This window comes from Cupressus sempervirens, chromosome 7 (genome assembly GCF_028749045.1).
Source record: "Cupressus sempervirens isolate cs-2001-9-10 chromosome 7, ASM2874904v1, whole genome shotgun sequence".
Taxonomy (NCBI): Eukaryota; Viridiplantae; Streptophyta; class Pinopsida; order Cupressales; family Cupressaceae; genus Cupressus; species Cupressus sempervirens.
This window is the reverse complement of record NC_143124.1, coordinates 774497740-774641918: the sequence shown is the minus strand read 5'-3', so window position 1 is coordinate 774641918 and position 144179 is coordinate 774497740.

Below are 144179 nucleotides of genomic sequence, written 5' to 3'. Positions count from 1 at the left end.
GGTCTAATAAAACTCTTTTTCTCCTGACTCTCAAACTATGAGTCTAGGAGTTGAAAAAAGTAGGGGGTCCCCATTCCTAGTGAGGAATGGGGCGTGTGCTGTGGAAACCACAACAAATAGCCCCAAAAATAGGAAGAAATGACCAAGGCATTTCTTCATTAGCAAACATTCCTTCGACATGTGTTAAACACCAACCAAGCTTTGAACATCCCAAGCGTCTTTTGGATGACTTCTTAGTCAAAATCTCAAAACTCAAAACCTTTGAGCTTAGTGTGTGCATTGTGTATTCAATCCTTTTGATGTGTCAGGCTACAGTCAAAAAGATTTTTTTCACAATTCAAAACAATTTTTCACTCCTCCCAGCTCATTCATTCAGAATCTCTACGAAGGCTCTTTATCAATCAATTGCTTGACCAGATGAGAGAATCAGTTCGAGGGCTCTTGGCGGGATGTCACATTCTTTTAATTTTTGGCCTTTTGAATAATTGCTCCATGTCATTTAACACATTACTTTTGGTGAAACAATACTTTGAATTGAAGATACTTTGTTTTAGGAATGTATCTTTTGCCATTTTAGATCTTGGAATCCTTCAGTCTTAACATCATCTTCTTTTCTTTCTTTTTTTCTCCTTTTATTATTATTATTATTATTATTATTATTATTATTATTTTTAATGTATCATGACTATGCTTAGACTATGTAGTCAGAACATCAGTCTCATTTCTTGGATTTGATCTCTTATGAACATCCCTTGCATTCCTCTTTTACAACATTTTAGGAAACTCTCATGCCAAACAATGATCTTAGCAATCTTTCGAGGAGACCCCTCCTATTTGAACTAGTCAGAGTTTGGATCATTTCTCATTATCTTTGACTTGAATTCAATAGCATGCAAAATGATCAAATCTTAAAATTTTCAAAGTGTTGAGAGCTTATTGGTCTAGGCTTCTGATTTCTAGACTGAAAGTCCCCTAATTCCACAAGAAATGTCTGTTTCTTGGTTGGTATAAAACACACAATAGTCCAAATGTTTTGACAAAGAAATACCTCCTCCTAAAATCAAGACCAAAGAGTGGTTAGTAAAATCTTAAGAAAAATCCCAAGTACACCTTACCCCTAGGACTGACATAACTTAAAAAAATGAACACACGATTGAAAGCAAACACACAACACCTAACTAGAAAGACTAAAAAGACTAAGAAAAACAAAAACAAAAACTTATTTACAGAAAAACTTGAATAATAAGAATGTGGGGTAGTTATTAGTAGATTTCTCATTATGTGCAATAGTAATGAACCACCCCATATAGTTCTCAAAAATGTTGACTTGTCTTTGTACTCAAAAAAATAAAGTCTAGACAATCTTGGTTCAAATTCGGAGCACAAATCACACAGAATTAGAAGTTGTGGTAACTCCTTATGGCCATGATTAATCCACAAACAAGTTCTCTTACCTTTAGTATCATATTCAAATTGAAAATAATCAAACTAAGAGGGATAACGGAAAGATATCACTTGATCCAGCAAGTTCCCCACCATAGGGGTACACTCACACATTGTAATTTTTCCTTCTGGTGGTCTCATCTGATCGTACACCACATCACGTGCACATGGAGACACTTTAGGTTCTTCTCTAGGCTCCCTTAGACTAGGGAACTCAATTCCTAGCCTCCCTTTTGAATTACAAGATTCATTACTATCTGTTGTCACTTAGGTTTGCACCCTTGTCCAAGGCCTATGCGCGAGGACAACCTAGTGAAACATGGAAACAACCTCCAAGCTGTGGGACTTGAACTGCGAATTGAGTCTCCGGAGAAGGTCGGCTTCCTCTTACTGTCAGGGCGCACCTATCTATTCTCATAAGGGAAAGGGAGAAAGAGAGCATTAAAGCAAATCTACCCAGTCTAATCTAAGGCGGTGATGCACCAAAACAGAGTGTTCAGACTCATTTCTGCCCATATATGCGCTACAGAACTAGGGTAACATTCAAGGTCATACATTCATTCAAACTTATCTCGACCAACAGCCACATACAGATCAGGAGACCAATTGAATAACACCAAGAATAGAAGATTTCACTTGTATATTATTCCATAGGCCAAAGATAGATACAGTATGCAGACCATTGATCTCAACCATACATCAATGAGAGGCAAAACGCTACACATACATGTTGATGGTTGAAAGAGATGATATAGGATGTTTTATCTAGCTCAGAGACAAAGGGATTTTTACACTGCAAGTCTGCAAGCAGCCGCAGAGAAAATCAGGAAGAGTCGACCCTTAAAAAAAATGTACAAAATTTGCCTTTATAGTTTAGGCATTACTGAGATCTTTTACTGCTGAAATGACCCCGCAACTACCTGCCATTGAGTCCTGTGGAAGACAATCATGGAAAAAATCTTAAGAAAATTTGATCTCTTTCAACAATAATGTCTTGAGAAGACTAAAAACAACACCATAACTGTGCTCCGACCTAGTAGATGGATCAACGGATGGATGGAGTGTCATTCTTTGTTTTACATTTACTTTGGTAGGTCGAGATTGATCATGGAGATCAGATCGCATGACAAAATTGATTATCTTCACTTCCTGGTTCATGAATCCGTCGAAGTCAAAAGGTCAACCGGGCTCCTTATGCATCAACTAGGCCGTGCGGGCCAATTGCATTTCTTTATTTTGCCACCTGGAGGTCCTCCCGCGGTTGACCACCCTTTATTGGACTAACCACGCCAGCTTGAATACTATCATAACTGTGATGGTTACACTAACCGCCAACCACCATCCTAGACTGCGCCGATAGGACACGTGTCGACAATGCACCGTGTCGCCAACATAACCCTCACACATATCTGCCATAGCGCGATGGTGCCTACCGTCGATCGGCCTTGATCCAACGATTATGGAGACTTGCCATTCTGCAACCCCTTTCCCTTGTGAATCACTGGGCCCGCGACACATATCGCATTTCCCTATTGGTCTGACGATCGCTTAATCCTTACTGCGCCAGCTACATGAAACATTGTTCCACCAGGACACATGGCGCACGGGCGCTATGTCGTCGACGTTAACTTTTGGGTAAGTCTTGATAGCGAGACAACGCCAGTCGTAGATCCCTGGGGATTCGACGATCGTGAAGACTCGCCATTTGTGCTGAGACTACTTGGCCCGCTGTACGTCGTGCGTCGACTCATACACATGGCACCTCCTTATTTGGTTCGACGCAACACTAGTTGGCAACCCAAGACCTGATCTGCAGAGCGACCACGTGTCAGCTAGGTGCCATGTCACTATGCAAAAATCGAGACCAAATTCCCATAGCGCCATAGCGCCCACTGACAGCGTGTCCTGAGATTTACACGTGTCCCCATTCGATTTGCTATCCTAACATCGGGCTAACAAATTACATTGCAGAGTACCGATGGGACCCATCTGCTTGATCATTCCTCACCACGGTGAACCTTCCGTTTGGGCGCTATGTCGCCATCAGAAAATGCATTGGTTTTCCATTGCGCCATGGCGCCTTGCCATTTTTTGAATTTTTTGGGCCGTGAAACTTGTTTGCCCGCCACCATGAAACTTATGACCTGCCGTACTCTGAGATCTGCGATCGGACCCACCCCACTTGGCACCATGTCTGCAACTGCACCGCACTCTGAATGACACCTGGCAATCCTTGGTGAGACTTGGTCCTATCAATCCACATGGTGGATGGCGCCATGTCACTATGATAAAATCCGCACATCTCCGCCATAGCGAGATGGCGCCATCCGTTGATGTGACCCAATCCAACGATCGTGAGGACTCGTCGTACCTCTTGCTTCTGCCCTCCATGTCAATACACCTGGCATCACCTTGAGACATGACCCCACCTGACACGCATCACCAGGGCGCGATGTCGCTATCATAACTCTGGCGCAACTCCTCCATAGCGCGATGGCACTAACCGTTGATCTGAGCTGATCCGACGGTGGTGAATGTAAGCCTCGACTGTGTTAGCCATGCCGACAAGAACTCTAACCTGGCATACGTGGTTCCTCCTGATTTGTCGCCTCGACACTTGATTTCGTCGGTTGTTGAAACCCGCCGTCGTAGCTATTTTTGCCAGGTGCTATGTTGCTATGGAGATTTTTTGGTCAATATGTGATAGCGACATACTGCCAAGGGCGTCAAGAACCTTTTCCAACCCGCGGAACGTCGGACCCACCCCTGCAACATGTTGTCGGGGCATCATCGCACTATAATAAATATCGTGCATTTCCCTTATAGCGCGATGGTGCCAACCGTTGGTACCGCTTAGATCTGATGGCCAGAAACTTGCAGGTTGTAACATTAAAATACTTATTCGAGACTAACCATTGCATGAGCCATACTTTCAAAATTTAAATTCTTGGTGGTAAAACCAGAGGTAACACTTCTAGCGACTCGTAGGGGGCATGAGCCTGCTCAATGCATGACCAGTGCTTGAGAATGATCCATTGGGCCATGGAGTCAGAAAAGAGTGCCCAGAAGTCACGGAACCGAGAGCTGCAAGAAACCCTAACCCTTAATGAGGAAATCAAAACATTAAAAAACCCTTGAACTCTGGCTCTATCTTTGAGACTTGAAAACAAAAAATAGGACCTCCTCAGCAACCTGAGACTTGTCAAAACTTCAGGAATTGGCGACTCAAGAAGTGAGCCATGTGCATGTGCACTTATTGTAAAACAGGAACAACAGGAAGCAACTAAACTAACTATGTACATGGATTCACAACTTTTTTCAAAAATAGGGCTTCAGATGGATCCCATTGACTGGAATGGGTAGAATTTCACCATTTGGCCTGCTTAACTAGAACGCATTGGCATGTTTGCAACTAGAGATCAGATAAGGGCCACTCCATAGTGGATCAAATTTGGAGTGCCTTCCTGGTTTTGCTCTGTCTGAGTCCCACTTGAGAACTAAATCTCCCTCTCTGAAGCTTCTAGCCCTTGCCTTTTTATCAAAACTCTTCTTCATTTGCTGGTGGTGTATCTCCAGGGTTTGCATAGCTTTGTTTCTCTTTTCTTCCAGTTCAATCAACTCTGCCATTCTTACTGACATGGAACTATTTTCAACTAATTCCAGCTGATGAGCCAACTCCAAGGATGGGAATTCCAATGAGATTGGAAGTCTAGCCTCCCTACCATTTACCAGCACAAAAGGTGAATTCCCAATAGATCTCTTGGGTGTTATCTTATCAGCCCACAGAGCAGTCCTTAATTTTTTATGCCAGACCCTCTGATTGTCTTCTATCGTTCTCCTTATGATTCTGATCAGATTTTTGTTGGAAGATTCAGCTAAACCATTACCCTGGGGGTAGTAATTTGATGATGTGCTCAGATAGATATTCTAACTCATTGCCCATGCACAAATCTGGGTTCCAACAAAAGATTTGGCATTATCTGAGATGATAGTAGAAGGAGCTCCAAACCTAGATACAATTCCATCAAGGAATTCAACAACTGATGGCTTCGTAGCATCCTTCAAGGCAACTGCCTCTGTCCACCTAGTGAAATAATCGGTAGCAGCCAAGATCCATTTATGACCTGCACTAGATGGGGGATTAATGGGACCTATAAAATCCAACCCCCACTAAGTGAAGGCCTGATCCACCTGAATAGGATGAAGAGGAAGAGCTGCAAGTCTCTGTTTGCCTGAGAAAAAGGCACATTTCTCACATTTTCTCACATACCTATAACAATCATGGAACAGAGATGGCCAATAATATCTAGCCCTCATGATCTTCATGGTGGTTGTTCTTGCAGAGAAGTGGCCACCATCAGGGCCATCATGAAGTTCTTTAATCATCCTCTCAACCTGATCCTCTTCAATACATCTCAACAGGGTCCCATTAAAATCCCTCCTGAATAGGATATTATCAATCAGAACATAGGGAATGGACTGTAGTCTATATTGTCTTCTTTTAGTTCTGTCCAATCCCTGAGGGTATCCATTCCCAGATAAAAAGTTCGTCATGTCATCCATCCAGCTCCTTGGGGCATTAACATTTCTTTCCTCCTGTTGCTCTGCAATTACCATAGCAGTCCCTTCATCTGAATCCTAACCTGATAACATTTCTTTGCATAATCCTCTCCCTCTTACCAACTTGGTAATCTGAATATCAACATCATATTCCATTACCCTAGTGATCCATCCAGCTCTCTTTTCACTGATGTCCTTGCTTAACAAGAAGTCTTTTACACTTGCATGGGGCACCAACAAATGGATCCTATTGTGGGATAAGAGGTGTCTAAATTTCTTCAAGGCTCTAATGACTGCAAGGGCCTGCTTCTCAACAAAGCTATACTTATCTTCATATTCCTTGAGTCCTTCACTAAAGAAGGCTATGGGCTGCTCCTCATTCTTGTCATTTGTCTGAGTCAAGACAGCAGAAACACTTGACTCACTACCTAAAGTGTAGAGGATGAAATCTTTCTCAAAAATTGGGTTCATGAGAGTGGGGGTTGAGGCTATGGCTGCCTTAATTTCTTCAAAATTCTCCTTCCCCTCCTTGGTCCATGAGAAGACCATATCTTTCTTAAGCATGGCTGTGAGGGGTTTCACCATGATGGCAAGATTAGGAATAAACCTTCTTACAAAATTTATCCTACCAAGGAAACTTTGCAGCCCTTTCTTGTGTTTAGGGAGAGGAAGGGCAAGTATTGCTTTTGTTCTTTCTGGATCAATGGTCAACCCATCCTTAGATACAATGTGTCCCAGTAATTTTCCTTGGCTTGTAGCAAAGACACACTTGGCTGGGTTGAGGGAAACCCCGAACTCTCTACATCTTAGAAATACCTGTCTCAAATGATCAAGATGATCTTTTACATTCTTGGAATATACAGTTATATCATCAAGGTATACTAAGACAAACTTGTCGATTAATCTTTTGAAAGCTACCTCCATTTCCTTTTGGAATGTGGCACCTGCATTTGTTAGTCCAAATGGCATCTTGCAATAGGCATAAGTGCCCCATTTAGTAGTGAATGTTGTCTTATATCTGTCAGATTCTTTAACCAACACTTGGTTATAACCAGAAAATCTATCAAGAAAAGAGAACCTCCTTGACCCACTGACCTTGGATAGAATTTTCTCCATAGAAGGGAGAGGAAGGTGATCTTTAAGGGAATCCTGATTAAGATCCCTAAAGTCCACACACAATCTGATTTCTCCATTCTTCTTCCTTACAGGGACAAGGTTAGCCACCCATGATGAGTTTTTGATAGGAAAAATTATGTTAGCTTCAATCAACTTGGATAGTTCCTTCCTCATTAAGGGTTCAATCTTGGGATTCACTAGCCTCTATTTTTGCCTTACTGGTTTGACCCTATCAACTAAATCTATGGTATGCTGAAACAAACTAGGGTCAAACCCCTTTAAGTCATCATATGTCCAAGCAAACACATCATTAAATTCTTGACATAGATGAATGAAATTTTCTTGCTTAGCCTCAGAACATACCTTCCCCATGTTAAGAGATTTTCCATCAGCAATAGTAACTGGAGCATGATCATCCTTTTCTGCAGCTAGATTTATTACTTTGCCTCTTGTCTAATCATCAGGATTAAAGACACTCTCCAAGGTAATGAGACCCTTGCGCAACTTGTTGGAACTGAGGTGAATGATCTGATCACCATACTGATCTTGTAGTCTTGACTGATTTCTTTCTAAAAATTTTGCTTCATTCTGCAAGAAACTCACAATTTGCTCATCAGACTAAAACACCTGCCAATGAGTATTATCATCAGGAACAAAAGGCCTTATTACCACCCTTATTTGTTGCTTCTTCTCTTCCTCAAGATTCCCTGGCACATCATAAGATGCACCCACTGCTGCAAGTCTATCAGCATATTTTTTTTCTTTCCTAGGAATGCTCTAGATATTAAATGCTTGGAAACCCTCAAGCAAATCCCAGACTCTGTGTTTGTAAGACTTGAGTAGGCCATTTTTGGTGATATTCTGATTTCTCACTTGGTTCACTACCAACTCACTATCTCCATATACTTTCAAGGCTTGAATTCCCCTCTTTTGGGCAAGTAGGAGACCTTGGATCAAATATTCATACTTGGCCACATTATTGGTACAACTGAATTGGAGCCTAAAAGAGAAGTAGTATCTTATTTGTGCAGGAGAGATCAACATAAGACCAGCCCCTGCTCCATTTCTATTCCTTGAGCCATCAAAGTACATACTCCATATTCCACTTATGTCATCATTAGCTCCAACAAGATCAGGAACTTGAGCCTCCTTCTCTATGATGCAATATGTACTAAGGCCTGTCTCAAGAGTTTCCGACATAGGCTCAAACTAGCATGTATTTTCCCACTCATCTAAGAAAAAATCAGGAATCTCTACTATGGAGGTGGCATGCTCATTTACTATGTCATTTTCATCCATTTCCAAAATAGGGCAATTCATATTAATGAAGTTGGAAGTGTAGGGTTCAATGTGATGACGGGCTTGACTTTCTGCTCTAATTGAAGCGTTGGCCCCATATCTGGTCTTAAATGACATATAAGACCAATCAGCAGATATGAATCCACCTATTTGGGCAGTGAAGTCTCTTGAAAGACAGATGGCAAAATAGGGCTTGACTTCAGCAACAGATATGTCTTGAATCACAGTACAACCAGGGCATGCATGTAGGGCCATTTCCACATTCCTAAGGATGCCTACGGTTTTGACAGTACTCCCATCTAGTTGTAACACATCCCTAATAATGGGCTCATATTTCATTCCTAAAGCATCAGCAACACACCTAGGCATTACTAAGCTACTAGCCCCCGAATCTATCATGCAATTATGGACTAACCTGCCCCCTATAATCAGAGAAACATAAAATGGAGGAGGTCTAACCTTTTTATTTGTCTCCACCTCACCTGCTGGTTGTGCTAAACTAGTGTCACTCTCCATGGTAGATGACTGATCTTTGGGTTCAATCTTTTCCAATTCTTGCTATAGCATCCTTTTCTGCATTGGTATGGTGGCAACTGCATCCCACATGGAAATGCTTACATTGGTTTTCTTCATTTTCTCTACCACACTCAAGGGTGCATTAGGAGTTTTGGTGGAAACTTTAGGAGCTGTACCCATGAGAGGCTGAGATGGAGCAACATAGGGATCACTTGCATCCTCCTTTCTTGGACCTTTCCTTTGCTATTGTGAAGTGTTTGTCTGCTCATTTGCTTTTTGTGTATAAGGTATAACACTCAAAGTTGAGGCCTGCTCAGGAGAAAGGGGGGCAGTATGTTCCATAGCTCTCTTCTTGCTTCTTGTGTTATGAGCAACGGAATCCTAGTTTACATTACAATGCTCCTCCATCTGGTGATTCATAAATGAGAAATCACCTTGCCTCTGAACATATGAGGCCTCCTTGGGATGATCTTCCTTGTGTGATTTCTTTACTGAGGGTTCCTGGACAGTTAGGGCCAAATAAGATTCTGCCTTCTAACATAGGCAATAGGTATAAGAATAGTTACACGAAGGACAGAAGTCTTGATCTTGGGCTAAGTTATTTTGAGGAACTAAAGCTCTATTTTGATTTGAGCTTGAAGCAACAACATGACTATTTTGCCTATTCTGATCAAAAGAACTATTCCAATGATTAGGAGGCCTACCACCACTTGGGGCCTGATGTTGTAATTGGGGGGGCTTACCACTTTGGGCTTGCTACCTTTCTAAGGCCACCACCTTGTTACTCATTTTTTGTATTAGAGAAAAACTATCCTCTAATCTATTCCCTTGGTCCTTCAACTCCATCCCCTGCTCTTGTAATTTTTTATCCAGAGTCCTCTCTCTTTTATTTGTATTCAGCACTAGACCTTGGAGCATTTCCTTGAGTTCATCTATTCCGTTTGAGGATGTGGAAGCTTGGGGAACTGGAGTAAGGGCTTGTGACATAGAATTTGTAGGAAGGGGGGCTATTGCTGGTTGGTGGTTGGGAACATCAGGAAAGAAAGGCATAGGAGGCCTTGGAGCCAACTTTCCTCCTTGCATTAGGATGTTCTCAGCCTTTATAGCTGTCTCATAAGCATTCGGTAATGTATCCCCTCCCATAGTTTGGATTGTGGTGGAAATGTCCTTGTTGAAAGCTCTAAGGTAATGCAAGAAGGCATTACCAGGGGTAGGTTTCACTATAGTAGGTATTCTATCCCATGTCTTTTGGAATCTGTAATTAAAATTAGTCATACATTCATGGGGGGCTCTTTTTATTGTAGTCAGCTGCTCTAGTAGTGACAAATGGTCACTCTTATCCTCAAAATGTTTACATAATCCTGCTTCTAGTCCATCCCAATCAGTTATGGAACCATGAGCTAAGCCTCTATACCACTGTAATGCTTTTCCTTTTAAAGATGAGGCTAGAAGTCTGATGGCAACATCATCTTCTATAATACCGTGAATATTGCAGACATTCGCTACCTCTTGGATATGCTCTAAAGGGGAAATAGAAGTTTCACCGGTAAAATTAGGTATACTTTTTAGTGCAGATACTGGTATATCATGTCTTTGGGCTAACAACAGAGGACTTCCACCATTAAAGGTGGCAAATGCATGAACTCTTGGCTGTGCCATATAAACAAGTGTTCTATTGATGAGTGTTGATGGCAATCTAGGCTAAGTTCGAACAGTAGGGGGAGTAGAGACAGATCTTACAGGTATATCAACTGTTATTCTACCCCTAACTGGTGATAATGAAGTTCTAGTCCTTCTTCTCCTAGGATTTGAAAGAGAAAGCTCTTGATATTGAAATTTACCTCTGGAAGATGCCCTTGTTTCAGTCCTGGGCATGAATCACTGTAAACTTGGTCTGGAACAAGACTTTTGATGTTCAGAGTCGCCAATTACTTGAAGAATCAGCCTCTTGAAGGCTTCAAAACTGAAGCCAGCACTACTTCTTCAACATTTATCTCTAGAATTCTTTCTTCTTGACACTAGTAGACCTAAAATCTTCTGATATGAGTCCCACCGGGCATGCCAAAAATTGTTGTCACTTAGGTTTGCACCCTTGTCTAAGGCCTATGCGCGAGGACAACCTAGTGAAACATGGAAACAACCTCCAAGCTGTGGGACTTGAACTACAAGGTTGAGTCTCCAGAGAAGGCCAGCTTCCTCTTACTGTTAGGGCGCACCTATCTATTCTTAGAAGGGAAAGGGAGAAAGAGAGCATTAAAGAAAATCTACCTAGTCTAATCTAAGGCAGTGATGCACCAAAACAGAGTGTTCAGAATCATTTCTGCCCATATATGCGCTACGAAACTAGGGTAACATTCAAGGTCATACATTCATTCAGACTTATCTCCACCAACAGCCACATACAGATCAGGAGACCAATTGAATAACACCAGGAACAGAAGATTTCACTTGTATGTTATTCCATAGGCCAAAGATAGATACAGTATGCAGACCACTCATCTCAACCATACATCAATGAGACGCAAAATGCTACACATACATGTTGATGGCTGAAAGAGATGATACATGATGTTTTATCTAGCTCAGAGACAAAGGGATTTTTACACTACAAGTCTGCAAGCAGCCGCAGAGAAAATCAGGAAGAGTCGACCCTTAGAAAAAATGTACAAAATCTGGCTTTATAGTTCAGGCATAACTGAGATCTTTTACTGCTGAAATGACTCGGCAACTACCTGCCATTGAGTCCTGTGGAAGACAATCATGGAAAAAATCTCAAGAAAATTTGATCTCTTTCACCAATAATGTCTTGAGAAGACTGAAAACGGTGCCATAACTACGCTCCGACCTAGTAGATGGATCAACGGATGGATGGAGTGTCATTCTGTGTTTTACATTTACTCTGGTAGGTCGAGATTGATCATGGAGATCAGATCACATGACAAAATTGATTATCTTCACTTCCTGGTTCATGAATCCGTCGAAGTCAAAAGGTCAACCGGGCTCCTTATGCGTCAACTAGGCCTCGCGGGCCAATTGCATTTCTTTATTTTGCCACCTGGAGGTCCTCCCACAATTGACCACCCTTCATTTGACTAACCGCGCCACCTTGAGTACTATCATAACTGTGAAGGTTACACTAACCGCCAACTGCCATCCTAGACTGCACCGACAAGACACGTGTCGACAAGGCGCCGTGTCGCCAACATAACCCTCGCACATCTTCGCCATAGCGCGATGGTGCCTACCATCGATCGGCCTCAATCCAATGATCATGGAGACTCATCATTCTGCAACCCCTTTCCCTTGTGAATCACTGGGCCCGCGGCACATGTGGCATTTCCCTATTGGTCCGACGATCGCTTAATCCTTACTGCGCCAGCTGCATGAAACACGGTTCCACCAGCACACGTGGCGCACAGGCACTATGTCACCGACGTTAACTTCCAGGTAAGTCTTGATAGCGAGACAATGCCAGTCGTAGATCCCTGCGGATCCAACGATCGTGAAGACTCGCCATTCATGCTGAGACTACTGGGCCCACTGTACGCTATGCGCCGACTCATACACATGGCACCTCCTTATTTGGTTCGACACAACACTAGCTAGCAACCCAAGACCTGATCCACAGAGCGACCACATGTCAGCTAGGCGCCATGTCGCTATGCGGAAATTGAGACCAAATTCCCATAGCGCCATAGTGATCACTGACAGTGTGTCTTGAGGTTTACACGTGTCCCCATCTGATTCGCTATCCTGATGCCAGGCTGACAAATTGCGCTGTAGAGTACCGACGGGACCCATCTGCTTGATCATTCCTTGCCACGGTGAACCTTCCATTTGGGCGCTATGTCGCCATCGAAAAATGCATTGGTTTTTTGTTGGTGCCATGGTGCCTCGCTATTTTTTGAATTTTATGGGCCGTAAAACTTGTTTGCTCGCCACCATGAAACTTTGGACCTGCCGTACTCTGCGATCTGCGATTGGACCCACCCCACTTGGCGCCATGTCTGCAACTGCACCGTACTCTGAATGACACTTGGCAATCCTTGGTGAGACTTGGTCCTATCGATCCATGTGGCGGATGGTCGCCATGTCGCTATGATAAAATCTGCACATCTCCGCCATAGCGAGATGGCACCATCCGTTGATGTGACCCAATCCGACGATCGTGAGGAGTCATCGTACCTCTTGCTTCTGCCCTCCATGTCAATACACCTGGCATCACCTTGAGACATGACCCCACCTGACACGCGTCACTAGGGCGAGATGTTGCTGTCATAACTCTCGCGTAACTCCTCCATAGCGCGATGGCGCTTACCGTTGATCCAAGCTGATTCGACGGTGGTGAATGTAAGCCCCGACTATGTTAGCCATGCCGATAGGAACTTTGACTTGGCATATGTGGTTCCTCTTGATTTGTCGCCGCGACACCTGATTTTGTCGGTCGTTGAAACTTGCCGTCATGACTATTTTCGCCGGGCGCTATGTTGCTATGGAGATTTTCTAACCAATATGCGATAGCGACATAGCGCCAAGGGCATCAAGAACCTTTTCTGACCCGCAGAATGCTAGACCCACCCCTACAACGTGTCGTCGGGGCATCATCGCGCTATAATAAATATCGTGCATTTCCCTTATAGCGCGACGGCACCAACTGTTGGTACCGCTTAGGTCTGACGGCCAGAAACTTGCAGGTTGTAACATTAAAATACTTATTCGAGACTAACCGTTGCACGAGCCATACTTTCAAAATTTAAATTCTTGGCTGTAAAACCAAAGGTAACACTATCATCGACCAAGACGTTTTCTGCCTCATATCCCAAAGAAGCTTGTTCAAAATCATATTTTCCCTCCATTGCAATCTCCCAAGCTAACAAGAAATTTGGACAACTTTCTTCTGAATGGAACCCAAATGGATGGATCCTACATGACTCAGTTATTGCATGGTTTGATATGTGTGTGGAATACCCACAAATAGACATTTCCTCAGTCAAGCTTGAGACCAAATTGAACACTCTATCCATCTCTTCTAATGAAAAATCTTGTTTTGAGGGATATATCTTATCTTTATCCAATGGGGAATCAATATCACAGTAGGAAAAACTGGTATCTTCTGTATTTCCATCACTTTTTGCAACTTCATGGAGTTTTGGAACTTCAAACTTTCCTGCACCCTCAAGATTTCTTGGCATATCCACACTTATTGTGACATTGAAACTTGGAAGAATTTCTTCATTGAATGGGAATGCAAATTCCTCTTGACCATCTTCATCATTTAGTCCTCCTGTAGATTCATCATATGATTCAAACATCATTGCACTAAACTACAAAGGTTGTTTCTCCATGATTTGGGGAGGCTGATCCGAAACATCATTATGCCCATACCCATTTTTAATTGGACTCATTCCTATAATATTATTATTCTCATTGTTGATGTTGTTGTAGAGGCCAAAATTTCTACTCTGATTTTGAGAATAATTGTTCCAAGCAAAAGGTTGTCTTGGATGATTGCTTTGGTCTCTTGAAGAATTAGATTTTATTTTGATGAGTTCATTGGATAAAAGAGACATCATCTCCTTCATGGCCTTAAGCTCTCTAGCCATGTTATTTTCTGCTTTGATGGATCTAGCTGCCTTTTGCTCATAGAAAGTGGTCTTTTGAGACCCATATATTGAATATGTAATTGTTGGCATTGGAGCAGCAGTAACCTAACTTGTGAATGTAACAGCCTCTTTGAAAACCTTTTCAATGGTATTAATGTCTCTAGGTGGGAGCCTTCTTAGAAAAATAGAAGTTAATGAATCCATTATTTCCAAATAGACCTGGATGGCAGCCTCTTGTGGTATAGTGTATGGAAACTCCATTTTTTGATACATCCTATAGAAGCAATGATTAAACTATGAAATAGTCTCATGGGGATCCCTTTTAATTGAGATGAACTGATGATATAGAAGAGCTAGATCAACATAGATCTTGAATTGTTCTAGAAACTTTCTCTCAAAGGAGTTCCAATCCATTATTGATGTCGATGGAAGATTGAGATAACAACTAAACGCCATTTCCCCCAAAGCGTAAGGAAAAAGGTGGCATACCATGTCGATATGCTGAATCTAGTTTTGATTACAGATCTCCTTAAAGATTTTGATATAATCTTCTGCTGTTCTTGATTCTCCATAGATAAACTGTGGGAAAAACTTTTTGAGATTTTTGGGCAAGTCATGTAATGGTCCAGTTAGGTTCAAAGGTGAACTTTGGGCATTGAAGAAAGACATGGTGCATAATGATGGAAATGTGTGAAGTGGAATGTAAAGTGAACAATGATGATGAGACGTATAATGTGAATGGGTGGAATTCTTAGTGTCCTTTATCATTGTGATGCTTCTAAAAGTGACTAAGTTGTAGGAAATTATGTTTATTCTAGAAAAGTGCACCTCTGGAGAAGCACAGTTTCTAAAAAAATAGTGCACCACAAAATTTTGCACACCTGCAGAGCTACAGATTTGTGGAGCTGTGGACCTACAGATTTGTAGAGCTACAGATTTGTAGAGCTACAGATTTGCAGAGCTATGAACCTTCAGACCTACGGACCTACGGATCTGCGGACCTGCAAACCTACTCACCTAAATTTTTGAAAAACTCAAAAAAAATTTTGAACTTGTGCGAAGTGCTGATTATTGCAAGAGTGTAAAATTTTGAAACTTTGTCAAATTTCCTTCATTCCAAGTAGTGTAAAATGGTTTAGACCCTCCTTCTAGTGCCACTTCTATTGGGCATTCATTTTACATGAGGTCAATGGTAGGAATCCATAGTGTAATTCCTCTTTTGAAAAGAAAATCTTTTTAAGGATCCGCTCCAAGGTTCAGTGTTTGTCTTGCGATGTGTACCAAAATCTGCTCAGTAGAAGATAAATGTGAATGTTCACAAGGAGGCCTTTGCTAGTTCAAAAAAAATCTTTTATCTTAGAATTGAGGTAAAATCTGTTTGCTATCTCAAAATATCACACCAAAAGAACAATATTTTTGTATTTTCTATTTTTCAATGAATGCAACTCTAACAATGCAACTAGTATGAGGTCCTAATCTAATAGGGGGGTTAGCAAAGAAAATAACAAAACTGAAAGAAAATAACATGAAGTCAAATAACATGAAATTGAAATTCCTAAATGGACATAAGCTATAGAACACAACATGCTGCGAGTTAAACCTTCAAAGAAATTGGTAGGAAACCAATGAAAACAAGAGCAACGCTTCTTAGAATCCATTGATGGAATTGTCAGTGAGAATCTTTAATAAATCAAATGATGTTTCACTCTTCATCAAATCACAAGGCCATGAAAAGTGTGCTCATGCGAGGTGAAAATCTATGTAGACACAATTGGGTGATCTCTTCTCAAGCTCGTTACGTCAATGAAATTCATATATCTATAGCAAACACCAGAACTAAAAGATCGCACAACTATAAACAATGCAATAAACCTTTGGCTCAATCACAATCTCATGAATAAAATCCACAAAAAAATGACACATTCAGGAAAGAATAACTACACTCCAAATGCTAGCACCAAAAGCATAACTTTATTGCATAATAATGGTGGCCCTTCTTTACATTTTACAATTGGGTATTTATAAGAAATCATCTCCTCAATTTGTGTTGAGAATGAGATATATGTTACATGCAATAAAATTCTTTTTAATAATAAAAACAAACTAAATATATACAAACTATCAATTAATCTAGTGCATAGAGGGACTCCATCCATATTTTATTCATTAATTGGATGCATGAGTCCTTTACATGTCAAAAATAGAGAAAGCATGAGAGAGAAAGTAGGAGGAAGCCATCAGTCAAAGTAGAAGTGCATGGAGACACCAAAAATAGAAGCTGGCCCTTCACTTGATGTGTGTTGGAGTTAACTTGCCATCAAAATGTGCTTCCAATGCATGGAAAGTGCTATTTTTGGAACTAGTAGTCAACTACAGGGGCACCTCTGAATTGTTGAGCTACATGAAAATGTGGAGCTGCGAACCTGCAAACCTGCGTAGCTGCAAACTTGTAGACTTGCAAACCTGTGTAGCTGCGGAGCTGCAGACCTGCAAAGCTCAATTCATGAAAAAATCAAAGTTCTCAATTTTGAAAAGGGTTTCTAGGTTTTGCTCAAATGAGGTTTTAGATCACTTTTTGTATATTCTCCATGCCCATTTCTGATGATTTACACCCTCTTTATAGCCAATTACTTTCATAAACTTGCACTCCCTCCCTTTCTTCAATCAAAAATCTCAAGGCATCTGCATTGAATCTTGTCATTAATAGCCACATAAGATGAGGAACCTATTTTGCTTTATATGTCCAACCTCTATATCTTTGACCTTTTTCTTCTCTCCACCTATACAATCCTTCTCAGGGAGAAACCAAGTGATCCAGATTATCCAAGATGATCAAATGTTTGCAACTTTTTCATATTTTTCGCAAATTTTTCTAAGCATTTTAAAATAACCTTTTTAGAGGTCTTTTGCTCAAAACTTCAAGTTGAAACCTTCGTCAGTCCCTAAAATGGGGCAGCCAAAGGCTCACTATTTTAAGGACTAAAATTAGATCTTCAGTTCTTCTTTCCAATGGTGTAAGCGGTTCTGAATTTCAAGGCCCAAGTCAAAAGTTATTTTATTTTCTTCAATTTTTTGATTTTTTGCGTTTTTGAAATTTTTGATTTTTGATTTTTTTAAAAAAAAATTTAAATTTTTTTATTTTTTTATTTTTGGACTCTAAAATTCTAAGGTCTAATAAAACTCTTCTTCTCCCGACTTTAGAACTATGAGTCTAGGAGTGGAAAAAAGTAGGGGGTCCCCATTCCTAGTGAGGAATGGGGCATGTTTTGTGTACACCACAACAATTATCTCAAACTAATTACATCACAAATGTGTTGCAATGTTTCTCTATGGAGAATGCTAAAGATGTCAACACACCTTTACCTAGTCATTTAAAGTTGACTAAGGAGATATGTCCCAAGACACAAGAAGATGAAGATAAGATGTCCATAGTACCCTATGCTTTAGCTGTTGGAAGCTTGATGTATACTATGGTATATACTAGATCAGATATTGCACATGTAGTGGGAGTTGTTAGTAGGTATATGAGTCATTCAAGGCTTGAGCATTGGAACGTAATTAAATGGATTCTCAGATATTCGAGTGGAACATGCAGTAAGTGTTTCTATTTTGGGGGCTCTACTAGTGATTTATAGTGCTATGTTGACTCAGATTTGGAAAGGGATATTGATACTAGGTAGAATATTGTAGTTTATGTATTTTTTGTTGGCGGGGCAGCAGTGAGCTGAGTTTCTTGGTTGCAAAAGGTTAAAGCTTTATCCACTATAGAGATAAAGTATATTGCAGCTATAGAGAAAGCCAAGGAGATGATATGGGTTTAGTTATTCACAGAAGAATTGGGACACCCATAGAGGGATAATTATTTGTTTACAAATAGCTAGAGTGTCATTCATCTTGTGAAGAATTCCACTATACACTCAAACACAAAACCCATATAGTTGTTATACCATTTCATTCGGTTAGTTTTGGATGATGGATAGTTAAAGTTGTAGAAGATACATACAGATGATAATCAAATAGATATGTTTACCAAGGTAGTAACAAGGGAGAAACTGAACTCCTCTTGAGCTTTGGTTGATCTTCTACTCTAAACAGATTAAAAGAACAACATAGTCTAGGGTGGTTTCATATTCTAGTGGGTGCTACATGTTTAACAATGCTATGATTAGTCTCAAAGTGGAGGTTATTATTGTGGAGTTTGACCAATCTCCAAGTGGGAGATTATTGTAATGTGGAGCCTAATCAGACTTAGAGGTTTATTCGGTGTAGTTTCTCTCTAGATTATTTCTATAGGGATTTGGGGGTAACACCCCCAAGATAGGATCAAGGGGAAGTGCCCCTACAAGGTCTTGGGGTAGTGCCCTAGACCATAGTATAGGGTGGGGTTGAGTGGAAATGCCCCTACAGGGGTTTTCAGGGGCAACACCTCTAAAGCCAAAAATGACCTTATATTGTAAAAGGTATTGACTATTATTTTTCTTTTGGATCTTTTATTCTAGCCCTAATTTTGTAAGTGGTAAAAGCTTGTTTAAAATGGCTTAAGGTTAGGGATTTTATAATGCATGATGATATTGTAGCTTCTTGTGATGGTATTGAGTTATAAGGGATTGCAAATTGTAATGACTAGATAATAATAATATTGGACTTGGTGTTGGTGGATGTAGGCCAAGGATTAGGTGAACGATGTTAAACCCTTGTGTCTTGTGTTCTCATTTGTGCAATCTATTATTTTCTAATATTGGTTATATTTGCATGTAATTGTTATTTCTGTCCGTGATTAATCCTAACAATAAGGTGTTCTTGCATGTCAAGCCCCAAAAGATAATAATCTCATTTGGAAAGAGTTCAAATCTTTCCCTAAGATATGTTGGTCACTTTGAGGTGCTAGAGGTCATCAAGCTAGCCAATATCAGCTTGCTCTATCACTCCCAGTAGCCCACATAGATAATTATTTTCATGTTTCACTTCTTAAACCTTATCACCCAAACATGTCTCATATTCTTCATATGCATGCATTGCAAGTGTAGTATCCAAGGGTGGTGGTAGTTTAACCCACCCATTTTATTGAGCAGCGTACCATCTGAGTATGACATAGGGATTTCCTATAATATAAGGTCCAATGGTACCAATTTTCTATGGATAGGGCCACCTAGGAAGGTGCAAATGGTTTATAGATATCTTTTCCTCATCTCTTTGTATAGACATTCAATGTTTTGTTTCAATTTCATTATTAGTTTTGGATGTGTTTTTTTCTTCTTCTTTTTTGTTATTGATATCAGGATGATGCCTCTTCCTAGTGGGGCAATATGTCACATCTCACATTTTGATATGCCTAGTTTTCCTACTTGTGTGCTGACTTTCTTGACTCTTATCTCAGTAAAATATGTTATGAATATTGATTATTGAGATCTAACTAATCTTAATTATCTTAATTTGGAGTTTAATTAAATCATGTGATGCATAAATTAAAATGATTATGATGTTTAATTAAATACATGGATGTATGTTAAATATGATGATTAATGAATATGTGTACATTATCTCATTTATGAACATGAGAGTTAAAGTGGCTTATTAATTTATGCTTAAGTCATATTATGTGGATATTGATGCATTCCTTGTTGTGAGTGTTTGAGTGGATAGAGGGATGTTGAGATGAGAGTGTGGTCAAGGTAGACAAGGTTAGCTCCTCATAAGGGGATAGTCAAAAAATCTTGAATAGCCCATACACCACTTATATTTAAGATATTGATTTAATTTTGAATCTACATTTTATTTCTATGTATCTCTTGAATGGTAAATGTGATGAGCAAATTAGAGAATAATGTTGTTGATTTCATTTGCAATATGCATTGTCACTTTTGTAAGAAATTAAATTAATAAATATTGAATCAAGTGTGATAGCATGTTATGTAAATTAAAATTTAAAAATAGGGATAGTCTCATATTTGTTAAACCTAAATACACATGGTGGTATATAGCTATTAAAAAAATAAAATATGCACTATTAAATGAAGAAATGAAGTAAAAATAACATGGGGCAATATAATACCTAATCATTGGAGGAATATAATTAGTGAGAATTTTGGAACATAATCATTAGGGGTATATATGGTTAAATCATCTAACACCTAAGATTAATATATTCTGGTGGACCACCATCTATGGGAAAATTCTCAATATAGATAACCTTATGAAACAAGGTTTTCAATTATCAAATAGATGCTACTTGTGTAAGAAGGAGGAGGAGAATATTCCCCACTTGTTCTTGAACTATAGGTATGCTTCTAATGTTTGGGGTAGGCTTTTACAAAAGTTGGAGATGAATTGGGTGTTTAATAAGGGCCTGGTGCAATTTGTGGAGAATTGGCAAGGCCCCTTTACTCATCCCCTCCTTGTTAGGTTGTGAAAGGTTATCCCCCCCATGTTTGTTAGGGTATTTGGAAGGAGAGAAAGAATAGGGTGTTCAAGAATGAAGAGAGAGAGGAGGAAGTTGTGGTGGAAAAGATATATAAACTTATGGTTGAGAATATGACTTGCAATAAGTGGAGAAAACCAATATTCCCCCCTTGTGTGTTGGAGGTTAGAGGTACCAAGGACAGGAAATTGGTGGAGGGGATAATGGAGATTGATAACTCCAATCTATTGGCTAGGAAAAGGACTAGATGGGAACCCCCACCTGCGAATTGGGTTAAGATCAATTTTGATGGTGCTACCAAAAAGGAAGGTTCAGTAGGAGGAGGAATGGTTAGGCATCGCAAGGGAAGGATGTTGTTGGTATATTCCAGATAGCTATGGAAAGTGTCTAATAATACTGTGGAGGTGATGGCTTTGTATTGGGGTTTAAAATTGGTGATGAGCGTGGAATGGAGAAATATGGAAATTGAAGGTGTTTCTAAAATTATCATAAAAACTATTAAAGGTAACACGAGAGAAGGATGGGCCATCAAACGTGTGATAGAAGATATAAAAAACCTATTAGCTAATTTTAATAGGTTTGATTTGAATCATATATTTTGAGAAGAAAATAGTGTGGCAGACGATATGGCAGCATTAGGCCTAAAGGCGAATGGACTAAAATGTTGGAGGGAATTTAATGCCTTGCCAAATTTGGTAAGAGATTTAGTGAGTCAAGAAATTAAGAATGATGAATCCTATCTAGAGAGATATTTAAAATTTTTGTATCATGCTACTGAGTTGGTAGAAAGGACAAAGCCATAAAGGACAGATGGCTAGGAGTGATGGAGATAGTACTAGTAATAATAAATTTGGATGGCCCGAAAAAGAAAGATTTTTGAAGTTTGAGAAGAGAGGTTTTTTAATGATTTTCCTATGCATGTTCTCATATGTCAGGTAGATAAAAGGTTGAAATTTTAAATGGTTAGTGTGTATTGGGAATGATGGAAAAGATTGGGAGGAAGATAGAGGTGTTCAACATGTGACATTAATTTCTGCTATGGATGCTACTATAATTACTAATAATAATGGCCATTATTTTTGCCTAAGGGATTTTTGGCTTAAGTGTGAAGTCATTCTTAGCAAGTGTTTCTAGGTTCCAAAGGAGAAGATAGGTTTAGGGAAATTTGTAGATATGGGTGGTGACCTTATGCGTATTGAGTTGCCCATGATTAAGGAGAATGCGAGGAAGCTATTGGTGTGGTATATATTGAAGGAAGGCAATTTTGTTCCGTTTATGGAGGCGCTTAATGGGTACAATGAAAATTGTTCCATGCAATTTGATAATTCTAGGGAGGATCGTAGAGTAATGATAAATGGCATTTCATTCCATATATTTAAGGAAGTCATTTCTCTGGCAATGGGTTTGGCCATGAAGGGTAGGAAGTGGTAGAAGGTGACAAGGGTGGCCAATGAAGTGAGTATGCAATGCTTCTTCTTGGATGGGGAGGAACCCATTCGGCATAGAGGTGGTTTTATACTGGAGAAGCTCTCTAAGCCATGGAATGAGGTTTTTTTTGATGTTGATGACGTACCTAACTCTTGAAGGGAGGTATGGTGTCTGTTATTACTACCACTTTCCTCTCCTAAATCATTTTCACCATTGTGATTTAATTTTCATTTTGTTCTTTCTGTTGCATGATTTAGAGGACATGATTATTGATGTAAAAGAAAAAATGAGAAAGGGTGTTAATTTTACCATTTTACACCAAGGGTTAATGTTCTAGCTATATCAGTTCCACCTCACCTTGATCCCCCTAGGATAGTGGAGGTTGATATTTTGGCTCATGCCAATCCCTGACCCCAACTGGTTACCCTCAAGATCACAGGTCCTAGAGCCCCTACCCCACAACCTTCACCTAGTGGGTCCCCTATGGATTTGAAGCCCAACTCATCAGAGAAAAAAGGGAGACATGAAAAAGGGAAAGAGAAGGAACCAGAGGAGTCAGAGGAGGGTAGAGGGGGTAGGAGGAGATCGAGGAGGTTACCTAAGTCTAATGCTAAGAGGAAATTGAAAGCAAGGACCTCACAAGAGGAGGAGATGAATTCTGAAGACACAGGTTGTTCCAAAAAGAGGATAAAAGGGAAGGCATCAAATTTTGGGGAAGGGAAAATGGAGGAGGAGGAAGAGGAGGCCTTAGACTCTTCTTGATTTGGCTCAGGTGAGGGGTTGAAGGAGAGAAAGGAGGTGTCACATGTTTCAGCAGCCATTGGGTTGGGGTGTGTGGACTTAATGAAGGTCTAGTTCCCTATTAAGGCTTTTTCCAAGGATAATGCTAACCCTCTAATTGTGCAGGAAGTTACTATGATGTAGGTGAATGATTTTCCTAGTGACATGCATGAGGTCAACATAGAGATCACAAAGAAAGATGTCAGTGAGGTGTGGGAAAAAATTCATGCACTGGAGGATAGAATGCACCTACTGACAAACTTCATTGTCAAAGTGACACATGTAGCTACCACCACACTGAATCTACTTAAGGACACTGAGGGAGACCTGGCAAAGGAGAATACAAAAATGTTGTTTGAATTCCTTGTGGAAGACTGTGCAAACATCCCCTTGGGGAGGAAGGAGGGTAAGAAGCCTTAATGATTCTTTTTTTTTTGTTTTTATGCTATTAATCTGCTGGATGTTGAACTTGAAGGGGTTTAAGGTTGTCATGCCCTTGTTTATATATTTCTGTAGATTTACTAGTTTTAATATTGGTAGTATGTATATTAGGCCTATTGATACTCTTTTAATTATGGTTCCAAACCTTGTTTATGTTTTATTAAGTGGTAGGGAGTAGTTTTGGTTGATGGATATCTGCTAGTTGTTGACTAGTTTGATTGTTTAAGGGCCAAACCATAGTTTTGGTTGCTTTTAATTCAAAAACATGGGAGAAATCCACATCACTATCTAACACATTTTTGGCTGCAGTAAATGAAGTTGTATAGATAGGTAAAAGTAAATAAAAACTTGTTTTAGTTACACTAGGAGAAATTATTAAATAATTGAGTTATACATCTTGGAAGGAAGCACAAGAATTTGAAGGTAGGTGGAATGGGAAAGATGAAAGAAGTTGGGAATTGAACTTGGCAAGCATTGATTACTCTGAGGTTCCTCTTTTATTTCACTTTATTTTCTTTGTAAGCTTGGGATGTTCTTAAAGAAACCAGGTTCAATAGAAGATACTTGGATGTTGATAAATACTAGTTGATTATCTTTTTGATTTGTTGTGCATTGAGGAATTTCTTTAAGAACTACTTTTGTGGGTTACATGGTTTTTCTTGGGTCTATGAATACCAATCTCTCACATTTGAATCCTATAGAAGGACTGCATTGTGTTGAAGTTTATAAACATTTTTGAGTCCTATAGAAGAACTACATTGTGTTAAAGTTTATAAACATTTCAAGGACAATAGGAATTAATTGCCTCAACTTATTGACCCCAAGAGTAAGAATTTGTTTACATTTTCACCTTTCCTTGAATCCATTCTCTTAGCTGGAAAAATTAAAGCAAATGACATGCGATTGTCAGCATTTGACTATCATGATATTGAGATTTTTAATTTCTAGATCATGATATTGATTCCTATCCCAACTCCAACCAGGCATGCTATTATATACAATTTCTTTCACTAGAGATTATAACTTATCCCATCAATTTTAATATCCGTGCCCAGAACTTGGAGCGTCCGACCTCCCTGGCTCCTAGAGGTGGAATAAAGCAGCTCCTCTATGTTGTAATGATTGAATTGTCGTGCTTAACTTGTATTTTGTAAATTCCCTTTTATAACTTCTTTAATGTGGGGATCGTGTTCAAACATGTAAGCTTTCAACATTTTGCATTCAAAACCTTAGTTCTCCCATGAACATGACAAGGCATTGTGACTCTTTACAATTAAAATTATTATTTCGTTTATAGAGAATATAGTAGTTGATATATTTGTGTCACTGTCTAGTAAACATAAAGGGCCTAAAGTTAATTTATGCCACCTTTGGGAAGCGTACAAACTGGTGGATTCCTACGCAATTGGAAGTCAGTAGGAGAAATTTTTTATTGATATTCTATAACTAAACTTTAATATATGTGTTGTCATATCCTCAGCGATACTATATACTTTTGGGATAATAGTCAGGTAAGAGTTCTAAAAGAGAAACCGTGGACAATTCGGAATTTTTTCTGGAAATCTATTGTATTATTCCTGTTACTCTTATTTTTTTTATCAAAATAATTGGGAATTCCTGAGACTTTCATTGATAAATGAACAATAAACTCTGTATGGTTCATCCCAAACTTTGTGTGATCGAAAAAGCTTCTCAACTAGAAATTGCATGATCTTGGATAATATGAACGTGCAAAGTTTATTTATTGTAAATATAGACAACTATAGTTTCTCGTTAAGGTAGATAAGTCGGTCTAATAAGACGGCAAGTGGCTGAGGGCAACTGGCTGAGAGCATTTATCTGATGCAAACAAGAGTTTTTCCTATCGGCTTCTCTATAAATTTGGCCTTTCAAAAAAATGCAACAAAGTAATCCTAGTCAGAATTACCACAATAATTAGGTGAAATGATCGTAGTCAGAAATACCACAACAATCAGATGCATTAAGTATCACAAGCTGTGAAATGTTAGACTGGACATTAATAAATCTGATTTTTCTATTGAAGTTGTGTTCCATAATAGGAAATTGTTTAAAACTACACTGTCGTACATTTGCTACTCTGCTATAATTGCATAAGATGTAAAGCAATGTTTGATTTAGTGCTGACATAGCTTAATTATGATAGAAGCGATATAAGCATTATTCCAATCAGCATATTATATGTAAATGTAAAGGTTGGTAGTCATCAAATAAAAAAAAACTTTCTGTACATTACATTATTAAGTGTTCTTACTTTCAATAACTTGAAATCGCTGTGTATATTGCATATCACGTCAGAGGTTATTATTCAAATGTGAGTATAATGTGTTTCTTGTGGGAAGCTTTTTGGCAAATGTGCGATTGCCTTTACTTCCTTATACAATGTTCGATTGTATGTTGAGAATAGATTGGGAATAGAGTAGGGATACAATCTATTTTAAGTTATACTAAAATACATATTTGATGTCATGAGTGCATTAATACTTTCTTATGGCTGGGTGTAATGTGGCAAATGGGGAGGGATAGTAATGGATATACTATATTTTATTTTTTCATATCTACCAGTTCTGATTAGAATGGATACAATATCTTTTATTTTTTCTATCAGCTAAATCTAGCTCTTAAAAGTGCTTTGGCCAAAGCTGTTTATTTTACTCCATATGTGTCAATATGTTATTGTTTTATTTCCTTTTCACATTCTCTGATTAAGCTACTTAGACATATGTGGACAGTAGTATGTTTCATGCCTACACTGAATCCATTTGATCCTCTTGTTTCGAGTTGCTAGACTTTTTGTGCCAGGGTCGGGACATTCTTCTTGTCAAGAAGGACCCTGGAAGAGCTAAACACTTTGTAGTTAGTGTGGTAAAAGTGTGTGGGCCACACTCGTCTCAAATAGCAGATGGATGATATCCATTGTGGACACCAGAACTTGCAGATGGACACATGTTTAAGGCATCCTAATTTAAAGTCTTCATGAAATGCAATGTATAAACTCATCTTACGATGCTCATTATGATGTAATTATGTATAACGGATACTGTTTTTGTAATGATCTTTGGATGTATTTACTAAATCATGTATTTTGATAAATGGATGACGTGTGGGTCAACATCCTTGGATAATGTAGATAAATGTTTTTACATTCTTTAATGGAAATCTGTTCGTTGAGCTTTGATTATGATTAATGGAATGAATGTTGACTTTTCAACTAGAGTTTTGCTTGTGTTATTTCTGCATTTCTAATAATTAGATGATGTGGCAATTGCTTATAAGAACATGAATCTTACACTTAAAAAATTGTTTTTAGAGCATCATGCCTTCTGCTATAACTCCTATTTATATCATCTCCATCGAGATTGTGGAGAAAACCCCCACCAATAGAGATGAAACCTAAACTTCTTTGATAACACAGCATCAAAACCCTGCATTCCTTCCACATAAAATTAGAAACATTTCCTTCAACAAAGAGTGGTGACAATTTTTAAGACATCACACTTATCCAAATCCGTTTAGATGAGATCCCCCGTCTCACGCCGACTGATGGACTACAAGTAAGAAAACTTCTAAGTTGTTACCCATACAATTGTAAAATTTTCAACATTCTATATTGCAATAATGTTTATCTAAAGAAAAATCTGAAAAAATAATCCATGATGTCAATTCCGTCGCTATATACGGCTAATCTTAACAGTAGGAGGCATAATAATACAAAAGTCACCGTCTTGTCGCAACTGTTTAATATATTTTGACAGCATTTTGTGTCTTGTGCGCTGTATTCCACTTTAACGTTTTGATAGTGTTAGAAGTGGAGAGGGAAAATGCCTAAAGAGAAATTTATATAGAGTGATTATTCCTTCAAAATATCTTGTTTTCTCTTGTAAATATGAAATAAAGGGGAGAAAACCATGGGAATGGATTTCTGTGGGCGCGTGTACAATAATGGTGTTCGCCACTGTCTTACTCTTTGGTTTTGTCCACTTACGCCGACCATCTAATCCAACACGTCTTTTACACAGTCATCATAATATGGTGAAACGCATCTCCAGCTCAAATGTTCAGCTGAACCGTCCAAAAGGCGTTTACAAAGTCCTCATTAACTTTCATGTGGGCAGAATGGTGGTAGGTAGTGGAGCCCTGCTCGTCTTTTCAGCTCTCACTTCAAAAAGCTAAAGTTGGCATATGAAAAATTACAAAGAAAATTAACTGGTCTTATCTAATCGCTGGTTTCCGTACAACCATCCTTCCTGATGTTGTAAACAAAAAATAAAAATAAATAAAAAATAAATAAATAAATAAACAAAAAAATCATATATATATATATATATATATATATATATATAATTGTATTGGCTATTTATTCACTAGTTTTAATTTTTTAAATTAGTGGGTTGTTAGTTTAGTGGTAGAGAACTTGTGTTCTTGAATGTTATAAATTTTAATTTCACATAAGATAGGAAATGTATGCAGTATTTGTAATATAGTTAGGTTTCTCATCTAAAAAGTATGCAAAAACTTCATATTGTTCTTACTATATGTAAACTCAAAAACACATGATTAGTATTGTAGAATATAAAAGAATATTTCTCTCTTCTAAGAGAAAGTATTCAATAGTAGAACATTCTAATAATTGTTATAGAAATGTTGGCTTAGTCTTAATATTGTTCACAATATATTATCAATAGTTGTGACTTTAAAATTGTTAGTATTGATGATAACTACTTGTGATTGAATTGTATACATGTGATGGACCTAAAAAGCAACCAACCATGTGTCACAATATTTGTGCACTACCAAAACATATCTTAATGCACAAGTATGGATTTCATCTTTTCCTAGATCTTTCTAGACTCCTTAGCAAAAGACATGTTGATGTGGCATCATATTTAATGACGTGGTCATTAAACCTCAGTTCTAAGTAGTGACATTACCAAATAAGTTATATGAAAAATTGAAAATGATTTGAATTTTCTAAAAGATTTTGAAATGTGAAATTAAGATGTGCAAATAGTAGGTCCTTTATCCTCTTTGCAAATTGTTTTCCATATTAAAAGCTTCACAATCCCGAAGTTCTCATACCAAATGTAGAATCTAAATATACAAGATTTCATGAAATAAAAGAGAAAAAATAACAAAATAAAACATTTTCAAATATTTGTTCAAATGTCAAAAAATTATCTATTTTTTTTGGCAAGGAAACAAATAATTTTATTGCTACATGTCATAGTAAACAAATATTACATTAGTTTTTACTATCGGAATGGCCATGCATATAGAGAAACTATGGTGCATATAGGTTTAGTTTACTACTCGTAATAGTATTTAACATATGTTTCAATTTTCCTTTTTATTACATAAACTACAATGACCTATCTAAGATGAAACTTTGCATTGATGGTGGATAGTGACAAAATTGGTTGATAGAACTGAGACTTATTAAAACCTAAACTAATTAAACTATGTTCAAACTGAATAGAAATGGTGGAGTAGGAGTTTATGAATCATGCAAGAAACATCAATCTTCAAAATAAACCTTTTTGAGGTTCTTTCAAAATGTCGCATTGGAATAAGAAAAGAAAGAAGCCATAGCTATAATCTATTCAAATGTTGAAGTTTTTCTTGCATGAAACTTATGTGGAAGAATAGGAAGCCTGTGACTAGTTTGACAAAATATCTCAATAGTAAGTTCGGAATCCTAAAAGATATCCATTAATGAAATTAAAGAAAATTAGTGACCAAGTTGAGGACCATTAAAGCTTCTCCCATGTCAGCTACCTTTATACCAAAATGAGAGCTTTCAAGCCAACTATGGTGATCCATTGTGGTATGATGGGAGATGCTCTACAAAATTGCATCTGCAATTGAGAGCTTATTTCTTAATAGAATGTCTCAAGAATATGTTATCTCAAAGAATACAATATTTTTAATTTCTCTCTAACAATGCACATGCAAAATAAAAACTCAGACTAAAATACAAACTATTATATCTCGTTCCTTACAGAATTGTGAGCCAAATGTCACAATGACATGTAAGGTGTTTGACAGAATGTTGCTAAGGCATGGGAGACACACATAAACTAATTTTTTGATAAGGACTTGCAAACATAAATGAAAAATGAAAAATGATAGGCATGGGGCCTAATGAATCAACTGTTACCAACATGCTCCCAATCCCAGCTAGTAAATGAGCTTTATGACATAATGAAAAGCTAGAAGTTTTGGTTTCATCAAAGCATGTATAATACATGTGAAAGTGTATACAAAACGTGGATGTGTTAATGAGACATGTGATCTATTTGACAAGAATTCCCAATAAAATACGACCTTAGAAATTGAAAGATGCAAGAACAAGGCAATACAAACTTTTTGACACAAACTCTGATGAAATGTGATCGTATAAAGTGCATTATGTGTCAAAAACATAAAAAGAAATGTTGATACTAAGTCTACATACCAATAAGAAGGAAAAAAAAGAAAATAATCATAGTATATCCATGTTTTTAATATCATTTATAGATAAACATGTAGGAAGTTTGAAATGGGGGTTTTTTAATTTATTTTCCTAAATGTGTCATTGTATGCCGTGCAGAAAAAGGAATTATTTTTTGAAACTTTGAAGTGCATTGGGAATGATGGAAATGATTGGGGAATAGATCGTGGTGTCCAACAAGTGATCTTTCTTACAAAGTTGGTTGTTTTCATTGTTAGTATTAATTATGATTATCATCTCCGCTTTTGGGTTTTTCTGCCTAAGAGTGAAGTCTTTTTTAAAAACTGTGTCTAGGCTCTAAAGAGAGAGAGGAGAGGAAAAATTGTAGAGATGGGTGGTGATTTGATGTGCGTTGAATTGACTATGATTGATGAAACTATGAGGAAGCCCTTGGTGTGGTACTTACTGAAGGAGGGTGGTTTTGTCTCATTTATGGAGGCACTTAATGGGCATGATGATAATTTCTCTATGCAATTTGTTAACTTTTGGGAGAACTGTAGAGTTACCATAAATGGCATCTCATTTCATATTTTGGAGGAGGTGATTGCTTTGGCGATGGGCTTGGCTATGAAGGGTAGGAAATTGCAGAAGGTGAAGAGGGTGATAGATGATGTGAGCCTACAATGTTTCTTCATGGATGGTGAGGAATCAATTCAACATAGAGGTGGTTTCATGCAGGAGAAGCTTCTTGACCCATGGGATGAGGTTTGTTTGGTTTAGATGAAATATCTTACCTTGGAAGGAATGTATGGAGTTTTCTACTACTATCACTTTCCTCTCCTTAATCATTTTCACCAATGTGATTTGATTTCGCTTCCTTTCTTTCTGCTACATGAATTAGAGGATACTATTGTTGATGTGAAAGAAAAAATGAAAAAGGGGGTTAATTTTATAGTTTTACACTAGGGTTTAAATTTTAGGTTGTACCAATTCCACCTTGCCTTGGCCTCCCTAGGATTGAGGAAATTGACATTCCTACCCATCTGAACCCCCGACCCCAAATGGTTCCCCTTAGGATTATAGGTCCCAAAGCCCCTACCCCACAACATTTACCTAGTGAGTCCTTGGTGAATCCTTCCCCCATGGGGAAGAGAGAGAGGCTGGATAAAGGGAAGGAGAAGGAGGTGTTGGAGTCATAGGATGAGGGGAGTGGGGGTAGAAGGATGTCAGGGAGGTTAGCAAAATCTAATGCTGAGAGGAAGTTGAAGGAGGGAGCCTCGTAGGAGGAGGAGTTGGATTTAGAGGATTTGAGCTACCCCAAATGGATGATGAAAGGAAAGGTGGTTAAATTTGGGGTGGGAGGTGTGGAGGAGGTCGAGGAGGAGGATTTAGACTCCTCTAGGTCAAATTTGGGTAATAGAAAGGAGAATAAGGATGTGTTGCATGTTTTACTAATAGTTGAGCTGGGGTGTGTGGACCTAAGAAAGGATCAATTCCTTGATACAGTGGATAGGATGGCTTCCCTCATAATGATCTCCTCCCCTGTTAAGGCTATTTCTAAAAATGTTACTAACCCCCTGTTTATGCAAGATACCACAAATACTGGTGCTGATGGCCATCTAGGTGCGTTGCATAAGGCTGGTCATGAGGCATGGGAGAGAATTCATGCACTGGAAGAGAGAATGTACCTACTGACCAAGTTTGCAGTAAAAGTGACACATGCAGCTACTACCACTCTATTCCTACTCAAGGATGCTAAAGGGGACCTGTTTAAGGAGGACTCTAAGATACTATTTGACTTCCTAGTGGAAGACTGGGCAAACATCCTCACGGGGAGGAAAGAGGACAAGAAATCTTAAATGCTCCCTCCTTTTTCATTTTATGTTGTTAATCTGCTAGTTACCAAACTTATTAGTTTGCAAGACCGTAATGCCTTTGTTAATATTTTTCTTTAGTCTCTTAAGTTTGATAACATACATTTTGTTAAAGCCTACTGATACTCTATTAATTATGGTAGCAAACTTTGTTTTTGTTTCTAGCAGCAATAGGGGCTAGTTTTTTTTTGATGGTATTCCACTTGTAGTTGACCAGTTTTCTGTTATGGGCTAGCCCCCTTATTTTGGTTGTTATTAATTTAAAAACATATAGGATGTAGAATGGAAACATTAAATTCACATTAACTATTTGCAACTAGATTGATGGATATGTATGAAAGTTTGTAAGCACACAAACAAAGAAAATAACTCTTCATAAAAACACTCTAGTGTGTGACCAAGTCAATATGAATTTTATAAGAAAAACCATGTACATGTTATCTTGAGGAGAATACATTCCTATTAACTTGAAATGATGCATTACAGAATGTAGGACCATGGATAGCGCACCAATGATTTTTCACATCTTACCTCAAGAGAACAAAGTCTCTAAGAAAAGCTAATTTTTATTGCCCTACCAACACTATATTGTCTTGTCATCAGATAAATAGCTATAGTTATGTGGGTATAGATAGGACAAGTGAAACATTAACAAAATGCCTTCAAAAGGGAGTGGTTTCTCTACATAGATAATGATTTTTGGATAAATATACAACATGTCCACTAGTATAAATCCCCTTGCATAACATTTTCAATTCTTCTCTATCTATAGACATGTTTCTTGATTTTCATGGATGATCTTCATGCTCATGAAATCTACATTGATAATATTTGAAAGAATTATTTTTACATTCAAGGGAAAAGTTTTTTAAATAGGACCCGAAAGACTAGTCAAAATATTACAAAATATATTCAAAATTAAACTATAGTTTGAGATATTGTTGGAAAATAAACAACCAGAAAACTACTTGCACCTAGTAAGCAATCAATAAAAAAAGTAAAAAAACAAGACTAGTAGGAAAGAAAAAAAACCAAATAGAAATCAAACCATTTCCTTAAGAGCTTTGACATCCTATATCCTCATAAAATTCGTCTTAGCCATATTGGTCTTCAACTTCTTTATGGCCTTTGAGGAAGTCATCTCCTTCTTGTTAAGACTTGCCTTGGTCCTCTTGTTTGGTCCCTCAATAGAAGTCACCTCATTTTTGTTACTTTCCAAGTCTAAAATAAGCTTAATACTAACCATATTAGTCTTTCTCCTTAATTCCTTGAGTTTCCAAAATTAAAAATTAATCCTTGCATCACTCTCCTTAAGGACATTCCTAAGTTTATCCTTGTAGAGATTGAAGTGCTCAAGGATTTTGTTACATTTTCTTCCCTTCTTCTTCATGGTATTTCCTTCTTCCTTGATATTCTTCTCTAGACTATTTACCCTATTGCTAAGGTTGTGAGTTTCATTATACACCCAACTATCTATAGCATTAGAAACAACCAATTTTTCCTTATCCTTATGCAACAATTCCAAGGGCAAAGGGATGGTACCAACCTGCACATTGTCCATCTCTGGCACATGGGTCTCATTAACATGGTAATATTGGTTTCCTTCAAAAACAATAGTTGGGTAGTCAATAAAACTAATAAAAGGGGAATTCTCCTTACTCTTCACAACATGCTTCCCTATTTCCCTTTCCCCACCTTTCATAGGGGTGATTTTCCTAATAGAAAATTTGGGGAAGTACTTTTACCCTTTTTCTAAAAACATAAATACCTTTCTCCTCTAACTCAACATTCATTTACATATCCTTTGGGCCATTATTCTAGGTACTCTTAGGATCCCTAGTCTTCATTAAATCCCTTACATATTGAGAGATTCATCTCCCATCTCCATGCTGCTGTTGCTATCATTTAGCATGACTTTACCTTTTTAACATTGGATCCCTTGCTAGAATTCTTTAGAATAACTGAGAAGGGGGGGGGGGGGGGGTGAATCAGTTATCCAAGGTCCAAATGTGCTATTAATACTTTTTCACTACTTTTAATGAATCCATACACTTTTCATCCATCCAAACTTTAAATCAACCATATTAGCAAGTTACAATAAATCAACATGCAAAGATAAAACATGCAAGATCAACACATGACACAATGATTTACATGGAAACCCAATTTGGGAAAAACTACCAGTAACATGCTACTTGATTCTCACTCATCTGAAGTGATGCCCTATTAAAAGCCTGCCCTGTTAAAGGCTTACAACACACTGTTAAATGTGACCTTGTTAGAGGATTTCGCCAAACTGTTAGGAATGGGCCTGGTTAAAAGACTTTAGAACATTCACTTGGAATGTCACCCTGTTAAAGGATTTATCTCATGGCTATTAAACCAACCTAAGTCCATAGGATTTAAACTTTACTATTAAAATTGCTAGAAAGTAATGATAATGGTCTTTTGATCTGATATAACTTACAACATACTTTGCAGATTTTAGATCACACTTTCAGTTCAATCCTAATGCTTGGCTTCAATCACTTCAGCTCTGACTAGTTGACTTCTTCTCAAGCTTCATCTCCTTGAGTCTTCTAATTCATTGAACCAATGCATCCATATCAAGGGTCTTCTTACTGAAATAGAGTCACTATGCTCTCTATCTCCTTAGCACCTCCTTCAGCATTTCATGCTTTCATGCTTGACCACCTCTCTCTTTTTTCATTAACTTATGACTCCTTAAATAGAAATCTGATTTACCTTTGCCGCTCATTTCTCCCTCTCCAATTCTAAGGTTTCGAATGGATTAGGTAGGATACAATGTATCTACCTCATATCTTGTTCTTATCTTCAAACTTTGTCAGTTGTATTCTTAAAAACATTTTACATGGTGTTCTGTGCCACCAGGTCATCATTCTTATCTTCCATTTTAATTCACAAACTTCTAGATAACAACCTTGTCGGCTTAGATTTGGCGAATCTTCAATTTTCAAAATAATGCAGCAACTCGGCATTATTGATTTACTAGTGCTCGACATCTATGTGTTACTCGGCACTATTGGTTTTACTAGTGCTCGGCATCTTTGTGTTACTCAGCACTATTGGTTTTATTGGTGCTCAGCATCTCTGTGTTACTTGGCACCTATCTCTACTCGACACTCGATATCACTCAGCACTTAAACTTGCTTGGCACTTGAACTTGCTTGGTACTTGAAGTTTACTCGGCTCCTTCTTTCTAATGAACTTAGTTGAGCTTTACAAATGTCTTAGCTAAAACCTTATATCTTTCATATGTTTCAGTGTGCCCATTCTCTGTATCTTATAGTATGTCATCAAATACACTTTTTCATCAATGGATTAGTTGATCCTTGTACTTCATTACAACATCATAACTTCAACCTTTCTCTAAGTACAACATCATAACTTCAACCTTTCTCTAGGTGTTCTAGTTACATATATGTTTCAGTGTGGCCATTCTCTGTATCTTATAATATTTGGATCACTAAAGCAATTGTCATTCCTGCAAGTAGCAAGTTTGACATCAATGATAAAAAAATGATTGAGAACATTCTTTACCAGTTCCATATATCATTCCAACATCTTTTCTTATGATCATTTCAATCATTTCTAACAATCTCCCTCTTTGGCATTGATGGAAAACCAAATTGATCAATTGATCAACTTAGTTACCACCAAGATTGTATACATTGTCTGCTATATTTCTTTGTTGCTACATCTTTTACTACTGATCTCATATATCTCCCTCTTTCATATATATCTCCCTTTTTCTTATATATCGATCAGGTTTCTGCACATTTCTCCCTCTTTGACATAAATGCTAAAGATGTAGCATCTTTATCATGCTAAATATGAGCTTTGGCTTCTTGTTTTTTTCTCCCTCTGTCACCATGCTTGTGACTGATTTGGAGTTTCTACTCCTGCTATCATCCTCTGCATCACTCTTCTGATATTTCAATGATTTGTTTCTTTTGATGCAGGGCAGCATCCTTGTTGGTTTAAACTACTTGAGTTAGGGGTATTACCCCCAACTTGCCTCTAAGATATTCATAAGCATCCTTGGACAATGGTTTGGTGAAGGTATCCACAGTTTGTTCCTTTGTGTGAATGTATTCCAACTTCGCTTGTTTTTCGTCTACCAATTCTCTAACATAATGATACTTGATTGTGATATGCTTGGTTTTTTCATGCATCACTAGATTTTTGGATATGTTTATAGCACTTGTATTATCACAATATAATATCACAGGTTTTGTTACCTCTTCTTTCATTCCTTTCAATAGATGTGTGAGCCATACAATGTTTGTGCAATTGACTGCAGCTGCTACATATTCTGACTCTATAGTGGACTGGGATGTACATGTTTGTTTCTTGCTAGTCCAAGTAACTAGCCTTTTGCCTAGAAATAATGCACCTCCACTTGTGCTTTTTCTATCATCAATGTTGCCTCCCCAGTCTACATCTGTATATGCATTGAGCTCAAATTTTTCATTCTTTTTGTAGTATAGACCAAAGTTATCAATTCCTTTAAGATATCTCATTATTCTTTTTACTGCTATGAGATGATTTTCTTTGGGATTAGCAGAGAATCTGACTACTATTCCAACTGCTAATGCTATGTCTGGTCTACTATGTACAACATTTTGTAGTTTTCTAATCATGGATCTGTATATTGTTTGATTGACTTCAGTTGATTCATCATTTTTGGATAGCTTATTTCCTGTTGCCATTGGTGTGCTGACTGGTTTGGATTCCTCCAATCCAAACATTTTAAGAATATCTTTGATGTACTTTGATTGTGCCACAAATATACCATGTTTGAGTTGATGTACTCGCAATCCAACAAAGAATTTGATTTCTCCAAACATAGACATCTCAAATTCATGTTTCATTTTGTCAGCAAAGCCTTTGCAAAGCACTTCCTTTCCACCAAACACTATGTCATCCACAAAGATTTTAGATACAATAATGTCTTTACCTTCTTCTGCTTTGATGTATATGTTGCTGTTATCATCAATTCTTTCAAATCCAATTCGCACTAGATACTTTTGAGGTCTCTCATACCATGCTCTAAGTGCTTGTTTCAAACCATAGAGTGCTTTGTGTAGCTTACACACCATATCCCTGTTGTTTTCATCAACAAATCCTTCTAGTTGTTCAATGTAGACTTCTTCTTGTAGTATACCATTTAAGAAAGTAGATTTTACATCCATCTGATAAACTTTAAAATCTTTGTAGGTAGCATATGCAACATAAAGTTCTTACTCCTTCCATTCTAGCAATAGGGGCAAATGTTTCCCCATATTCTATTCCTTCTTCTTGAGCATAACCCTTGCATACTAGTCTAGCTTTGTTTCTGGTAATCTCACCATTCTCATCTAGCTTGTTTATGAATACCCACTTGGTGCCAATCACATTCTTGTCAGTTGGTCTGGGAACCAAACTCTAGGTTTTGTTTTTCTTTATTTGATAAATTTCTTCTTCCATAGCTTTACACCAGTTATCATCTTGTAATGCACCATATATTGTCTTGGGTTCAGATTTGTTGATCAGACATGATTCATGTCTTAGTCTGTTCCTTGTCATTGGTCTTGCATTTTTGTCACCAATTATCTGTTCAGTAGGGTGATGTCTTTTTACATATTTGGATAATCTTGGCTCTATCCTTGTTTCCATGTTTGATCTTTCAGATTCAGGATCACTATGCACTTCATTGTCAGGTTTTTCTTCATCATGTGTACTATCTTCAGAATTAGATTGTGCATTTTCTTCATTCTGCAACTCGGCTTCTGAATGCAACTTGGCATTCACTAGTTGTGACTTGGCTGAAACTGATACTTGTTTTTGATTTTCAATTTGATTGACATCATCCTCATCAATAGTCATTCCTTCATAAGAATACACAAAGGTTCTGTACTCTTCCATTTTCTTTGGTACTTTAGCTTGGACTTCTATGTGCTTATCAAAATTTACATTTACACTTTCCACAATTTTGTTAGTGTTAATATTCAAACACTTATATGCCTTACTTCTAGTGGAGTAACCAAGAAATATACCTTCATCACTTTTTGCATCAAATTTTCCATTTCTAGCATTTTTAAGGATAAAGCATTTGCAACCAAACACTTTGAAATGTTTTACATTGGGTGAGTGACCATACCATAATTCAAAAGGTGTTGTATATGTACCTTTATTGACTTGTACTTGGTTCAGTGTATGAACAACTACACTTACAGCTTCTCTCTAGTATTTTAGAGCAACAATCTTTTCCATCATTAGTGTTCTGGCAAAGTCAATCACAGATCTGTTTCTTCTTTCAGCAATTCCATTCTGTGGGGGAGTTCTAGGAGCTGACGTTTGTCTTTTGATTCCTTTATCATTACAAAATATCTTGAATTCATTTGATGTGAATTCACCACCTCTGTCTGATCTTAGGCATTTCAAGCTTTTTCCTGTTTCCTTTTCAACTCTAGCCACATACCACTTAAACATTTGAAAAGCATCAGATTTTTGTTTTAAGAACATAACAGTCATCATCCTAGAATAGTCATCAACAAACAACATTATGTATTTATCTCCTCTATAGCTTTGTACTTCCATTGGACCACATAAGTTAGTATGAACTAATTTAAGTACTTCTTTAGATGTATAGTTTTTGCTCTTGAAACTTGACTTAGTCATCTTTCCTAGCTGACATTATTTGCACATGATATTATCAAGCTTCTTCAATTTTGGTAAACCTTTGACTTTCTTCATTTTTGACATGACATAATCTTCTATGCCATAACCATTCATCATCAAATTTTGCAATAAAAAAAGAAACATCATCCATATCAAGGTAAAACAGATTACTCTTTCTTTGATCTCTTTTTCCTATCAATTTACCATCAGTATCATAGATTTTTGCAGTTTTGTTTCCAAATTCTACTTTGCATCCTATATTGCCTAACTGTGAGACACTTAGTAAATTGTAGTTTAATCCTTCAACATAGTATGCATTATCACATGAAATTTTTTCTGTGAGCTTAATGGAACCTTTTCCTTTGATTTGACATGGAGCATCATTACCAAATCTAACACTATTTCCATCACATTGAGTAAAGTTAACAAACTTACTTTTATCTCTTATCATGTGATGTGAGCATCCACTGTCTATGATCCACCTGTCATTCTTGTTCATACATGTTACCAGTGCTGTGGGTTCTTCTTCATCAGATTGATCCTTCATGGCTACATAAACAACATCATCATCATTTTCATTAGAATTTTCTTCAACAATGTAACACTTCTTACCGTTTTCTTTGTAATCTCTTTTGTCATCATCTCTTCTAATTTTTTTTTTGTTGCCTTTCTTGTAATCCTTTTTCTGTGTACACCTAGCAGCAATATGACCTACTTCATTGCAATTGAAACAAATGATAGGCATCTTACCTTTGAATTTTCCTTTACCTCTGTGAAATCTTCTAGCAAGCAATGCTTCCAATTGTTCCACATCTTCCTCATCAGTGCTACTGTCACTGGATACATACTTCATTTTTTTTCCTTTCTTTGATTTCACATGTTCAGCATCTTTCAGTGATAACTTGGCCTTAAAGGCAGATTCAACATTCTCTGGTCTGTAGTTGCCAAAATTAGATAACTCAAATGTAGTGAGTCTACCTATTATTCCTTCAAAACTTAGATTGTTTCTTGGTATACATCTTAGCTCTTGTATTGCTGATACTCTAATAGCATAGATAGGAAGCAAGGTTCTTAAGAACTTACTATTAACAATATCTTCATCCAATTGACCACTCAAGCATCTTATTGCACTTACCACTTCCTTTATTCTTGCACCATACTGAGCAGCGTTCTCATTTTCCTCCATTTTCATGTCATCAAACTTTCCTCTGAGACTTTCTCTTTTTTCTCTTTGTACATTTTGATCTCCTCCATAGATGTCTAATAGGGCTTTCCACATTTTGACTGTAGTATCACATCCTTTGATATCATCAAATTCAGCATAGCTGAGTGCAGAGGCAATTTCCAGCATTGTCTGATTGTGTTCTTGCTTAATTTTCATATCTTCTGTAGTAGGAGCACCTGTTGGATCTACATGTTTAGTGACAATTGAATTTTGGGCATAATCTCCCATCGATCCAAGATGTAGCTTCATCAAGCTTTGCCATGCAACAAAGTTGTCTTTATTGAGCTTGGGAACTTCTCTCTTAGGCATTTTGATCTTTTCTGCTTATAGTTCCTTTAAACCGAGTCAGCAATAAGGCTCTGATACCAATTATTAGAATTCTTTAGAATAACTAAGAGGGAGGGGTGAATCAGTTATCTAAGGTCCAAATGCCCTATTAATACTTTTTCACTACTTTTAATGAATCCATACACTTTTCATCCATCCAAACTTTAAATCAACCATATTAGCAAGTTACAGTAAATCAACATGCAAAGATAAAACATGTAAGATCAACACATGACACAATGATTTACGTGGAAAACCAATTTGTGAAAAACCACCAGTAACATGCTACTTGATTCTCACTCTTCTGAAGTGATGCCGTGTTAAAAGCTTGCCCTATTAAAGGCTTACAACACACTGTTAAATGTGACCTTGTTAGAGGATTTCACCAAACTGTTAGGAATGGGCCTGGTTAAAGGACTTTAGAAAATTCACTTGGAATGTCACCCTGTTAAAGGATTTATCTCATGGCTATTAAACCAACCTAAGTCGATAGGATTTAAAATTTACTGTTACAATTGCTAGAAAGTAATGATAATGGTCTTTTGATTTGATATAACTTACAACATACTTTGCAAATTTTAGATCACACTTTTAGTTCAATCCTAATGGTTGGCTTCAATCACTTTAGCTCTGACTACTTGACTTCTTCTCAAGCTTTATCTCCTTGAGTCTTCTAACTCATTGTACCAATGCATCCATATCAGGGGTCTTCTTACTGAAACAGAGTCACTATGCTCTCTTATCTTCTTAGCACCTCCTTTAGCATTTCATGCTTTCATGCTTGACTGCCTCTCTCTTTTTTCATTAACTTATGACTCCTTAAATAGAAATTTTATTTGCCTTTGCCGCTCATTTCTCCCTCTCCAATTCTAGAGTTTTGAATGGATTTGGTAGGATACAATGTATCTACCTCATATCTTGTTCTTATCTTCAAACTTTGTCAGTTGTATTCTTAAAAATGTTTTACATGGTGTTCTGTGCCACCAACTCATCATTCTTATCTTTCATTTTAATTCACAAACTTCTAGATAACAACCTCATCGGCTTAGATTTGGCAAATCTTCAATTTTTAAAATAATGCAGCAACTCGGCATTATTGATTTACTGGTGCTCAGCATCTTTGTGTTACTCGACACTATTGGTTTTATTGGTGCTTGACATCTCTGTGTTACTCGGCACTATTGGCTTTACTGGTGCTTAGCATCTCTATGTTACTCAGCACCTATCTTTGCTTGGCACTCGATATCACTTGGCACTTGAACTTGCTCGGCACTTGAAGTTTACTTGGCACTTGAACTTGCTCGGCACTTGAAGTTTACTCGGCACTTACTAGGAATTTTCTTGGCACATACTAGCTTTCTCGGCTCCTTCTCTCTAATGAACTTAGTTGAGCTTTACAAATGTCTTAGCTAAAACATTACACCTTTGATATGTTTTAGTGTGCCCATTCTTTGTATCTTATAGTATGTCATCAAATAGACTTTTTCATCAATGGCTTAGTTGATCCTTGTACTTCATTACAACATCATAAATTCAACCTTTCTCTAGGTACAACATCATAACTTCAACCTTTCTCTAGGTTTTCTAGCTACATATATGTTTCAGTGTGCCCATTCTCTATATCTTATAGTATTTGGATCACTAAAGCAATTGTCATTCCTCCAAGTAGCAGGTTTGAGTTCAATGACAAAAAAATGATTGCGAACATTCTTTACCAATTCCATATATCATTCCAACAACTTTTCTTATGATTATTTCAATCATTTCCGACATCCCTAAGGTAACTTCCTTTTCCCATCACATAAATATATCTCCCTTACCCTCTTTATTAATTTTAATTGATGGTTTTGGGGAACAAAATCTATAATATTCTACAAAAAATAGAAAAAGCCCCTCATGTAGGATAGGCTTAGAATATTTTCTCCTATGCTAAATGATACTATTACTGAGGGAATTAACAATCTAGTAAGGAAAAGAAACCCTATCCTCATATCTAAAATGGATTAGGAAATCAAAATTATAATAGTGAACTCTTAAGTGTCTTCTATCAAGAATGAAATAGGTCTTCACACAAGAAAAAAACATTCTTCCAAATGGGGTTTTCCTCCGATCTTGAGAAGTAGTCCCCCTCCTCAACCAATGTGTTTATGTCTAACTCATTTCTAGGAAATTTCATAAGATCTCCATACACCCCCTTTCTTGTCTTTACAAAAACTCCTACCCTTATAAGGAAGACTAGAGATCTCTAAAATAAATTAGAGGATGAGGGGGAAAGTGATGTAATATATGGTTGTGTATTCAGCATTCCATCCCTTAAAAAACTCCAATTTAGCTTCCATCTTTAAACTATGCAAGCTTTTTGAGTAGATATTTACTTAAAATCATTACTGCCAAAACTGTTTTCTTAGATTTGTGCCAACTTAAAAAATGTGCTTCATTGCCAAAATAATATATGTGTTCAATTCCAAGCAGTAATACATTAAAAATATCATAATATAGATGAGATACAAATTGTCATAACAACATTCTTTAAGAGCCTATTTGGTTCCTAAAATTGAATAGGAATCATCACAACCTAATTTCTAAAATTTCTAATCCATGGTTTGGATGCACCAAGCTAGAATTGGCATTTGGATTTTACATTTGCATTTATCCCCAAATCTTGAATTTGAATCTACCACCTCAATGGGTGGAATTGTAAAATCAAATCCAATTACACTTTGATTGAAATTGAACTAAATAAAACTTTAATAGTTTTTTTTAAATCCATATCATAGGTGGAATGTGAATCTATCAAAGAGAAGGATTTTCAAATCACATTTTTGGCCCTATGTTCCCAAATTCATTTTTTATGGGATGCCACAATTGTTAATTATTTTCAAACCAATGGTCTCTTGGGATCTTCCCTCCAATTATTATGTCTCTTCAGCTGATCACTTGTGATCTATAAGTGCTGATTATATCCATTTGTAAACTCACTTTTTCAATCAATAATATTCCTCTACCCTTAGTGTGGACATAGCCATGATTTGTGGTGAACGATGATAAACTCTATGTTTATGTGTCTTGTTGTTCTACACCTTTCATTTACAATTTTTATCGACCTTTCAATTGGTATAAGAGCATGTGATCAATTTTGGTGACTAAATTCTAGAGTCATGGAGGAATCGAGAGATAAAAAATTCTCGAGGAAGAATTTTAGTCTCTGAAAGGTACATATGTGATAATTATTAATCAAGTATGATCTTGCAATAGAAATAAAAGGTAAAACAAAAAGGCCAATCTCCATGATGGGTGAGACTTGGAATACAAATTATGAAAAGGCAATGGCAGAGATTTTTCTCTTGCTATCTCAAAACATCTTGTTCAATGTGAACAATGAAATAAAAGTAAAGATAGTATGGGACAAGCTTCAAAGTATGTGTGAAATTTTGTCTTCTATAAATAAAAGTTTAATCATGAGGAAGCTCTACAAGTTGAAGATGAATGATGAAAAAATGATGTCAAATCACATAAATGAGTTGTATACTACTTTATGTTAGGAAAACTCCATTGATATGCCTCAAGATGACAAAAAATAAGGTTTCCATCTTATTATGCTCCTTACTAGATAGCTGAGATGGTGTAGTAACATCAATCAACACTTCCATTATTGGCATAAAAAATATGGTCTATGATTAGGTAGTTTCTACTTTCCATACTAAAGGCATGAGGAGAACCAACAAAGAGTCATCATCCAACAATGGTTATCAAAGAAATGTATAACTTTTGGATATGGTATTGATGAATTTGGTTATAGGCTTTGGAATTTTGAAAATCATAAAATTTTAAGAAGCAGGGATGTCATATTCAATGAGAATGTGTTGTACAAAGATCTATTACAACAACATGAGAAGAAAGAAAATTATTATGTAGTGCTAAATGATACTCCAAAAGATGATGTTTTACAAGTTCCTCATGCTCTACAAAAACTAAAACAATAAAAATCACTTACTCCAGTGAATGTTAGATGGTCAAAAAGGTTAAGGTGACCTCTAGAAACATGTCCTCCCTCTTTGTACTCTATTTGCTAACTGATGCTGGTGAGCCTGAATGTTATGATGAAGATTTGTAGATGGATACTAAGATTTAGTGGGAGTCTATGATGATAGAAGAAATAGACTCCTTTCTAAAAAAAAAGACTTGGGATTTATGCAAGTTGTCTACAGGTAAAAGGGATTTACAGAATAAATGGGTTCACAAGTTGAAAGAAGACAATGGAGGTAAGAAACAATAAAAATCTAGGTTTGTTGTAAAAGGATTTGTATAGAAAAAGGGCATTGATTTTAATAAGATATTCTCTCATGTTGTTAAAATGACTTCTATTTGCACTATTTTCACTATTGTGGGTACTAAAGGTTTGCATTTGGATTAGCTTGATGTTAAAATAGTCTTTCTTCATGGTGATTTAAATGAAGAGATATATATGACACAACCACATGGATTTGAGGTTAAAGATAAGAAGAACTTAGTGTGTAGATTGCTGAAAATTTTATATGGATTGAAGAAAGTGCCTCAAAAATGATATCTTAAATTTCATAGTTTTATGTATGAGCATGGATATAGTAGGTGTCATTCCGATTATTGTATTTATTTTAAGAGGTTGGATGATGAAAGTTAAATTATTTTATGTTTATATGTCAATGATATGCTTGTAGCTAGGTCGAACATGGATTACATCAAGGGATTGCAATAATAGTTAGCACATTCATTTTCTATGAAGGATTTGGGGATAGAAAAAGAAATCCTTGGCATGAAAATTTGGAGAGATGGGAAGAACAAAGAATTGACATTATATGAGGCTGATTATATTTAGAAGGTGTTGCAATGTTTATCTATGGAGAGTGCTAAAGCTTTCAGCACACCTTTGCCTGGTCATTTGATGTTGATTAAGGAGATGTGTCCAAAGACACACGAAGAGGAGAATAATATGTCTAAGGTACCTTATGCTTCAACTATAGGAAGCTTGATGTATGCTATGGTATTGACAAGGTTAGATATTCCAAATGCAATGAGAGTCGTTAGCAAGAATTTGAGTCATCCCAGAATTGAGCATTGGAATAGAATCAAATGGATTCTTAGACATTTGAGAGGAACATCTAGTAGGTGTTTACATTTTGGGGGCTCTACTACTCACTTACAGGGCTATGATGTCTTAGATTTGATAAGGGATATTGCTTCTAGTTAGAGTAAGTTTTAGATTATGTATTTATTATTGGTGGGGCAATAGTGAGATGTGTTTCTTGATCATAGAAGGTGAATATTTTATCCACTACAAATGTAGAGTATGTTGCTTCTATAGAGGCTAGAAGGAGATGATATGGCTTGATTTCTTCTTGGAAGAATTGGGACAACCATAGAGGGATACTTATTTGTTTATAGATATCTAGAGTGTCATTTATCTTGCAAAGAATTCTTCTCTACATTCATAGAAAAAGCACATAGAGTTGCAGAACCATTTCATTTAGTCAATTTTGGATGATGAAAAATTACAGTTGGACAAGATACATACAAATGACAATCCAATGGATATGTCTACGAAGGTAGTGACAAGGGAGAAATTGAACTCCACTTCAGCTTTGGTTGGTCTTCTCAACTAAAAAAAATGGTACAAATGAGTCTAGGGTAGTTTGATCTAGTGGGGGCCTCATGGAATAGTAGCATTGCTACATTATTAGTCTCCAAGTGGGAGATTGTTGTCTAGTGTGGAGCCTGATCAAACCCCAAGTGCGAGATTATTAGTTTGTGGTGATTGATCAAGGAATTTCTATACAACTTTTGTTTGGGGCTATTTTATCGATATTTTTTGGGCCAACATGTTGTAGTTAATTATAACCCTAAAGCAACAAAAATACTTGTATAACATGGCTTAGGGTTAGGGATTTCATTAGGTGTGACGTGATAATTGCTTCTTGCAAAAATATTGAGCTATAAGATATTATAGATTGTGATCAGGTTGTAATAACTAGATAATAATAATGTTAGACTTGATTTTTGGAGGATGTATCCCAATGATTGGGTGAACCACGTTAAATATTTGTGTCTTGTGTTCTCTTCTATGCAATTTATACCAATTTCTAATATTGGTTATATTTTCATGTAATTGTTATTACTCTTTGTGATTAATCCTAACAATTCTCAATCCTTATATTTATTGACTAATCATATATTTTACTTTTATTCATATTTCATGTAAACTTAATAATAATAATAATAATATCAATACAAATTTTCAATAAACAAATACAAAGTGACATTATATAATTAAATGTGAGTTCCCTTTCTACTTATGGACAATAAATGCCCAAAACTATATAATATTGAGAAAAGTAGATTTTTGTGTATGAAAACTTTGATTACATATGATTTTTCATCATTTTAAAAAAGTACAAAAGTTAAAGAACACAATTTATATTCATACTTATTTTCTATTCTCAATTTTCATTAATATTTAATTTTCAATTTCTTTTAATATGATTTTCCTTTGAAGTCCATGGAAAGATTAATCATTTATAACTTTTTTATATAATTGGATTTTAAAAAGGTTTACTATGGTCCCCACAACTAGAATAAGTTGTAGTTAGATGATGTTGTCTTATAATAGAAATAAGAAAAAACCAAACATGAATTGTTATTATTGTAAATTATAATACTTTTGTTTAATAAACAATGAATATAGAGCCTCAAATTTGATGATTACAATCATTATAAGTAATGTATTGCTCATGTAGTAATATTGAATTTTCATCTTTGTATTGATAATAAATTTTAATTTTATCCCTAATCTATAAAAGGCATTGTACAACTACAATTGTTATAGCATTTTTTAATTGGTAGTAAAGCATAGGAAATATTTTATGATATAGTGTTCTAGATATCAGACAATAATGTCTCTGATTTCTCATAAAGGTGAAACACTAAAATTAATAACTTCAAGTCAAATTTTGCCACATAAATATAATTAAATTTTTTTTTTTTAAAAATGAACTTAATATGAATTATTAGTTTTTAAATTATTTTGTTTATATTTTAAATACATATTTATAATTTTAAAAATGTGAATAATTATATGTAATTATATGTTTGTTTGTGTAATATATATGTACACACACATGCATGCGTGTGCACATGGGCATGCGCATACGTGTTCCCACACGCACACATCAATTGACATTGCAAAATCTCCAAGTTCTCACATAGATGCGACTTCATCAAAATTTTCCATGCAAGATATTTTTCCTTGTTTTTCTTGGGTACTTCCTTTTTGTACATCTTGATCTTTAGCTACAAGTACCTTGAAATTGTTTCCTCACAAGTACGAATTTCTCTAAGACCAATTGTTTGAATAATTTAGAGTAACTAGGGGGGGTGTGAATTAGTTATCCAAGGTCCAAATGTACAAATAAAACTTATCATTACTCAACAAATGTATATGTGCATGGATTGATTAGATCATTCAATAACTCCATAACTATATATATTACTATTCTAGATCAAATGAACTTTGCAAAAATGTAAACGTGGAACATCACACAATCAATCACACAATTTGACACAAGGATTTGACATGGAAACCCAAGTTGGGAAAAACTATCAGTAACATGCTACCAATTTTCACTCTTCTGAAGTGAGCTCTATGAGGAGCCAACTCTATTAAAGGTTACAATGCACATTGTTAAATGTGATCTAGTTAAAGGATTTCAATCACCCTATTTATAGTGAGCCTTGTTAGAGGACTTTAGAACATTCCATTAGAATTTTGACGGGTTAAAGGATTTACTCATGATTCTAAGGTCAACCTTCATCCAAAGGATCTATCTAGTCTGATACAAATGTTAGAAAGTAGCAGCAAGACTTGATCTATTAACAAAATAACTCACTTGCATATTTTAGATATGTGGTTTAACTCTCCATTCTACTTGACATTCATTCCCCTTCTTCTCTGATTACTTTTTCACCCTTCAAGCCTTTACCGCCTTAAGCCTTCATTCTTACTATTCCAACAACAAGTTCTTCCCTTCAGCCACCATATGAAGCAACACCTCCAAAATTTTTATTTTTTTCACTCTCACTTTACTTCTGGCCATGTATCTCCTTATATAGAGAATTTTCATCTTTTTCCACTTAATCACAATTGTCTATCTTATGGTTAGGTTAGATTCATTGAATCCTCCCTTCTTTCCATTTTGTTCCCTCTATAAACTTCTCTTACAATCTTCATTAGATTCACCTAAACATGATTTATCTTGAATTCCATGCCACTAGCTCATCAAGCTTATCATCAACACGATTCACACAATTCAAGAAATCAACCTTTTTTGGCTTAGATTTGTCAAATCTTTGATCAAACTCTTTTTGCTATCACTCAGTAATTATATTGTCACTTGACAATAACATTATTCTAATGCTTAGTCAACATTAGGCTACACAACATAAACTAAATATTTTTTACTTGGTCATTATTGCCATCTTTTGATGCTCATCACTTAATAACTTTCTGATGCTTGGCACATACTAGATTTCTACTTTGCTCAGTACATAGTGAATTTTGCTCGGCCTAAACTAAATGCTCTATTTGCACTATTTTCTCAGTCAAGATTAGAAAACATAAACTTAGTGTAAATACTTTAAAAAAAAAAATTTACTACAATCTTATTGTAGGCTTAAGTAGATAAATAATACATCATATCATCAAACTTTTCTCTATGTACTTTTGTTATCCCTTCTTTTCGAATCCTCTTTATGAATTAATCAAATGCTAGCATTCAGACCAAAAAGAAATTTTCTTACTAACAAGTAGCAGGTTTTTTTTTGATGAATAGTCCTTTTCAATTAATAAAATTTACTAAGATTATGATTCAAAAAAAAGGGGCTAGGGGATACAAAATCACCTCGCAAATGAGTTCAAATGACTGAAGCTGGAATAAACAACATGGCCTTAGGTAGAAACTATAAACTATTCATCACAAAAAACACTTTTAACAACCTCAGGCTGCCAAGGCAGTACTAGCAGAGGGAGGAGGATCATCTTTATCAGGAAATCCCCACGCATCAGTGGGATTGTGAGGTGGACTGGGAACAGTCCAGCCGTCAGCAACATCGGTAGGATCTGGGGTAGTCACAGTTTTCACATCCTTCTTATCTAGCCGTAAAGGAGAAATTGCCAAGGCCAACTGAGGAAACTTGCTAGAGTGCGCCCGTCCAGGGGGAGGAGCTAGAGACCGGCTAGAAGCCTGCTCAGGGGGGGAGCCGAGGACCAGTCAGAACCACCACGCGGTTGGGAAGTGGAGCGGCACCTCCAATCACCATGACCACCACTGGGAGAGTGGTGGTAGGGACCCTGGGAGTGCGGCGTGTGTGAATGGCGGCTAGAGGACTGGCATCGGGAACACCAATTGTGAAACAAGGAGGCATCCGAAAGCACTCTGGCAATGGTGCAAGGAGCATTTCCCAAATGATTTAACAATTCCTTTAAGTGTACAACGTCTAGGGAAACTTTATTAGCTTGCACCTATATCTGCATAATGACATTGTTACAAATGCATGCCTTAGTGTACATTGCAATGTTAACATCCAAAAGACTATGAGTGAATAAAACTGCATTCCTATCTTTCCATAGAGAAAACAAAATTTCCATCCTGAAAGTATGCCAAATTTGGGAGAACTTTTGAAGAAATCTGGGGGAATCACCCAGCAGGATCATGTGCCATGAAAAAGGTTTGGGCCTGAAAGGCTTGAAAAAATCATGAATCCAATGCCAATAATTCTGAGCACGCTTGCAAAACCAAAAAATATGCAAAAAGGACTCAGGTTGGCCATAGAAGGGGTATCTGGGATCATGAACGCTAATGTGCTTGAGCCGAGGCCACAAGGGAAGACCTTGGAAGGCAAGGCACCAAGAAAAGTGTGCAATCTTAGGTTCTGTAATGGCACTCCAAATGGTGTCGAACTATTTTCTCCATTGAGAAAGTGAAGAATGCAAATGCCACCATTGCTTAAGTGTGTCCACCATCAAAAGGTGGGGCAAAAGCCATCTATATCCCATATTGGGCTTATAATTGATAAATGGAGTGGCAAGAAACCACTTCCAATCATACCACCAAGGACGAACAGACTGAATCCCCACTTTATGAAGTAAGTGCACAGGGATGGAAGACAATAGAAGGTCATAAGTCTGGTGATCGGCACAAACAAGGTGGTATTGAACTTGCATATCCTCCCATGACCTAAAATTCATGGTGACTCTTGAAAAAATGTCCTTGGTAGTGCAGATGCCACATTTAAAGAAATGTAGAGCACTGGCACCTTGAGTCTTGGCAAGAGGAGTACCCTAGAAGGCAAACAGGGGAGACCACCAAATGTTCTGTTGATTTAAGGACAATCCATTGCAAAACTCATCACTAGCCCAATGAAGCTAAGGTTTAATAGCTTCCTAGGCTTTCCAGATGCTCTTTATAACAAAAGAGCCCTGTATGACCACTAGTTCACACATAGTGAGAAGGGTCTAAAAACCAATCCCCTTCTACGCCGGTCTATTAGTAGGGAAGGCTAAAGAGATGCAATGCCTAACAAAAAATTTTCAGGCTTCATCTCTAGAAATAGCTCTAATAATCCATTTAGCATAGAGGGTGAGGCCGTGCTTCTAAGTAGAAAGCAGGCCGAGACCCCTAGATTCCCTTGGGAGACAACAGAAATCGCAAGCAACTCTGTGAAAACCATGATGGTCAGCACCAGAGGCCCAAAGAAAATCTCTGAACAAACGTTCTAATTTGAGATAGGAAGCTTTGGAGGAAGCCCAACAAGAAGAATAATACACATGGGTGGCAGCCAAAATCTTAGAAAAAATTTGGAATTTACCAGCAAGAGAAAGTGGGTTAGTGATCCAATAATCAAGCTTTTTGCTAATCTTTGTAAGCACATCATTCCAAAGTTCCACAGGGGAAGCCTGGAAAGCAAAGGGAATGCCAAGAAAGCAGAAGATTTCTCCATGAGTAACCCATTTCCATTGGAATTGGCTGAGCCAAGGTGGAGCTGGCAAAAAAGACTGTCGATAGTAGAGCGTTTTATGCCATTAAATGGCAGAGCCAGAGGCTTGACAAAAAGTGTCCAGACAATTTAAAGCATTTTTGATGTTTTCTTCATCTTCAAGAAGAGTAAGAAAAGAATCATCAGCAAAATGACCATTGACTAACTGGGAGGAAGAATCAGGCAAGGAAATGCCACGGACCAGTCTTGAAGACACAGAGTGAGCAAGTAAATAACCAAAACCTTCAGCAGCAAGGACATAAAGCACTGGAGCTAGCAGACAACCTTGTCTGATGAAAAGAAAAAGTATAAAAGCTTCAGGTTGCAAATTATTGATGGTGATGCAAGCATTAGAATCACGAAAGAGCATCTCCATGGACTGAAGGAAATTGGGACCAAAACCCAGAGCCTAAAGCATAGCCAAAATGAAAGGCCATTCAATGCGATCATAGGCTTTAGCAAAATCTATCTTTAAAAGATAGCCTGCTGCTTGGACTTATGGGCCCATTCCATACCTTCCCAGATAGCAATGATGTTGTCAAGAATATACCTAGATTTCATGAAGCTAGTTTGTTCAGGCCGCACAATTAGAGGAAGCATATGGCAGATTTTGAGAGAGAGAGCACCTTAGCAATGATCTTATAAGACACATTCAGGAGGGTGATGGGCCTCTAGTTGTAGATGTCCTCAACATCACTAGCTTTAGGTATGAATTTAATATTTCCTTTATTTATGATCACTCCTAAGCTTTTAGAATGGTATGGTTCAAGATAGACTTTGTACAGATCAGGACCAATTTGCTCCCAAAGATGTTTGTAAAATTCATAGGGAAATCCATCAGACCCAGGGGATTTGTCATCTACCATGGAGTAAACTACCTCTTTAAGGTCTCAGAGGGAAAGAAGTTGCTCAGAGAAAGCATGTTGCTCAATCGTGAGGTAGTTTGGAGTAACAGTAATACACTTTCTGAGAGCCTCCTCCTAAGCAATCGAATGGCCTTGCGAAGCAAAGACATTCTCATAGTGAAGAACAAAAGCTTGCAGGATGTCAGGCAGACTGGAAACAACATTAGTTCCTTGTTTTATCTTTTTAATCCCAACATTGGTATGACAAGCTCGAAGAGCCTAGAAGAACTCCTTCAAGGCTTTCTCACCAACCTCCAACCAGTGGAGACGAGCTTTGATTTGAGCTCCTTGGGCAGCATAGTTATCAGCAATTTTCTTTTCATGGCGAAGCTTGGAAAGTTGAATTTGTAGATCCACATCAAAGGGGTTGAAGGTGAGTGCTTTAGAGGTTTTTTTGAGGGCAAGGGTGTTGGCTTCATAAAATCTTTTTCTGAAAATTGCTAGCTGACATCCGTAGATGCACAAAAATTGAGCCATTCTGGTAATGACATCATTCCACCATTGAATCCAACCTCGATGGGAATGTGGATGTGGTTCCAAATTACAGACACATTGTATGTGGGAAATGGTGGAAGCATGCAATAGCATAGATGTGTTGAGGAAGAATTGAGACTTGGGCACTTTGGGGACAGTTGTTTGCCAAAAAATGCCAAAATAAATGGGATAGTGGTCTGACAATGTCACATCTATCAGCGGAATGACAGGTAGATCATGATCTTTAGAAAAGGAAAAAAAGATTGCACCGAGATCATAGCACTATCAATACGTTTCAATATGCGATTAGGACCGGCTTGAAAATTGGATCAAGTGTGCCAGGCCCCACTATCATGACGGCGGCTAGTATTGGGATAAAAAAGGTGTAATTTATGATGCATGTAAAACCAAGCTTCTCTTTCTCTAGCTGTCCAACAGAAAGGCAGAATGCCATCTTTGTCAGAGGCCACTTCAACCATATTAAAGTCCCCACACAGGACCCAAGTAGTTGGCGGCAAGTTGTCAGCAAGCCAAACCCACATTTGTGCCCTTTCCACAACATCATTGCAGGCATAAACATTAATGACTCCAAAAGAATGATTGTTAATGGAAAGCAAAAGCCAAATAATATGGTGTGTGGGGTCAAAATCGTGTGAGATAATAGCAGAATGAAGGCGAGGTGATAGGAGAGTAACTACACTACCTCGGCCAGATTCATGCTGAGAAGAAAACATGACGCTATCCTGCCAAATGACATGGCATGCAGCAGAAAGCATGAAACCAAAAATCTTAACTTCTTGCAGGTAAAGAAAATCTAAATTCCCAAGTCTATGACGGGTATCTCAGACATAGAACTTTCTGGGGAGGTCTGTAAGACCTCGAACATTCCAAGAGAGGAAGTTCATGAGAACTCTTCCATATCATCCTCATCCTCCAGAGAGGAGTAACTATTCTGTAAAAAGGTAGAAACTGGGTGGAAGTTAGACGGGAAATCCTCTAGACTTACAACTTGTCGTTTTACCCCTGATATCTTCGCATGTCCAGGAGGACTGCGGGAACGCCTTGTTGCTAGTGGTACTATGGAAGAGACTGCAAGAGGAGAATGAGCCCTAGCCAAGGACAAGGCCCTGGCAGTTGCCTTAATCCCCTGTGAACCAGCAGGGTTTGAAACCTGTGAAACTGAAACAAGTGCAATGGAAGCCGCTAGCGTCTCCACGCTAGCAGGCGCTGACACTTTGGTGGAAGCAGGAGGAATCACGGTAACTATCGCATAGGATGGCTTGGGGGCTAAAGGATTCAAGGCAGGCTTGCCCTTGCGCCCAACAGTAACCCATTCTTCTTTTTTCCCTTTGACCTGTTTGACAGGCATCGCTTTAGGCTGGGGTTTGACCCTAGGTGTAGCCAAAGGGCAATCCTTAATCTTGTGTTCCATAGACTGGCACCTATAACAGGTTTTAGGTAGGTTCAAGTAGAGCACCGTCTGTGAGAAGGTTTGAGCGCCAATCTGGATTTCCACAAAGTCCTTGAGATCTTTAGAAAGATCAACTTCAACACAAACATGCTGCTGAGGGCGAGCATTAAAAAATTTCTCTAGCTCCTTGGTAACAACCTTGCCAAGGGCTTGGGCAATAGACTCAATAAAAGGCAAGCAGGGCAAGGGTAGACCTAGGAATTCGACCCAAACAAGAACTCTAAGCTTTTTATCATCCGAGACAGAGAAGTCTTAGCACCATTTCTAAAAAACAAGTAGAGAGGAATGCATAGACCAAGGGCCATTGGTAAAAACCACGTCTGCTTGCAATAGGTTAGCAAAGCGAAATAAAAAAAACCTTTCATAAGGTTTTGCACAGCGTCAAGGCGAACTCCATGAGGAGTCTAGCTTTTGTTGACCCATTCTCTGAGCATAGCTTCAGGGGGAGTCCTACCAACAAAATACCCTATCAAGGTATGTTGTTCTAACTAGTCACATGCAGCATCAAATTCTTGCAAAGCAAGGACAATATTAGGATTACCTCGTGGAAAACCTTCAGGACAAACTTGCACGGGCATTTGTTCGATGGCGGTGCCATGGCAGTCTGAAGCAGAAGCGTGAACACCATAAACAACTAGTTCACCGCTAGCCGGAGCCATTATATCCTAACCTAAAACTCCCACAGTAAATGCGGTATGACAAGGTCCGATAGAAGGGGAGTGCAGGCGAAGGGCCATATGCAAAAAAAATTGAAAGTTCGCATAAAGCAAGAAAAAAAGTAGCAGGTTTGACATCAGTGACAAAATAATGATTGTTCCATGATAGGTTCCAATACTTCAACAATCTTCTTTTTCAATAATATGCATATATATATATATACATGTCTGTGGGTTTGTCTGTACACACACACACACATAAATGTATACACATATACATACATATGAATATATATGTAAATACATATGAGTGCATTATTTTTATAAATTATATTATTATTATTTTAGGATAATATAAGGATGGTAATTTATTAAAAAATATTTAATATTATATAACTCTTTTCATATATATGTAACATGATATATATATTTTAAAATAAAGACATTAATACATAGTTTTTTTTTCTTTTTTTTTATAAATCTATTCTCTATATTATTATATCAATAATAGAGTTCTTTTCATTAGAATGGTCAAGCTTGTTGTTGCAACAAAAGATCAACCTCTTGATAGAGTCAATGAACTTATAAAATTGTAGGAGGTGATTAAGCCATGTCTTGAACCTCACAATGGACATTGGCCAACTAAAAAAATCCCCCTCACAATGTCACTCATCATGGTCTATGTGATTCAAACCTATGGCCAAGCTCTAATGTCACTTGATAGAGTGTTTAGGTTTTTTGTTGCACCAAAAGATGGACTTGTCAATACCCAATACAACCAATAGTGCTACTTAACCATAGGAGGTGGTTAAGTCATATTGTGAACCTTGTGAGGAATACAAACCCACTACCAAAAATTTATTTTATTCAATTTATAGAGGAAGAACCATGATGACATATATTACAACTTAATACATAAGAAAAAAATCCTAAGCCATTAGAACATGAGGGAAAAAATAAAGATAAATTAAATTTAAATATTTAAACTTATATATTTGAAAATATTACTTTAACATTATAATTTTAAAAATTATCTTATTTTGTTTATCCATTTACTCCCTACAAGGACTGAAACCAAAACAAACAAAAAACAAAATTCTAACAAAGTAGAAAAATGTCATGAAGTTACTTTCTTATAAGGTATTGAAGAATATTAAATTAATTATACATAAAAATGAATGTTCCATTTAGGACAAGAAATATTAAAAATTAAAAATTAATGGAGGTGCAAATAAAGATTTATTCTTGTTTTCTTGATTGAACCATAGGAGGCGATTAAACCATATTGTGAACCTTGGGAGGAATACAAATCCACTACCAAAACTTTATTTTATTGAATCCATATAGGAAGAACCATGATGAAATATATTACAACTTAACACATAAGGAAAAAGTCTAAAGCCATTACATTGTGACAAAAAAAATAATGATGACAAAATTAGATATTTAAATAAGTATACATTTGAAAATCTTACTTTAAATATTATATCCTTTAAAATTATCTTATTTCACTTATTCCATTGACTCCCTTGAAAAAAAATAAAAATGAAAAGCAATAAAAAAAAGCAGAAAAAGACCATGAAGGCACCTTTCTCAAAGGTATCTAAGAATATTTAATTAATTTTATGTAAAAATTAATGTTTCATTTATGACAAGAAATATTGAAAGTGAAAATTTGAGGGAGTTGTGAATAAAGATTTATCCTTGTACTCTTGTTAAAAGGTGAATAGATAGTGAACATTGATCTAAGATATCATATTTAAATAAAATGCATCAAATGAAAATATTTTCTAAGAATAACTTTATAAATATGTTTCTTCTTAAATTGTGTAGGTAATGCTCAATATTTTTATTACATATATAATATTTCTGATTTATGTTTTCATACAATGAATTATCTAGTGACTAAAATCACTAAATAAACTTGTAATAACACCTTATCCAAAGTTGTATGCTTACAAACAGAGATAAATTTAAATAACTTTATACCCTAAACATAAAGATCAATAGTTGAAAATGAATCAACTTATTTTTTATGTTTTGGATTAGCAAGAGGCTGAAGCCATTGATTAACATAGTAAAAAATATAATCCAACTTGAGTGGCATAGATAAGATTGTGTTGGGTAGAATTCCTCTAGGTTTTCGTATCATTTGAAAGATAAAAAAGAGAGGTACATATCTAAATCTTAATTTTCTTCCTACATTTTTTTTGTCATTAAAATTCTCTTAAAAGGAGGTAAGAGGACTAAGAACTATCATTAACAAAAAAAAGAATAGGCATAAAAAAATAGAAATGAGAAGTATTTTACTATTATCAAAAACTAAATTCAAAGTACATAACCTAGATGAAAAGTAAAATGATAGGCATAAAAGAAAGGGACGAGGATTCTTCCTCCTTTGAGATCCCTTCATCCTCTATTATTTAGGTATCCAAACATCATTACCAAAATAAATTTCCTTTTTAGCAAGATCACACTTGAATTAATACCATATCCATCAACATGTTTATCCCTCTAATAATGACCTATCTTCATTAATATATAAATATTATCTACCTTATCTTATTGAAATAAGGATGCCTCGATTAACTAACTCATCCTCCCTCATGTTCCATTCACAATAAATGTGGTTGATAAAATTTTCTCAAATAATTATAAAGCACCAAGGCTATAAATAATTAGGAATCTAATATCCAGTTAGAGAGGGAGGTTTCATGAGGGAATTGGTTATTATGGATGAATCAAATTCTATTTCTAGTTTCTTAAGTTCCAATTCCTTACACAAGTCCAAACCCTCTACTAAAGCTGAAATTTATTCCTAGTTTTTGGTAGCTTACCCAATTTATTTGGCTATACATGCAATATCTATCCCTTCATCATTAGGAATGTTGCATCCTATACTAGCCTTACCAGGCTTTCACCTAGATGCTATGTCAAATTTGACCTTATAGAATTGTCTCCTAGGGCCTTTCAAATAGATTATTGCCTACTTATGATACTTTGAATGCCCCACTTCTCTAGGAAGGGTGGATGTTCAACTAAATCCACCTACCACACATCTTCTCATTCCAATGATATATGTTTTCTCCTTTGGGGATCTTTAATAACAATTGATTATTTATTAATTCAATGATTGAGGCTTCAATTTTATTTACAAGATTATCAACCTTCATCATATTGGCATGAGACATTCTTATATTTATCTCCTTCCATATTTCCAAAATAATTATGGAAGTAGAGGAGATCCAAAGGTTCTTGTAAATTCTATTCGGTTTAAGAAAGGGCCAAGCTAAAAGAAAACTTGTGATGGATGTTGCCAAATTTTAGTTCTTCCCTTTTTAGTGAATGAGAATGGTGTTAAGGGATGTGTTGCGTACAAAGTTGATGTCTAAGTATCATTTATTTTACTTACTTCTCATAAATTTCCAAGGCTATGTCACGTTCTATATTTTTTTGGGTCTCCTTGAATTACCTTTACCTATTCTTCCATGCATATTTTCTATTATTTTAATGCATTCGGGGTCTAGGTGATCTAGGTGTGGTTGGGATTCATTTGAGTGTTTTACTAATGAGAAGTAAGTTTTTCATGTCTCATTATCTACTATGTTACCCTAGCATACCATTTCCTATGACTTCCAAGACTTCAAGTTGATTTTCCCCTTTGGAAAATGTAATCAAGTGTGTATATGAAGAGAGAAGTCATGGTGATGACTAACAAGCTATACACATGATCTTATCATAATGGAAAGACTCATGAAGCTACAAATCAAAGCTAGGAAGAAGTCCATGCATGTTAAAGAGGTAAAATCTATCTTTATGAGAAAAGAACTAGTCTATGGGTCTTTAGCTGTGCACTAATGGAAGTGAATATGTTTTTTTTTTGCTTCCAAAGATCCAATGCCTTGTGTTAGATCCAAGTCCTTATGTACAAATAATGTGAGCACGATGTTGAATGAACTATTTTGGGCTCAGAATTAGTAAAGCATGCTCAAGATCTAACCTTGTAGCTATTAGATTGAGTTTATAGGGTAAAGTGCTATTGATTTACTTCATTTTGCAAAATGTTCCTCAATCGAGGGGTTTTCTGTCCCTAGGTAATAAAAAAGGACACTTCTCTAAAGGCTTTGATAATGGAAAGAAAAGTGACTTTAAAGTATGAATATTCTTCAGAGATGCTCAATAGATGCTTTTAGAAAAGTCAATTGTGTGAATGTGATCCCGACATAAAGAAAAGCAAGTGATAAATGCTTAAGGCATAAAGTAAAAGAGTGAAGTGTGCAAGCTATTGAAGGATCATTCCTCGCACTACATTTCCAAAGAAAAGGAAATTGAGCCCACAAAAAGGATCATTTTTTTTCTCTACCCCACACATGTTAGGTTATTGAATATATCTTTATTCCAGAATTTGAAGGGAAACAAGGCTCTTTTTGCAAAACTAAGGTACTTTTGTTGGTAAGTGATTTTTAGTAATATTACTTTACTTTAAGTAAAGTAACAAGGCTTCCAAGAATATGAGTTTTTATGTACAAAAAAATAGAATGTTTAAATATTTGTTGGTTATGAAATTTAATGCAAATCCTTCCATTATAATCGTTGGCTAAACATAATTTCGTTCCTGTGGCACCAACATTCAAATTCCTATACCTATTTGATCAAAACTGGTTGAAATTGATTTCTTCAAGTATATTAAAATGACTATTTATCAAGATCTATATCCTATGAAATAATAGAAATTGGTAGTTAGAGCTATGGGTTATGATAAAGTTAAAAGGCCTCTAGAGTGAATTGAAATAGTCAAAAAATATATCACTCAAATTTTATGATTTGGGTAATCTCCATAGAAGATTGAATTCTTAGCCTATTCACCCAATCACTCAAATGCTAAAACAGAGCAGGTTGGTAGAAGCAGCTAGTTTTCCAATGGAAGTACATGCAACATACCTTGTGAGGGAATGCATTGAGATATACAACCCTAAAATAAAGTAGATTTTTTTTCCAAACCAATCCATCTTAATTTCAATCAACAAGGCCCTAATGTAGTCTATGTTTGGCATTCCCATAAAAGAGGAGCAACGTAATATTGACTTCATGTCTTTTTCATCAATGTTCAATGTCAAGAGGACCCTTAGAAGGAAAGACATGCAGAGGACATGGTTTCAAACTCCTCACTCAAAGAAGAAAAAAATGTCGAGGACCCTATTCGGCACAAATTTGAAGAGACAGATCATAGTTATCCTTTCTTTGCTGCTTAGACTAAAGGCAAAAAATGAGATTCTAGATTTCATCAAACACCATTTCTTCCTTGCATAAGCTATCTATGGTAAGGGTATGCAGATTGACTAGGCATAGATAATTTGTGATGAGCTCACCTTGCAGATAGATTCTGCCAGAGGATTGAAGCACTTCTATATGTCCTGTTATCTAATCAATGCCCTAGCTACACATCATTTATGGCTTGGCCTTCCTATCATCCAAAACTATGATGAACACAAAAAGGTATATGAGTTCTACCCACATATGCAACTACAAATAATTTTCAAGGAATATGTGGTAGTGAATGATGCCTTCACAATGAGTCTATGCCAAGAATTACAAGGATTCCCTAAAAGGAGATTTTCATCAAAGGCAATTTCAGCCATCAGCCAATTTGTATGCTCATTCATCCAATTTATGTGTTTTTCATACATGCAAATTTGTGCCTTTGATGGTTTTCCCAAGAGGCTTCCAAGATATCCAGAAGAATAGGTGGTTCTAGTTGAACTATATCAACAAATTCTTGAGCTGAACACCTTGTGTTCTAATGCAAAGAAGATAACCACAATTTTCTTCCCCATAGTGCTTGGACCCTATTCTCGTGTTTCTAGATCTAATGCTCAGAATCTAATGATGACTTTTGAAAGTGAGATAAAATTAACTGACTATGAGGCAATCAGGCCTCAATATGATCTAGTCAACTTTGTAAGGGACCACTTAAGATTGTGATATGCCTACAAACATGTTTCACATATTGAGGATTATTGGGTCAAGTGTCTCAATGAATACCAAACTTGATAGAAAATTTGGTCACAACTAAAAATTGATGAAATTAAGTTATATAATGATTCTATTGATGTTTTAGATCTAATAGATGATGGAGGCTACATGCATCCCACATCTTATCAGAAGATTAAAGGCACTCCTATTGTGTCTACCCAACCTACAGGTCCTATCAAAGACACCATGGAGTTCTTCATGCATTGAATATATCAAGAGAATAGATAAGTGGTTAGAGTGGACCCAAGAGAGGAAGAAGAGGACAGAGAGCACTAGTTCTATGGGTGGTGTATCTTTTGGAACTAAAAAATCAATTGTAGTAGGCACCACCAAAAATACTACTTTAACTTCTGCATACCCTACTCAATCTATTAGGCAAGGTGGAGACAAGCCTCTAGTTAAAAATGTGCCAGTCACTCCTACTAGTGGAGGTGGCTTTGTTCCTGATACTAGAAAAGTTGGAGACAAGGAGAGGGAGAAAGAAAAATATTAGTTAGTGGCCAAGCCCACTCCCCTATTCAAGTAATCAACTAGGATGGTGACATGAACCCCATGGATGGAAAAGGCACATCTCAGCAAGGGAATTCCTTGGTCCTCTTAGTGACTAAGGTCACTACATTCCATTTTTCTACCTAGAGAAAAAAATTCCCCTAGTTACTAGGTAAAAGCACAAACCTGTGTCACCCTTCTACGAAGGAAAAGGCTAATAAAAGTATAACTATTCATCTTCAATAACATAAAATTGGTATTATTATTAAGAATTTGAAAATGAGGTAAACTAATGAAATGTTTATAAATGGATGAAGTTTAGGATTTTAATTTTTAATAATTATTTGGAATAAGAAATGATATATTTTCCTATTTTTAAAGATAACTTTTTAGTTACTGAAAAATGCTAGAAACTAAGGGTCTAGTTCCCACCACAAAATGAAATGGAAATAAACCTATTTCCCTTTGATCTCAGATTATGTTTTAGATAACATATGTAGCTAGAACAATCAAAAATAAAAAAATTCTTCATACCTATATTTTCTCTTTTATAATGATTTAAGTTTTAACTTGTTCAAATTGATAGTTTTCATCTCCCACCACATTTTTCAAAAGAAAAATTATAGATTTTTGAAGAGGACTCTCTCCTATAGAACATCATATAATTTTTAAATTTTCTTAATATGATTTAATATTTTTTCTTCCTCAAAATCTACATTGTCTTGAGTGTTAAAATACATGCTTGTAGAATTTTTTAATTACAATATACTATATCTAATTAAAACACTATTAACTCTATATGAGAATATTCATGACTTTGAGCTCTAGAAAATAATGTTTATATGTTATTACAAACATATAATAAAAAATAGTAAGAGTTATTGAAACATCAATTTTTAGAAATAATTTTATTTCTTTAGTAATTGGATACTAACTAGTATAAAACATGCATTTAATAGACATTTCTAATTGGAAAAGTGTGAGACCATATATAACTTCGCTCAGATAAATTTATCAAGATCATGTATTTGAACAAAATTTATTTTTAGATAGAAATACTCAAATTCAGTCATTTTGATAAGTCAGCCTACAAGGCGACACAACTTTGTACTTTTTTCATACTAGGAAGTTGTTCAATCCTATAGTTCTACATATTGCTATCAATGTCCTCTCAACCAAGTCATGGTTGGAGGGGACCATGGATAGAAATAAGAAGAGATATTATGAAACTTCTCCATCAAAGGACTTGATCACACAAGCTACCTCTTCTTATCCATCCTCAAAGAAAATGAAGAAGGAATTATTTACCACATTGGCCACTGATCCATGTACTGGACACATGCGAGTAGAAATTGTAGAAGCACAAAAGGAGGGAAATTTTCATGCTATAGATGACTTCTAGATTAGAATGGTAGATCTTGGTATCCCTATTCATGACTCCATGGTGAATATATGGAGTTCCACCAGTAAAAAGATTGATGATGGGCTAGAGGAGCTGAGAGTAGAAAATGAGGTCCTCAAGGCCTCAAATAGAGAGTTGTTGGAATATATCAAATCTGCACTTGGGACTATATCAACCAACCAATTCAACCCAAATGTAGAAGAGAACAAAAACTTATTCTTGAAGCTGCAACAAGAAAGATAATTTAGGAAAATTGGTTGAACATGGGTAGATCAGATGAAGGCTCAAGGTCCCCCATTGATTGAAAACTTGGGAAATCTATTGTTGGATGTTGACAAGTAAAGGGAGACAACTTCAAACCATTAGACTACCATAAAAAAGGAAATAGATAGCTTGATAGAGAAATTGTTTCTATTGCAAGAAGTGAATGATATGAAGATGAATGTTGCTATCTCTCATGATATTCTCACACTACTACATTTAACCTCACTTTTCTACCAAAATTTTTGATCATCCACGAAATAAATTTAGGTTGGTCAGATTGTTAAGGAAAAAAATTTCTTTTTTTTACATGTAAGGCTCGTGTTGGTCAAAATTTTGACCAACACAGGGCTTACATGTAAAAAAAAAACATTTCTTATTTGTATGTTTTTTGCACACATGGGTTCATTTGGTTTTGTGTGTTTTCACATTGTTTTTGTAGCATGTTGAAGGAAGTTTAGTTCTGGTTGATTTTCACATGGTTTTCCAGCATGTGTTCTTGGAAGTTTGGACTATTCAGTGATTTTTGCATGGTTTCCTACTATTAGGTATGATTTTCGCATGGTTTCCTATTGCTAGGTATGATTTTTGCTAGTGATTTGAATTTCATACAGATGTGCATTGATTAATGTGAGTAGTTACCAGATGTTTTATATTTTTGCATGGAGTATTGGATGGATTAGCAAAGTAAATCAATCGTACTGGGTTGAATGCATATGGGGTGTAAATGATATAATTAGGGTTTATTTTGTGCAATTTTTATTGTGCATAGATTGAAAGATGAAATCCAAAATTTGTTTTTTTTTTTTTACCTTGATTAGGAAATGGTACATGTCTATTTTAGTGGCATGTGTCTATTCTTTTTGTGCATCCATAACTTTTCTTCTACGCATGTCTCAAATTGTGCCATGGCTTCTTATGGGTTCATACCTATATTTCATTTCTCTATTCCTATGCATATTTTCTCTGTAGAGTTTCTCATCCACAATAGAATACACTTATTCTTGTATTTTTCAAAAATGGGTAGGTGATTCAGATACCCATAAGCCTTGTGGTTCTTTTCATGCTATCACAATCGGGTTCTAAGCATGTTCAATGTGTTCTTAAATTGGATCTTCAAACCAAACCTTGTATGGTCATAGTCCTATTGAGCTTATTTATGTTGGTAATGCCATGCTGCCTTAAAGAGTGTGTTGTGTGGATTGAGAGGCTTGTGGTTTTTTTTTAAGTGCTCTCGCAAGTCCTTGTTTAGTGATTGTTATGTGGTAACCATAGGACCCTTGGGAACACTAGTCTATCAATCTTGATGCTTTTTGTTGCTTTTGATATTATTGCATTGGATATCTAATATAAGATGAAGTGTAATACCTTCTTCATGTCTACATGTCAGTGCATTCACTTTATTATTGTAGTTAACTAAGCATTAATTAACAAAAGAATTATGGTAGTTGTTTTGTGTATTGTTCCTGGGTTGCATACCTTATTCATGTCTACTTAATGTTGCATTTACTTTATCATTGTAGTTAACAAAACATTAATTGCCAAAAAAAATTACTGTGGTTGTTTTGTGTTTTGTTCCTAAGGGTGTTTTGGTAGGGCTTGACATTTGCAAACTTCCTCTTCATATTTTCCACACAAATTTGCTGATAGCCTTTTTCAAATTTTTAAAATCCTCTTTTACAATACGTGCATAAGTTCATTCCAATGTCTTCACAAAATGAGATCCAAAGAATCTCATACATATGCTCTTGTAATTGATAAATATCTACCCTAACCTCTTCTAAATTCTACCCTTCATATAGACAAATAATCCTTCACATGCTGCTCAAAAATCTTCTGTAGCATATACTCAAATTCTGCCCTTAAATCTACCCTTATTCTTCTCTTAAAAAAGGAATAATATTCAATGAATTGTTGTGCAAATGAACTCCAATCAGGCTCTATTTATATGCCTTCAAATGCAATTGTTCACCAATAGTTATGCCCTTCCAAAGATGTTGGCCAGAAAACACTTATTAACTAAATCTATTTGCCCAAAACTGGGCACTTCCCACTAGGAGGTCATCCCAATAGGAGTGGAGCACCAAAAATTATGATAATTTCCTTCACTCAAGGATGTCATCACACATAATGACCAATAATAAACTTAATAAAAAATAATTTCATGCCCTTATATAAGAGCAACTCCAATAGAGGATTCTCCAAAAATATTTTTCCTTACTAAAATTTGCTTCCTTTTCCTTATAGCCACTTGGACATTGATTAGCCTATGTAGATGAACACATCTTCTATTTGTATATGAAAATCAACATGTTACTAACTTTGCATTACACATATGATTGGCTCTTTAATATCAATCACAATAATCCAATGGCAGCCATGCACAAATAAATGCAATCTCTTATTATCGAAGAAAAGAAGAAAGCCACTTGAGAAAATATTCCTCTTCAAAAGAGCCATTGAAATAATTGCACTAGTGAGAGAAGGATAGAAGGAGAACTCAATGTGACCTCCCAAGGACTACTTCTATCACACAATTACAACAGATGTTCTCCCCATAGATTAAAGAAAATGAGGATATGAATTAAACCAAGGGTCAAATTATAAGCCAGGATGCTAATTGAACCAAGGGTCAAATTCAAGAAAATTGAGTTGTTTTGAATTCAATCAAGATTTTATTAGTCCTTAGAAGAATTTAGATGCCCTTGAGGATTTAGAAGGATTTAGATTGGACCCTACCCCCTATTTCCTCGGTAAACTTGCCATTATCATCTATGAGAGATAGTACTGGAAGCTTATATTTCATGCCAGTCAAAAAATCTTCTTGGCTATGGCCTAGATCAGTATGAACCAGCCTTGTTCCAAATTCTGTTATTATGTAATCTCCACTCAAAACAATTGGGTATTCCCTATTTTCTAAGGGTTGGATATAACTGCAATTTTCAAGATCTGAACTACAAAATGTTCCCAACACATCAAGCTGAACCCCCCACTTAAATTGTAGAGTACTAACTAAATCTATTGCAACAACAATATGTTGGCTACTTTCAAAAAAAGGTTTTTAACACCTTTTTTAGTAGTATCTACAAATGATTTTGTTCTTGCCTAGACCACTACATAAAGAAGCTGACAATTGACTGCAACAATAGCATTTCTAGGAATTTTCAATGAGGTTGTAGTCCAGATAGCCAAACTCAAACTGGGTAGAAGTCCTTTGAGCAAATTAGCAACTGCGTCTAGTATGTTAACCACCTTGAAAATATCATAAACACTTCTTGATATGTGTCCCTCTAGATACTCCAACTCAGCCTCAACAAAAGCCCTACCAGATGAGGGACTCTAATGAATCAATTTCTAGCCTCTATAAATGTGGTTCTAAATTATTTTTTTTCCCAAATACTTCAATCTGTGCAGCTTCATCCTCTAGAGCAAGTGTCAGATAGGGATTGTCCCACTCTCCTCATATTTTGTATCTCCTAAATGATTTACTTTTAGCATATAACTTGCTGCGCATAGTTGCTGAGTTTTCTTGTTGTATCAGACATATTAATGAAAAAGCATATTAGTTACTAGGACAATCATAAATTAAATATATATATAATCTCATCAAATCTATTTTGATGCATTTTTGGCAATGATGGCATGCCATGACCACACTTTGTTTGTGAATTCTATCAAAAAAATGACATGCCTTGTCTATGCTTCCATTTTTCAAACATGTCTACCATGGCAATTGTGACCACAACATTTGACAAAAATTCCTTATGCTTTAATGCATGTCGACATAGCTTTTTTTAAAGCTCTTGTTTTGGTAAAAGCATCAATAATGCTGGCAAAGGTTGTGTGGTTTAGCTATATACCTACCAATTGCATTTTCTTGAATATAAACACACATGTTATATATATGTTTAAACATATATAAACACACAGTTTTCTTGGAAAATTGAGTAGCTTTCTTTCTTAGTTTCAATGGTGTTAGCTCTTTCCTTGCCTCTTGGTCTATGGATTGCAGAACTTTGTGCTCAATGGGTAGCCCATGGCAATCCCAACCAGGCACATAGTGCACCTTATACCCTTCAAGCAGCATATATCTATTGATAAAATCTTTCAGTATCTTATTCAAGGCATGCCCAATATGCAAATCTACATTGGCATAAGGGGGAGCATTGTGAAGAGTAAAAATATCCCCTGTGTTTTTTATTGTAACCCTATTTAATATCTATTTCTCATCCCACAACTTCTATATTTCTGGTTCACATGCTATTGAATTGGCTCTGAGGGTCAAGCTTATCTGAGGTAAGTCAACCATATGCTTTTTCCTTCAAACTTTCGTATAGCTTCTATGTTGATTTATGCTAATTGGAAATGACTTAACATATGACTGTCCATTAATTTGACAACATTTGATATTGAACTCATTGTTTTATGTCTCTACAATGCTAAGGAGAATAATAAATTGTTGTTCCTTTTTTTCTTCCATCTGCTACTGTTAATCATTGGTGCAAATTAATCTCTTATATATATGTATATAAAAATGTATATGTGTGTGTGTGTGTGTGTGTGTGTGTGTATTTACAATTGTAGTTATGTAGATGCATATGTTTAAATGTATATTTCCATATATGTATATATATGTATGTATGTCTATATATATATATATATATATATATATATATATATACAAACTATCTCCCATAAGTATATATACCTTTATATGTATACACATGCAGATATGAATCATTCATACGCTCTCATCTATATATGTATATTTATATTTGTGACCAAAGCTAGAAGTGTAGGTGTTAAATGGTTTTACAGATTCCTATTTTGAGAACATGTGACTTGTCTGATATTTGTTTTAGGGGGGTAAGACCTATTAATCCCTTACCCCCCTTCTTTTCATTGTCATGGAATATTGTTTTTTTATCACAGGTTATTCAAGGATTACAACATTTACCTCCAGTGTCCACCATTTCTTTAACCAGACTAGAGATCTCAAAATTTTGTCACTCCAATTTCCTTCAACATTAATATTTATAACCCTTTCAGCCACTATTATTTGTAATCCCTAATATGTTGGGAAGGGAATCTAACTGAGACAGATTTTGATCCAACCTTGTATTTGTTTTTGGAGGTTCTTCTATCAAAAATCCTCACCTTGTATAAAAGGAAGTATGCCTTCTTAAAGACCCTTATGAAGGGAATCTATAATGTATGCAAGACTCTGGTCTTGGGCCATACCGGGGGTTTTCTTTGCCCTGCTCTTTTTCCCCTAATGCCTGCAATTGAATAGGACAATTTTTTTGTAAAATCTTCTAATAATATAATATAAAGTCTTGATTAGTATTGTGTATTAATGAATTTTATATCATATTAATGAATGCTATGTGATTGTATTGATTGAATGTTGTAGTTCATAAATTGATGAATGAAGTATGCAATTAGATGTTAATGGGGAATTTAGATTGATGTTAGGGGGAGGGGGGTGAGGCCAGATGAACTTCCACCTTCACGTGGTTGGCCTTGTTAAGTAGAGAATATTAAAGTATTCTCAAAATGAAGTGAAGCTCAAACTAACATACCTTATTTCCTTTATTATTAATGTTTTTTAAGTTGTTCTCTTAATTTTGTATGAAATAGAAATTATAATCTTCATTTTCAATTGGCTATGAGGGTGAAGCTTGTTTGAGGTAAGTCAACCATATGCTAAACTTGACACATCTTTTTGTTCCAATAAGTTATTGTTTCCTACTTGGGTTGTATCTAAAATTTTCTAAATCTTTAGGCTCTCATGCATATGTATAGAGAACATTGTGAACAAGGATGGTTTGGATAAGTACTATTTCTTATTCATAATGGATGATTGAAAGGTTTATGAAAGTGAAATGATGCTTTTCTCTTTGGTTTGAAGCACGGTAAACAACTAACATCATTCAATTCACATTGTAGGGCATATGGTAGTGGAAAGGAAGACAATCCTTTGTGTGATGTCGCTGAATTTGAAAATACATGCATGAAGCTTTTATGATATGTTTCATTTGTTGATTGCCCAGTGTGTATGATAATAACTTAGTTTAGTGATTTGTAATTTGTTTATACAAATGTAGAGTCTTATGATGGATTCTTGATTTGTAATGAATTCCTATGGTGTTACTTTGTAGGGTGTTTTGAAAGTGAATCAAAAAATTGAAGTCTATCCTAGCATTGCTGTTAAAGATGAGAGTGGCAATATCAAGTGTACACCAGGTGCTTGAGCACCCAAGTACCCCCACCTCTACCATTCTGCAACCATATCGCCACTGGGATTGGTACTTGAATTTCTATTTGAATTTAATAAGTTTGAAAATAATATATAATTTCTCATTAGCAAATTGAAAATAGAAAGTTAGGATCTTAAGTAGATTAATGCAGTTAAGTTGCCTAAGTAAGATGATTGTTTGCATATATCAGTTGGAAGTACTTCAAAAAATGTTGGAAAATAATACACTTGTTTATTTGGAAATATGATGTGGCAGTACATTAATTTCAGTGCTTCTTATAAAGGAAATTGGTAATCAGATGAGAGCACAAAAAGAAAGAGGGGAAAGAGGGATTATAATTTTTCTTGCACCCACTTCCTTGAATCCCTCAACATAGGCAAACCACTATTCTATTGCTCTAAATATAGTAGGCTTTTCTATCCTCCAATCATAAGGATATTTAAATTTGTATGCTTCTTCCATGATAAGACATAAGTGTTCATCTAAGCTCTTGACAATTGCCACATTTTCATCACCCAAGACATCCAAACTAGAAAACTCCCCACTTTCTTCACTAAACTTGCCATTATCATCTACAAGGGATGTACTAGAAGCTTATATTTCATGCTAGTCAAAAAATATTATTGGCCATGGCTTGGGGCAAAATGAACTAGCCTTGTTCTAGATTCTGTCATTATGTAATCTCTTCCCACAATAATAGGGCATTCCCTATTTTCTAAGGGATGGGTAAAACTACAATTTTCAAGATCTGAACCATAAAATGTTCCCAAGACATCAAGCTCAAGTACCCCCCACTTCAACTGTAGTGTACTAACTAAATCTATTGCAACAAAAATATGTTGGATGCTTTCAAAAATAGGCTTTTTAACACCTTCTGTAGTAGTATCTACATATGATTTTGTTCTTACCTAGACCATTGCATAAAGAAGCTGACAGTTGATTGCAACAACAAAATTTGTAGGAATTGTCCATGGAGTTGTAGTCCAGATAGCCAAACCAAACTGGGTAGAAGTCCTTTGAGAAAATAAGGAGTTGTGTCTACTATGTTGACCACTTTGAATATAACATAAACACTTCTTGATATGTGTACCTCTAGATACTCCAAATCAGCCTCAACCAAAGCCATGCTAGATGAGGGACTCCAATGAACCAGTTTTTGGCCTCTATAAATGTGGCTCTAAAAAAAATTTCCCAAATACTTCAATCTATATAGCTTCATATATACTCTGGAGCAAGTGTCAAATAGGGGGACCAGGCACATAGTGCACCTTATACCTTTCAAGCAACTTATATTTGTTGATAAAATCTTTCAGTTATATCTTGTTCAATGCATACCCAATATGAAAATTTCCATTGGCATAAGGGGGACCATCATGAAGAGTAAAAATATCCCCCATGTTCTTGTTTGCAACCCTATTTAATATCTATTTCTCATCCCATAGCTTCTATATTTCTAGTTCATGTGCTATTGAATTGGCTCTAAGGGTGAAGCTTGTCTGAGGTAAGTCAACCATATGCTTGTACTCATTTTCATCTTCAATTTTTCCTTGAGATGTTTTATGCACTGCTACCATGACGAAAACCTTCTCTCCAAATGAAAGAGTTGAGCAAGACCTATCAAAAACTAAAACAAGAAATGGGTATTTCTTTTTGCAAGAAATATATGCATTGCCAAATCACTTGAATCTAGGGATGGATGCAGAGCTATGTTTAAGTAAAACCCACAAAGAAGAAAGTGCAAGGCCAAAAGAAGTAGCCAACAATCTATTTCATTCTAGGACTATACATGTAATAGTTAAAGAGGATGCAATGCTACCCCTAATTGGACATTGAAGAATTTCCCACTCCATAGCCCTTAAATAAAAAATGTTGACCAAGTTGAGATTAGAAATATTATTCAACACGCTTTCACTTTTTCTTTTCCACTTTGGCTTCTACATCAGCACTCACATAGGGGATAGGAGCCCACAACAAAGATGAAGATTGTTAGTCTATGGTGCAAGTTAAAGAGACCACATTTCTTTGAGGCATTCTGTAAAAAAATTCACACGCCTTAACTATGATTTGACATTTTTGCATGCATCCTGCACTCTCTCATCCAATTGATGATGGATTGTAGAGAGTGATATGAAATGATGATGCTAAAAAACACACACAATCAAGTCCAAAATGAACTTGCATTACAAATGGATTGTGGAAGTATGATATTATTAATTTTGCATGCATGTCTACTAGGAAAATCACAACTTAAACATATATATAATCTCATCAAATCTATTATATATATGTTTAAGTTGTGATTTTCCTAGTAGACATGGATGCAAAATTAACAATATTAGATTTCCACAATCTATTTGTAATGCAAGTTCATTTTGGATTTGATTGTGTGTGTTTTTTAGCATCATCATTTCAGATCACTTTTTGTAATCCATCAGCTGAATGAGAGAGGGTAGGATGCATTCAAAATGTCAAATTGTAGGCAAGGCATATGGTCTATTTTATGGAATGCCTAAATTTTGACAAATACTTGGCAGTTTTCTACCAAGGATTGGTCAAAATTTTGACCAATGCTTGGCAGAAATTGTGCCAATAATTTTGAAAGTTTTTGACAATTTTTTTAGTCAAAATTTTGACCAACTAGTAAGTTGGTCAAAATTTCGACAAGAAAAACTTCAACCAATTGGTTGGTCCAAATTTTGACCAATATTCTTTGAAAAATGAGGTCAAATGTACTAGTGTCAAAATAGGACAAGAGCTATTGATGAGTTGGAAATAATCCCTAGAGTTTATGGTTGAAAGCTCTATGCTCTATGAGGTATACAAATCAACTTAAATATGTACATGTCATTGAGAAATTATTTCAATATCATAAAATATTTCATATAGAGTTCTACATTTCTGGTAGTGAGAAAGTTGTGGATGTTGAGAGGATGAAACAAAAGTTTCTATCATTCATTGATGAAGTTGTTGATCCATTAAATTTCCAAATGTCAAAGATCTAGGAGCTCTCATTAGTGCACTCAATCATAAGGAGGGCATTAAAGAAAATCTAATCAAAGTTTTCTAGAATAGATGAGTTGGTAGAGATGCACAACTACTAGATAGTTTGAGCTAACAATTTAATCATTCTAGGTGTCGAGGAACTAGACAAAGTAACTGATACTATGAAATCTTATAGGGCTAAAGAATTTACTCCTAAGAAGGCATGATTTTTTGACATTCTTCCAAACATATATCATTCTCTCTCCCCCCTTCTTTTTGTATCCATTTATGGCATCCTACTAGTCTCTATAACGGAAAATAATTCAATGATGTGCTATATTTAGTTTATTTTGTCAAAGATTCTCTGCAATGTAGTCCTCTATTATAGCTGGCCATTTTGAGAGGGCCTATATATGTAATCTTTTGGGAAGTTAATAAGATCAAAAAAATTACTTTTGGGTGAACCCCTATGGCTAGGGCTACTGTGTGTGACATTGAGTCCATTTTTAGTTCTATTTTTTATTTAGTTATAGTATTGAGAATGAACATGCTATTTTTGAAAATTGAATGAATGCAAATGAAATTGGTTTTTTTTCTCTCATTCAATAGATTATGTGCTTTAATTTCTTTGGCATAAGCATTTATCTTTTCTTCCTACTGCAAGCATTAGTTCTTGTATTTAGTATAGTTCATTGCATAAGAGGGCCATAAATTGATTAATGGAGTAGCTAAGAAATAGACTATCTGGGTATTGTCAAAATATCAGTTAACTTTATAATATAGGAATTACCCATTCTACCATCCTTCCCACTCTCTTGCTATCATAGCTAGTTTTGCATGTTTCCATATCTGCATTTAAGTTAGAATATATTACATTTCAAGATTCAATCATCATCTTCACTTTCCTAGATTGTTTAAAGTGTTGAAAAATTTGGTCTTTGCCTCTTCTACTCTTGGTTAAGAGCACACCCCCAAAACCCAAAAAAAAATATTCCTTGCAAATCTTGCACATATTAAGGGTGATATACTTTTCAATTTAGGGGTCTTTGATAGATTACTAAATTGACCTATTCTATTGTTAACTTCTTTTTTTTCCACTAACCATTAGGCTTTTCAAGAGTCAAGGTATAAACCATAACATCAAGGAAGACAAACTATTAGTGAACAATTTTTTGTGACTCTACTAGTGATTGAACTCATATGTCCTAAGTTTTCTTAGTGAGTTTGTTTGTGGCTTTACTAGATAACTTAAAGCTTATCTCTATAACACTCAATTTTTTGAGTCATGCATAACAACTTATAAAGAGAGATGGTATTTCCTCATGAAGGAAAAATCCCTATAGTGCAAGCTAACCTTGACTTCCAGGATAAGCAAAAGGACATAATAAACCATTGAATACCCTTGCTTAGAAAAGTTGAGAGTCCCTTGACCAATATAGAAGAGTAAGATTCACCCTTGAAAGAGAGGAGGCCAATGTTGAATATTGGGAGGGAGTTTAATGGAAAAGAAGATTATGAGAAGAATATCCTTGGTGAACTAAGAAAGTTCACCTTGGATCCTAAATATACCCAAAGTGTTTATAGAAAAGGGAAAGTAGACCTAGTGTTTGAAGAATTGTAGAAATTTGAATTCCTAATATTGGAAGGTTCTCTAAGAAGAGGAAGATCTTGCTCTTAGGATCTAGTATATCAAGGTATTCATGGTGCTCTTTTTCTGCCACCTCACCCTATTTCCTAGATATAGAGTCATTCATCTTCACCTCCTATTTTCCACACTCATATCCTATCATTGTGTATCACCCTTACTCTTCATGGAGTAGTTACCCCTACTGTTGTCACTTTTTAGGGTATACCAGTAATCCTTCCTTCCTCAATAGTTGTTTCCTAGGGTAATGCTATTGGCCCTCTTTAGCTTGTAGCTAATAATGATCTACCTAGAATTTCCTGAAAGAACTTTCCTATGTTTAGTGGTGAAGGGAAAGTCTCTACTAATGAGCACATTGTGACTTTATTTATTGCATGTAGTATCATGTGTCCTCAACATGAAGATGTAGTAGTAAGGATTTTTGTGGACAATTTAGTTGAGAATGTAGCTGACTAGTGTCAAATCCTTCTGGTAGGTTTTATCACACTTTATTGTCTTAATTGACCCAGATAAAGAAGGAATCCAATTTTCCTATGAGAGACTTCATTAAAAAATTCAATAAGTTAGTCAATAGGATCCCTATTGCGAGTAGATCTACAAAGACAACCAAAAAATTTTCTTCATTAGATCCATGCCCCTTGACATTAGTTTTTAAATTAGATAAGTGCACACGGCTAATCCTTAGGCTACTCAATCCCTGGCAATTGAGTTGTATGATGATCTAATAGTAGCTAGGAAATGGAAAAGAGAGATTCAAAGTGGAGCCTTGATAAGATTTGTCACTAGTACAACCAATAACAATAAAGACATACTTTAGAAACTATCAAATGAGATGGTTTCCATGAAAAGGAAAATGGAGAAAAGTATTCCCCCTTTTTAGAAGCCTTATCAAGACATTCCTCGAAGGAAACACGAAGGAAAACCATTGCAATTGCCATTTTCTCAACAAAATCTTACCATTGAGGCACCTCCCAAGAAGAAAAATATGTGTATATTTCATCTAAGAGTAGATCATGATGGTGATTCCTATGTGGAAATGAATAGATATAAGTAGCTCACTACTAGTAATGAGATAACAATTGACTACCTCAAAAGTGAAGATGACTCTGCTCCCCATGGTGAATTTGGAACATTCTTTTTGGAGTATGATCAGATTCAGAGGTTAGAGGTGGTTTTTGTTGGAATATTCAAATAGGAAGAATTCTTCTAAGAGGGGGAGGGGGGGTTGAATCAAAAGTACTATATTTTAACCATTAAAACTTTTTAACTAAAAATAGATTGCATGCATATGAACATATCATACAGTTATGAAGAACACATAAGCATCACCACATAACACTTGATATTTTGGTAACCCAAAAACCCTCCAAAAATAAGAAGCTAAAATTGAGGTGGGGATGATACCCACAAAATCACTGCAATAATAATATTTAACTACTTCTGATGGTTTGCCATGTTAAAGGCCTACCCTATTAAAGGCTTTACAGTGTATCAATAGTGACCTGGTTAAAGGATTTGCAAACACTTTACATGAAGTGTCACCCTATTAAAGGATTTAATCACCTATTTAAAGGATCTACAAAATAGCTGTTAAGCTAACCTATCACCATAGGGTTTTTCATTCTAATATAATTGCTAGAGAGTATTAGGTACAATAAACCTGATAGCTTGCAATCCTTTGTTTGCTAAATACAAGCACTTGATCTGCTTTCATTAATCTTGATCCTCTGAGATCTAATACTCTTTACTCTAAAATAGTGTTCCTTCCATACCCTTGTACATCCATTTCTCTTTCTAATGAGAGTTTGTCTTCCTTATAAAGACATTTGAAAACTTAGGGTTAGGTATGGATCTACGATCCATATTGAATCTTTTCTTCCCGCTCATTCTTTGCACTTTCCTTATTGGTTGCATCCCTTCTCCATTTTTCTTATTGGCTGCATGTATATTGCATAGAAAATACAAAATATTCGATCTTATCATTTAATCCTTCAAGATTCATCATATGTCGGCCATGAAAATTGTTTACATATGAATTAATGAAGTTACAAACTCATATGTACATTCTGTGTTACTCGACACTTGCTGATTTCAGATGCTTGACACTAATAACAAACTGGCTTACTCGGCTCCTGTTGCATTTCTGTATTGCTTAGCATCATCTGTAACTCGGCACTTAAATATCACTCGGCACTTGTATCATGCTTGACACCTAAAGTCATTCGGCACTTGGACTTCACTCGGCACCTGATCTTCACTCGGCACTTGAAGTCTTTCCTGACTTGGCTCATGTTGTGGCTTAGCATACATGGTGTACTCGGCTCTAATATAGAAAGTGGTTAAGTGTATTGGCACTCAAGTGTCAAAAAGCATTATGAGGTTAACAGTTCTTTTATGACCTTAGATGGAATACAGATGACCATGGAAACAAGAAGTCAAAGAGAGAAGAACCTAGTGAAATTTGTTCCTACCCAAAACACAACATCTAGCCCTTCACCATCTACAACTAGAGCATCTACTTCCTCACCCTAGAGAAAAGAGAAGACAAAGTTCAAGCCAAATGGTAAGCCTTACTCCTCATTTTACATAATACAATACTATAAAGATGATTGTGTCTAGGTGGCCCCCCTTCATTATCTAAAAACTCATCCTAGGTATTGAATTATAAAAAGTTAGTAGACTATTGTAAAGGTAATCCCAATGCTAAAACTCAATCTAATGGAAATTCTATCGTTAACAATGACCAACCCAAATTGAATGGCTGCCCACTAGTTGATAAAGAACCTATCTTACCTTTTCTCTTCAAAGAGGAAGAAGCGTTAGTATTGGCTACCTTCCATAGTAAGAAAATTGATTTATTTTATTTATCTTTATATGTAAATGGTCATAAGGTTATTAATTTCATAATTTATTCCAAAGCCTCTAAAAATTTCATGCCCTCTTCTGTAGCTTGTACCTTAGGCTTGACCCTGACCAAGATGTTTAGATGTTGCTACTCCATGGATAAGAAATAGGTCCCCCTCTTAGGACATGTAAAAGATGCACAAGTAGCATTAGTCATGCACCCTACAAAGAGAATGAATTTGATGATCTTGGTAAAAGATATTTTGGCTATCTACAACATGATTTTGTGTATAATCTTCTACAAGGACATGGGAGGGAAAATCAAGATGAATTGGTCTTGTGCCATCATTCCCATGGGCAATAAGAAGATTAAGCTAGAACTTGAGGAGAAGGCCAAGTTTACTGTCCTGAAGTTTGATGATCCTAAGGCACAAATCTTCTACCAAGAAATGGAATTTGGAAACTACATGTTATTTTATATTCCTAGTGACTTAGAAGAACAATCAGATCCTCCTAGTGACTTGAAGATTTAGACCCTGGACCTAAAGACCTTTAGAAATGCTGAATTCAAGCAAAAAATTCCCCTCAAGCATGAAGCTACTCCCTTTAGACAAAAGAAACATAATTGCAACCCTATGGTATTAGATGTCATCATTAGAGAATTTCACAAGATGCTAGAAGCAAGAATCATCTACCCCATACACCATTCGATATGGATACCCAATAGTGTCCTAGTTTGGAAAAAGAATGGGAAGATTAGAATTTGTGTGTATTTTAGAAATCTAAATCAAGAATCTTTGAAGGACAATGACACCTATCCCAACATGGATCATCTACTACAAGTAGTGTCTGGCTCCAAAATGATTTCCATGTTAGATGGCTTTTCGGGTTTAAAAAAAATTGAAGTAGGCTTGAAATATTAGCTCAATATAGTGTTCACCACTCCTTGGGGAATTTTTTCATATAATAGAATGCCCTTTAGGCTAATTAATGCTACAAACACCTTTTAAAGGGCCATGGTATCCTCTTTTTTTGATCTCAAGGATAAGACCATCATCATATACTTGGACAATCTAATAGTCTTCTCCAAGAAAAGAGAAAATCACTTAAGGGACCTAGAGAAAGTACTAAAAAGATGTAGGGAGCATGGGATTTTATTCAATCCCAATAAATTAGTCTTCTGTATTAGTAAAGAAAAATTTATAGGTCATATAGTCTCCCAAGAAGGCATTAGGATTGAGCCTAAGCATGTTAGAGCCATCGATCAATTGAATTTACTGGGAAATAAATTTGGAGTCAAGTCATTCTTTGGATAGGTGAACTTTTTGAGATGCTTCATCCGTATTTTTTCCAAAATCACCAAATGCATAGTTGACACAATGAAGGGTGGCTAAAGCTTCAAATGGAATGACCTTGGGAGAAAGGTTTTCAATTAAATTAAGGACACCATAATTAAAGTACTCATTTTGGTCAACCCAAATTACACTAAATAGTTCATACTGTATAGTTATGCCTCAACCAACATCTTTCTACAATACACATGTAACAATAAAAGGAAGGCATCCAAACATCCATTTCTTTCATGGATACTCCTCTAGGAATATGAGTTAAGATACTCTCAGATGGAAAAGTATGCCTATGCAATGCTGAGAGCACTCAAGAATTTCAAGTTCTATGTCTTACACTCTCATTCTATTGTATGTGTTCTTGATTTAGCTGTCAAGAGCATATTGACCCAATAGGAGATAGGATGTAATACTAGAGGTGCATGGATAGATAAACTTCAAGAATATGATATTGAGCTAAAGCCAACAAAGCTGGCGTGGGGAAATGGCTTGAACAAGATGGTCAACCCAAATTACACTAAAGAGTTCATACTGTATTGTTATGCCTCAACCAACATGCTTTCTACAATACACATGTAACATTAAAAGGAAGGCATCCAAACACCCATTTCTTTCATGGATATTGCTCTAGGAATACGAGTTAAGATACTCTCAGATGGAAAAGCATGCCTATGCAATGGTGAGAGCACTCACAAATTTTAGGTTCTATGTCTTACACTCTCATTCTATTGTATGTGTTCTTGATTTAGCTGTCAAGAGCATATTGACCAAGTAGGAGATAGGATGTAATACTAGAGGTGCATGGATGGATAAACTTCAAGAATATGATATTGAGCTAAAGCCAACAAAGCTAGTGTGAGGAAATGGCTTGAACAAGATGGTCAACCCAAATTACACTAAAGAGTTCATACTATATTGTTATGCCTCAACCAACATGCTTTCTACAATACACATGTAGCAGTAAAAGAAAGGCATCCAAACACCCATTTCTTTCATGGATACTCCTCTAGGAATATGAGTTAAGATACTCTTAGATGGAAAAGCATGCCTATGCAATGGTGAGAGCACTCAAGAATTTCAAGTTCTATGTCTTACACTCTCATTCTATTGTATGTGTTCTTGATTTAGCTGTCAAGAGAATATTGACCCAGTAGGAGATAGGATGTAATACTAGAGGTGCATGGATAGATAAACTTCAAGAATATGATATTGAGCTAATGCTAACAAAGCTAGTGTGAAGACATGGCTTGAAAAAGATGGTCAACCCAAATTACACTAAAGAGTTCATACTATATTGTTATGCCTCAACTAACATGCTTTCTACAATACACATGTAACAGTAAAAAGAAGGCATCCAAACACCCATTTCTTTCATGGATACTCCTCTAGGAATATGAGTTAAGATACTCTCAAATGGAAAAGCATGCCTATGCAATGCTGAGAGCACTCAATAATTCTAGGTTCCATGTCTTACACTCATTCTATTGTATGTGTTCTTGATTTGGCTATCAAGAGCATATTGACCTAGTAGGAGATAGGATTTAATACTAGAGGTGCATGTATAGATAAACTTCAAGAATATGATATTGAGCTAAAGCCAACAAATCTGGTGTGAGGAAATGGCTTGAATAAGATGAATCTTCAAGAGTACTAATGGTCAGTCTCCAAGACTCTTGGTTCTTAAACATTTCCTATTTTCCTACTTACATATATTTCCTCCATGGACTAACATACAAGTAGAAAAGAGAACTTAGGATTAAATCAACTAAGTATGTCTTATATGATGACCAACTCTACAAGAGAGCAATAGATGGAACTTTCTTGAGATATGTGGATAAGCCCCAAAAAGAAAGATTGCTTCATAGTTTCCATAATGAAGCTTGTGGTGGCCATTTCTCATCCACAGTCACAACATACAATATTTTGAGGCAATACTACTATTGGCCTAACATTTTTAAGGATTCTTATAAATGGGTAGCCAAATGTGATGAATGTAGAATGCTTTCCAAAAAGCCTCAATTAGCTACCCTACCACTCAAGCTAGTTGTAATAGAAGGCCCCTTTCAACAATGGAGAATTGACTTTATGGGAAAAATCAATCCTCCTTCTATTGGTCACCTACATATCATCATGCTACATAATACTTCACCAAATGGGTGGAAGCCAAACCTACCAAGAAAACTACTTTTGAAGTCATCTATGAGTTCATCAAAGAGAACATTTTGGTAAAGTTTTGGGTGCCACTAAAGTTTTTCATGGATAACGAAACCACTAAATTTTTTCATGGATAACAAAAATTAATTTTCTTCTACAAAGATTATAGAGTTTTGCTATGAAAACAACATACACCTTAGTCATTCATCAAATTACTTCCCTCAAGGAAATTGTTAAACAGAATCAAGTAATAAGAACATGATCAATATCATGAAGAAGTTGGTTTCTAAGATTCAAAAGGACTAGCACAAGAGTGTGCATGAAGCTCTCTAGGAAGATAGACTAACTCCCAAGAAGGAAATCAAGATTTCTCCATTTACTCTAATATATAGAGTTGAAGCTAGTCTTCCACTCCCATTATAACTATCCATCTATAAATTGTAGCAAGCTATAATGAATCCAATATTCCAAAATGGTTTGGAGAAGCACATCATGTACCTAACAAATTTGGAAGAGGAATGAAAAAGTCTAGTTGATCATATTACGATCATTAGAAGTGAGTCAAGAAATTCTTTGACAAGAAGGCTAGACCAAGGAAAATCATGGAGGGAGATTTGATCTTGTTGTGGGATAGAAGAAATGAACCCAAAGGTATGCATCATAAGTTTGACTCCCTTTGGAAAGGTCCTTTAAAGATTATTCAAGTAAACCAAAAAAAATTCTTTCATTTTGGCATATCCCTCTAGAGAGACTCTATCCTTTTCCTATAGTGGCCATCATCTAAAGTTGTATCAAGTTCATAATTGATAGCAGGTAGTGCCTACATTTAGTGTTAGTCTAGGTAGGTTTGATTCAAGTGTATTTCCTTACTTTGCTTTCCTTATTTCCTAATTTAGTTTTCTATTTTTTCATGTGCTAAGTTTAGTTTTCCTACCATAGTTTTCCATTCTAGTTTGTAAAATTAGAGACTCTAGTAATGCCTAAGTCCCTAATCAAAGCCAGTTGTTGCCAAATTTTAGTTCTTCCCTTATTAGTAAATGAGAATGGTGTTAAGGGATGTGTTGTATCCAAAGTTGATGTTTAAGTATCCTTTAGCTTAATTACTTCTCACAAATTTTTGAGCCTCTCTCACTTGCAAATTGGTGCCTATGATGGTTTTCCCAAGAGGCTTCCAAAGTATCTAGAAGACAAGGTGGTTCTAGATGAACTATGTTGACTAATTCTTGAGGTGAACACCTTGTGTTCTAATGTAAAGAAGCTAGTTTGGATTTCCTTCCCCATAGTGGTTGGACCTATTCTTGTGCTTCTAGATTTGATGCTTGGAATCTAATGACTAAGGTTGCTTCCTTCCCTACTACTTCCTAGAGAAAAAAAAAACTCATTAGTTGCTAGGAAGCTATTTGATCCTATGACCCTACAGACTACTATCATTATCCTCTAAACTAAGTCATGGTTGCAGGAGACGATTGATAGAAATAATTTGAAATATGAAGAAGCCACTCCATTGAAGGACTTGATTACACAAGAAACCTCTTCTTAACCACTCTCAAACAAAATGAAGAAGAAAAATTAATTTTCACATTGGCCAATCTAATAGCCACATGCTAGTAGAAATTATAGAGCTAGAAAAGGAGGGAAAATTTCATTAGCCTTCCATGGATGTTGAGAGGATGAAATCAAATTTCCTAGTATTCATTGATGAAGCTACTAATCCATTAAAATTCCAAATGTCAAAGATCCAAGAGCTCTCATCAGTGGACTCAATCATAAGGAGGGCATTGAAGAAAACTAAATGAAAGGTCACAAAAATAGATGAGTTGATAGAGATGCATGACTACTAGATGGTTTGAGCTGAAATATATGATCATTCCAAGTGTCGAGGAACCAGAAAAAGTAATTGATGCTATAAAAACTTATAGGGCTAAAGTAGTTGTTCCCAAGAAGACATGAAGTTCTGACATTCTTCCAAACATTTTTCATTCTCTCTCTCCCCTTCTTTTTATATCCATTTATGGCATCTTTTCAGTCTTTGTAATAGACAAAGATTCAATCATGTCCCAATTATAGTTTATTTTGCTCAAAGATGCTCTATGATGCAATCATCTATTGTAATTGGTCATTTTGAGAAGGCTTATATATGTAAAATTTTGGGAAGTTAATAAGATTGACAAAATTACTTTTGGGAAAGCCACTATAGCTGGGACTACTATGTGTGACTTTGAGTCCATTTTTAATTTTGTTGTTCATTTAGTTAGAGTATAGTATTGAGAATGAATGTGCTTTTGTTGAAAATTGAACGTGTAAATAAACTTGGTTTTATTTATTTCATTCAGTAGATTGTGTGCCTTACTTTCTTTAGCATAAAAATTTATCTATTCTTTTGGTTGTATGCATTAGTTCATATTTTTAGTATAGTTCCTTGAATAAGAGGGGCAAAAATTGATTAATGGAGTAGCTAAGAGATAGATAGTTCAAGTATTGTCAAAATATTAGTTAACTTTATAATTTGAAATTTACCCATTATTCCATCCTTCATGCTCTCTTGTTGTCATAGCTATTTTTGCATGTTTCCACATTTGCATTTAAGTTGGACTAGATTAAATTTCAAGAGTTAATCCCCATCTTCAATTTCCTGTATTGTTTAATGTGTTGAAATTTTTGGTCTTTTCCTCTTTTTCTCTCTAGTTAAGAGCACACCCCCAAAACCCAAAAAACAAAATTCATTGTAAATCTTGCACATATAAGGTAGGGTTCTCTAATATATTACTAAACTAACCCATTCTATTGTTAACTTCTTTATTTTCTACTAACCATTGGGCATTTCAAGACTCAAGTTATAAACCATAAAATCAAGGAAGACAAACTATTAGCCAAAAATGGAGTTAGGGAAGATGAAACTCCACCCTGATGTAGCCAATAAGCACTGCCACTAGTGGCTCAAGAAAGATAATTATATGAAAGGTAATTTTTTGATTCCTCTTCTGATTCACAAAGGTGTCATCTACTAGAACCCTAGTAGCCCATTCTCCTAAATCTATCTATTGTAATGATTCTATTGTGGAGAATAATCCAAGTGAACACTCTTTCCTTTGGAAGGAAAAATTTATCCTAGTAGAGAGTAGTAGGAAGATGACTCTTAGAAAATCCTAGAGATGATTCTATGTATAACCCATCCTAGAACTAGAAACACCACTCTTACATCCATTCCAATTATGTGAATCTTTACCTCACCAAAATGAAAAATTCATAGGTGATAGAAAATTCTTCACAAATTCATTGTCACTTAAAAGGAATATCCTCCTCATAAAATATTTTTGAATTCCATTTAATAATTCCTTGTTCAAAAACCACATAATACTTAAGTCTAGAACCCCACTTGGACTCTTGATGACCCATTGAGTGGAGGTGAGAAGGAAATTTATATAAGGCTATAAAACCACCCCATGAGTCATGCCAAAAAAGAACATCCTCTCCATTCCCTAAATCCCAAGTTAACTTATTTTGAGTGAAAGATCTAAATTTCAGCAGGAAATTCCAAATTCTCGAGCCTTTAGGGGCATTAGATTCTCTGAATAGATTAGAGGGAGCCAAAGAGGCAAGGTATTTGTCGCAAAGGATCCTAACCCATTTTAGGTTTAGGAATTTTAGCATTCTCTATGCCATCTAGCTCCCTAAGCCTTCCCTTTTAATTTGATATTCTTTATACTAGCCACACCTTTCTCTTTTGGTTTATAAACTTGATCCTAAGATACAAAGGGGAATGTTTTATTCTCATCTAATCCCTACTAGAAAAAAATTCTAAGAAGTCTATTAATTTCATTTAGTTTACTTCTTGGGAGGTCTAGACAAGAAAGTTAGGACATCCTCATACTAGTGCATGGGATTCTTCTCTTCAAGGAATTAGGGTAAACTCATGCCTTATTTAAAAACCTCTTTGTTGAGATATTCCAATTTATCCTCTAGGGTGAGCTTATCCTCAAAGATATTGCCAAAGAAATATGTGTTATATTATTTTAATTTTTGTTTAATAACCATCAACTTACTAACCACCTAAAAATTTTGGGACTAGATACTTTGGATTCATTTCACCATTGCTACTTGTTCTATTGTCCTCAATAATTTAAAACTCAAGAGGGAAGTGGTCTGATCCCAAAACTAGTCTATTTTGAGATAAAATTAAAATAGTGAAGGAAAATAAATCCCCATGAATGAAGAACATATAAACATTTTCAGAAATATTATGAAAACCCTTCCTCCTATTATTCTAGGTGAATGAGTTCAAGGATCATTAAATTTCCTATAGACCAACCCTATAGACCCAGTTTGCAAAATTATTGAATGTTGAGGAGAGATGGTTCTTGCCACTTCATTTATCTAAAGGTTTGATGAAGAAATTAAAATCTCATCCTAAAATAAAAGTATATGACCCTATAGACTAATCCTATCTTCTATTTCCTTCCACACCCTTTCTTTATCCTAGTTTCTTACTGGACCATAAATGTTGAAGAATCTAAAACAAATGTCAGATCTAATACCCTTTACTAGCTCACACATCCAATTCTTGTGAATCTTTAGGGAAGATATTGAAACATTCCCATGATCCTAAAGATAGAAAAGCTCCCTGAGTTGCCTTCTACAAGAGAGTCCTTAATTTCCTTCCAATCTAGGCATGCTTTTAATTTATCCATCTCTTCCTTAACTAGTTTTTTTATTGTATAAGGATCATGTAATCTCTAGTCAACAAGATGAAATATTTTACAAGCTACTATTTCTTAGGGGCATTAAGGCTCCTAGGAGTCCATGTTAAGATGTTCATGATTTTTTGGGAAGGATCTTCCCCTTCCCAACATAAAATAAATTAATTTTGATTTCCCACATGTTACTCCATCTCTAGATCTAAGCTCTTGGGGAAATTTATGAGAATATTTCTTTAAGGATGTAGAAAAATTTAGGATGGCTTGACTTGGTTGGTGGAAGGAAAGACCTAAAGAATCACGCTTCATGTTTGATATTATATCTTGATCCAAGAAACCATGCCATCATCTAGGCTTGGGGGGGAACCTCCACATGCTCCTCATCATTCTAAAAAATCAAATTGATTTTTTCCTTCTTACTTCTTCTTCATCACATACTTCATCTTAAAATTGATTCATGATATCATCAACCACCATATCATTAAGGGCTTCTACTAAAATATTAATCTCTCTTTCAATTCAAATTGGGTTCTTTGTGGTTTCCTCTAGTGGAGGAATGTTGATGTCATTTTGATTGCCTATAATAATAAATTGAGTGTACCTTGTTCATATTTGAAACCATGATTGATTTGATCTTCTAGCATGACGATTTTCACTGAAGCTATATTAGCATTAATAGGGGAGTAATCTTCCTCTACTGGGTTCTCTATCCTAATAATAGCTAATCATAGATAGGATCATAGGGAATTCCTAATCTCCCCTTCTTTACATTCTTCAACCATGTTAAAATAGAAACCTCTATCATCCTCATTAAGAATGACCTAAATATTTGAGGTAGGGGTAGCATCTACTGAGTAGTTTCAAGTTGGGCAAGGAGGATTGCAAAGCTTTAGGTGTTCCTAGAAGGAACCCTTGACAAATATATCTTTGATAGAAATGGTTTTGTAATTAATGTTGATATCTAGTGATTTAGGTTTTAATGTTAACATTCATATTAACACTAATAATCAAATTAGACTACTTAATATCTATTTCTACAAATCCTGAAAAAAAATCCTAGGTTATTAGTTATAAGTCTAAGTATTTTCCTAACATTTATCTCTAACGGGACATTTGATTAAATTATTGTGTGATTTACTTTGAAATCTCCTACATTCCTTGGATCGAAAAGGCATTCCCAGTCCAAAAATTTGAAGGAATAGGTATTGAAAATGAGGGTTTTCCCTTTAAGAATAGTATTTTTTAAATCTAAATAATCATAGACTATATAAAGAAAATATATTTTTATAATTTCTTAGTCAATTTGATTTCCTAAAATATTTTTAATCCATTTGACTTTAGCATCTATAACTATACCTAGGCTAGTTCATCAAGAAAAAACTCCAAATTTTTGGCATTAGCATTGGATATATTCCACCAAATGACCTAGCAAATTAAAAACTAGATGATCAACTACCTTGATCCCATGCTTGTTACTTGGAGGCTTTTCTAGATCTAAAGTTGGAGGATGCATTACTTTCAATTTCTTGGGAGTGTGGTGATTTCTCTAGAGTATGGAGAATGAGTTTGAGTTAAGCATGGCATTTCTTCTACCTCCATGCTTAGGGGGGGCCTTTGTATAGGGTTTTAGATTTTGTCTACCTCCTAATCTTGATCTTGTAGCATCAGATGGGTGAAATTGGAGAAATCAAACTATTTTCCATTCTCCCTGATCATCTTCCACAATACTTTAAGGGCTTAGTGACTCATGGAAGGGTACTACATATTATGACCTCAAGAGACATGGCATTGTCTAAGATATCTATTAAATTCTTCATATGGTTAAGCAATCTGAAACTCTAACATTTCATTGTTAGCATAGAGACCATAGCATTTTAAAAAAATTATGCTAAATTGAGTTAGTTTGTTGATTTGTAGAGTAATCTCTTGACCTACAAACCCTTGGAGTGATTCACTATCCTAATGAAAAGGTGCTTTTCTTTCAAATGGGAGTAGTTAATTACCCTTCCCATGGAAAAATTCATTGAAAAATTAATTGCCCTTCCTATTAACAATTGATTACTAGGTGTAATTTGTATTCTTCTTGTGTCTTTTAATACCTAGCCTCAGTATTCTTTATCCCCTTCTTAGTCACCAAAATATTTGCATTTATCCTTCTAATATATTCTTAAAAATTAAAAATAGCTTTAGACTATTCCTCTCATGATTTGGTAATTTATAGATGGTTATTTAATTAGAGAAAATAATTATTCCTTGAGATTATATTATGTTATCTTGGTATTCCAATTCATATAATATAATTAGAATAAGCTATGATGCTATGTACAATGGATAATTGTTTTTGAGTTCCTTGTTTTGGAGATGAGTGAACACTGACTATATTTTTGATGTGTTAAAAAAATAATATTACTTTAATTATAATATTTAAATGTATATTCTTACATAAATATATAAAGGAGTAAATATTAATTTCTCCCCATTGAATTTCTCACTAATTTAGTCTTGTTAATTTAATTTTGAAAAACATAGCATGGTAAAGAGACCTTACATACTCACACAACACAACTTTATCCAACTATTATATCATCTATCCAAAAACAATTTGTTTGTTTAGTATATCTCTTATAAATTTAATTTTGAAAAGTGTTTGCTATTTCTTTTTCTTTATAAATTTAGTATTATTCGATGTTAACCTCTGTTACTAGGTTCATTTTTAATTTATGTTTATAAGATCATATCATCCATAGTCCTTTTATTTTATATATAGTTTCATTGGATCTTTCATATGTAAGGTTTGTTCATTTAACATTTCAATATATGTGGAAGACATTGATTTCTTGGTTCTTAGTTAGATTGAACTAGAAATAAGACTTCATTTTGTAGAATTTCAAATATTATTATTTTATGTTAATGGTAGTTCTTACTTTCATATGTGTAATGGTTGCAATTTTAATTCTCTCATCTTTATATAGGTTATCTAATTAGACTAGGCATAAAATTTATTTAATAACTATCATTATTTGATTTATGAGAAAAATGCATGTTTGCAACAAAATATTTCTCAAGTGTGAGCAGTAGTTAGTCATTTTCTTTTGTAATTGGTTTAAAAATAAAGAGATTTGTTGAACACACATGTTCAAGATTAACTAAAATTTATATTTTATTATTTTATTATAAATTATAAGATACATATTTTGGACTCTTGGATTAGTTAATCTAAAATAGGAACAAACCTATGATTAATCTTGAAATGATGTTAATTTTTTATCTCCTAAATTAATGCCACCAAATGATATCAATATTTCATTATGATATTAAAATAAAAATAATATTTTTTATAGTGAAAAAAAAACCTCAAGATCTAGATGATCTCTCTTTGTTATAAAAAAATTAAGATTATGAAGTGTGTATGGTATCTATGTTTTTTATGTATTTATATAGCAGCCAAAAGAGTAGGCCTGACTCCCTGATACAGAGGGTTGGAAACCAGCTAGAAGTTACTGCCACCATCTAACCAATCCCTTTTCTAGATATATAACACATCAAGAATATCTTAATGTTTAACCCCATAGTATTAACCTTCAAAATATTAGTATCCACATTTACACCCTTAACATTAATACTTGTTGGAAATGTTAAAGGGAAAGTAAGCTCTGAGAGGGGGGTGAATCAACACTTCAAATTTTTACCATAAAAACAATTCAACATACATCCATCTCATAACTTAGCATGTAAACTGAAATAAATAACCATACATCACATTCATAGCATACTATAAATCAACACATAATGCATAAGACTTTGGTTATCCAAAAACCCTCCAAAGAGAAGTTAAAACTGGCGTGGGAATGACACCCACAAATCTTCACTACTGCAAGCATAAGGTGTGGCCTATTATGGCTACAAAAGTTTGAGATCATAAACTATGATCTACCTTGTGAAAGGTATGCCCTATTAAAGGCTTAGAAGACTGTTAGGTCTCACCTTGTCCAAAGGATTTCAAACTCACAATTAAGTAAGCACTATGTTAAGATATTTACAAGAGCATGTTAGGACTACTCTTCTAAGAGATTTACTATGTATCAAGTACTAAAATGATCTAGCACCTGATCCTTCAGTTAGCACCTTGGTACTTAATGTCAGATCTTCGCTTTGTTAGAGTAATAAGGTATTGCCTTATTAATTAAATAATTTTTATTTAATTATTAAGTCATTGATTATATCTAGTTTACTTATGCTAAAATTTAGGCATATAATAATTAATTCTTTTATTAATTAATATCATGCAACCTAGGTTTTACCCTATTAGGGTTTTGATCTCCTTTTATAAGCATTGAGCTCTTTGTAATTTTATTCATTCACTTTTGATTATATAAATCTTTCTTTTTGCTCATCAAGAATGTCTCATCTGTGGATCTAGTAATTCTAGCCTCCATAGCTTTTTTCTTCTCCCTTTTGTGATAGGTGTTTGCATGCAAGTAATTCTTTGGAGCTATGGGGTTAATCTTTCATCAACTTCAATATGGTATTAGAGCTCTAGATATTCATGCCCCTATTTTTGTTTATGAGAAGTTTGTCTTGTCTTTCAGATCTATTCTTTTTTTTTCCAGAGGCTTTAATTTTTTATACCTTTTTTTTTTGTATTGAATCTTGGGTTTCACCATTTTTCAATGCACTTTGAGCCCAAAAAGACATCACCGTTGAGCTGAGAGCACCCAAAAACCCATATTTTCATATAAAATTTGTCCAATTTGGACACAATTGGAATTTGAGGCTAAACATTTTGCTCCCAGATTGGACATGATTCCTGAGGTGATGATTTTCTAATTTTGGCACATTTCTCTAGGAATAAATTTTTAGATTTTCTAGCATGCAAATATAGATTTTTTGTTCAAAAATCAAGATTTTTTACATGTTTCCTTAGGTGGCAATTTTCTAAATTTTGCACACAAATCAATATTTTTTTTTAAATAGAGATTTTTTGGCACATTTCCTAAGTAGGGATTTTTATGATTTTTGAAACAAAAATCAAGATTTCTTGAATGAAAATTGAGATTTTGGGGCATGTAAATTGAGACAATTTTGGTATAAAAACTAACATGCTTCGTGGGGCAATTTTTGGTAGTGGTGGACACACTATTTGAGACATTTTTCCATGGATCCTGAGGTGGTAATTTTTTTTTCTTTTTTAGCTCTTTTTTGACCTTAATGTGGTTTTTCGGCCATAACTTTCTCATCCAGACTCCATTTTTCAATCTGAAAGAAGTGCAAGAAAGTTGATTTTGAGATTGTCATAATTGTATGGTTTATTGGATTTTTGATGCTATTCGATGGGTTGTTTTGGCTATCAAGGTTAGAACTTATATTTTTCACTCTAAGAGACATATTTTAAGACATTCTATTTTCTAGATTTTGCTCCAGGCACATCGCATTCAATTTTTTACTTTTCTGTAATCTGATGGATATCTTGTTTGTTTTAGGTATGGGATTGATTTTTTTGTTTCAGATAATTTTGCATGGCTTATACCATCTATTATACTAACCTTATGTCTATTTTGATCTTTGTTGACATCCTTTTGTACTATTTTTGAAAATACACTGAGATAAAGTGCCACTATATTGCATTTTGGGATCTTGGACATATTTGTGTTTTGTTGTACTTGCACTTCATTATTAAATTCCTTAGGGGGTTTTATGTTTTCCATATTCACCATCTTCCTTTGTCAAGTGAGTGTTCTTTCGATTATATTAGCCTAATGATGTGTCGATGACATGTGCTAGTATAGGTGTCTGTACTTCTTTTGCACTCTTGTTGTTCCTAGTTCTTCTTTCTACATGAGATATTGCATTCAGTTTTAGTGTTCATGTCTTACCTCTCAACATTTGAAGGGGTTTATGTTGGTTCTATTACTTTCTTGGTTTGATGGAGTGAGTTGTGTATTTAGTATTTGATCCTATTTACTAGGCGATTGCAGTGGTTGGATAACTATGCATTTCGGTGAGATGGATCATTTACCATAGAAACATTCTTTCATTCCTTATTTTTGGATGCTATGAAGATACCTTCCATCTTCAATTGATAAGCTCTTCAAACTTAGTCTTCTCTACCTAGTCATGTTCTATATAGTGGAGGTTCTTTAGATCAACAATTTGACAGTGTTTGTAGCCTCATGCTTTAGTGGTGTTTTCATGATCATCTTTTGTTTCTATCTTCTAAAACATTCTTTCATAAATAGAGATTTGGTTGTGCTTGGATACCTTGTCAAGCCTTGTTGCTGGGACCCAATTTTTATTTTAGTAGTAGTTTCTTAGTTTTTAGCCACTCCCTAAGTTTTTATTAAGGGGGGGTGTTAGAGTAATAAGGTATTGCCTTATTAATTCAATTATTTTGATTTAATTATTAAGTCACTAATTATCTTTAGTTTACTTCAGCTAAACTTTAGGCATATAATAATTAATTATTTTATTAATTATTATCATGTAACCTACGTTTTACCCTGTCAGGGTTTTGATCTCCTTATATAAAGATTAATCTCCTTGTAATTTTATTCATTCACTTTTGATTATATAAATATTTCTTTTTATGAATTAAGAATGTCTCATATATGGATCTAGGAATTCCAAGCTCCATAGCTTTTTTCTTCTCTCTTCTATGATAGGTGTTTGCATGTAGGTGATTCTTGGGAGTTGTAGGGTTGATCTTTCGTCAAATGCAACACTTTTTACTATTTAAACCTTGATCCTCCTAATTAGATATTTCTCCTCTATCCTTTCACTACTTTACTGTGTTATCCTTAAACTAATTCCACAATGTATAACTCTGTCATGGCCACCTATGCATTCATCTCCTTATGCATGGATAAACTTCTTAAGGGTTACCTTTCTTAAGTAAGCATTGGTGGAGATAGTTTAGGTCATAATCAATTGTTTTGGTTTATCCTTATTTCTGCCTAATACTTCCCTTAATTTGATTGGATGCATGTACTACATAGAGATGCATAATATGAATGAACCATTATCTCTTAATATATAATTTTCATGCTTATGTCAGCCAAAAATGGTTTACATAGAAGTTTGTGCCATAAAAAACATCTATGTAAAAAGTTATTCACTTGGCATCAATAGGCTTTGATGCTTGACCTTCTTCTAAATGTTGTTACTCGACTTCTGTATAACTTGATACTTATTGTTCTATGGCACTTAAATAACTCAGCAGATATTGAGTGCTCGATACTGGAGTGATTTGATAGATATTGACTACTCAACACCTACTTGTGCTCAACACTAACTATCATATTACTCAACATGTATTGTATGGAGGCTTATGCTCAACATATACTATGCACTACGCTTACACTATTCTTTGCTAGATAATGACTAAGTATTTTTTCACTACCTTGTCAAAACCAAAATGAGATAAAAGATCTCCCCTTTTGACATGAGTGGAAAAATAATTTTTTTGTGGCATATACGTACTTATCTCATGCATAAGTCAAACAATATTACCATCTCTACTCAACTTCAATACAAAATTTCAAAATCTCCAAAATTTATAAAAATGTTGTCATTACCTTAACATATTTCTCCCCCTAAGTAAATACTTCATGACATTGCTATGACTCCCTCTACGTAGATATCTTTCTCAACAAAATTTCTCCAAAATCAAAATCTTCAATATTCCCCCTTTTTTGACACTTATGCCATTTGGGTGGTACACTTATAGTGTGTTTGTCAAAAAAGGTCTTATGCACTTGCATGATGATTCCTAGAGTGGAACCCCAATTGTCCTTTGTTGCATTTAGTGTACGAATCTATATTTCTAGTTTGGTAGCCATATCAATTAAGCTATCATGAATAGAAATATATGAATCTTGTTGAATCAATGCTTTCTTTTGGGCTAGTTCCTTCTATAAGACTTTCATGTGTAGGGTCAACATGGATGTTGATCAGAGTGGATCTGATATTTGCATCTTTCACTTATTTCTTGGAAAGTCTACTATGTGTCAGCATTAATCTCTAAAAATGCAATTGGCTAGTTGTAGGAGATACCTGTAATGAATTTCCAGTTGATCTCAACTCTCCTTGCAACTTGCCAATTGTCTATTGGGTCTCTTGCTTAAAGATATCAACATCACATAATTTATTATATAAAGAATAAATAATTCTCAAAAATATCTTCAAACCCTCTACCTTAGTTTCTAAATCAACTTGACTAAGTGCAATGGCACTAGATATCTTATCAATAGCTTTGGTGTGAAATTTTCTTTTAGACCATTTTGACAATTTTACTTTGGTCTCTATATCTTCATCTTTTATTTTTTCATATATATTTACAAGTTCCTCAATAAAAAAATTATTTGAAAAAGAATTAGAAATATCAAATACATCTACAAAAATTTCTTTAATATCATGAAGCAATTTTGTTTGTGCTCCCTTATCCAAATTTCTTGCCTTTTCTTTCTTTATAGAGCTTCTTGAAGACTGTTTATTTCTTCAAGTGCAATTTTTGTGAGATCAAAATGTTGGAAAGCATTCACTTCCACCAAACTAACATCCTCAAATGATGTAGTCTCAGTACTTAGTGTGGTATGAGTACTTAACCTTTCTATCTAAAATGGTGTTTCTTGTGAACTTGGCCTTTGAAGAGTTTTGGCTACTAGAAGTAGGTGTAGAGACTAGCAAAGTAACTAGTGTCTAAATTGCTACCCATTCCTTTTTTCCAATAGTCAACCTATCATATTCCTTGTATGAATCATCCTTATAATTCTCTTCCTTATCATTCCTCTTTTGATTTCCCTCTTCATCAACTTCTATAGTGGCTAGTGATCTAGAACTTAGTAGACCTGGCAACCATGTAGCTTGTGTTTCTCCTTCTATCTCTTTCATCTCAATGGCTATAGTAGGCATTATAGATGGTACATTTGTAATCTCACCTTTTTGTTATGGAATTACACTTTGATCTATTTGATGTTCATGTGATATTTTCTCTATTTCCTCTACAACATTGAATGGCATCGATGATATGTCTTTTTGTTTCTCATTTCTAGTAGATGCAATCTCAACTTTTTAAGATTCATCAAACCTCACCAATACGGGGTTTGAGTATAGGATTGTTGTATTGGTGGATTCTAGTTGTAGTTTATTAATGTCATCTTCACTCAATGGATTCACATTATGAGTGGAGTCATTTGGTATGTCGTCAATGGTTACTAAGTCCTATTGACTCTCCTTTTTTGTATATGGAGGGCTATTGCTCGGCATCTGAGCATCACAATCATCATGTTTCTCTTCTTCAATTGTGTTAACCTTTTCTATTTTTTCTTCATTCTCTTCCATAGTACTTTCCTTTATTGTTTCATCTTTTCCAGTCTCTCTCTCTTCTTTCTCTCCTTTCTTAGTTATAGGTTTTGTGGATAACCGATAAATAGATTTCTAAAGAAATATTCTCTTGGTTATCACATCTTCTACTTGCTTCTTAAAAATATGAAATGCTATATATTTAGGGGCTATTTTACCTTTTTTTTTCTCCATTTCCTTTGTAATCATATTCTTATCCATAGTAGTCATGAATTGGGCTAGTGTAGCCTCTTTGATTTTCCTTTCAGTTAAACTAAATTCTCACTTTTTCTCAACTCTATCATATAGGCATTTTGGTATAGAGTTAGCAATCTCTAGTGGAGTGATCTTCAATGTTACCATAATATCATATATGACCTCTTCTAAATTATTATTATCCAAACTGCCTAGCTTACGAAAATCTATATGTGAAAAACAAGATAAATTTTCAGTTATTTTTACAATTTTACATTAGTTCTCAAAATCAAATGAAGGGTTGTGGCTTACCACTTTGAATTGGTTGTTGTCATCTAATTTAGTTCTCTCCTCATTTGATTCCTCCTAAGGTTTGTATTTCCTCCTCAATTTCTTATTAGGCTAGCTTAGCTCTACTATAGCACTTTCTATTTTGACTTTGGTCTTTGTTTGTTATTTTGCTTGTGCATTGGCTACCCTTATGCTTGACCTTGTCAAAAGAATAGTTGGCTTCTATTATGACATCTTTATAGACTTCTTTGGCTTCTCTACTAAATTTTTCTATTCTTTCCTCTTTTTCTCAGTGACTATGGGTGCTTCCTCAACTTCTTCTTCCTCTGTACCTTCTACATTAGCATCTTTATCTTGTCCTAATCCTTGAGTAAGTTCAAGGGTTGTGTGACCTCCTCCTCCTCCTCCTTCTTCACCAAATTTCTCTTTTAATTTATTTTTTATGACTGAGGTAGTCTACAAATTAATTGTAATTTCTAGATTTTTCCTCCTCATAGTTCCCAAAGGATATGGCATCCTTATCAATCTCTTTTGCCACTAATGTAGTAATAGTTGTTGAGGCTTCATCAATATTGATTTCATATAGTAAGGGTCTCAACCATCTTACACTAGGTATTTATGCTTATACATATGTACAGTCAATATCAACTAGAAAAAAAACATCATTATAATATCGTTCCAGTAGTGACACTAGAATTCTTAACATTTGCTTCATAGATTTATTAAAATTATTAAAATAGCTAGACATTACTGACTCAAAATTCTCTCCAAGTTTTTGAAAAGAATCTACAATATATTGTATAATTGGTATGTTATTCTTCCAAACAACTTTTCCAAATGTGGGAAAAGTATTTTGCACATAAAATAATATGCAAATGATCAATGAACTAAACTTACATAAGGCACACTTAACCTTCTAGATAGCTTCCAAATTTTTTGAAAGTTTTTGAAGTTGTAGCTCGAATAGGTCATAAGAGTGATCTCTCTTTACAATTTTGTAACTTTGGTTTACTACAATGCAAGATACACTATTCAGTTAGCTTGATTGAAAGAACTTGTGTGTAATAACTCAAACTACAAATGCTACCATGGGATCTATAATTGTGTCAATTGACATCCCTCATTTATTCCACATGGCTCCAATTTTCTTCTCTATCATTTCCTTTGCATCATTCCTCATGCTCTTCAGTCTATCAAGAGTAGGATACCCTATCAATTTGTGAACAATTCTTTTATAAATTTTGATAGGCTCATTCTCTATCCATAGCTGGTTATCATGAATCTAGCTCAAAATTATCTTAATCCACTTAGTTTTGAAAACTTGATGAAAATCTAGGGCACACGTTAACCCTTTTCTATCTATGATCTTATTTCCCTCCTTCAATAATCCATTATCACATACCTTATGGTAGATGTCCCTTATTTCCATATCACCTACTTCTTCTACCTTGCAAGTGTAACAACATCATACATCCTAGATCATCAAAATTTTTGGTGGTATAATAGATAATGCACTAGATGGATGTCTTTTGTAAGTGATCTTAGGAACTTCATGGAATGGGGGTTGTCTCAAATCATTACTAATCAATTGCACATTGAAAATTTCCTTCCCCTCTTTCCTAGGTGTTGGTGAAGAAATTTCTTTCATAATGACTCCTAGGGTTTGCAAAACACAAAATAGTAAAACTCAACACAAGGTGAATACCTCTTAAATTTATTGATTGACGTTGAGTTGCAATAGAATCTTCTTTGAAAATACTTGAATCTTCATTCAAAAATCTCTTTCATGCTCTTAAAAATATTGTTGGTATAAATGAGTCTAAAATTCAATATATAACCCTTCAAATTATGCATTTATTGCTTAGTTCTTACATATTTTTATAAGCTTGGCTAACATAGTATTTTCAACATGCTTGGAAAACATAGTGATCTCAACACTTATTGCCATATCTACATAACTTGGCAAAAAATATAATTTTTTCCATGCTCGGCAACAACATAGAAAAGAATGCAACTATAGAATAAATCTTACTTCTAATTTCTTCATCGCATATTAATTCATGCATATTCAATCCTTTCAGATCTTAGATATTTGGAACTGATGCATAATTTTATATTTCAAATATTAGTTCCACACATACCTTTGATTGCCTAGTTGGGGGTAATGTACCTTTGATTTCCTAGTTGTGGGTGATGTGATCCCCTGATCCATTGGATAAAGTGATCTTATCTCTACTTGATGTTTTGCAATCTTCTTTCTTTCTTAATGTGTTGTTCACCTACATCTTCACCTTTTCAACATCAATGTTTCCTTTACCTTTGGTGAATTCATTGTTTGGTGTAGGTGACCAAGTTGGATAGTTTCTACTAACATGCCTAGTCTTAAGACAACTAAAGCATACCATCTCATTCAACCATCTCTTGTAATTACCTCTAAAGTGTGTTCTAGTGAAATTTTTAGGGATATGACCATACTCTTGGCAATAGTGAAAACTATACCTTGTATTATAATCCTAATCATAAGAATTTCCATTATGGTGTACCTTTCTCTATTTGTTTGATATCCACTTGGGCTTAGATCTACATTCATATGCCTTATGTCCATAATTCTAATAGATGTAACAATAACCTTCAAATCTTTGAGTGTTGGTGGTCTTGGTCCTGCATTCATGTGCCTAATGTCCTTTCTTATTGCAATTATTACAATGTCCCTTGAATTTCTACTTAGGGTTTTGATTTCCAATGTTGCTCCTGCAAACATTTACTATGTGGCTCAATTTTCCATAATGATGACAAGTGAGCTTAATTTTCTTTCTCTTAATGTTCATTTATTCACCATTCCTAAATGATTCTCCTTTCTAGAAGAATATCTTGAACCAGTAGTGTCATTATTTGACCTTGGTGCTTCCATAAGTTTTTCAAAATAATTTATGGCTTCACTGGGCTTGTTAATATTTTCCTTCTCAATCTTCAATTCATTCTATAGTAGGATATTATGTGTTACCCAAGTTTTAATGTCAATGTCTTTCCTATTCAGTTCTTGATTTGCAATCATCAACTGATTCATCATATCTAATTGAATGCTTGATAATCTCCACATATACGATGACTTCTCCTCAAGTATATTAGCCAATAGTCTTTTGTCTTTTTCAATCATGTCTCTATGTTTTTCAAATTTCTTTTCTCAATTTAGTTGTCTCACACAATAATATTGTTTTAGTTTCTTGTTTTGTTTTTAGATTCTTAACTTCTTCACTTATGGCATTGTTCTTTTCCATCAGATCTACAATTTCTACATCAAACTCTTTTGAGTTCCTATCCTCAAATATATTGGGATAAGGTGACTTAACCTTACCATGATTTATTGTTTTCTTTGTGCTATCTTGGAAAGTTGCTAAATGAAGCTAGATTACTCCACAAGAAAAGACTTGAAGTAGAAAAAAAGGAAAGTTTTTGTAATTTGGTGATTTATTCTCTTGTGCTTTGTTTTATGCAAAGTTTGTGCATAAGGAAGTTTTTAAAATAATTTTTAGATACTTTGAATGTAGTCACTTTAGAAATTGTTTCCTCTTGTATGAAAACTCTGTAAGTAGAAAGCATTTTTGTAGAGAATTATGAGAGAGAGAGGAGAAGTTATTTGTACAAGGTTATGTTGCTAGATTTTCTCTAGAATGTAGAAAGATGCAAATCTCCATGTGAAGGTTGTAGATGTATTGTAGCTTGTTGTTGAATAATACATTAGCTTGATGGTCTGAAGGGTGGGGTTTTTTACCTAGAAAGGTTTTCCCCATGTATATCTATGTCCTCTATTTTGTCTCATTCTTCTAGTTTCATGATTGTAGAATAATAATTTATATGTTGTAATTTTGTTGAAATTTATTTATATTAGTAAATTTCAATTACTTTCCTTTAAGAGTTTAAGTGTGGGAAATCAACTATGTCTATTGCCACTCTTATGACATAATATTATGCAATTTTATTTGCTTATTAGAATCTATTCAATGAACTATTTTATACAAGATGTACATACTGATCTTAGATGACTTTCTTGGGTGCTCTCATTTCCCTTCAATTGGTATCAGAGCTCACTTTTATAAATTTCATGTTGCTTGCATGTGAAGATTCACAATATTTATGGTTCTAGGTATTTCTTTTGTTAAGATTTCTTAGTTTGTAGAGCTTGAATATTTTTTTTTGAATAAATTGGCTAATAATTAATCCTTGGATGAGTGGAAGCCTTTTAAATGATTTATTTTTCAAGAGACAATAGAAATTTCTTGAAGGATGATGAAGAAAGAGAAAATAGTGTTGGTCATGTTGAAATAACATTGATTTGGAGCTCTTGGTTGATAGCAGAATAATTCCTGATGCATTGATATTGGAATATATCTCTTTTGTTACCTATAATGCATAGAGGTGGAGCTGATCATTGGATGATCTGAAAGCTTCTAGGTAGCCTATCTCTCTTAGATGCATGTACTAGTAGTGATTTTGGAATTGGTCTACAAGTGGGCCTGGAGTTCCAGTATTATATTTTCCTCTTGGATGCTTATACATGCATGACTTTGATTCTTGTTCATTGGATCTGAGAGGTTTATAGATTTTCCTAAAAAAATCTATGCGGATGATCATTTGTGATAATCTATTATTTTGGGTTTAGTTGTTTGGTATTTTTTAAAGAATTTGAGTCTTCTAGCTAAGAAATGGGTGTGGATGTACATGGGTGTTCTTAAACACAATATTTTTTTAGGTTTTACATGCTCAAATAAAAACTTGTGGTTTTTTGTGGATCTATTGAAGAGCTATTTCCTTGACTCTTGTTCCTTTAAAGTGCTACCAGATGAGATAGTTGTAGTTCTACATGCATGCATTCTTTGTACATGGTGAGAGGAGGTGTTTTTTTCTTTCTCTGCATGGAGATGTTGGTATGTGATAAGTCACTCAAAATTTCTATGGTGATGCTTTATTGGATTCCTTTGTGCTAGATGTGGACATGATTGAAAAATCAGATTTGTGTTGGATCTAGTGTTTGGGTCATGTTGTCTACATGATTATTCTATTTGATCTCATTTTTACGTGTTACTAATGTGATAGTGGGTTTGCATGTTGCAATGATTGGATCTACAATTTATGCAATCATGTGGGTAGGCCACCTATTTAATTATAGTGGGATAACTTAGATGTGGACTATCTATATCCACCAAATTTGATTTAGTGTTGGTGTAGACTTGTTAGATGGCCTTGTTTGTGGTCACTTGTGCATTTGTGTGGTTGCTTTGGGATGAGAGGATGGATGATATTTGAGTACTTGGATAGTCAGTTATGGAGCCCTATAGCATGGTGAATTTCCTTAGTGTGGAGATCTTAGTTTCACTCAGTGTGATGTGTGGGCCTAGATGATTTTTAGATTTGGAGGATGGTGTGTCATTTTCTTAGATAGCTCAGTATCATGTTTTAGTGGGAGCTTTTCGAGTGGCTATATTTTTACATCATATGGTGATGGATGATCTTCTTTAGTATTGTAGATGTTGGAGGATGTTGTAGATCTTGTTGTTGTAGAAGGATCTTTCACATTTATTGGTTCACTACTTGGAGATGGTATCTTCATGTGATTGGAGATGTTGACATCTTTAGGCTTCAAGGGGTCCTTGGTAGAGATATTGTTTATTCTTTCATTTGATATGTTATCATGGTGACTTTTATGTCATGGTTTTCTCTTTATTACTAGTTGAGAGTTGTGACATGATATAGTTATTTGATATGATCACATGAAGCATGTTATCTCTTTGGAGGAGATGGTTTAGATCATGATGTCATGTTTATTTTCCTGATTCCATGGTTGGAGCTTTGACATTGATCTTGGTTTAGTTTCTTGGTATTGAGTACTTTGATCACTTTCTTGATACTTCATAATAGTGTTATGTTGTAGTGGAGTTTTTCATGGAGTGATTAATTATAGGTGCTTGTGAATACTTGGAGACTTAGGTGAGGCTAGATTTCTCTTGAGATGAGAGACATGTTGTTGAGATGTATACTCTTGATGAGATTTCAATAGAAAGTTAGAGGAGCCTACACCTTTGTTGGACATGAGTTCGATAAAGAGCTATGAGGATATTATTCTTGGATAATTCATAGGGTAACTTGCATATCTTGGAGGAGCATTCTCATTCCCCACTATTGGTCTACTCAATAGTTTATCACTTGAGAGGTATTTCCCAATGTTACTTTTAGGTGCTTTATCTTTTTCTTTCATATTCATGGATCTTGAGCTACAATTAGATGGTTCTGGAGGATTCATTATGAGAGATGCATAACATGTTTATTTCTGAATGTAATTTTAACTATGCAACTATATGAATTTACAAATTAATCAAGTGCCTGTAAAATAAAATAAGAAAGATAAGGTAACAATTTTTTTAAGAAAATGACTTGAAAAGTAAATCCCTAATGGACATAAGCCATGAAAACAACACATTTGCAATTTAAGCCTTTGAAAAGATCAGTAGGTAACCAAAGAAAATAGGAGAAATGATTCCTTAATTCCACTAATTTAATCATTGATGGGAATTTAGTAATTGTAAGATTTTTAACTTTTCATTAGATTACAAGGCCATGGAAAGTGTGCTTGTACAAGACAAAAAGCTATGTAGTAACAATAGGGTGATCTTGTTACCAACTAAGTGTGTTAGCAGAATTTGTAAATATGTGGAAAACACCAAAATTAAAAGATCCCTCAATCAAAATAACATAATAAAACAATTGGATCCATTATACTCCATGAACATACATTCACAAAAAATAACACATTCAGGAAAGAATAACTACACTCTAAATGAGAGCACCAATAACATATATTATTGTATCAAAATAACGGCCTAGAATACATATTTAATTCCTTAATTTATAGGAAATTTTCTCCTCAATTTGTGTTGAGAGTGAGAGATCTCTTCATGCAAATATATGCTTCTAAACTAAAAAAATAAATCTAAATATATACAAATTGACTCTCTAACTGATGCTATGTAGGACTTCACCCTATTTATATCATTCAATGGGTACATGAAACTTTGCATGTCTTATAACAAAGAACGTATGAAAAAATAAGAAGAAAAAAGCCATTAGATGATGTAGGAGTCTCTGGAGATGCCAAAAATAGAAGCTCAACCTTCTCTAGATGTTTGTAGGAGTTAAACTGTCATTAGAATGCATTTTTTATGCATTGAAAACTCTAAATTTGGAAATGGTAGTTAATTTTCAGTGCACCTCAGACTTCTCAAAATAAAATTTGTTGGCGCACCTTTGGAGAAGTAAAATTTGCACACATTGGGAGAATTGCACCTTAGAAGATAGGGTTCAAAAAAATACAAAATTTTTCCAAGTGTCGAAACTAAAATTCTAGCTTCTGGGTTTTGTTCCCCTTCATACCAAAGCTATATCTAGGTATTTTCTCTTGAATTTTTTTATGATCTCTATCATTTGAGTTGCATCTAAAAAATTTAAAGCATCATATTTATCCTTTACTTTTTGTCAATAGTTACCCACCTCTATGTGAGCCTCTGCAAAATATCCCAATTTCACATCCACCTTGTTAGAGGATTTCCAAACATACAATAAAGTATGCACTCTGTTAGGAGATTTACAAAAGACTGTTAAGTCTACCTTGTTAAAGGATTTACAAAAACTGATTCACCTGTTAGAATGAAACAGTGGATTTGATTACAACTGATTGCTGATAAGATCCGCTATGCTCTGATTCACCTTGATGTGATAGATAAAAACTTTTCTGCTTCAAAACTCGACCTGCTGAATATCTTCACAATTCAGCCCATATACTTTCGTACGCATGTATTTCTTTCTCACTTTCACACTTTCACACTTTCACATTTCCACTCATTACCATTGCCATAACTGTCCTTGAATGATACAATACATTGCATATATATACCATCCATATAAACAATACATGCAAGGTCGGCTAAACAATACATGCAAGGTCGGCTAAAACAACAAGTGCAAATCTCTATACAAAGTCGGCCCAAGGTAAAAGCTCGGGTTCACTGAACTGACTCGGTGTCCTTCTGATACTCGGCGTCCACTGCGTTACTCGGCATCGTCATGCACTCGGTAGAAGTGAAGTCACGGTTCATACTAAACACTTCGAGTAGTTCTGAACTCGGTAACCACTGGAGACTCGGTAGAAGAGATGTCACTCGGTGAATACTTCTATCTGAACTGTTGCTCGGTGATCAAAGGAAATACTTGATAGAACCTTGTGACTCGGTGATAGTTAGTTTCCTTGATATCCGTCTGAGCTCGGTAAAAATTAATTTCTTTGATAACCTCAGGAGCTCAATTATCATGAAGTTCTCAGTTACTTAGTACATCTTTACTCGGTCAAAACGGATTCCTTTCTTTACCTTGAACACTCGGTAAACACTAGTTGCTTTGTTCACCTTGATCACTCGGTAAACACTGACTTCTTTGTTCACCTTGATTACTCGGTAAACACTAACTTCTTTGTTCACCTTGATTACTCGGTAAATACTGACTTCTTTGTTCACCTTGATTACTTGGTAAACACTGAGAACTAGGTAAAGCTTGGCTTCCGGTGAGAGCTCGATAAGCATTTAGAATCTAATAAGTGTTGTAACTAATGACAAAAATGTATCATTATGCCAACAATTTCTATCCTAATTTGTGTCCTTCATAATGAAGGCCAAAGTACGAGCATCACCCTTAGATAATTTGGGCTTCTTATGAGCTTCAACTAATTCTTTCATTCACTCTTCCTTAGTACAATAAAGTTTCCTTTATGCCTACCCATCACTTCTTTTCTCAACCACCTTGGAGTAGTTTCCATTGGAAGATTATACTTAGATGAAGATGGGGTTTGTTCAGCTTGACCATTTCACTTATCGGTCCTCTCTAGAGTCCTTTCCTTTTGTAAGGTATCTATATCAGGCATCCATGTATCTATTGAACCCTCTATCCTTACCTCTATATCTAAAGAAGTTTACTAGGGTTCTTCATATATTTTCCCCTCCTTTGATACTTCATCACCAGGTCTCTATTGTGGTTCTTCTTCTTACATTGGTTACACCTATTCTTCATTAACCGAAGGGAGAGGAGTAGTTGAACCTTTATCCACAATGTTATATCTTGAGTTGGTGATGGTAGGGCACCTAGAGGTCCTTGTGGCTGAGGAAAAAATTAACTCCAAGTCTTTTGTGGAGATTGATTTGTCGATGTATCCCTTATCTGATCACCTACTAGTTTAGTACCCACTAGCACGAAGTCAAAATATGATATATTAAAGACATTTGTGTCTTGACCCTCCTACTCATCAATCTATTGTTGTAACTCATTCTTGAAAGTAGTAACCTGAATAGGCTATGTAAGAATAGATGCTAGAGTTATAGTGGAACTCCTTCTTCATTCTACTTTAGTAGCCTTCACTAGACGAGTCCTCTAACTTAAGGGAAGGTTATCCTCTTCTTCTTCATCAACTTGTTCTTCTTTTGGAATAACTTCTAGGACCGATGGAAAAGGAATAACCTTTCTTATCATGTTTTGTCTCATAGTCCTTTTAATTGGACTTTTCCTCTTTTTCTTCTTTGGCATTGATGGAAAAAATTCTTCCTCTTGTGCAGGTGGAGACACTTCCTATGCTTCTTCTTCAAGTTCTTACCCTTGTTCTAGTGGTGACACCGACAAATTATCCTAAGTATAAATGACTTCTTTGGCTTGAGTCCCTTCATCCTTGAGTTCATCTCATTGCAGAGAAAATCTTTTCCTTTTATTCTTTCCCTTCTATGCCTTGAAGTACCCAACTTCCCTATTGCATTGATACATTGTCTCTCACCTAATTGGAGATTGGGTTGTGAACATTGCTACTGTAACCTTTTCTCCTCTACCTTTTATTGGCTAGGCTAGATAGCTTGAAAAACTACTATTTGTGGAACTAGATCTAGCTTGGATGGTCTCTCAATCCATTCCTTGGTCAACTGAATGATATGCCTCACCCTATAATTGATATTTGCATTTTTTTGCTCAATCTCTACATTCATAATAGGTCGATCATATATCTTATCTCGGTTATATAAGGGATCTAATACCTCTTCAGTGTCTTGCTACACAATTTTTAATGCGACCTTCATTTTCGAGGAACTGCCTACCAAGTAAAGAGTCAACCTACAATAATCCCTTAATTAAATCTCATAGTCATCAACTGCATTCATCCAATGATCCTCTATGGCATCTTCATGTTTGAACTATGTTTCGGCCAAGTACTAAACTCTGCCAATGTTATCAAAATATGGAAGAGGGGATTTATAATCCTCCAAGGGATACTAATCCCATTATGACTCAAAAGTCACAATACCTTGCTTTTTCTTGACACAAAAAAAACCTATAGTGATGGGCCATACCCAGGTCTTCTTGTGTTTCTTCCTTACTCGGTCATATGTAGAAAGGAGTTATCATGCAATCTCTAGCAAAATAATCTTATTACATGGATACATTGGGACCTTCTTAGGATTTATAGTTGTACCTACTACCCTTAAGTAGGTGAATGTCTTGAATTAGATACAGTAGGCACCTATTTCTATAATCTTTGTTGCTACCTCTTTTGACATCCTTTTGCATAGTCTCCCTTAATGAATTAGATGATTGCAAAAATGAAGGCATCATTGACTATTCTATATTCCTTGCTATGATATGAGAGCTTCTTCTTCACCAGCAAGGGGTATACCACATAAGGCCATGCATCAACATCTTGCAAGTTGCCCCTTTTAAACAACCCTAGGTAATCTGTAGTTCTTGTTGCTAAGAGATACACCAAATAAGATGTCATATAGAACCTTAGATCATTTTTTATCACCACTAGTTGTTCATCTAAATTCACACTTAGAATTGTGGTCTAGTCAATTGGGATCTTTGTTGTTCTGATGGTTTTAATGGAGTGTACCATCCATATGTTTACGTGTTCTATTGGTGCTAATCCCATGTTTTTGCTCAGGAGCACTATGGGATTTTTTATATCATCCTTCATATAACCTTTTGTCATATCTACCTTCCTGAATTTTTTTCCCAAAGGTTTTCTATGAAAGAGATATGAAGATTGAATAATTTATGTCTCTATTTGTTCATGATCTCTATACCACCTTTCTGCTTGATGGTATGTTAGTCTTATATATTGATCTACCCTTAGAAGATGGAATACTTTCTCAATGTTCTTGGACCTCAAATCTAGGATGATCTCCCATGTTATGCTTTTCATAACTCTTTCCTTAGAAATATAATTCTATAGTAATGCCATAGCTAGCTTTGAAGACTATACTAAAGTAGGCGGCAAAGCTGCATTTACCAATCCTAATTTGATGAGTGCAGATACCATTGGGGGCCTCCTATTTTGTTTGTTGCATATAAACAAGAACACATTCTATTCAATATAACCCATCTTAGTGTCCTGAATCTCTAAATGTGCATCCTAGAAGTGTGGTTTTGATGGAATGCCTTAAAAATTGAAGACCACCAATTTTGTAACAATCTTTGCAATGAGGGAGGATGATGAGGAATCCATTTTATCTATAAAAAAAAGATATAAATTAGTCTAGAAGGTGGAAAAAATCAATTTAAACAAACCCTAGTGAGGGAAAAGTCAATCTCAGAACCTAAAAATAACGCAAAATAGCTTTAAAAACATTATTTTACTCTACAAGAAAAAAATTTGGCACACCTTGTACACCTCAAGGGTGTGCTAGGTGTGCCTTTCCCCTTTGGTGAACCATAGTGCACCTTGAGGGGTGTGTTAGGTGTGCACCCTTGCAATGCAAAGTAGGCCAAGTGTTAAAAAGAGGATGCACCATGTAACCCTAACAATGCTAATGTGTGCATGTGTGCACCTTGAGTAGGTGTACACATGCACACCTTTCTCTAGGGTGATCGCTTTCTTCTTTTAATTTTTGTTATGTTCTTCTTAAAAAAAGTTATGCACCTTACGTACCCTTGATAGGTGCCCATGGTGTGCACCTTTTCCCTTAGTTGGTTTTCTTAATTTGTTATGTGTGAAGGTGCAGAAGATAAAGCACACCTCACAAAGTGCAAAGGTGCACTTACCAAAAGACAAAGGAAGAAAATGAAGTAAGGGGTGGGGTCCTAGGCTTTTATAAGCCTAGGATGGAGTGCACCTTTGGAGGTGCGCACCTATGCATGTGCATAGGTGTACACTTCCAAAGTGAAGTGCTCTTGTACTAGTGCACTTAGCACACTATCACACCTTGAAAATTTTGCTAGGTCTGCTAGATGCACTAGTGCACACCTTGACATCCAAAGTTCACTTTCTCTCAAAATCTCCAATTATTGACAATTGGGTTTCTCAAGCAGAGGGCCAAACTAGGCCTAGATGCTTGGTAGAACCCTAAAAAAGACTTAGACCTTGGAATAGGGGTTTGGAAAACAAAAAGTTATACTAGGGGTTCCCATTTCATGGAGAAATGGGGCGTGCATTGTGAAACCACAACAATACTATGGAAGGAAATTGGAAAATCATGTCTAGAGCACCTTGTTTTGATAGGATTGATTAGGGATTCAAAAATTTAGTCATATCATTTTGGATTGATAACACTCATCCTTCATCAAACCATAGAGATGTTATTAGGCATAGGATTGCAACTGGTCAATATGAACATTATACAAAACATTGGTTGGACACAACACAACATGTGTAATATGTGTCATTTTGTAGTGAACATCCTAATATAAAAATTGGAAAAATGTTGTTTGAAAAATTGAAGCCATACTTTGTGAGGTAAAATAAAGTTTTTGAAACTTGTTGTTGTCATGATCATATTGAATTTGATATCCACTATCAAGTATTTCAAAATTTTGTAGAAGACACATATGGTTTTCATGCTGCCCCTCCTAGTAGGTGAAGTGAGTTTATATCATTCATTTTATATGATAAAATATATGATCCAGTTGGTCAAATCAATTACATCAAATGAATATTTGAAATATGTGGTGAATTGGCTCTTTTTCATTTGAAAAATGAAAATATTGATGTATGAAAAAAGGTGAATTGCTAAAGTTACAAGTATGTAAAGAACAAAACAAGGTTGGGAAAAGAGACAAAAATGTTAGAATATGTTGAAGAGGAGTTACCTAATATAACACTTATAGATAGATTTAAGAATTTGATTCAACCTTATATTCATCACATATTTTTTGCAAACCAGCAAGCACAGTAGTTCCAAACTTTGATAGATAATTTCCTCCTTAGAACGATTCTATTAGTGGTTGATTTTGCAAAGAACTAATCCTTTGCTCATCATAAAGCAATTCAATTAGATTATTGCTTTTCTAGGTAGGTCACTATTATGATAGATATTTTTTTATAGACATGCACAATCAGATATGGATGGTGTTGAGAGTATAGCTAAAGCGAGAGTCATTAAAAAGGAATAACACTTTTATATAAGTGATGACAAAGACAATGACATTCATTTTGTGGGTAGAAGCAAAGAGTTGGGTCTCAATTCTAGGAAAATCTGTGGATTGAGATTGTATATTGAAAATGATTGAAAAAGATCATGAATGAAGAATAATGGAACTGGTAAAGAATGTTTCCAATCATTTTTTTGTCATTGATGTCAAACTTTCTACTTGCAGGAATGACAATTGCTTAAGTGATCAAAATACTATCAATTGGTTGACTAACAAGGAGGAGGCAATCAATAAGATGTAACTAGAGCATATAGAGAAAGGTTGAAGTTATGATGTTGTAATGAAGTATAAGGATCAGCTAAGCCATTGATGAAATAGTGTATTGATGACATACTTTAAGAGGATGGAAACACTAAGACACATCAAAGATGTAATATTTAACTAAGTCATTTGTAAAGCCTAACTAAGTTCATTGGAGAGAGCCAAGCAAGCTAGTTCGAGCCAAGAAGATTCTTAGTTGAAGCTGAGCAAGTTCAACTTCAATGTGAGCCGAGTGATTATTTAGGTTTCGAGTAACACAAAATCCTTTAAGTGTGAAGTATTAGAAAAAGGTAATGGATGCTGAGAAAATTTCTTCTAGTGCTAAGCATCAGTAAACCAATGATGCCGAGTTGCTGTATTATTTGTTAAGTCAAAGATTCAGTAGATCAATAACGATAAACTTTTTACATTGAAATTTATGAATTAGTTGGATGATAAGGATGATAAGTAAATGTCATATAATTTCATGTGAACCATGCAAACCAATTTAAGGTGAATGCTAATGGATTTATCATGAAGTTTCTAGAAGAAACAACTTGGAGGGAAAACAATATCATTTTCTCATATCAAATTAAGATTTGAGTGAGAAATGAAGAACATAACTTCTTTATAAGGAGTTATAGGTCAGAGATCATAAGTGTGTGAGAGGGAGTTGGTCATAAGTGTGGTCATGTAAGAGAAGCCAAGAGAAGGCTAGTGTGAAGTGTCAAGAAGAGGACACAATGATGAATAAGAATAGAGCATCAAGTCTCTGATTTGATCAAGTGACCATAGAGTGCATTGGCATAATGAGTGGAAGAACCCAAAGAGACAGATCTTGAAGGGTGAACAAGTTGTCAACACTACAAGGAAGAAAAGTCAAGAAAGGAAAAGAACTGAAGACTGATCTAAAATTTGCAAGGATAGGGTTGCAATCTTTATTAGGTCAAAACATTTCTAATACTCTCTTACCATTATAATAGATATTGAAATCCTACATTGCTAGGATAGCTTAATAGCTAGGTGGATAAGCCTCAAGAAAAGGATAGAAGATCCCTAGGAGAAGGAAATGAGATCCTCAGGAGAAGGATAAGAGATCCTTAGGAGAAGGATAGGAGATCCTTAGAGAGGGATAAAAGATTCTTTTGAGAAGGTGACTGTAAATCCCATGGACTTGGGCAGGCCTAATAGCTCTATGTAAATCCCTTAACAAGGTGGCATTCTAAGTTGAATGTTCTTAAGTCCTCTAATAGGGCACACTCCTAATAGGGTGCACAAATCCTTTAACAGGGTCACATTTAACAGTGTTTTGTAGCCTTGAATAGGGTAGGCCTTTAACAGGGTAGACCATCAGAAGTGGTTGAAATCAATTGCATAGTTATTTTGTGGTTATCATCCCCACCCTAATTTTACCTTCTTATTCCTAGAGGGTTTCTGGGTCACCAAAATCCTTTGTGTTATGGTGTGATGCATGTTAAGAAAGTAAAAAGGATAGTACTTTTGATTCACCCCTATTTTATTAGAAAGTTTGAATTGGACATTACAAGACCTTGAATAACTGATTCAACCCCCTCTCGGTTATTCTAAAGAATTCTAGCAATTGGTATTAGAGCCCACTGCTGATTTGTTTCAAGGTACTAGTAGTAGGAAGATCAAGATGTTCAAGATAGAAGTTTGCAAGCTAAATAAAGAAAACTTTTTTGCATGGAAAAGTCTGATGAAGCTACACCTCAAATCAATAGGTGAATATGCATAGACCTCAATCATAGTTGATCATGTAGACCCTATAGGACCTCTCACTGCAGATGACATGAGTAAGAAGAAGGTGCACAATCAAGCAATGTTAGATATTGTTTTAGCACTAAGCTATGCCGAGTATGATGACATCAAAGAATGTGGTACTGCACATTAGATGTAGGAAGCATTATCAAGAATCTATGGAGGAAATGATAATATCAAGAGAGCCAAAAGAGAGAGCCTAAGAGAAAAGTTTGATGACATGAAAATGGAAGGAGAGAATGCTGCTCGATATGGTGCAAGGATGAAAGAAGTGGTAAGTTCCATAAGAAGCTTAGAAGGACAGTTAGCAAAAGAAATAGTATGTAGAAAATACTTGAGAACTTTGCTTCCTATCTATGCTATAAGAGTATCAGCCATCCAAGAGCTAAGGTGTGTACTAGGCAATGCATTGTCATTTGAAGGAATAATTGGAAGACTCATTTCCTTTGAGCTATCCAACTTTGATAACTGCAAGCCAAAAAACTTTGAATCTGCATTCAAAGCCAAGATGACAATAAAAGACAATGAGGAGGTGCAAACAAAGAAAAAGAGTGGAAAAGGAAAGCATGTATCTAGTGACAGCAACACTGATGAAGATGATGTAGACCAATTGGAGGCATTACTAGCAAGAAGATTTCACAGAGGAAGAGGCAAATTCAAAGGGAAGTTTCCAATCATTTGTTTCAATTATAATGAAGTTGGTCATATTGCAGCTAGATGCACACAAAAGAAAAATTACAAGGATGGAGGCAACTTCAAGAACAAGAAAGAGGACAACAATGACTACAGAGGTAAAGGCAAAAGATGCTACATTGTTGAAGAAGACTCTAACGAGAATGATGATGAAGTAGTCTATGTGGCTATGAAAGATGAATCAGATGAAGATGAAGCAACTTCCCTGATAACCTGCATGAACAAGAATGATAAATGGATCATAGACAATAGATGCTCCCATCACATTACTGGAGATAAAAGTAAGTTCATTTCCTTTACTCAATATGAAGGAAATAGTGTTAGATTTGGTAACAATGCACCATGTCAGATCAAAGGGAAAGGTAGTATCAAGTTTACTAAAAAGATATCATGTGATAATGCATACTATGTTGAAGGCCTGAACTACAACTTGTTAAGTATCTCATAGTTAGGCAACATAGGATGCAAGGTTGAATTTGAAAATAGAGTTGCCAAGATCTATGATTCTCAAGGAAGTCTAATAGGAAAAGGTGACTAGACTAGAAGTAATTTGTTTTACCTAGACATGGAAGATGCTTCTTGTCTTATTGTTCAAACTGATGATGTATGGTTATGGCACAAGAGGCTATGTCATGTAAATTTTGACAATCTGATAAGCATCAAAAAAATGAAGAAACTCAGAGGTCTACCAAAGTTGAAGAAGCCTAATAACACCATGTGCAAACAATGCCAACTAGGGAAGATGACCAAGTCAACTTTCAAAAGCAAGGCTTATACTTCTAATGAAGTATTAGAGCTAGTTCATATTGACTTGTGTGGTCCTATTGAAGTGTAAAGATACAAAGGTGACAGATACATAATGCTATTTTTAGATGACTATTCAAGGATGATGACAGTCATGTTCCTGAAACAAAAATTAGATACATTCCAAATGTTCAAATGGTACTTGGCCAGAGTTGAGAAAGAGACTAGGAAGAGCCTAAAATGTCTCAAATCTGATAGAGGAGGTGAATTCACATCAAGAGAATTTGAAAAATTCTACAATGAAAGAGGAATCAAAAGGCAGACATCAACACCTAGGAATCCACCTCATAATAGTATAGTAGAAAGAAGGAATAGATTAGTTATTGACTATGCTAGGACCTTAATGATGGAGAAAAATGTTGCACTCAAGTACTAGAGAGAAGCTATAACTAATGCAGTCTACACACTCAACAGAGTTCAAGTCAAGAAAGGTACAAATGCAACACCTTTTGAATTATGGTATGGGCATTCTCCTAATGTAAAACATTTCAAAATATTTGTATGCAAATGCTATGTATATAAAGAGTCTAGAAATGGAAAGTTTGATGCAAAGAGTGAGGAAGGCACATTTCTTGGTTATTCTACTAGAAGAAAAGCTTATAAGTGCTTGAATGTCAACACTAACAAAGTAGTAGAAAGCACAAATGTGAAATTTGATGAGCTTGCAGAAGTTCTAAGTGTTGAGAACACCAAGAAAGAAGAAAGATACAAGACCTTGGTATACTTTTATGAAGGTATACCTAATAATGGTGAAGTTGCAACTCAAAATGACAATCAGCAACAAAATCCAGCATCTGCCGAGTCACAAACAATGAAAGTCAAGTAGAAGACACATTTAGAAGCCGAGCTGCAGAATACAAAGAATGTTCATTTAGATTTTCAAAATAGCCAACATGAAGGAAATGAACAAATACCTGATGAAAATATGCATGAAGATTCAGATTCTGAAAGAGACAACATGCAAACACTGAAAGAAATAGTATTGGCAAAGTATGTAAGAACAAATCATCTTATAGATCAAATTATTGGAAATAAAGAGGCAGGACCAATGACAAGGAATAGGCTCAGAAGTGAGACATGTCTACTCAACAAAATGGAACCAAAAATAGTAAGTGAAGCTATAAAAGATGATGACTAGTACAATGCTATGAAAGAAGAAATAAAACAAATTGAGAAGAACAAGACATGGACCTTAGTCTCAAGACCAGCTGACAAGAATGTAATTGGAACTAAGTGGGTGTTTAGAAACAAGTTAGATGAGAATGGTGAAATCAAAAGGAATAAGGTGAGACTAGTCTGTAAAGGGTATGCACAAGAAGAAGGACTAGACTATGGAGAAACTTTTGCTCCAGTTGCCAGAATGGAAGGAGTAAGGACCTTACTGGCATATGCAGCCTTCAAAGGATTTAAAGTCTATCAAATTGATGTAAAGTCCACATTTCTGAATGGTATACTTGAAGAGGAAGTCTACATAGAGCAACCAAAAGGTTTTGTTGATGAAAAAAAGAAAAAAAAAGGTATGCAAATTACATAAGGCTCTATATGGATTAAAGCAAGCCCCTAGAGCTTGGTATGAAAGACTTCACAAGTATCTAGTGCAAATAGGATTTCAAAGAACTAATGATAACAACAACATATACATCAAATCAATGTAAGGTAAGGATATCCTTGTATCTAAAATCTTTGTGGATGACATAGTTTTTTGAGGAAAGGAAGCACTTTGTAAAAGTTTTGCTAACAAAATGAAACATGAGTTTGAAATGTCTATGTTTGGAGAAATCCATTTTTTTGTTGGATTGCAAGTATATCAACTAAAACATGGTATATTTGTGACACCATCAAAGTACATCAAAGAGATACTCAAGACGTTTGTATTGGATGACTCCAAACCAATCAGCACACCAATGGCAACATGACATAAGCTATCTAAAAATGATGAATCAGCTCAAGTCAATCAAACAATGTATAGATCCATGATTGGAAAACTACAATATGTTGTACATAGTAGACAAGACATATCACTAGCAATTGGAATAGTGGCTAGATTCTCTGCTAATCTTAGAGAAAATCATCTCGTGGAAATAAAAAGGATAATGATGTATCTCAAAGGAATTGATGATTTTGGCCTATATTACAAAAAGAATGAGAAGTTTAACCTCAATGCATACACAGACGCAGATTAGGGAGGCAACATTGATGATAGGAAAAGAACAAGTGGAGGAGCATTATTCTTAGGTAAAAGGCTAGTTACTTGGACTAGAAAGAAACAAACATGCACATCTCAGTCCATTGTAGAAGCAGAATATGTGGTAGCAGCAGTCAATTGCACAAACATTGTGTGGGTCAAATGTCTATTGAAAGGAATGAAAGAAGAGGTAACCAAACCTGTGATACTATATTGTGATAATACAAGTGCTATAAACATATCCAAGAATCTAGTAATGCATGCAAAAACCAAGCATATTGCAATCAAGTATCACTATGTTAGAGAATTGGTGGAAGACAAACAAGTGAAGATGGAGTACATTCGCACAAAGGAACAAATTGCAAATATTTTCACCAAATCATTGCCCAAGGATACTTATGAATATCTTAGAGGCAAGTTGGGGGTAATTCCCCTATCTCAAGCAATCTAAAGCCATAAAGAAGCTTCCCTACATCAACAGGAGTAGATCATTGAAATATTAGAAGAATGATATAGAGGATGACAACAGGAACAAAAATTCCAGATCAGTCACAAGCATGGTGACAGAGGGAGAAAAAATGAGATGCAAAGCATATATTTAGCATGTTGAAGATGCTAAATCTTTGGCATTTATGTCAAAGAGGGAGATTTATGAGAAACAGATCAATGAGAGGTAAAGATATGGAGATGTATGAGATCAGTAGTAAGGAGTAGCAGTTAAGAGGGAGAAGCAGAACAAAGGAATCAGTTTGTATCAACAAAAGAGGGAGACAGTTTGTATCACCAAAACAGGGAGATTTATGAGAAACTAATCAATGAAAGGTAAAGATATGGAGATGTATGAGATCAGTAGTAAGGAGTAGTAGTCAAGAGGGAGAAGCAAAACAAAGGAATCAGTTTGTATTAGCAAAAGAGGGAGATAGTTTGTATTAGCAAAAGAGGGAGACATGATACAAAGAGAAAGATATGTAATGATAATTAGATTTATGTTTGGTATCTAATTTTGGTGGTAACTAAGTTGATTAGCTCAATCAATTGATCAGTTTGGTTTTCCATCAATGCCAAAGAGGGAGATTGTTGAAAATGATTGAAAAAGATCACGAATGAAGAATAATGGAACTGGTAAAGAATGTTTTAAATCATTGTTTTTTCATTGATGTCAAACTTGCTACTTGTAGGAATGACAATTGCTTAAGTGATCCAAATACTATCAATTGGTTGATTGACAAGGAGGAGGCAGTCAATAAGATGTAACTAGAGCATCTAGAGAAAGGTTGAAGTTATGATGTTGTAATGAAGTATAAGGATCGGCTAAGCCATTGATGAAATAGTTTATTAATGACATACTCCAAGAGGATGGACACATTAAGACACATCAAAGATGTAAGGTTTAACTAAGTCATTTGTAAAGCCTAACTAAGTTCATTGGAGAGAGCCAAGCAAGCTATTTAGAGTCGAACAAAATCTTAGTTGAATCTGAGCAAGTTCAACTTCAGTGTGAGTCGAGTGATTATTCAAGTGTCGAGTAACACAGAATCCTTTAGGTGCCGAGTATCAGCAAAACGTAATGGATGCCGAGAAAATTTCTTTAGGTGTTGAGCATCAGTAAACCAATGATGCTGAGTTGCTGCATTATTTGTTACATCAAAGATTTCCCAGATCAATAATGATAAGTTTGTTACATTGAAATTTATGAATTAGTTGGATGATAAGGATGATGAGTAGATGTCATAGAATTTCATGTGAACCATGCAAACCAATTCAAGGCAAATGCTAATGGATTTATCATGAAGTTTCTAGAAGAAACAACTTGGAGGGAAAAAATATCATTTTCTCAGATCAAATTAAGATTTGAGCAGGAAATGAAGAAAAAAAACTTCTTTATAAGGAGTTACAAGTTAGAGATCATGAGTGTGCAAGAGGGAGTTGGTCATAAGTGTGGTCGTGCAAGAGAAGCCAAGAGAAAGCTAGTGTGAAGTGTTAAGAAGAGGACACGGTGAGGAATAAGAACAAAGCATCAAGACTCTGAGTTGATCAAGTGCCCATCAAGTGCATTGGCATAACGAGCAGAAGAACTCAATGAGATAGATCTTGAAGGGTCCATAAGCTGTCAGGACTACAAGGAAGAAAAGCGAAGCAAAGAAAATAACTGAAGACTGATCTAAAATTTGCAAGGATAGGGTTGCAATCTTTATCAGGTCAAAACCTTTCTAATACTTTCTTACCATTGTATTAGATATTGAAATCCTACATTGGTAGGTTAGCTTAACAGCTAGGTGGATAAGCCTCGAGAAAAGGATAGAAGATCCCTACGAGAAGGATATGAGATCCTTAGGAGAAGCATAAGAGATCCTTAGGAGAAGTATAGGAGATCCTTAGAGAGGGATAAAAGATTCTTTTGAGAAGGTGACTAAAAATCCCATGGACTTGGGTGGGCCTAACAATTCTATGTAAATCCCTTAATAGGGTGGCATTCTAAGTTGAATGTTCTTAAGTCCTCTAACACGGCAGACTCCTAACAGGGTGCACAAATCCTTTAATAAGGTCACATTTAACAGTGTGTTGTAGCCTTTAATAGGGCAAACCATCAGAAGTGGTTGAAATCAATTGCGCAGTTATTTTGTGGGTATCACCCCCACCCTATTTTTAGCTTCTTATTCTTGGAGGGTTTCTAGGTCACCAAAATCCTTTGTGTTATGGTGTGATGCATGTTTACTTTTTCATGTTTAATTGTATGCACGTTAAGAAAGTAAAAAGGATAGTACTTATGATTCACCCCTATTTTATTAGAAAGTTTGAATTGGATATTACAAGACCTTGAATAACTAATTCACCCTCCTCTCAATTATTCTAAAGAATTCTAACATTGTACTCTTTTACAAACGGGTACCCATTTTCAAAAAATGAGTACCTGTTTTAGGCTTGGGCACTTGATCCAAAATTTAAAAAATAGGCACCCATTTTTTTAAAAATTAGGTACCATTTTTAATTTTCAAAAAATGGGTACCCATTTTTGAAAACATTAAAAAATTATATTTTTTAGAAACGGGTACCCATTTTTGAAAAGTAAAAAATGGGTACATGTTTCTAAAAATTTTAATTTTTTTTTTTTGGGGGGGAATTTTGTATGTCGATTTAAATTTTTCAAAATGGGTACCTGTTTCTTACAACGTTGGATGGCAGTTTTTTCTCCTACCTTGGATTTTGGTTCGAGATAGGCTTGGTGAAACCAAGTCTATGTTGGAAATATTCAAGATATAAAAGTTATTGATTCACCCCTCCCCTCTCAGTAACTTGTCATATCTTGAATATTTCCAACAATTGGTATCAGAGCAATAAGGTTCTCAAGATAAAAGTTTCACATCTTGAGCAAAAATCAAGGACAATGGAGATATTCAGACTTGACAAAACTATTGAGAATGAAAAGCTAGATCTAAAAATGGCCATGGCTCAACTCAATGAAGCAAAAGAGCATCTTTCACAATCCTTGAAAAGAAGAAAAGAACTTGCAAGGCAAATGAATGACCATCAGTATGTTGAAGAAAAGATTGAAGATCTCTCACCATCAAGTAGTTCAGATGAAGTTGACAAAGCAATCAAAGAACCTTTAGAAAAGAATGGATCTCTGCAGGAAGAAGTAAGAAAGCTCAAAAGGGAACAAGAAATCCAGTCCATCAGGCTATATGAAATCTTGGAGCAAAGGAACAAGGCAGCTGAAGACTTAGAGGTAAGGAATAATCAATCCTCTCAGCTTGAAAATCTTGTAACTCAATTATCTAATGCAAATGAAGAAATTATGAATCTAAGATCTGGGAATGAGAATTTGAGAAATGACTTAATTACTGAAAGGCAAATCAATGCAAGCTTACAAAGTGATCTAATCTCTGAAAAACAAGTCAATGAGAGAATGATAAAATCTCAAAAGGACATGGATCAATTGAATCTACAAAATGAAGAAAACTTTCATAAACAAAATGGTAAAGCAGGCCTTGGATACAAGGAAGAAGGTGAATCCTCCAAACAGGGTACTCAAAAGAATGAAAGACCTACTTGCAACCACTGTGGTAAGTTAGGTCATACATCTAACAGATGTTGGAGCAATGGAAAAGGCAAATTTAATGGAAAGTGCTACAATTGCAATCAGCATGGACACAAAGCCAATGAATGCAAAGAGAAACTGAAATTTGAAGGTAAATATCACAAATGCCAAAAGCAAGGTCATAAGGCATCACAATGCAAATCCAAATCATTTAATCCAGCTGAACAACTTGTCAAAGCAATATTTGGTTGGGACTACAAAACTTGGTGCAGATGTCATTATTGTGGAGAATATGGTCATACTGGCATAAACTGTGCAAGGCATCACCTAAGAAAAAGGGATACCACTGTAAGATGTTATACATGTACAGAACTTGGTCATATATCTAAAAAATGCATGAACATAAAGAAAGTCGAGGATGAGAAGAAAATCAAAGTAGACAATATTCGGAAGCAAATGAAGCAGCAATGGATTCCTAAGTCTATCGAGCCAAATAATTCAAGTGATGGAATGGTCACTCAAGAAGTGAGTGACTCTACCATTTCCAATTAAGACTCATCAGGATAAGACCAGGACTGTATCTACAAAGCAATATCCTAAGCAGTCCTAGAATGAAAATATGATCAAATCAGTATTTCAGATACATCAGGATCATGGTCGGTACATGACCTTACCGAGCTCAGTCGGGTGCAATAAGGCTTCTTTCACCAAGTTGCACTTACCGAGCATGGTTGGTTCTTCTCTTACCGAGTTAAGGTCGGTTTAACCTATTTTCTTTTGGTCACTAAGTTGCGAAGTTTAAGCCGAGCTAGTGGATGACAGTCTGTCGATCGCAGCTACCTCCGTACTAAACATTAATGGCAAATTTTTCATCAAAAGGGCAGATTTCAACCTCATTTTTCACCGCGAATTTGAGATTTACACAAAAAAAAAAGCTTTCAAGCGAGTTCAAGCGATTTGAAGAGATTTTCCAGCGAAGTATTCTTACGAAACCTTTTCACTCACCGAGAAGCAATGGCATCTGCAAGCACCAGCAGCAGTAAGGCGAAGAAGGAGAAGAAGAATCAGAAGAAGAGCAACCGACAAAGAAGAAAGGCAAGGTAATCATTACCAAGCCCAAGAAGCAGCCTACTGTAGTATTTTCTCGGAGGACAAGAAAAGATATTCAGGAACCTGTATTGGTCAAGCCTGCACCTACATTTGAGCAAAGGCTCAAATCATTGGAAGAAGGAGCTGGCATCACAAATTTCAAGGCATTGAAATTTGAGACAAGGACTGATGCAGAGAAAATGCAGATTGAGGAACTGGTACTTAACAAAATGGGAAAATGGAAATACTCCCCGGACCAGATTGCTCCTCATATCTCTAAAGAACTACTAGAGAGAGTACAGTCAAGATGGGAGTTAGCCACCAAGACGGTAAAAGATATATATGAGCAATCCCTGAAGAATCTTCAGCCTAGTCTCACTAGAGCAGAGGTAAAATCTGAATTGAAAACCTATGAAGGTAAAATGATGATCAGATTCCACACTTGTTTGATTTTGATCAAAGATATACAGCATGTTGTAAATGATGCTACAAACATGTGGAAAAACATCTATCATCTACATAAGCCCAGTGTAGACCCAGTAGAAATAAAGGATGATGACAGCAGCAGTAGCAGTGATGAATTAGATAGTGCTCCATCCATCACAGTTACACCAGGAGAGTTGCATGCAATGATAGAAGAGAAAGAGGAAGAAGACAAAGAGGAAGAAGCTGAAAAGGAAGATAAGGAGGATGATTCGGTAAAAATTGCAGCAGCAGTTATTGCATCCCTTCCTCACTCCCTAGCTAAACCTGTGACATCATCAAGGTTGGAGTCAGCTTCAGCAGGTTCATCTACACCAGATTTACCATCTACACCTGCCATATCTCAGCTCCAGGTATCATCAGTGGAAGTGACTACCACTTCATCTACCGAGCTGCATCCCTCTTCGTCTACCAAGCTGCACCCCTCTTCATCTACCGAGTTGGCCTCCTCGACTCCATCATCATCAGTTGGTATTGCTGTGAGTTCTCCAATTTTGACTACTCCAATTTTTTCTACAATTTTTTCGCCATCTACTTCAGGCACAGTGAGCTTAGATACTATATTACCGAGTGTATCACCATTTTTGGCCAGTACTCAAATTTTTGACCCTGTACATACTCCTATTGGCACTCAACCCTCAAGCATCCCAGTTTTTACTACTAGTCCTTCTGTCTCTACTATTGTGTCTATTCCAAAGGTCAAACCAGTCATCTCAGAAGTCAAACAAAAGCAACCATTAAGACTTATAATCACTAGAAAGGAAATTCCTGAAGACATTGACTTGGACACAGAGATAGTAATTCCAAAAATTGACTTTGATAATGCTACCATTGAATAAATGAGGTATGCTAGTCAACTTATTGAGAAAAAGGCTACTCAGATGTAATTAAGATCGGAAAGGGATAAGCAATACAGGATAATTGAGGATGCTTGGAACATAATTACTAAGGCTATAGGTGTTGATGTTGATACTTCTCAACACATTTTGATTCAATTGGAAGAGGCAGTTAATAAATCCAATGAAGATGCCTCTGGACAAGAAAAGCTGATTGAGCGTGCAGCAAAGAAATTTGATAATAAGGTGTTGGGGCACATTGCCTAGAACATTGCAATAAATCAGGTTGCATTAACCTCAGTTTTGGCAGATATGGAAAATTCTTTTAATAATGTAACATCTCTTTTTGCTAAGCTTTGTGATGTTACCGAATACACTAAGGGAATAAGAGAGAAACTAAATAAAATTGATGAGGATCTGAAGGTGAGTGCACAGAACTTGAAGCTTGACCCCAGCTCAAGCTCATCTCATCACCTCAGGATCAAATTTTTTTCAGAAAAGTAGGCAGAGTTGTTGAGAGAAGAGGCAAGGATCCGATCTACATTGATAGATATCCAAAACATGATCCTTCCCATCATGGATTCAATGCAGAAGCACATTGCACATTCAAAGACATTAATCCATGATAATAACTTCTCCATTACAGACCATGTGATTGAACTTTCGGCTGAAGTTCAAGTAGCTCTTTCCACCTGCAAAATTTTGCAAGAGAATTGGGATAAGACTCTCCAGCTTATTCTTCAGGTACATTCAGAGTTCATCTCTCATTTTGGTGTTTCTATATAAGTCTATATATTCTTTTATTCTTTGGCATTATTGTCAAAAAGGGGGAGATTATTGTTGGATATGTATACTATGGGTGAATAAGTGTTTTCGGAAAAATTGTACAAAGGAAGAGATATACAACTCATGTAAATACTGTATGTACATTCTATGGGGGAGTTGTATATAACGAAGCTATGTATATTCAGAATCAGTCATCAGCATGTTAGATAAATTTTGTCTCATAAGTGTTTTTGTCACTAATGACAAAAATGTATCATAATGCCAACCGTCTATGCCTTGACCTCTCAAGATTTGGCTACAACATTGAATTAAGAAATTTATGCCTTGCCATAATTTTTAGGGGGTCTTTCCAATCAAATTTTTTTATGAAATAAAAGCTTCTTAGAGCTCTCATTGTCATAATTTCAAAAATATAAATTTTATAATTCTATGATTTTATTTACTATTTTTGCATTATTTATTATGAAAGGTGGTACCTAAATGTAAAATGGTGAATTTCACTCAAACTTTAATAACATTTTTGTTTTATAATTTTTCTTAATTTAATTTATATGTCATCAATATACATACAATTCTTTTGAGGTTTAAAAAAAGAATTTTTAGGAAAAGTGAAATTTTAATCAAATTATGGTGTCCGTACACGAGAGGTTTTAAAATTTACCTTTATAGCTAATTAATAATTAATAATAAAAAAATTATTCAATAAAAAATTCAGGAAAAATATTGTCATCAATCTTAGGTGTATTACATAACTCCTTATGAAAGGATTTATGAAAATTCATTTATTTGCATCAAATTATGGTGTTCGTACACGAGTGTGGTATGGTCCTAAAACATGCATTTTGAAAAGGTGGTTTTTAAATATCCATACCAAAAACAAAATCTATCATATGGGTATACAAATAAATTACATATTCAAAAACAAGATTCTGAACACAAAATAAATTATTTTTGAAGTTTTTTTACATTCAATATCTAAATGCCTCAAATTTTGACATCAATTGACAAGAAATTTCAAAAATAGGAAAAACACTTCCACTTTTTGCCCAAAAGAGAGACCCAACTTCTTGCACTTACCCATGTAGAACATTGTTTCAATTTATTTTTTCTTATTTGAAAGAAAGAGACATAAATATTGATAAAAATTATGTTTGGTTTGATGGATGTGTTACACAGTTCAAATCATCTAGAACATTTTATGCATTATATAAATATCATCATAAAGAAAATATAAAACACAAATGAAGTTTCTTTGAGAGTGGTTATGGAAAAGGAAAACATGATGGTGTTGGATCTTGTATCAGACATGCTCTACCAAAGTATCAAATAAATTATAAGGGAGTTTGTATAAATAATGCACATGATGTTTTGAATAATGTAAGACACATTTTGCATCAAAAAGGTTGGGACATCATCAAGAATGAGTTGATAGGTACCATATAGAGTCTTTTGGGACATAATAGGTATGGATGTGTACATATTACGTGGGTGAGGAAGGAAATTGGATGACATCACAGATAGGGTCAACTTTTACATTTGAAAGTGTTCTTCCATCTGTCTATTTGGCTGTGGTTTTACTTGATCAATCATAGTAGAATGAATACGAAAAAAGTTTTAAAATTAAATTTTTAAGTTTTATCTTGATTCGTTGAAGTTTAAATTTAATTTTCAATATATTGTAATGAACTATTAGGTGTTAATAGAAAAACATGCATGATTGCAAGAGAATAAAAAAGATACATTCATTACATTCGATCATGAGTATAGATAATCAGAATTGGGCATTGAAGACAAGAGAATAGTCATGTTTGTGTGATAGTTTCATTGATGAAGACTATCAAGAATGTATCAATCAAACATGTAAATATATAGGTGTAGAGCTTTTGGTACCATTTGATGTTACCGGTACATTTGATAAAGATGAAGATGAAAATTTTGATGATATTCCATTGATTTCTAAAAATTATAATCATATCTCTAGATTGGTAAATGTGGGTAAGTATCATAGAAATTAATGTCAACTTGCTAATTAATCTCAACTTCCTATTTAATTACTAATGAACTATTTTATATAATGTACATGTACATACTTCTTTTGCAGGAGATATCTTTGTAGTGATTGCTCAACTTGGAAATCATGAAGGTGTCTATTAGTATTTATTGTGATGTACTATAGAGATGACAAAGTTATATGATCCTAAAGAAAGTGATGACATGTATAGCTAGGGAAAGAAAAAAAAATGATTATTTTTTATGTATATTTTCTTTGTTATAAGTACTCAAGCTCAACCTTATTAGAATCCAACAATTTTTTCTTCCCATCAAAACGTCCCTATTAAATCTACACCTTCTTGAAAAAAATTACATATTCATGAAGAGGACTCTCTCCTCTAGAGATAAATATAATTTTAATTTTTTTTAATGTGATTTACTATTTTTTTCCTTTTTGAGGGAGCATTTTTTTAAATGTTGAAATATCAACTTATAATATTTGGAAATTATAGCATATTATAAATAATAAAAACACTTGGAAGTTTATATAATGATGATATTGAATCTAAGATCTATAAAAGGGTATTTTTAGTTTTTGATAAAAAAAGAGTTTTAATAGAGAAATGAAATCAAATCAAAACAAGTTGAGGATCGGTGCTTTTACGCATACATGTTTACATGAATACAAGTGCATATAGTTTTTGCACATAAATAACTTTAGAAAATATTTAAAACTTCTACCTAGGCACTATTGGGTGTCTTAGTAGGATCCTCTCTCTGGTGTACATGCCCTAACCCAGCACTAGGTGTAATAATGTGCTTGGTAATCTATGTCTACAAAATTTATTTAATCTATATTATATATTATAATTTTTTAATATGTATTTAAAATATTTTAATATTTTGTATATTTGAATTTAAAAATATTATATATGTACCTAGGTCTCCCAAGCTAGAGGATGATTATCAGAGTCCATCGTATTATATGTCGATAAAAATCTAATACTAGCATCGAAATCATGTCCTAATACACCATCAACATCTTGTGAAGCTCCAACACCTACTAAAGCACCCTTAGCACCACAATCTCCTAAAGAAACCAAGCCAACTCCAAAGTTGGCAACTCTAGTTGCTAGTAATGATGAGTGAAGTGGCATGTGTAATTGGTTGGGCAATGGTGTAGAATTAGTGCCCTAGAATAACATATCTATGAACGATGATAATCCCATGCTTTGACTAGTATCAATATGAGATAACCCTTACAACTACTCACAAAAATCATTAAGGCCCTTAGTTGTGATCCTAACATCTCCAACTTGTATGCTCAAGCCACGTATAAAGTGTCATGACCTTGGTGCAAAATGTTGTAAGCTATGTTGTGTGGCCACTATTGCTGCTGTGGTTTGTGCCTGCGGTACTATAGGGTCTTGATGCAGTCTAATGGTGCCCATCACTAAGTGAACTAGCATCCCCTGTGTATCAAAAATATAACTAATATCCTACAACAAGTCCTCAAAAAAATATAACACTAGATCCATATACATGTGATGTCCAAAAAGAGCATGAACATCACCTGCTAATGGTAGTCTAGTAGCTCTATATGCCTCATTAGAGGAGGTAACTTAAGTACTACTCAATGCCTCTGAAGATGCTCAACCTAGATGACTTTTTCAGGTGTGAAGATACTGACCAAGAGAGTAAGATATGATACTAGCAACTATAGATGTGATGTGTCCAATACTATCAATTGCTCCCCTCTAGGAAGCAATTACAACTCTATTTTCAATAGGAGCTAGTGTTGGAGTCACTAGAGGAAGTCTTTGCCCAACTACCTATCTAACATCTAGAGGTGACAAACACACTAAACTAAAATATTGGTCATAATCTATGATTTGGTCATGCCCCTTTCCATAATAATTTGGAAGATCTAAGTAGTTGACATTGAGCCCAATGTAGAATTCAACTTATAATTGTTGTGAAAAATAAAGAGGAATATGATTGTTATTGGAATAATGACCATGCACAGATAAGAAATGAGGATAGATCATATTGGCAACAATAGGATCTATGCAACACGTCACTGGATAGTGCCTCACCCTGCCCTAGGTACCCTCATATGATAGGAACAAATCTTGTTTGAAAACATCTTTTGCGACCACCCTCTTTGAAAGTCCTCAAAAGATGCATCTCTCAAAATCTCAGCTCTAAGCTTTGTTGATCTATGAGAGCTAACACATCAAGGGTAAAAGATTGATGTCCTCTAAATCTAGTAGTCAAATCTTGTAAGCTTCTTCATATGGTCACACAGATGTCTCTATATACACCATCATTTAAGGAGAGTATTGATTGCTCTAATCTAGTAATGTCCTACTTTGTAAATGAAAATAGTGCATCAATATCAATGCATGGAGGTGTCACAACAAGAGCCACACTAGGACCTACATCAGGAGCCACACCAAGACCTGCACCAATAGTCATAGTAGGATAGGTATACTATGATTTTTAACATGAGCCCCACCATGGGCCACACCACGAGCCTCGCCACAAGCCACACTACAAGCCCCACCATGAGTCTCACCATGAACTACACCATGAGTCACACCACAAGCTACACCATGAGCCACATCACGAGCAACACTAGTAGGAGTAATAGAAGGAGCCTCATCACCCTCAGGCTGATGACTAGGATGATCATGTGAAGTCATATTTACAATGATCAAGCTAATATATATTGTAAATACACATATATATACATTTAGTCTAGTACACAAATTTATATTTAAAAGATACAAATCATACATCATCTAATCTACACATCTATATCATACATGCGAAAGAGAGCTCGTTAGGGTTAAGATTAGAATTAATGTTATAGAACTAGGGTTATATATATAGGGCTAGGGTTAGCGATGGAATTAGAGATAGATTTAGGATTAGGGTTAGGGTTATGGTTATAATTAGAGTTAGGGTTACAATTAGAGTTAGGGTTACAATACAATTCTAGGGTTAATAATAGGGTTATAGTTAAAGTTTGGACTATCATCAAGGCTAGAGTTAGAGCTAGAGTTAGGGTTAGAGTTAGGGTTTGGCTTAAGGTCAAGGTTAAGAATTAGAATTATAGTTTAAGGGTTAAAAATAGGGGTATTTGGGTTGGCATTAGGGTTAGGGTTACAATTAGAGTTACAATTAGGGTTTGAGTCAGAGTTAAAGCTAGTGAGCTAGAGTTAGAGTTAGAGTTATAACTAAGATTAGAATTAGGATTACAAAACTAGGATTATATATAGGGTTAGTGTTACAGTTAGGGGTCAAATTAGAGTTATGGTTATGGTTAGAGATAGATTTAAGATTAGGGTTAGGGTTAGGGTTAGATTAGGGTTAGAGTTATGGTTTGAGTTTGAGTTACAATAGTGTTAGGGTTTAGTTTCTTGTTAGGGTTAAGAATTAGAATTAGAGTTCTAGGGTTAACAATAGGGGTATAGTTAAATTTTTGGTTTGCATTACCTAGTTAGGGTTACATTTAGGGTTATAATTAGGGTTCAAGTTAAAGTTAGAGCTAGTTAGGGTTCAAGCTAGAGTTAGAGTTAGAGTTAGAGTTATAAATAAGATTAGAATTAGAATTATAGAGCTAGGGATATATATAGTGTTAGAGTTAGGGTTAGGGGTGGAATTAGAGTTAGGGTTAGGGTAAGGGTTAGAGTTAAAATAAGAGATAGGGTGAGGATTAGGGTTATGGTTAGGGTTAGATTAGGGTTAGAGTTACGGTTAGAGTTAGAGTTTGAGCAAGAATTAGAGTTAGGGTTTGGCTTAAGGTTAGGGTTAAGAATAATATTAGAGTCCTAGTGTTAACAATAGTGGTATAGTTAATGTTTGGGTTAGCATTACCTAGTTAGGGTTACAATTAGAGTTATAATTAGGATTCAACTTAGAGTTAGAGCTAGTTAGGGTTCAAACTAGAGTTAGAGCGAGTTATAATTAATATTAGAATTAGGGTTACTAAACTAGGGCAATATATAGGGTTAAGTTTAGGGTTAGGGGTGGAATTAGAGTTAGGTTTAGGGTTATGGATAGGATTAGGGTTACATTCGGGTTAAAGTTAGAGTTAGAGCTAGAGTTAGAGTTAGGGTTTGGCTTAGGGTTATAGTTAAGAGTTAGAATTAGAGTTTTAGGCTTAACAATAGGGGTATAGTTAAAGTTACCTAGTTAAGTTTAGGGTTAGGGTTAGGGTTAGAGATAGAGTTATGATTAGGGTTATGGTTATGATTAGAGATAGAGTAAGGACCAGGTTAGGGTTAGGGATAGAATTAAAGAGTTAGAGTTAGGCTTTGAGTCAAGTTATCTAATTAGAAATAGAGATAGAGTTAGGGTTAAAATTATAACTTTAAGATTAGAGATATAATTAGAATTTTAGGGTTAACAATAGTGCTATAGTTTCATGCTAATGTTAACAATAGTTCTATGGTGCTAATGTTCAGAGTATAAGCTCAAAGAAGGAGGAAGATTATCTCTCATCTACAAAGAAGGAAAGGGGAAAAGATAGGGAAACACCTACTTCAACTAAAGTTCTATGTAGGAAATGCCCTAGAAGCCTTGGGCCCAAAACTATTCGTCATGGGAAGAAGAGTATAATGAGGAAGGTGATGACATGGATACAAATGAGGAGAATAATGGTGAGGAAGATGAAGATAGAGAGGAGCTAATTGATAACCCCAAAAAGAAGCAAAGGAGGATGAAAGAGGAGGACACACCTTTAGAGGGGAAAATTGATTCTAGTCCGAAGATTTTAGTGCTTCATCCCTCTCCAAGTCCCCCATAGGAGAATGAAAATGAAAAAATAGAGGAAGGAAGTAGTGAGGTGGTTATTAAAGATAGGCATATAACTTGGAAAAATTTCAACGTCAAAACTTCAAAGATGGGTATTATGAGATAAGTCATGAATCCCCAAATCCTTAAAGAAAAAGAGGGAAAGATCTAGATGGAGGAACTTATTGATCTCATGCTGGTGGCCATCACTAACAATGAGAGGGAAGTGGGAATGAACCTACTTAACAATGCAAGAAATAACATGATAGACAATTTTAGATCAACTAAATGATTGTTTCATGAATTGGAGGAGGTAAATGAAAGAATGGGATAGTTTGAAAGCTAAGGGAAGAAGTTTAAGAAAGGGAATCTAACTAGTTAGGGGGATGGTATTAGGTTGGTCAAAAAAAGGATGAAAATTTTGGAGACCTACAACCATAACATGGCTAACTAGATGATGTCTATTCTAAAATCTCTCAATGAAACATTGTTACTCTTGTTAGAAAGCTAAAAGCCAGGGGTTTTCTAGGGGACAATGAGGAAAAGGACAAAGCTAAAGATAGGATGGATGAGGAGACCATAATGGACATAACCCATAGCCAGCTAGATTAGACCATTTTGAAAAACTAGGAGCAAATGGCCGAGGAGTTTTAGAAAGCCTATGAAGTAGCAAAAACTATGTAGGACCTTGAAAGGAAGGTGAAGGAGTACGTAAAGGATTATCAATTTTTGTCTTTTGTTTTTTTTGGTGTATTTAGATTTTTCTGTTTGGCTTTTTGCCTATCTTTTGATTCAGCCTTTCTGGTGACTATAGTTTTGTTTATGGGCTTTTGTTGATCTATTTACAACCCTCTGATATGTAATAACTTTTTGGTTTCATGATCCCTGCAAAACCTGTCTTTCTTATCAAAAACAATAGTACTATAGTTAAAGTTTGGGTTAGAATTTGGGTTAGGGTTAGAATTAGGGTTAGTGTTAGAGTTAGGGTTAAAATTGGAGTTAGGGTTTCGATTAGAGTTAGAGCTAGAATTAGGGTTAAGGTTAGAGATAGAGAACGATTAGGGTTAAGGTTAGGGTTAGAATTAGGGTTGGACTTAGGATTTGAGTTAGAATTAGAGCTACAGTTAGAGTTAGAGTTTGGCATAGGGTTAGGGTTAAGATTAGAATTAGGGTTACATAACTAAGGTTATATATAGGGTTAGGGTTAGGATTAGACTTTTGATTATTATTGTGTTTTCTAATCTTATACTAATATTTTTCTAAATTTGTTTCCTAATGTTAAATTAATATTTTTCAAATACTCTAGACTAATGTATTTTTAATATTTTCTAATGTTTTTCTAATATTTTCTAATTTTTTTCTAATATTTTCCTAATAACACTAATATTTTTCTAAATTTGTTTCATAACATTATACTAATATTTTTCTAATATTATAGATTAACAATTTTTTAGTATTTTGTAATATTCTAGACTAATATTTTTTTAATATTTTCTAATGTTTGTCTTATATTTTCTAATGTTTTTCTAATATTTTCTAATGTCTTTTCTAGTATTTTTCTAAATTTGTTTCGTAATGTTCTATTAATATTTTTATAATATAATAGATAAATATTTTTAATATTTTCTATGTTTTTCTAATATTCTAGACTAATGTTTGAAAGCTAGGGGAAGAAGTTTAAGAAAGGGAATCTAACAGGTTAGGGGGATGGTATTAGGTTGGTCAAAAAAAGAATAAATTTTTTGGAGACTTACAACCATAACATGGCTAACCTGATGTTCTCTATTCTAAACTCTCTCAATGAAACATTGTTACTCTTGCTAGAAAGCTAAAAGCTAGGGGTTTTCTAGAGGACAATGAGGGAAAGGACAAAGCTAAAGATAGGATGGATGAGGAGACCATAACAAACATAACCCATAACCAGCTAGATCAGACCATTTTGAAGAACTAGGAGTAAATGGCTAAGGAGTTTTAGAAAGCCTATGAAGCGGAAAAAACTATGTAGGACCTTGAAAGGAAGGTGGAGGAGTAAGTAAAGGATTATCAATTTTTTTCTTTTGGTTTATTTAGATTTTTTTGTTTGGCTTTTTGCCTATCTTTTGATTTGGCCTTTCTGGTGGCTATAGTTTTGTTTCTGGGCTTTTGTTGATCTATTTACAACCCTCTGATATGTAACAACTTTTGGGTTTTAGGATCCCTATAAAACCTGTCTTTCTTATAAAAAACAATAGTGCTATAGTTAAAGTTTTGGTTAGAATTTGGTTTAGGGTTAGAATTAGGGTTAGTGTTAGAGTTAGGGTTAAAATTGGAGTTAGGGTTAAAATTGGAGTTAGAGCTAGAGTTAGGGTTAAGGTTAGATATAAAACATGATTAGGGTTAAGGTTAGGGTTAAAATTAGGGTTGGACTTAGGATTTGAGTTAGAATTAGAGCTAGAGTTAGAGTTAGAGTTTGGCTTAGGGTTAGGGTTAAGATTAGAATTAGGGTTACATAACTAAGGTTATATATAGGTTTAGGGTTAGGATTAGACTTTTGATTATTATTTTCTATTTTTTAATGTTATACTAATATTTTTCTAAATTTGTTTCCTAATGTTAAATTAATATTTTTCAAATATTCTAAACTAATGTATTTTAAATATTTTCTAATGTTTTTTTTCTAATATTTTCTAATGTATTTTCCAATATTTTCCTAATAACACTAATATTTTTCTAAATTTGTTTCATAACGTTATACTAATATTTTCTAATATTATAGATTAACAGTTTTTTAATATTTTATAATATTCTAGACTAATATTTTTTTAATATTTTCTAATATATTTCTAATAATTTTTAATATTCTAGACTAATATTTTTAAAATATTTTCTAATGTTTGTCTTATATTTTCTAATGTTTTTCTAATATTCTAGATTAATGTTTTATAAATATTTTCTAATTTTTTCCTAATATTTTCTAATGCATTTTCTAATAGCTTTTTCATATTTTGTAATAATTTTTCTAATATTTATCTCATAACACTAATATTTTTCTAAATTTGTTTCTTAATGTTATACTAATATTTCTTTTAATATTCCAAACTAATATTTTTTAATATTTTAAAATTTTTTTCTATTAGTTTCTAAAATATTTTCTAAAAAAATGCTAATAATACTAATATATAATTAACCAATAAAAAAATGAGAAACAAAAAATTAATATAATTAACTAACATTACTAAGCAATAAAAATACTAAATTAACATTAAAATATTCTTTGAAAAAGTTTAAAACATAAAAAACATTTAAATAATAACATATAAATATACTTGATATAGCACAACAACCAAAAACTAGAGTATAAGGATGCAACTTGTTAGAAGCTAGAGTTGATGTTGCACCAAAAGATCAACCTATTGATGCCTGATACAATCACTAAACTTATAGAACACAAGAGGTAGTTAAGCCATATCATAAGTCTTGGAGGGGAACATTGGTGATTATTTCAACAATACCCATCTCAATATTACCCAAGGAGATTCAAACTTGTGACCAAGCTCTCATACCACTTGTTAGAAGCTAGAGTTGTCATTGGACTAAAAGATGAACCTTTTAATGCACAATACAACCACTAGACTTATAAAATATAGGAGGTAGTTAAGCCATGTCATGAATCCTGAAGAGGAATGTTGGTGGTTATTCCAACACAACTCACTCAACACTCTGACACCTTCACTCCAACGTCCAAAGCATTTTTACTCCACTGTAAAAATGAAAGTGAAAATGGAAAAAGGTGAATTAAAAGCAAAAAACCTTACTTTAGTATGTTTGCACAAACCTTTATAGTACTTATGTTTACGTGAACATACCTATTTATATTTAAATATGTTCACGTGAACCTATATGAAGGGAATGTTCACATGAATAATTTAAATTTTGAAATTTGAAATTTCCATCCACTTTTGATTTTTTTCTTGCTACAAAAGTGGCACCCACTATTGTAATATGGTCAGATAAATATTTTGATAGTTTTCATTTATGGAAACATGTAGTCTACATTTCATTTATGCATTTAGAGTTAGAAAATTGTCTAAATATTAGATAGTTTGTAGCAATATAGAGATAGATGTGATGTGTATAGGTGACTGATTTAGAGTTGGCTTATACACAGTTGAGGAGAGATCTATGAAAATGTAATGATGATGTGTGCTAACTTACATAGATGTGTACGACTATGACATGAGTTACAAATGAAATACTAGTACAGGTATTTAATAGAGCATGTTAATTATATGAGTTGTACGGCTTAAGGAACTATTTTGGTAATAAAATAATTAGTAAGTCATGGTGAGATGACTTTGTGGATACTAATCCATGAGATATTTTATATTATGTCAAGTGTGTGAAGACATGAAGGCTAACTGAGTAGATTTTTACTAATGTGCATGGTATAAATAAAGATCTTATCTTCCTTAATTAGAAAGATTGATATATGTGAATTTAATGTGATGTGCGAGAAATATAAGTGATGCAAACTATTGTAAATGAAGCTTATATGCTATGAAAGCCTTATTTAATGAAAGATCTAATGAATAATCATAGCAAGTGCAAGTTACAATAGTAAGAAAGTATTGTATGTATATCTACTCTTACGAAGATTTAATTATATGATTGCATGTTAGGTAGTGGGATCTCCTTGCATAAATTGTATTTGTTCTACCAACTCCTATTAGGGTTGAAGAAACTCCTAACAAGGTTGAGGGTTCTAACATGTACTCAAGATACTATATGTGTTTCATAGACTCTTAATAGGGTCAATATCCTTAATAAGATTCTTTTGTTTAGTGGATCATCTAGTGGGTATCATCCCCATTGGGGTTTTCCCTTGGTCAATATTTCCTTAGTTAACAAATAATGGTGTTATGAGTTCTCTATGTGCATGGTTATATTTACTATTCATCTTTGTTGGTTTAGTTTCATGTGCAAGTTATAAAGTAATAAACAATGTTTAGTTGTGGGGAAAAGTTTGTAGAATACTTATTCAACACCCCCCCCCCCCCCCCTCAGTATTATCTATTTCTAAAAATTTGTATCAAAGAATAGTTACATAAAAGAGGATTAATAGCCTAAGTAAGATCCCTATGAATATGGAATATTAAAAGATAAATCTTGAAGAAGCTCTTGAATAAAATGACCTTCTTATAGAAGAAAGAGATAAGCTAAAAGATAGGTATGAAGATGAAAAATTTTACATTGGCAAGCTAAAAGAAAGATTGATGATTTGAAATATAGTAAAGAATCAACTTTATAGACTAGTGACAATGATGAAGTAGGAAATCTGAAGAAAGAAAATAACTTTTTGAAACTATTGGAAATATAAGATATGCTAGGTTACTGAGAGTGGAGGGGTGAATCAGGAACCAATAAAACTTAATGTTATTTCACCAATTAATCCTTCATATATATTCTGATCTAATTGCATGCATGAAAGACTGAAAACAATCAAACATTCATAACACTTTGACACAAGATATGGTGACCTAGAAACCTCCAAATATAAAGTAAAACTAGGGTGGGGATGATAACCACAAGCTTTAGTAGCACAATATAATGTTGGCTAGTTAAGGCTTACAATTGATTACTTCTAATTATCTTCCCTATTAGGAGGAATAAGGACTGCTAGATCTAACTTGTGAAAGGATTTACAAAACATATAATGAAGTATGCACTCGATAAAGAGATTTGAAAAATACTATTAAGTCTACCTTATTAAAGGATTTAACTAATACATTTCTTAGGATGACCCAGTGGCTGATCTCTGATCTACAACTTTGATTTTCTAGTTGAGATTCCTTTGAAATGTAATGACCACCTTGCTATAATAGTTAAAATTTTGCTACACCTTATACTACTTGTAGCCTTCTCACTTCACACTTCCCTTCTCTATATTCACATCATTTTTTCTTACATTGTTATTTGGATATGATACAATACATTACACATATACAAATCAAAAACATAATTCATGAAATTCAGTTACAACATAGATTTCTAATAAGATCACAAAGGTCTGCTCAACTGCTACCACTTGGGTTCTAAAGATAAACTTGGTGAGGTTCTAATACTTGGTAACTATTGTCAACACTCTGCATTTTCATGCTCTTAGTAGATGTAGAAGCTTGATTCATACTAATCACTTCAAGGTGGTCTAAACATAGTCAACATTGGTGACTCGATGAACACTATGGAACTTGACATGTAAATTGAATCACTTGGTTGACACTATATGGCTCAGTCAATACTAATACTATGAGCTCAATATAAAATAAATCACTTGGTGGACCCTCCTTGGCTAGGTCAACACAAGATTCACATCACTAACACTATGAGCTTGGTAGACACTAGAGACCATGGTTGACATAGTGCAACTCAGTTAACACCATGAATTTCGGTTGGAACTATCACTAATCAACTTAGTAAATATTGCTCGACATGAACTGAATACTTATTCTAGAAATTAGTAGTAGCTATAAAACTTAGTAGAATCTGGATTACTTGGTTAACATAGAAAACTGCAAGATAATCTTTGTAGTTGTTTAACCTGTTGACTAAATGTGAGTCACTAATAAACAAACTTTGACCATAATGTCAATAGAAACATGAGTTGAATATTGTTGAATTTAAGTTGAGTCTTAACACTAATGATAGTAAGAATGGACCTAATCTAAAATATGAGAATGCAAACCTTAGATCCCAATTGAGTCAAGTGACATCTGAATTAGATTCTATTAAGACAGAACATGCTAAGTTGGAAAAGTAAAACATTATTGTGAAAGAAGAGTTCACACAAGCCAGTAGTTAGAGAAGCTTTACACAAGTTTTGATAAAATTGATGAGAAAATATTTTTTTCAGAGACCTTGTTAGGACAAGATAGGTCTTGGAAACCTTATTGGAGAAAAGTTAGCTAAGAAAGTTGAAATTAGAAAAGAACCAAATCCTATTGTAGAAACCCCTAAGGAAATTGATCAAAATAAGATCTAGTAATCGAAAGAAGTTGAGATAGTTGATCTATCTGAGAAATCTGATGAATGTAAGATAACAAAGCAAGTTGATCAATATAAGAAAGATGATTCACCCAAGGAAGTTAGATGTGAATTTAGAGGTAGATGTTTCATATGCAATTAAGTTGGAAATATGAAGAGAGATTGCATAGGTAAGTCTTGAAAACCTATTACTCATTTCTATTGTTATAATTTTCATGGTTTTAGACATAAAGTAGTAGAATGTAAGAAACCTAAGTTTGATGGCAATAATGGGAATATCAAAATGTTTAGGAATATGAACCTTGTAGGTAATGGAGGAGGAAGATCCCAAAGCAGATCCAATGATGGAGAAAGACCTGATGGTGAAAGGAAGTAAATTGTATGTTATAAATGTAACAATCCTAGACACATTGCAAGGAATTGTAAAATACCTAAAAGTCAGAATGGAACCAATTAGAGGAGAAATGCACTTGTATGTCAATCATACAATAACTTAAAACACACAACAAGATACTGTAGAAGGGACAAAAGAAACTTCAATAGGAATCCTAATAATAGGAGGAACAACAATAGAAATGACAATGGAATGGAAATGATAGTGACAATAGTCAGAAGGAAGCAATTAAGGAACATATAGATGAATTCAATAAAGCATTTCTGAAAGCTTATACTCTAGAAAGTTCTCACATAGTCATGGAAGAATCTAGTACTTTAATGCACCCAAGGGAAAATTGAAGTTAGAAATTGTTTGTGACCCATCTTACCTAAATTAAGTAGTTTCAAGAAGAGATAGAGCATCGATTGGTCAAAAATAATGTTGAATGTTGTGCAATTAACAAAAGGTAGAGGACATAAAAGGGAAGCTATAGTCAAGTGTACAAGCTTAGATATGATTGCAATAGGTAGGAAGAAAAAAAACAAGTTTACCATTAAACAAAGACATTATTTGAATTTGTGGTAGATATGCATTTAATGTGCAATTTGATTTGAAATGATTAAAGGATCATGAACAAATTTTCTATACCATTTGTTCATGTGAAGTGTCTAGAGAAAATTGAAGATTGATTTGACATTGAGTTGAAGTATGAAAAGAAGTTTTTGAAGTGCAAAGTTGCACAATCCCCAAAACATGATTTTAAGGTATTTTACAGAGCTAGAACTAAGTTTTTTAGTACATACATTTGAGTTTCAATGGCTAGTCAGACCATTTATGATGTGAGTGAAAGGTCATGATATGTATTCAAGAGATATCCATTTTTTTGCTTATGGATGATCCGTTAGGAACATTTTTGCAAGTTCCATAGAATGTGCTTCATGTTGAGGATATTAGAAGTTATATCGACTATAAGATTGAGAGTGTAGGAGATGAAGATATTTACAATGATTCAGGAGTCATGTGCAATAATGATCTAACTTTGAAGTCTGAGTATGCACATCTAAATGAATTTAATATAGTGAAGTATATGTTTTATATGGAGTTTGATAATCATGATTGGATGAAAATCATTCTGTATATGGTACATGATGAAATATTTTGGCTAGGTGATGCATAGGTAGCAATTGACAATTACCTAATTCTTAAGGTCATAGGATTGAGTAATGATGGTTGTAATCCTATTAACAAGAAAAATGTGAGGAAGATGGTTAAGACCAACCTATTCACAAAATTTGATGGAAGAAACATAAAGGTAGACATGATTCATGACAAAAGAGTAAATTTATTGAGTAAGATATTACGGTACAATTTTTACCATGCTTCAAGGGTTAACTTAGTACCAACTATATTTTTACAGGCAACTTATGTGATGGTAGTTCACGGAAGAAAAGTGAATCTATGTGAGACTATAAAATTGCAATTGTTGGAAAACATAGAAAAATTGAAGAAAACCAAGAGCATAGTCTTATGATTTAAGTCCTTATTAACTCATTTGGTTTTCTATGCAACAAGAAAGTTCTTGGGGATGACAAATTGGGATAGAAATAAGTGCACAATGAAATTCGTGACTCAATGTATAGATCAAAGATGTAGAATGTCAGAGATAGTGACATAGATAGAATGAAGAAGAATTTCTAGACTGATATGAAATAGAGATGCAAAATACCTCCCTCCATGGTGGAGACTGATAACACATGCATGGAAGTTGTGGAACCAAGGGTAAAGTTCATAGAGCCCATGGGATATGAAATGATCATGAAACTTATTGAAAGGTATGTGTAAACCATACTTCAATATGAGAAGGACACTAAGTGCCCTAGATGGGGGGAACCTATGAAGAGAAGATGAGAGAAGTTCATTCTAAATTTCACAACAAAGGAATAAAGAAGAATGTAGAAAAGAAGATTAATTCTATCCTTAAGGAATTAGGAATGACTTGAGAGGAATTCAATGAAGTTAAAGGCATAGCACTATAGATGAAAGAAAGTGGACAATCATAAGTGATAGTAGCAACTCCTATTGTTGTTGCAACACCTTCTAAAGGTGTAACCATTGCAAAACAAAGTGCACAAGTATCATATGTAGTAGTTGCACAAGTGCAACCTATACAGACAAGAAGTGAGCAACCAAGGAGGTAGTCAGAGGTGGAAACACCTATTGTGTACAGAAATTCATAGATACTAGTGAAGATTAAGAAAGAACCAACACCATCTAGAAAGAAAAGGGTCAAGTAGACCACTAGCAGACTAGGAAAGAGGAGAAAGACACTGCAAGTTAATTATTCTAAGGATGAAGCTAAAGATAGACCTGTGGAACAAGCCACACAAGAAGGCAAGATTCTAGCAGGAAAGGGAGCATGGAAACCTAAAGTAGAAAACTTTAACATGAAAATAATTAATGATGATAATTTTGTTCAGTTGAATAAGTATTATAATTTGTATAATAATATGGAAAGAAGGCAGCTTGAAAATATCATTGCAAGGAATATAATCTTAAGGTATAAAAGATTTGATAACATTGACAATAAGATACTAGAGGATATATATAATATATTGTTAAATAAAAAGAAAAGAGTGACATAAGAGGATCATAAATTGAGAGAAATAGTGATAAAAATATTGTATGAAGTGAACTCAAAAGAGGATTTAGACAAAATTTTGAAGATATTGAGCCCTTGCTAAGGAACAAAAGAAGAGTGATTCTTCTAATGGGAGGGAACTATGAGGGTGTTAGAAGGGAAAAAAAGGAGGCCATTGTAAAATTCATGACCTCAGTGCCTATAGTAGCATAGATGAGTGTATAGTCCAAACTTGAGAGTATGCTATATGTACAAGAAATTACACCTTCCATTGATGAATAAGAAGTAGAGGAGACACAAGAAGAACTCTCACCACCACACATTGTTATGGATACTGAATCCATGGAAGTGGATAGTACATACATAATTTCCAATGCAAAGCAGAATCATTTTACAGCATTTGGCCAATCCGTTGTTGGCAATATCACAACATACACTAGCTTAGATGGTGATGAAGAAGAGGAAAAGAAGAAAGAAGTCAAGGAGAAGAGAAAAGAAGAGGAAAAGAAGAGAGAAGGAGGGAAAAGAAAGGAAGAGAAAAATCAAGAAGAAGAGGCAAAGTAAGAAATAGAGAGAGAAAAAGAAGAAAAGAAAAGGAAATAAGAGGAGGAAAAGAAGAAGAAAGAGGAAGATGAGAGAAAGAAGAAAGAAAAGGAGGAAAAGAATAAGAAAGAGGAAGATGAAAGAAAGAAGAAAGAGGAAGATGAATGAAAGAAGAAAGAGGAAGATGAAAGAAAGAAAAAAGAGGAAGAGGCAAGAAAGAAAGAAAAAGCAGATAGATTGCAAGAAGAGAAGAAGAAAGTTGAGGAAGAGAAGAAGAGCACATAACTAAAAGAAATTCTACTCATTCTTGTAGTAACCCTAGTATAAGAAGGAGTAGTACCATCTGATGATCATCATCATCATAATGGATTGATAAGGTCATTGAGAAAATTGTTTGAGAAAAATAGATCAATAAAGTCTTGGATAGAATGTAGAAGATAGTTACTATAACTGTAGCCATTCTAGACTTGTATTCAAAGGCCAAGGAAATGGAGAAGACCTTTGATGAGGAATTAACAAGTTTAGCTAAGGTAGCATCAGTGCAAACTCAAGAAAAGAATGATGCAACACTATTTGACACAGTGTGTACAAATGTAATAAATGATTTAAAGGCACTTAATGTAAGCATCAAGGAACTAAGGAAACACATTGAGGAAGGTAAGAATTTGTATGGACAATGTGCACTATAATACAAGTATCTGATAGACTTTGAGAGTCAAATAAAGGGTAAGATGAGTGAACTTGAAATACTCACTACAAAAGTATATCTCCCGGATACTAGCATTGAAGATTGTGTCCATCAGAAGTGGAGAAGATCCATAGTGTGATAAAAGGATTGGAGTCTAATAAGAAAAAGGTAGAAAAAGGTTCTCCAATCATAGAGAAATCTTGTCAGCAAAGATCAACATTTTGTAGAGCTAGTTGGAGGAATGTTTTGTAGCAAAGACTTCCTATGACAAGTTTTCCTATACTGACTTGAGTGTAGTTGAAGTGACATCTTATACACTATGCACACTAATCAGTATCTCAGATACATTAAAGGTAAACTAGAAGAAGGAATTGGATATCCTAAAACTTGTTTATTTAGATTGCATTTGCAAGATAACAAGTTGATTAGCTCAATAGGCCACCTAGTTAGTGTATAGAGTTTTGACACCATTTATATTGATGTCAAAGGGGTAGTAATATGTAAGAAAATTTGTATGTATGGTATGATTGTATGTACTAAGGAGGAGAAGTTATATATATATATATATATATATATAGATATACATATATATATGTATACATATATATGTATATGTATACATATATATGTATATATATACATATATATGTATATATATGTATATATATAGATATAGATATACATATATATATATGTGTGTGTGCGTGTATATATATATATATACGTGTATGTATGTATGTATATATGTATGTATGTATGTGTATATATATTATAAATGTATATATATATACATATACATATACATATATATATATGTATGTATATGTATATATGTATATATATATATAGATATATATAATATATATACATATATATATATAATATACATATTATATATATATATATGTATGTATATATATATACATATATATATTATATATATATATATATGTATATGTATATATATAATATATACATCTATATATATATACACATATATATACATATACATACATACATATATGTATATGTATACATACATACATACATACATACATACATACATACATATATATATATAGATATAAATATACATATATATACATACATACATACATATATATATACACATATGTGTGTGTGTGCGTGTGTGTGTAAGGAATTGTATATGTATATGTAAGGGAGAGTGTACTTATGTATCAATGTAAGGAGTGATAATGAATGTCATGATCCATCAAACATGAATAAAATTGTTATGTTTTGAAGGAAATTTTGTGTAGTTTAAAAAAAAAAATTGTTATGTATGAAATCATTTTGGGACTTACCCAAAATTTTCAAATGTTTCCATCAATAACATGTTGGAATTGTTAAGAATAACTAAGAGGGGGGTGAATTAGTTATACAAGGTTGATATGTATAAATAAAACTATTCACAACTTAGTAAACCCATAAAACATTCATATCCATGCATGCAACTTATTGGATTATGTAATTACTAAAACTTGTATGTTACTATCAAAACAACTTGTTGAAATGCAAAACATGGAACACAACACATTCATCAACACTCTTGACACAATGATTTATGTGGAAACCCTATTTGGGAAAAACTACCAAATCATGCTACTCCTTTTCACTCTTCTAAAGTGATGCCCTATGAAAGGCCAACCCTTTTAAAGTTTACAATACATACTGTTAAATGTGACCTGGTTAAGGGATTTCAATCACCCTAGTAGAAGTGAACCTTATTAGAGGACTTTAGGCCATTCACTTGGAATGACACCCTATTAAAAGATTTACTATGACTATTAGGTCAACCTTAATCCAAAGAATTTACCCTAGACTGATGTAATTGTTAGAGAGTAACAATAAAGCTTTGATCTGATACAACTTACAAGTTCTCTTGTAGAATTAAGATCTTTTTTTAGTCCTCCATTCTTGTTTCCCTTTATACTTTTTAGCTCTAATAGCTTGTTCACCCTTCAAGCATTCATCTCCTTAAGCCTTCTTGCTTGACATGCCATTGTAGACTCTTCTCTCGAGACACTTGATGATGCAAAACCCTTAATTCCTTCTCCTCTTTGGGTTCTCATATATGAAAACCTTGATTCATGACTAGACATTCCTATAAATAGGAAATTATTTTTTTTTTCTACTCATTCTGCATCATCCAATTTAGGATTTGAATTGATTAGGTAGGATACAATGTATCTATCCCATATCTTGTATCTCTTCTAGAAACTTCTCCTAGAATCCATTTGAATTGACCTAAAAATGGTTTACATCAAGTTTTGTGCCACCAACTCATCAACCTTATCTTCCTCCTAGTTCAAAAGTTTCAAGAAAACAAACTTGTCAGCTTAGATTCAGAGAATCTTTGATCTTTAAATAATGTCACAGGTCAAAATTATCAATCTTCTTATGCTCCACATATACTATGTTACTCAACATCAACTACAAAATTACTTGGCATCAACTAAAGTTTACTGGTGGTCAGTGTCAACTACACTTTTCTTGGCATCAACTATTTTGCCTAGCATCCACTAGAGTTTTCTTTTACTCAGCTCCAACTAACTTTCTACTTGGCTTGCACTAAATTTTCTCAGCACCTACTGTCTGCTCAGTCAAGCTTGGTAGAAAAACTTTATTTAACTTTTTCTTCTAAACTTTCTTAGTGTGGCCAACATTTATAAGCTTAGGTAGATTACCAATTCATCATGTCATCACTGTCTTAACTGATCCTTGTACTTCATTACATAAACATAACTCAACCTTTCCTCTAGGTGCTTTTGTTACATCCTATTGATCAAATCCTCCTCATCAATCAACTAAGTGATAGTACTTGAATCTCATAAGCAGTTATCTTACCAGAAAATAACAGGTTTGACATCAGTGACAAAATGATGATTGAAACACATAATCTTCTTCAACAATATCCCTCTTAACAATGATATTTTCAATCATATTTCATCATGCCAAAGGGGGATATTGTTGGAAATATGGTCAAATAGATTTTTTGATACTTGTCATTAATGGCAACATGTATTTAGCATTTCATTTATGCATTTAGAGTTAGAAAATTGTCTAAGTGTTAGAAAGTTTGTACTGGTATAGAGACAGATGTGATGTGTACAAATGACTCATTAAGAGTTGGTATATATATAGTTGAGGAAATATTTATGACAATGTAATGATGACATGTCCAAGTTCAAAGATATGTATGGACAGTACAGTGTGATTCACAAATGAAATACCAGTACAGGTATTTAATAGAGCATGTCAATAATATGAGTTTATGACTTAATGAATTGTTTTTGTAGCAAAATAATTACTAATTCATGGTGAAATAATTTTTTGGATACTAATCAATAAGTTTTTTAATATTATTGCAAGTGTGTGAAGACATAAAGGCTAATTGAGGAGAGTTTATTAATGTGTGAGGTATAAGTAAAGATCTTATCTTGCACAGTTAGAGAGAGTGACATTTGTGAATGTAAGGTGATGTACGAGTAATTTAAGTGATGTGAACTATTGTCAAGGAAGCTTATATGCTATGTGAGCCTTATGTGATGCAAGATCTAATGAATGATCAAAGCAAGTGCAAGTGCAAGTTACAGCTATAAGAGAGTATATCTATTCTTTTCAAGAATTGAATTGTATAATTTCATGTTAGGGTAGTGGCCTCTTCTTGCATACATTTTCTTTGATCAACCAACTCCTATTTCTTTCTCAACTCTAGACAAGTACTACTTAAAAATTTAAAATGCATCAATTTTTTTGTAAGAAAAATCATAGTCATCATTCTTTAAAATCCATCAATAGAAAAAATAAATATGTTTCACCATCATAGATTTGCACTTCAATAGGACCATAGAAGTTAGTATGAACCAAACCCAAAATATCATCAATAGAATAGGTCTTTCTCTTGAAACTAGATTTTGTCATTTTATCCATTAGACATTGTTTGTACATCACTTTATCAGGTCTGATTAGTCTTGGTAATCCTCTAACTCTTTTCATCTTACTAATGTTTACCAAATTATTAAAGTTCACATTACATATCCTCTAATGCCATAAACTGACATCTTCACGTTGTGAAAATAGACAAATATCTTTAGATATGTCTAAATAGAACAATTTACCTCTTGTTTTCTCTCCACATTCTACTAGTTCACCAATGGCATCATAGATCTTTGCCTTCTTGTTATGGAAATCAACTATGTATCCTCAATATATGAAATATTCCACACTCAACAAGTTATATTTCATACAATATGTATTGTCACATTTGATCTTATCATTTAGTTTAATTGATCCTTTACTTATCATATAACATGGTGCATCATTACCAAACTTAGCACTACTTCCATTATAATGGTCTAGATTCTCAATCTTACTTATATCACCATTCATAGAATGTGAGCAACCACTATCAATTATCTATCTACTATTCTTACTCACATATGATATCAATGTAGTTTTATCATATTCATTAGAATCAACTTTCATTGCAATATAAACAACTTCTTAATCATTATCGTCACAATTGATGTGAAAACCATCCTCTCTAGGAATATAAAAAGATTTCTTACCTTTATCCTTGTATTGTTTTTTATCCTTTTTGCCTCTATTGTCTCTACATATATTCTTCCTTTATACTTAAGATCTTTCCTTTCATCCTTAATATCTCTGTTAGGACATCTAGTAGAAATATGACCAAATTTGTTAAATGTGTAAAACAAATTAAAGTAAGTTTACCTTTATAGCTCATCAAGGTCATCATCAAATCCACTATCATTTTCTACATATTTTCTATTTTTTTTCATAGATCCATAAAGGGTTAGTTGTGCTTTGGATGCATATCCAATACTAGAAGGGGAATAATTATCAACAATTGATAATTCAAATGTATTTAGTCTACCAATAATACTATCCAAGGTTAGATCATTACCAGGTATACATATTAGTTCTTGAATTACAAATACTCTAATTTCATAGATAGGAAGTAAAGTCCTCAATAC